The sequence below is a fragment of the Coenobita brevimanus genome, chromosome 25, assembly GCF_032717465.1.
Source record: "Coenobita brevimanus isolate Jiangsu-jjx chromosome 25, ASM3271746v2, whole genome shotgun sequence".
NCBI lineage: Eukaryota > Metazoa > Arthropoda > Malacostraca > Decapoda > Coenobitidae > Coenobita > Coenobita brevimanus.
Window position 1 is genome coordinate 6,848,243 of NC_136978.1, and position 144,179 is coordinate 6,992,421.

The window sequence follows — 144,179 nt, forward strand, 5'->3', positions numbered from 1 at the left end:
CCCAAATTCAAGAGTGGCTCTTCCGTTTTTCTGCGCGTAAGAGGTCGATTCAGTTTTGCTGGGTCCCTGGTCATTTTGGAATTGCCGGTAATGAACGTGCAGATTCACTGAGTCTTTCTGCTGATCCGTCTCTCACATCTTCTCCTCGGCCCATTCCTGCTCTCGATTGTTTTCCTATTCTTACTCGCCTCCCCCGTGACCTATGACAAACTTCCTGGGACTCCCAGGCCACCAATGAGCTACATCTAGTCAAATCTGGTCTTCCTTGGTCTGTTTCCACTCATCCCAGTCGTCGATGGGAGACTGTCCTTGTTCGTCTTCGCATGCTTCACATCCGCCTCACTCACGGTCACTTAATGAGTGGTGACCTCCCTCCACTTGGTTCACGCTGTAACTGCCTCTTGTCTATTAGACATCTTTTTCTCAACTGCTCGTTCATACTTCGTGGCCGTCGCTCTGGTTTTCCCTTCCTCGCATTATTACTCCCCTCCCTCGTTGCCTACTGATTTCCTTGGTGATTGTCCTACTTTTTTCTAACATTACGCTTTCCTTCCTGCTTTGCGTATTTTGCATCTAATTTAATTATCCTTCATTCTTTGCTGCCTTAGTGCCACATAGCCTTCCTAGGCTTGGTGCTAGTTTTTTCTCACTATTCATTCATTTGTCTAGGGTGCGTAGTTAACTGCGTCCAAAGTAACTGTCAAGGGTGACACAGTCAGCATTTCAGGATAATTAGTAAAAATCATCTTAGAGACAGCCTCCTTTTACGTAATGTCAACGCCCTACCACTTGCAAGATACCTCAAAGCTGCTTTTGCAGTGCTGTGAAGTAATGGACAATAAAAGACGATCTTAAAAGTCTGTAGTGTCAGTTGATTGTTTCATTATGAAAGATTCAAAAGAAAGACAGAGCACTCTAGCGGTCAGCTGACCCCCTAAAGTTTTCTCACAAGAAGGAATGTTCGAGAAACCATTGAGGATTATGTTAAAACCATCTTGACTGGAAGGCTGCTGCTTCAGGGGAAGCAATTTTCAGTGCCCTGAGTGTCACGTATACTGGCCTTAGCCAATGATCAGTTTTTCTTGTAACCAAGTTCTGTTTTTTAGGGGAATTACAAGGAGAGAGTACAAAGCCCATTTCACTTGCCTTGTTCTTAAAAAAAAAAAAAAAAAAAAAAAAAAAGTTAAAAGTGAAAAATTATCGTGAGCTACTTGCTTGGTTTTGCAGGAAGGACATGACAGAAGTGGGTACAAGTTTTGCCTCTTGTTCTTCATGTTAATACAAATCTTAGTTATGAGAGGAAAATTATCATAAGTTAATTTGAACAACTGGGGTCACTCCTTCCTGTATCAGTCCGAGGGCCTGGGCTGGCTGAGATTACAAACACGAGATCTGTCGGTGTTGATGTGCTAGCATTATTTGAAATACTCTGAGATGGTTTGGCCATGTGGAGAAGATGGAGATTGAGGCTCACGAAGAGTCTTGAAGGAGAGTATGCTATGTTTGAGTGAGGTGGAGACCAAGGATGAGATGGAAGGATGTGATAGAAAGGTACATTACATGAAAAAAGGGGGGGGGGCGCACTGGAGGAAGGGCATCTAGATGGCAGAGGACTGCGTGACGTGAAGGTGGTTTGTTTGTGGTAGCCCCTAATGGGATTAAGACATTTGGATATATATATATATATATATATACATATATATATATATATATATATATATATATATATATATATATATATATATATATATATATATATATATATATATATATATATATATATATATTATTTGCAGGAAGAATGAAAGGAAGGTGTAGAACCCATGGCTTTGTTATTCCTGCAAAGGCAAATTCTGTATACCATAGGAAATTGATCTTAATTATTACCCGTCCCCGCCCCGAAGGGGCTCGGGCATGGGTATTGTTTTCAATCGGTTTGTCTGCTTGTTTGTTTGTATGTCTGTCTGTCTACCTGTTAACAAGTACTGGTGCGATTTTAACTAAGTTTACAGGGATGATGGGCTATGGCCTTCTGATCACCTGATTAAATTTTGGGCCATACTGGGCCAAGGCCCAGGCTGTAGAGCCAAAAAAAAAAAAAAAAAAAAAAAAAAAAATGACAATTTTTTTTTTTTTCGCCATAATTCCTTTCAAATTCGTCATGTCGACATGAAACCAAAACCTAATGGTGCATCTTTCAAATCTGCTTCCTATAACATGCCTCATTACATCAGGAGGGTCACCCCCCAGTTAGCGGTAGGGGGTTCGGGACTAAGATCGTCAATCTTCATCCGATTTACTCCAAGTCTGATGTGACATCTTTGACTAGATATCCTGTTGTGTTTACACGTCAGGACTAAAATGACTGCCGGGGACGGGTTTGCTGTGCCTTGGCACCGCTTCTTGTATTTTAACTGGATAAAATGGAAAAGGGGGATACAATACCATTCCTAGGCTCTTGTTCTTCCTGTAAAACCAAATCTTAGTCATGGGAGAGAGGTGACCCTAAGTTTTTTAATAGTGGAACTGTTATGCATTTACCACCGTCCCCTGTTGAAACTAGATTATAATTTTGTTTTTGCGGGAAGAACGGGGCACGGAAGATTCTGCACTTCTTTTCCTGTTCTTCCCTCTTAAAGCAGATGGAAACCAACGAGGCTTCCTCGATTTTTTTTTTTTTTAGTAAGAACACAAGACAGGAAAAGTATGCACTCTCCTTGTACTTCCTATAAGAATAATTTGTGGTTACGAGAGGGAATTGAGCAGGAAGTTCGTTAGTATGAACTACTGTTACTCCCATCAAGTTTTAATTCCTCTCGTACTGGAAAGGAATGCATTCATGCGATGGTACCGATGTAGACGTTCCTCATCTACTTCCCTATCCTGGAAAGGAGGATGGTGGACTGCAGCGGAAGGGCAACTTCAGACTGGAGTCCCGTAGGTTCACATTTCAGATAAGCCTGGGACCACAACAATAATTAACGTCTTCAGTCGGATGACATATTTAGTTTATTCTTGCTACTCTGACATGGCTTTGTCAAGCTTTGGAGAAATCATTTGTTATGACTAGGTTAAAAAGTATTCGTTTGCCCTTTCACATTCATATTTATCTTCTTAAGCTGAATAAAATCGTCTGAAGGTAGCAAGAATAAAATAAAATTTATATGTTATGTACGGTTAAGGCGCTACTCTGAAGGGGAGCAGAGGTAGGGAGAGCAAGGGGGAGGGGTCGACCGCCAACAACAGCTTTCTCAGGAGTCAGTTGGTCGGTCGCTGCCAGTGTGAGAGGGAGGGAAATTACTGTACCGCGCTCCAGACAGCTCATGTGCGGACAACTTCCTTTTACTTTCTTACCTACAGTGCATATCATTATCTTGGTTTACTTCCAGTTTTGCGTTATTCGGGACTCGTTTGTATTGTTAGACTCGCCATGCGTACCTGGAGGCGCTTTGCAGTTCTTGGGTCGTGTGCAAACTAGGAACTGGAATACTTACCGTTTTTACCGCGTATACAGTAGGTTGCGCGGTTGTACGAGTGAACCAATGTGTGTGTGTGTGTGTGTGTGTGTGTGTGTGTGTGTGTGTGTGCATACGCTAACTTCCGCGAAGCGTTTTCGTGTACAACCGAAACCAGAGAGAACGCAGACCAAAAATTTTGAATTGTAAAATACCCGTATAAGTTGAAGTATCGTAGTATTACACCAAATTACGAATTGCATCACACTGTTTTGAAGAAATAAAAGGACTTGAATGAAGTACTGAGGATGATATCTGAAATTTCTTTCCTAGGTACAAGCATCAGGAGGGCAAAAGTGAAACAACTGTTCTACTACATGTTGGTGGCAGCTGTTTAAACAAAGGTTATATGCAGACAGTACAGCCTTTGGGTTTCAACAGCTCCCCTCCTCCACGTCGCTCATCTATTACGTGAGTACGGTAAATCCTCTGATAATGATAGTGTTCACACCAACACTAAACTGTTGAGCATCAACTGCCATAACAGTAGATAACTAGAAAACACTCAGAGAGCGCGTACCTTCGCCAATGCCATTGCCATTAAAAAGGATCCGGATACAGATCCGTGGATATAGGATCCGGATGCAGGTCCGTGGATATAGGATCCGGATCCAGATTCGCCCCCAAATTTAATCAATTCTTTCTTGGTCCATGGCCCACCTTTCCAAAAAGTTCCATTGAAATTCATTGAGAACTTTTGGAGGTATTGTGCGGGATGCTCTGTATACGGATCCGGATCCGCCCCAAAATTTTATCATTTCTACCATGGCCCATGGCCCACTCATCCACAAATTACATCAAAATCCGTTCATAACTTTTTGAGTAATCCCGGATCCGGATCTGTGGACATAGTATCCGGATCCGGATCCGCCCCCAAATTTAATCAATTCTTTCTTGCTCTATGGCCCACCTTTCCATAAAATTTCATTGAAATTCACAGAGAACTATTGGAAATATTGTGCCGGATACTCCCGATCCGACCAAAACTTTAATAATTTCTTCCATGGCCCATGGCCCACCCTTTCACAAAATTTCATCAGAATCCGTTCTTAACTTTCTGAGTAATCCTGCTAACAGACAAACAAACAGACAACTAACGCGGGGTAAAACATAACCTCCTTCGAGGAGGTAAAAATATTTTACAGGCTACTTAAAATTGTTCCTCAACCTTCAAGCATACGTTTCAAAAGCACCATACGAGTATCTACCCATACCTGTTCTACGTGGCTGGCTACATTTTCCCCACTGTTCATTACCCGTCCCCGCGCCCTTCCGGCGCGGGGACGGGTATTGTTTTCACCCGGTTTGTCTGTTTGTTTACCTGTCTGTCTGTCTGTTAACAACTTTACGCGAAAACTGCTGGTGATATTTTGGCTAAAATTACATGGATGATGGGCTATGACCTGATCACCTAATTAAATTTGGGGCCAAACTGGGCCAAGGCCCAGGCTGTAAGTACAAAAAATGTATTGGAAAAAAAAAAAAAAAAAAAAAAAAAAGGACGAGTAAAAATCGTTTTTTCGCCATAACTCCTTTCAAATTGGTCTATTCGACATGAAACCAAAAGCTAAAGATGCATCTTTCAAAATCTGCATCTTATAACATGCCTCATTACATCAGGGGGGGTCACACCCAAGTTAGCGGTAGGGAGGTCAGTGTCGGATGGGTCGGGCCTAAAATTTCAAATGGACAAAATATTGTCAATTTTCACCCGATTTACTCCAAATTTGAGATGTTTCATCTTTGAATAGATATCCTGTTGTGTTTATACGTCAGCACCAAAATGACTCTCGGGGCGGGTTTGCTGTGCCATGGCACCACTTCTTGTTAGTTTCTGATCTGATTGTAAGTTACACTTACGTTTATAGCGTCGAACCTCCAATGATAGAGTAAGAAGTGTCGATCGTATTGATGTTAGAGACCTCCGGGGGTGGACGTTTAAAGAGGGTACAGTAGTTTAGACTTTCAGCTCTCTCGCATGTTATCACCCTGTCGACCTTCCCTGTTTGACTTTATTGACTTATTTATATGTACATACACATGTATGTATTTCACATCCTCATACTGTAATTATTTCATTTCTCACTCTTATTGTTCATGCATACAGGTAGGGTATGCGGCCGAGGCATATGCCTGGTTCAGGGAAGATGGACGCCCCTGCCCTGCATAGTCCCGGATCACCCTTGGGCAAAGTGTAGCATCCGTTAGCCCATCAAAACGGTAGCAGGTGGATGGTTTCCATCGTCACGGAAGTACTACCATGGAAATGATGTGGCGCCAGAGCCAGATAGCTGGCCTAATACAGCACTCCCAGGCGGGGAACTCAACTATGATTACCAGGCAAACTCCAGACTGAGACTACTACTGATACATATCTCCTATATACGACTAATCCTCTTGAGGACTATGCCTCCTTCATTTTCCCTGCACCTCTCCATGTGGAAGGACCCTATTCCGGCTCCGACGATCAGCTGTTTGCAACAAGAAGACAGTTGCTCGCTTGTGGTCAATAGGTCTTCTTGGCGAGACGCACCAAGGTAGAACATTAACAACAACAGTTATTCCTGCATGTAGTGGGAGCAATCCAGAAACAGGAACAGGAAAGCGCAGACATAAGAGGACTGTCAGCACAGCCAGCCTTCAGAGTGTTCACCTCAGTAGCCATTTATAGCCGCTCCACTTCCTGTTATCTGGAAAGAAGTATGTGCTGGTGTAGCCTACATGTCGATGGAACAAAACACTGCCAGTCATGGCCGGAATTCGTCGTAGTGAGGCCCTTGGCTATGGGAAGCTGCATTGGCCCTATTCGGCAACTGTTGACAGATAATAAGAATATGTAACAACTGAACTTGACAAGAATGTCTCCAAGATGCAAAATAAATACGCAGGGAGTGGGTTAACTCAGTTAAATAATTACTTATATTAAAATTATAAAAAACCATTATAAATAAAAAAAAGTAAGATTTCGAGAGGTCCCTTCATACTGCAAGACCGTAAACTGTAACTTGTTTAGCTTATGTCGAAATCCGGCCCTGCTGCCAGTCCAACTTCTGATTTAGCTACGTCAGCCATTACTACTTGGTGCATAACTGGACAGAATTTTATCTCCTTGTCTAACACTACTTTCTTTGTCGGTATTTTTATTTCATTTCATTTTTATAATCCTTGTGGAGTTTTATGGTTGGCTATCAGCTCAGTATTGTATTACACTCGTCATAGGAGGCTCCCTTGCGCCACTTATATAACCGTGTTAGTAGCGTTTTCTGTTATTCATGCCTTTCATGTCGATATGAAACAATCAGCATCATTCTAGAAAACATGAAGATGTAATATGCAAAATAATTCGCTAAGGATGAGGTGTTACAAAGCTTCCTTAGGCCACGAGAATACGTCACATTATCTACATATAAACGCTTCTTAATGCTAAAGTGCAGAGGTTATCGATAAAATAATTCTTGCACGTCCAGACTGTTCACTATACTCCTTTTTTTTTTGTTGAGGCGAAGATGCACTTGGCAGGTTGATGATGATTGGCTGAATACAACATGTCCAAAAAATATTTACTAACCCAAATTTCCCCCTCAGATATTTGTTGTCAATTAATAATGCTAGATTATGAAGTAATGTTGCATTCACCGAATAATCACCGATCTGTCAAGTGCATCTTCGCCTCGATTTAAAAAAAAAAAAAAAAAAAAAAAAAAAAAACTGAGTATAGAACCGAATTATGTCCATACAAAAAGCGTGCCAAGGCACAGCAAACCCGTCCCCGGTGGTCATTTTAGTGCTGACGTATAAACACAACAATATATTTAGTCAAAGATGTCACATAAATCGGGTGAAAACTGAAGATTTTATGCCCGACCCACCAGACCTTGGCTCCCCCACCGCTAACTGGGGGGCGTTACCGCTGATATGTTATAGGATGCAGATTTGAAAGATACACCTTTAGGTATTGGTTTCATGCCGGTATTACGAATTTGAAAGAAGTTATGGCAAAAAAACGAAGTTTACATTTTACATCTGGGGAGCCTACAGCCTGGGCCTTTCCCCCGTTTGGCCCAAAATTTAATCAGGTAATGTCATAGCCCATCATCCCTGTCATTTTAAATTAGTCAAAATCGCACCAGTAGTTTTCGCGTAAAGTTGTAAACAGACAGACAGACAAACCGAATGAAAACAATACCCGTCCCCGATCCCCTCCTAGGCGGGGACGGGTAATAATCACAGAACAAGGCTCGTATTCAGGTAGGTTACGGCGACTCACAGACTTTTTCCTTATTTATTTCTCAGTATAGCACTTTGATAATTTAAATGTGCAAACTGTTGATAGCAGCGTCAACCTGGTGACGTATTTTTTTTAATACAATCATGCTGACTCCAGAAGATTATACAGAACGATTTTATTCGAGTTTCGTATTTCAGTTCATTAAGGCTATATCTAACGCCTCCATTCCGAGGTCTCTCCAGAGCTGAAATAAAATCATGAAATAGTAATAAGAAAAAATGTGTCATTGGATTGAAAGGGTTAAATGACTAGTGACTTACAAGAGTCATAATAATATTCATGTGTAGAAAATTAATAAAGTCATGAGGAAACGATTGCTGCATAGAATCTCATTAACTGCACGAATATACGTCCTATAGAGCCATACAGCACACACTACAGGATTAAAGTAATAAATAAATAGAGTTCCGCTTCTCACATACACCTTGAGAGTGACAGTTGAGGAGATATCCAATTTCGGCGGAAACTAATCTCACCGCGTGTGCTATTATCGACTCCAAGCCTCTTATCCAACTGCAAACTCGTCTCAGTTTCACCGCGCCTCTTGGTTTGCCGCCATCTCGTTCTGGGAAAATTGGTGGTGGAGCTGCGTGTGTGAGGGCGTTATTAATGATGAGAATGAGAACAAAAACGGCACTCATTTCGTCAGCTTGAGTGAATTTTAGTACTGCAAATCGTGAGGAAGATGTTAGTAGGCTAGCTGATTTGTGGGTTAAATATGTAGATATAGGCAACCGTATATAATATTAAGCATGCAGAAAACTTTCATCTTAGCATCACTCTTTAGATGTACGTACGTACTGATTATAACAGTAATATAATCGGTAAGCCATTGTGTTACCTTCATGCTTTACTAATGCTATGGTTTCATGTCACCGTCAAATTGTCTTTTATTTTCAGATTCGATTGGCACAGATTATCTGCATTTAACCTTTCACACTGGCTTCTAATTGTAGCTGTTTCATCCACTTGCAACGGACGTAATGACAATACACTCGACCAGTTACAAGTTAAACAAGTGAAGGGTTATAGTCACTGAAAAGACGCTGTCATCCAGAACTGAGTCATAATGCGCAGTGAATTTAAAACTTGTTCTAAAAGTAACAATACGGTACCATAAAGACAAGAGTGTTGATCTAAAAGAATCTCTCATAAGGATTATTTTAGTATAAAGTATGAAAAAATAGAGAATTTATTAAGAAAATGGGGAATCTTCACGCCTCGCAATACCTGCCTTGCATACAAAGGAAATGAGAAGGGAATCGGTAAATTGTGGTTTCCTGCGAATCTCACTTCGAGCACTCAAGAACAATAAGGAAAATTACCATAATCATAAAACCATTGCTCGGTGAAGTACGGTTACGTTTAGCCGCCTAGGAAGTCAGTTTCTTTCGTTCTTAACCGCTTCCCAGGACACTGATTCTTAAATTCGTGAAAGATGTGGTTAACAGTGACTGGTCTCTTTTTCCCCTTTTTGATGTGGACAGTTTTATTCATTTATTTATTTATTCGTTCATTTATTTATTTATTGAAGTAGCCTATGTATGGAGAAGCTCATGACAAGAATCTGGCACACCTTTTTGAATCCTTTCATTCCTTTTTTTTTTTTTTTTTTTTTTTTTTTTTTTAACGATCGTCAGACGCTCTTACTCTGTCAAGGGGAAACATACCGCAGGGAAACGGATAGCAATTGTCTTCCCTAATCTATTCAGCCTAAAATGGTCTTTCCTAAATCAATTAACCAACAAAATCGTTCAGGGGTTACAGGAATATATTTTCTTTCTGCTGTCAGACGATTCTCTTCAGTGTAAGGGAACCCCCTAGCAGTGAAGAGGTTAATGAAGACTCCATCACACCCTTCCAATTCGAAAAGTCTCTCCTGAACTGAATAAAATCGTCTGGAAATAGCAAGAATATGATATAAAAGAAAATCATAGTGAAGAGTTAACTCGATGATCTACGCCTCCATGGAATGAAAAACAATAATAAAAAAATCTGCAGATGTTTTTTCTTGTGAGGCTGGACCCAGGATTTGAAAAATTTGAATGATGTGCAAATGAAGGCTATACTCGGTTTAATTTCACCTTTCAAAGATTCATAACCCCTTTCAGTTCAGTTGATGGCCACGTATATTCAGACTGGAGGATTGACTTGACTTGTAACCAAGATGATTTATGTCAGCCTCATAACTAAGACCAATCGAATTTCGTGCAAGCATGGCCCGCATTTTCGTCGGGCAAGAAAGTTCCCTAATACCTCTTCCTTAGCTATGTATTTTTGTATATGGGTGGTTCAAATCCTTTCGTACGTTATGAACGGAAAGTAAGGCAACATCGTGAGGATTTACGCAACTCAGAAGAGGACAGCAAGGTGTTATAAAAAATGGCTTGGGAATAGGCGTTAGGGAGCGTATACGCAACCAAGGAGAATACTGGCCAATGACTTAATATTCAAGTTGTGAGAGTGGCCCAGTGCTGTAGATGAAAACAAATCGACTATAATTAATTTCCTTGAGGCGGGGATAAATCGAAGTAGTGTAATTTCTTTTTTCTTGAAAGTTACTGTAATCACCGCTGATATTACAGATTCACGAAAACTATCATCGTTAATATTACAGATTCACGAAAATTATCATCACTAATATTACAGATTCACGAAAATTATCATCGTTAATATTACAGATTCACGAAAATTATTGCCGCTGGATCAGGCATAGGCTTTCTAATTTCGGCCAAACATGAGAACTCGGCTGCATTTTCTGGCGGCTGGATCTGCTTGAGAGTTGTGATCAACAGTGTGAATGCCTGATCAAGCCTAAACTGATTTTCAAAGGAGTGGTGGTGAGAGAAAGTCGACACGGGGAGTATTAAGTGCAAGAATGAATGTGGTTGTGGGTGAAAAAATGGTTGTAAGTTTGATTTCAGATAGGCTATGTGTGGCTGTAAGTTCGAGTGCAAGGGTGGTTGTAAGTGTAAGTGTGGTTGCAAGGGTAAGTGAGGTTGCAAGTGTGATTATGAATGATTGCGCAAGTGTAAATGAGGTTGCGAGAGTGAGTATGAGTGGTTGTGAGTGTAAGTGTGGTTGCAAATGTATGTGAGGTTGCAAGTAATAGTATGAGTGGTTGGTTGTAAGTGTGGTTGTAAGTACAAGTTGTGGCCGCAAGTATGGTTATAAATGTAAGTGTGGTTTCATGTGTGGTGTGAAAGTAAGTGTGTGAGCGGTTGTATGTGGTCGCAAGTGTAAGTGTGGTTGTAGCTAGACTGTAAGACTGGTTTTAGCTGTGGCTGTAGGAGGAACAAAAAAAAAAAAAAAACGCGGGGAGTAAGTGTAAATTCAGATGTAAAAAAGGACCTTAAGAGAGTAAGAGTGAGCTGTAAGAGTGATCCTAAGGGTAAGAATAAAAGTGTGAACGTGGAAGTGTGAAAGTGATCGTAAGAGAAAGTTGACACCGCGGGTAAGTGGATAAGTGCAAAAAAAAAAAAAAAAAAAAATGAAATATCTAATTTTGGGTGATGCTTTGTAATGTTGGCCTCAGTAAGTTATCAGGATTTTTTTTCTTTTTCTTCCATGCAATCATATCTGCAAAAATATGTGTCAACTTTCTTGTAATTTATGTACACACACACACACACACACACACACACACACACACACACACACACACACACACACACACACACACACACACACACACACACACACACACACAGATTTTTCCAACTTTCACATACTGTACTGATGAAGTTGATAAAAGATGAAAAGAAGCAGCATCGTCACCCGAGATAAATGAAACGAAATACCGGTATCTAGTGCAAGATGAAAGAAGCACTGGAATTTAAATTAAGCATTAGCTATTTTAGTGTCGGTACTAAGCGCAGAAAAGAAGGGGAAAATAGACTAAAAAATTAGAAGGGAGATTAGTTTAGTGAGTATAGTACAGTATAGACTAGATCATTACAACTATAGTTCGTTCATCTTTACTTGGCCCAAATATTCGTCATTTTGCAGCTTATTTCCCGTAGCTCAGTGGCAGGATAAGACAATGCCATGGCTCTGCATTCATTCTGTGGCATTTCTTCCCGATTAGCACCGTATTCCAGTGTTAACCTCTTGCTATAGCTCAGTATTTAAGATGGGGATATGGCAATTTTACGCCTAGTTAAGCTGAACAGTATGATATTCCATAAAAAGTACTGTATGAGTGTAAGAAGAGCAGGAAGGAAGATAATAGCTATTTTGTCTTTCTACTAAATGAGGATTATTAAGACAAAGTATACAGTGTTCTAAGTCCAAATTTTCCCTTAGAACACAATCCAGGAAGGAGGGGAAATGAGACACGGGATGAGGGTGTGCCGTCGGTGTGAAAATGTGGTATCATTATTTTCACTGTATGGTAATGGAGATAATGAGGAAGGTGTTAGCTGGATGATAATGTGTTCCCCCTTCCTCTCTCTCTCTCTCTCTCTCTCTCTCTCTCTCTCTCTCTCTCTCTCTCTCTCTCTCTCTCAGTTTATAACTTTCATTTTTCCCTGTGCCTCCTCTCTCTTTTCTTTTCCTTCTCAGCTTTTTCTGTATATTTCCTGTCCCTTCTAGAGAGAGAGAAAAAGAAAGAAAGAGAGAGAGAGAGAGAGAGAGAGAGATTTATAAGAAAAATAGGGCTGGAGAAAGGAAGGTAGAAATGAGTAGGGGGAGTGGGAGTGGGGTAGGGGCTTGCATTATAAACACAGGCAGCAGATGGCACGGCACTACTTTCTCTTCATCTTTATCCCGGAGAGAGAGAGAGAGAGAGAGAGAGAGAGAGAGAGAGAGAGAGAGAATTAGAGGAATGTACTGCCCCCTGTGAGTCATAAAAGGAAGTGTGCGATTAGGTGGACAATGATAGGAGGCCTGTAATGGATAACATAATACCCATGTAATTACCTTATCTGCTATGTTACACCTACAAATATATTCAGGTGTAGTCACCCGGTTTTCTTGATCTGATTAAAATAGTCTTGCAGAAACAAAAGTAATCAAAAGTGACGTCATTTTCACCAGGAGATTTTAATGGAGACTAACGCTTCTGCTGTGATAGGTCTTTCTTCAGCTAACCAAAATTGTATTCGGAAGACTAATATACGTCAGTGAATTGGAAGGATCAATGGAGAGGTCTTTCGTAAGCTCAATTTGAATCGTTTGATGTAAACAAGAGTAGAAAATAAAAGTCATCTTAATCGAACCGAAAAGGGCACTGGATACAACAATTCTCTTCTCACACCAGTAAATAAAATGTACTGAGTTAAATATCCCATAAAAATCACTTTCACTAACGCTTTTTTTATGTGGATTGCGAACCAATGGAGAAATAACTTTTTGATTAATGATAGATATAAACCGCGTCAGTGACAGATTTATATTATTTCGAGAATTAATTAATGACTGGAAAATGTTCAGATTGGTTGCTCCTGGATCCTTGTGAGATTTGGAAAGTACGAGTGAGAGAATTTGATTCGGAATGTAATTATTATGTCTCAGCATGAAAACTCTCTCTCTCTCTCTCTCTCTCTCTCTCTCTCTCTCTCTCTCTCTGTCACACACACACACACACACACACACACACACACACACACACACACACACACACACACACACACTATAGCACGCACTCACGCACACGCGTGACCCCTTCTGAGCTGATTGTCTTATGTTTGTGTTCTAGTTGCCCACCACCTTTCTTGCAACTGGGGAATCCCATACAGTACGATATAATTAGTAATAACAAGTGTGTTAGGTGGATTTATGGAGAATCACTAAGTCTGATTAGAACACAAATCCCACATAATATCTTCACTTGTTAGCCCGGATTTCAAACCTACAGTACAAGAAGAGGTTTGCCAGCTCAAGAGGTAGATTCACAGATGTACGATCCAATCCCTCTTATAACTATCACTTGCTTTCATACGAAGAACAAGAAGCACTGGAAGATTTTGCACCTCTTTTTTCTTGTCCTTCCTATAAAAAGGTCCCCAAACAGTTTAGATGTGTTTTTGCAAGAACAAGAGATATTTGAAGCTTCTACATTCCTCCCCCTCTTCTTCCTCCTCCTCCTCCTCCTCCTCTTTTCTTCTTCGGCTTGCCTTTTCTGCACAAAGAAAATTACGAGTTTGAAATTATTGTATGTTTGTTCGTGAATATACTTCAGTATGATATCCACAGTACTAAGGGCCGTATTCCAGGTTGCGTAGGAGGCTTCGTAACCTCCTCCTTAGCGATTTATTTCGTATATTAGAGAGAGAAGGGGGGATATCAAGGTATACGAGCTAATACGCATAATTAATCGTTAAGAAACAAGTGCAGCGAAATGTCATATGAGAGAGAGAGGGAAAATCAAGGTGTACGAGATAATACACGTAATAAATCGCAAAGAAACAGGTACAACGAGGTCTCATATGCCACCTAGAATACGAAACTACTGACTTGATCCAGCTCCCCGCCCCCTAACACCCCTTTCCCCCCCTAACTCCCCCCTCTCCCCTAAAACTCCCCCCTTCTCTTCCCCCAACCTTGGCCTGCTCCACTGGCTTAGGGAAGTGTGGCCGTCCCTTGTCACCACAAGGCACAAGAGTTTATTTATTTATTTATTTATTTATTCATTCATTCATTCTGTGTTTACGTCGACACTAAACAATATGGATATATATATCTCGTTGGTCGTGCACTAAACATTACAGATTTGTTTCTCGTTGGTCGTGCACTGAACATCATAGATTTTTTTCTTGTTAGTCGTACATTAAACATTATAGATTTGTTTCTTGTTGATCGTGCACTAAACATTATAGATTTGTTTCTTGTTGGTTGCGTTCTCAGGAAATTAACACAAGAATATGATAATGGTCACAAAGACGTGCAGCGTGAGTGAGATGGATGTAGCAGTTTAACAGTGTCCCTTTCTACCACTGAGCTATGTGAAATGAACAGGATAAAAGCGAAAATTTGGCCCAAGTTAGGGTGAATGACCTATAGTCATCATCTGCTGCATATTTCCCACTACCAGTAATGAAGATGGGATGGGCGTAGGACCCTGGGAGAGAGAGAGAGAGAGAGAGGAGCAGGAGAAACGTAATCTGTGTCCAGCGTAAAAGAAATACTCCTCCATTCACTCATCAGTCGTGTCTTTAAAATGACACAAAATACAATGGATGATAAATTTTTCCAGTGCAGTTTTACAGGTGAATTACGGAGATGTATTCGTGCATGAATTTCTTGAGTTAAAAGCAAATACGCATCAATGGTCCCTGCCACCCAGATATTTTTAAAAGTAATAGCTTGTGACGTCACGATTTTTGTTTTGCCTGGGTAGCTATGTTATGAGGCACGCAAGTAAAGCATGAACTAGGAGTGTCTAATGATGCAGGGGTTATGTAGCTCGTAGACAAGTCATTTCGATGTTTTAAATAGGCTCATTTGCCGTCATTTTGGTGATTTAGATCTTGAACGCGAGTATCTAAGAAATGTTTAAAATTTCATAAATTGTGAATGGCTAAGGAAAAAAAAAAAGACATTGATTTTACTTGGCACACAGACAGACGAACAACTTTCTCAAATCCGATATGGAACTCAAGATTTTTTTCATCTCCGCAATTGTTCTTTAAATCAAATAAACTAGCATACGATAACTATGTGCTTTATGTACTGTTCATAAACATACAATTCTGCGTACGTATATATGAATAGGCACTTGATATAAACCTGAGTATATTATGATGTAGTGTGGCGTGAGTGTGAGAGGTGATGGCTGTCATTAAGTTTTTGTTTGTGGATAAAGGGGATATCGTAGAGCGTGAGTGAGGGGCTACGTGCTAAAAGGTTTTCGATGTAGAAAAACTGTGTAAATAGCGTGTGTGAGGCTAGGAGCTTAAATTATCATAGGAAGGGTAGGACGGTCAGTTATATTATTAGAATGATTGACTGTGTAGGTAAAAAAGAGAGTAGTTAACGTGAGTTGATGTGCTTAAAGACTCTTGATGTAAGTGAAGGTAAACATTACATGGTGTTGAGGAGCCTGTGTGAGAGGCTACGTGCTTAATCAATGCAGGAAGTGTGGGAAGGTCAGTCAGTATATTTCAGTTTTAATATATTGGTAAAGGAGAATGTATACTGTAGAACTTCATGTATGTGAGATGATGTACTTAAAAATAATTGATATGGTTAAAGAGTGGTGTGGATGGTCGTGTTCGAGAGGCTACGTGTTTAGTCAGTAGAGGGAGGTAAAAGAGTGGGATGGTCAGTGAAGTTTCCCTGGTCTGGTCTGGGCCGGTCTAGGTCTTGGGGGAAACTGAGCCACGTGCCGGAGAAAGTTTACCTTACCACGGCCACTACCACCGTCACTACTACTACTACTACCACCACCACCACTATTATCACCATTACCACCACCACCACTATTATACTATTATTACTACTACTACTACAACTACTACTATTACTACTACTACTACTCAACTACTATCACCATCACCACCACCACCACCACTTATACCATTACTACTACTACTATTACTACTACCACTACCACCACCACTACTACTACAACCAACATCACAATCAATAGTTGGCATTACAGCCACCGTTACCGCTTCCACCACTTTCACCCCAGCTACCACCATTACCACCACAGTCCTGGCACTACCACTACCAAACACTACAGTCTCTCTCTCTCTCTCTCTCTCCTATTTATTACTACCATCACAATTACTACCACTATCATATCCGCACCATAACTACAACTATTACCACGATCAACCACTACCACAACAACAACAACAAACAAATGCAGACAACAAAAGTAACAAGTGGAGAAAACACTAACGATATAAATGACAATAACAAGAAAAGCAATATCAATAGAAACAATCATAACAAGAAAAACGAGAAGAAGAAGAAGAAGAAGAAAAAGAAAAACAATACTCTACCTCATGCTCAACAATAACGCTACCAGCATCACACACACACACACACACACACTTCACAATAAATTTCTAGTATTTACCTCAGGCTGTAAAATCATAGCTTATTTTAAGGTTATGTTTGTAATATGTTAACCCTTTCACTAAGATGTCCAGTCGTTGGTATAATTTATCACCTATACTGTTTACGTTGAGTTTGTGTTTTTATCTATCTATCTATCCATCTATCTATTTATGTAGGTACAGTATATGTATGTAGGTATGAATGTGTGTGTGTGTGTGTGTGTGTGTGTGTGTGTGTGTGTGTGTGTGTGTAATAACAAAACTCCAAACCCTGTCAAATGCTTTCAACAAAACTTTATACATTGAATTACCAGAGATTCATTATTTTCCATGCCGAGTTTGGTTCAGGTTGATGTCCTCTGATGGGGTGTTTTGGCCACGTTTGTGTTCACCGTCACAGGTGGCAGGGAAAAATGTCACTGTACCGGCAGGGCAAACACCTTCCTGAGCATAGCGTGCAAAAGGCAACTGCAGACGATTATATCCAGCAGAGAGGAACCGTACGCAATTAAATGGTTCAGAAGTCACCTCAGCGCATTCGATTCGATGGTGGAGTTTAGAACATTGTATTTTATTTTTCTTAACTCCTGATTATTTTATTCATCAGAGAAAACCCTACGGAGAGAAAAGTTCAGTAATAATACTAGAGATATCTGTCACTGGAAATTAAAAAAATGTTGGATTAATTCCTTCAGTCCTATAAAGTTTTCTTTTGTTTCGTATACTTAATACTACAAGTACTATCAGACGATTTTTTGAGCTTAGGAGACCACGATAGTAGAGAAGAGTTTAATGAAGGCTGTATCTAACCGAACAGATTTGAGCAGCCCCTCAAGTGAAAGAAAATTGTCTGGAGCTAATAAGAACAAGACGTCCTCTGGTTGAAGGGGATTAACCTTTTCGCTTCTGTAGGTGAACTTGATTTCTTTTTTCTAAGAAAGCATTGTTTTTTTCTGAAGAGATATCCTACCAATCAAATATTTTAAAAACTATGCCGAATAACCATATCTCCGTTGTTGGTGTACTGGGAGGGCTTGCTCAAGACGATTTAATTCCGCAAAACGAAATCCCAGGAGTCAAATGGTTAAAGCCATGTGGAGTCGGCGTGTATGACCGTCTAGCTTTATACTTGAGCGTCGGTGCTAAACTATGTGTCCTTCACGCCACATCTTGTAAACGTTACACACAGATATCGTGCAGTTGAATGACCTGGAGTTTGTTTATAAGTATTCCTTATCCTCCCAACGCACTGATTCCTTGTAAATAATAATAAAGTAAAAGTATTTTCTGTAAAAAAATCATAAGCATTCATCAGAGTACTATATACAAAGCTCAATAGGCACTGCTACTGTTTGAATGCAGTTTTATATTAAATAGGATTATATAAATATTGTTATAATACACTTTATTTATTCATTTCTCTCGAGGAGAAGAAAAGAAAAAAATTGTGATACCTGCTTGGTCAATTGTAAAATGGAATAGCTTTACAACCCCCCCCCCAATCCCTTACCATTTACCTTTCACTGAACCACAGCCACCAGAGACATCAACCATTATACTGCCGGTCACTTGCCTTTTTATCTGTGATGCAAGCGACAACACCCTTACCACTCGCCCCACAAGTCTTTTCAGATGAAGTAAAATAATACAGTAATCACTCGTCTGTCGGTCCACGTAGGGTCTTGGGTTGGTACAGTATTCACAAACACATTAACGATGAGTTTCCTGTCGTAATTACGATATATTTATGCAAGATGAACAAGAGATATGAAATGATTCTGCAGTCCTTTCATGTCCTCCCTGTGCAGCAAAATAACTTCATAAACTTTCCTCTCGTAGCTAGGGTATATTTATGCAAGAAGAACAAGAAATAGGGAGAGATTCTAAATTCTCCTCTCTTTGTTCTTCCTGCAGAAATAGTTCATAGTTATGACAGGAAACAGCTCTTAAATCTGTCTATGAATCCATGCTTTAGTGCCAGTGTGTTTGTATGTACAGTACAGCTGTGGACAGTATCCCTTTTACACTGCCATGAATCTGTGTCAGCACCTGATGAGAGCTTGCTAAGCTAACCAACATTATTTAAGCAAGTTCGAAAGGTTGAAATATTGCTGCTTTAGTTTGTATGTACAGTTGCAGTCAGTGGTTCTTTACAGTGCCTGGAAATTGTGTTACCTAATGAGATTTTGCTAAGCTAACTAAGGATATTCAGGTTGGTTGGAAAGGTAGCATCACTGTGCAAACAGAATGAACTGTTTGTGTTGTGAGAGTGGGGTTACAGTGAAATCAAAGTTCGCAGTGACCTGCATTTTGTGCTGTGAGAGTGACGTGCATGAGATAAAAACAAGTAACTGTGTTGGGGTGTTAGGAAAGTTATTTTAATGAGGACAGAGTGTACTGTGAGTTGCGCTAAGGGCAGAATGTACTGTGAGTTGTACTATGTGATGTGAGAATGAGGTGCTTGATGTAGTGTACTGTGATGTGAGGGGTAGCATGACAATGAGGGCAGAGAGAAATGAGTTGTGGCCTATTGTGTTGTGAAAGTAAGGTGCGTTGTGAGGCGTGCAGGGGTGTGAGGGGGCGAAATAGCAGTGAGCCCGAAGTGGACTGTTTGTGAGTTGTTTTTATGCTGTGAGAATGAAGTGAATGAGATGAGTAATTGTGTTGTGAGACTTCAGTACAGTGAGGACAGGATGAACTATTCCTGAGCTGTATTTGGTGATGTGAGAGTGAGGTGCATGAGGTGAGTGTGTTGTGGTGCGAGGGGTAGCATTACAGTGAAGGTCAGGATGGATTATGAGGTTTTTCGTGTTGCGAGAGTGAGGTGTATAGAGGAGATGCATTGTAGCATTATGGGCATGGTGGAGTGTTTGTGAGTTGTACTTTGTGCTGTGTAACTGAGGTTAATGAGGTAGGTGTGGTGTGGAGTAAGAGACGGCATTAAAGTGAAGGCACAGTGGGGAGGTGTGGTTGCGTGCGTGAGAGAAGGGAACGGTTGTTGGGAGGTTAGGAGTTATTAAAAGCCTAGGAGAAGGGGGAGGACGGAGGTAGTGGTGGTGGTAAGTGACGAAGGAATGGGAAAAGGGGTCTGGGGGAGAGGTAGTGGTGGATGAAGCAATAAGAGGGGATGGTCAGAGATGAAGTGGAGAGAGAGGGGAGGTGGGGAGAGTAGAAGGGTAGCGTGCAATGGTAGATGAAGGTAGAGAAGAGTGGCGTGATGGAAGGAAAGGGACGCCATGGGGCTATCGTGGACTTTAAAGACTCCCTAGCACCTCTTCCCAGTTTGTTTGTGCATATGATACTTTAATATTTTCGTGTGTGTGTGTGTGTGTGTGTGTGTGTGTGTGTGTGTGTGTGTGTGTGTGTGTGTGTGTGTGTGTGTGTGTGTGTGTGTGTGTGTGCCGAATATATCCGTACTAAAAAGACACTAGTAACACAATTTAAAGGTATAAGTTGACACGTTAATATTCTCTTTCCTGTTATTTATGCATACTGTGTCGATAATAAGATAATAGTTAAATCACGTACAGTAGAAAAGTACATAATATGCAAAACAATCACTAAGGAGATGCCAAGGGGTGTGCAAATCCCACATGAGTGAGGGCCCTTAGCGATGGGTGAGGCAGCAGGAACAAAGAGGATACTGTAGATGTGCTCGGAGAAGTTGCAGGAGCTTACAGAGACACAGCCGTGTTTTCATTGCCATGTGAGATCTCGTAGCTCCTCTTCCTTAGCGATTTACTTTGCATATCTCAGTAATCTCTTGTGTGTTATGTGTTTGTTATACCGACATATTTTGCGTCAGTAGCATACAAGAGGATAACAAGCTGTAATAGACACAATAGATTGCTAAGGAGGAAGTGTTACGAAATCTAAAACAACGAGCTAGAATCCTTCCCGGAGTGGGAGGGAAAGAAGGTGGAGTGAATGATACAGAGTGAAAGAATGCTGGCCTCTGTCATTTAACAGATCTCTCTGTCCGATCCTCAGTGACTGCTCTTCTGATGTAAAGTCCTTTCACTGAAGGGTAAGGAGTTCGTGTAAAATAATCAAATGAAACGGGAAAGGACATTTATTTATAATTTCAATGATAGTTATGGAAAAGGAATAGGATGGGAGAGGAATGGAGAGAGAACCGTAAGAGATGTAGTCTGTCTATCACCTTAACCATAGCAATTTATTACAACATGTAGGACAGAAATTTTCTCACATATATAAGTTTTGCAAAGTCTATACCTGTGTTAGAAAGACGTAAATACTATGCAGAAGATAAATAAGGTGTAATGTATTCGTACAAAATGAAGTGGTGTGGACAAGGTGCTAAAATGCATCTCATGGAACTGGGAGACTTTTTTTTTTTTTTTTTTAGCATCTCCGTGTACAATTAGCGTTTTTTTCTTTTTTCCATAGTACAGCTTACCACCCTCTGTATGTTATTAATGGCTTTATAATACCTTGCTGCTCTCATATTTGTTATTTGCATCCTTAAAACGCCTGAACAGCATACGAAAAATTAAAAACGCGGCATAAACAGAAATATACCGTTGAGGAAGGAGAGCTAGAAACCCTGTAAAGCTGGCGAGAAAACGGGCCTAATGGAGACGAATGATGTGGTCCAGTTTGTCATTCAACATATTTTCATCTCGTAAGCGCAGCCTTGGGGAGTGGAAGGGAGAGGGAGGAAAGGGTGAGTGGACTGAGAAAAGATGGGAGAAGGGAGGTGTGCAGGGAGAGGGAAGGAGGGAGGGAAAAAATATAATGGGTGGTGAGGTAGGGAGAAAAGAAGTGAGGAAGGGAGGGAGGGAGAGGAGGGGAGAAAGAGGTTAGTATAAGGAAGGAGAGAGAGAGAGAGGGGGGGGGAAGAGAAGGTATAGGGAGGGAGAAGGGAGGGAGAGGGAGAAGAGGTAAATAAGGGGATGGAGAGAGGGAAAGAGGGGAGATAAGTAAGGGGGAGGTAGAGAGGTGGGAAAAAGAGGTAAATGAAGAGGGCAGGACGGGGAGAGGTAAAGGGGGGAGGAGGGAGGGAGAAAAGATGGAAGTGGGGGAGGAGGGAGAAAAGAGGTAATTAGAGGGAGGGAGGGAGGGAGGGAGGGAAAGACAGGGAGGTTGTGGGCAAGGATGTAATAGGAAGGAAGTCATTAGGGAGAGACAGACAAACAGGAAATCAGTGTATAGGAGAGGAAGATGGAGACGAGGGACAAAGTGAAGCAAAATGGAAAACTGAAAAAGGAAAAAAAAAAAGATCGGGAAAATGGAGAGAGTACAGTAGAATAAAAATAACGAGGAGAAGAAAATATGTTAAGAAGATAGGGAAAAGAGAGAGAGGAAAGTAGAATAAAAGAAAGGATGATAAATACTGTATGAGAGAGAGAGAGAGAGAGAGAGAGAGAGAGAGAGAGAGAGAGAGAGAGAGAGAGAGAGAGAGAGAGAGGGAAACGAAAAAAGCTGAAGAGGATTTGGCGTAAATCCTGTAGTAACAATGCGTAACCGTATGATTTTAGATGCAGGAGAATGTCTAGGATCCACGCTGTCCGACCATCACTCACCCAAGATTTTCGAAGAGTTTAGCAAAGCTCTATATTCAGGCCCTGATGATCCAGCATTTATTACATTGTAGTAGCTTTGCTGGGATTCTCGTTCAACTTCCAACACCGTGATTGTGATCATCATCTAATCCTGTTCCCAACTTTTGTTGTATAAAGTTAACCCAATCAGCTTAAGGACGTCATTTACATTTTATTTTGTTTTTACCCAGCTCCGGGAAGACTTCTAGTAAAGACGTTATTGAAGGCTATATCTAACCCTACAGCTGGAAAGACTGTCCTAAGATGAATATATATATATATATATATATATATATATATATATATATATATATATATATATATATATATATATATATATATATATATATATATATACTTGCTTGGGAACCACGTATACAATGGAAACAAAAGGAGACCATCTTCATAGACCTACGGCCAAACTATGCATCAGCTGTTGCAACAGTTGACATGTCAGACCAACTCAAAATTTCAAGATAAGCAACATTGTATTTCATAAGAAAGTCGCTAAAATGCCTCCTTGCAGCCGAAATTGAAATTAGCCTAATAGTCAGCTGATGTGTCAGCTGACGCAAAAGCTAACATGTTAAATAAACTCAGATTTTCAAGCTGGGCAACTTTGTATTTCGTAGGAAAATTGCTTAGAGCCCTCCAAGAGCAGATATTCAAACCTTGAAGGAGAGAGAAAAAAATTCCCCAGCTGTACCACTTAGAAATCTGTCGGCTTCGCTGCAGGTAAAAATACATCCTCATACAGAATGGGTTAATGGGATAGCCAACTTTCGGAAGCAGGAGGAAGAAAACAATGGCAGGAGAACTAATATCAAAGTGTCTTGTGAAAAGGGTCATACATTTATTCGTCCCTGGGAGGTTCTAGCTTGAGAGTGTTTAGTGGCACCCAAAATATGATAGGAGACCTCAACCAAGTTCTCGTCGGCTGCGGATCATCTCTATCATTTCTTTTCTTATTTATTGCTGCAAATGGCATGTTCTCTGTTATTCATGCAATCTAGAACCAGTATTCTCGTCGGTTGAGAAAGCTCCCTAATACCTTGTCTAAGTGAATTATTTTGTTTATGACAACGTACTGTCCTCTTCTGTGTTACATAATCCTTCGAATATCACCATACTCTGTATAAATAATGTACAAAAGGACATTAATCACCAATATCCAGAAATTAATCTCTAAGGAAGAGGTGTTAGGGTGCTTACGAAAATACGAGCCTATAGGTCATTATCACAATGACATGTATAATATACAAGAGGCTATTAGTCAGTAATAGGCAGATAATAAACTACTAAAGTACAGCCAAGACTCTCCGAAGCTCAAGAAAATACGACCAAAGTCCGTGCTGGAAAAAAAAAAAAAAAAAAAACATTCTTGTATACAGCTCTCGTAATACATCTAAAATCTTATCTCTGGTGCTGGGGAAAAAGAATATTATCCAGCTGTTCTCTACGTTCCGTAAAATGCAAGTGTAATGGAGTGGGTTTAGTGACAGATTATTATTATCATTTTTTTAAGATTATTTGCCATTCACAAGCCCAAACACTCCAGAGAACGTTGTCGCTGAAGGCCAAGCAAGGAGAGTACACATTAGGACGGCTGAGAACAGTCACTCTACTTCCGCGGAAGTCTCCCCCCAAACATTTTGTAGGCCTAATAGACCCTGGAGACAGCTTAACGTCGTAGCCAGTGACTTTCACATCATATCCTTGAACATTTGTGCCTTCATGTTACAAAATATCAAAGTGCCTCTAGGTTGCAAAAATGTCAAAAATACAATGTATTTTTCACATCCGTATTTCTGTCAGTTCTACAGTAGTTAAGCAGCTCTCCCTAGGCCCTGTCTGTGAAGTACCCATCGCCTACGACAAAGACAGCCTTACATGCCCAGTCACCATAATTGTAACTGTGGCTATATCATCCATAGGAGGCCCACTGCAGTTCCGTGGAAGAAGAGTGGTAACCAGAACTAACTCTTCCCCCTCTAGCAAAATACGAACTGGCAAGGGATGTTTGCAGTAAGAGTGATGTATGTGAAAGGTGAATTGTTCCAGAATAATTACTAAGTGTGTGTGTGTGTGTGTGTGTGTGTGTGTGTGTGTGTGTGTGTGTGTGTGTGTGTGTGTGTGTGTCAGAGTTCAGTTGAAGCTACAGGGTGTAAACATATGCATGTGTAATAAAGGATATACCATCAGCACCTTTAAATGTCCGTCACGGCTTTGGTTTCGTACATGCAGATCGCGAGACGAACATGCTATCACGCAGCCACCATAGCCTCTTACCGGAACTAATACATGGTAAATTCAGCCAGCCGTATCAGAGGTATATTATAAGCTGACAGGCAAGGGCAAGTGTAATGATGCTCTGGATATAAACACTTTAATAACAACGATGAAAAGTACGATGAGGCAAATTAAGTACGGATGTAAAATTAAACACATTAATAACGACAACGATGAAAAATTATAATGAGATAGCAGAGACGTAACAATAAACACCTTAATAACGAAAAAAGATGGAAAGTATAATATGCAACGCTAAGGCATGCAGGTAAAATAAACATTACGAAAACTAGAAAGCATTCAGAGAGCGCATACCTCCGCAAATGTCATTCCCATTAAAAAGGATCTGGATCCTAATCCGTGGAGATAATGTGTGGAATACATAGGATCCGGATCCGCCTCAGAATTTAATAACTTGTTCCTTGACCCATGGCCCACTCTTCCACAAAATTTTATTGAAATTCATTAAGAACTTTTGGAGATATTGTGCGGGATACATAGAATCCGGATCCGGATCCTTCCCAAAATTTTATAACTTTTTTCTTGGTCCATGGCCCATCCTTCCACAAAATTTCATCGAGAAACACTGAGAACTTTTGGGGATATCGCGTGGACAAACATATAGGTGAATGTATAACCTTCAACTTCGTTGCCGAAGGTAACAACGATGAAAGTTACAATGAACGTCAAAATAAACACATTACGAAAACAACGATAAAAAATATGATGAGGGACGTAAAGATAAAAACTGCTAACGAAAACAATGATGAATAAGACAAAACTCATGTCAGAACGTAAAAATCAACAGAACGAAAAGATCGATGAAAAATATGAATAAATAAATGCAGTAGGAACGTACAATAAAAGCGTTCGAAATGAAGAGAAAGAAAAAAGACTAGAAATATAAGGGATAAGAATACAGCGTCACGGATGATGATCAAGAAGACGATAGGGAGGGAGAGGGAGGAAGAGAGTATGGAGGGGAGGTAAAAAGGGAGGAGGAAAAAAGGGCAAGTTTGGAGGGAGAGAAGAGAGAACTGATGAGAAGGGCAAAGGGAAATTGCCACTGTAACCTTGGTAGTTGGATAGGAGAGAGAGAGAGAGAGAGAGAGAGAGAGAGAGAGACTCGGTGACTTGGTCGGTTTAGCACTCAAAGTATGTAGACTCCCATATATACTCTGTATATAGAGTCTATAGACTTTGTTAGCACTGACCTTTCGTGTGGGGGACGCTCTGCAGTGGGATCGAGCCGAGTTTGTGGAGTGGGCCTGTTCCCAGCAATCAAATAACACAGCCTTACACCATACCACTATATCCAATAGCCTTGCACACCTGCTAGGGTCCGTAATTCAAGTGGTTTTGGGAGATATCGTAACACTTCCTTAGCGATTTATTCTGCAGATTACGCCTCAATATCCTCTTGTATGTTTTTGATGTAAACTATGACGATATTATAACGATATCGATAATATACTAGAGAAAGAAAAGATGTAATGTATTAATAAATCGCTAAGGATTGTTACGAAACTTCCTAGAATACGACCCCCAGATCCGCCCATGAAGCATTGGGTGAGGGTAGGTCACTTCATTGACGGAAAGTGATGTTTCTTTGCCTTACGAATCAGTTGCCCCTTTAGTGGAACGCATAGGCTTGCACAACTCATCTTTGGATCTTGCGTGCAGGTGCTTACCCATGTTAGGTGCGTGCAAATCTGCCCATACACACATGCATGTATATAGCCTAGCTACTACCCTCCTAACACAACGCTTTTTTTTTTTTTTTTTTTTTTTTAACGAGTATTCCTGCTACCGACAGATGATTCTGTATGTACTCGTATATTTGGAGAGACATCTCGTATGGAAGGGTGTGATATGAGAGCTGAGATGGGCGGGAGTGAAGATGTGGTAAGGAGGAAAAGGTAGCTGAGGATTTGGAAGGTGACTGGGGGAGAAATGAGGTTACAACAGAGAGAGAGAGAGAGAGAGAGAGAGAGAGAGAGAGAGCGTGCAGCAGAAGGGACAGACAGACACATATTGAGAGAGAGAGAGAGAGAGAGAGAGAGAGAGAGAGAGAGAGAGAGAGAGAGAGAGAGAGGTGGCAGTGGGAGAAGGGAATAAGGTGAAATAAGGATGCACTGGGGCATATGAAAGAAGAGATGATAAAGAGATATGAACGTTAAAAATATATATGAAAGAACAGATCTATCTATCTATCGCCAGACGCCTCAATCCAGTTTGGGGTGGCCACAAATAAATCGCCTCCAAGTCGCCCTGTCCACCGCCATTTCACTGCCCTGCTCCCAACTCACACCCCCCTCTCTCATATACCTCTCCACCCCATCCCTCCATCTCATCCTCGGCCTCCCCCTCCCTCTTCCCCCTTCCACCTCACTCACATACACTCTCTTCGTCAATCTTTCACCCTCCATCCTCTCCACATGGCCAAACCACCTCAGTGTGTTCCTCATAACGCTTCCTATCACATCCACATCCACACCACAACGCTCCTTTATATCCTCATTCGTCAGCCTGTCTCTCCATGTGACTCCACAGGCTCCCCTTAAATAACTCATTTCCACTGCTCTCACCCTTGACTTGTGTCCTTCCAACAACGTCCAAGCTTCACTTCCATACGTTAGAGTTGGATCACAATACTGTCATGCAGCAACCTTTCCACTTCCATGCTCACTTCCCTGTTTCATATCACTGCTTTCAAAGAACCAGCAACCTTTCTTCCCTGCTGTACCCTTTCAAGCACTTCACCCTCCAAACCTCCATCCTTACTCATCACACTAACCAAGTACTTAAACGTACTCACATTTTTCACTTCCTCACCATCCAACCTCGCTGTACATTCACTGACTTCACCTCTCTCAAAGACCATCACTTTACTCTTTCCTACATTCACCTTTAGATTCCGTTTCTTACACACTCTCCCAAACTCATCCACCAAGCCTTGCAGCTCCCCTTCGTCTTCACTCAACAACACAGTATCATCTGCAAACAACAGTACAAGGAGTTTCCAAACACTATCCTCGCTCACCAGGGCCACTCCAACATCCACTACCCTACCTTGTACACCTCTTTTATTACCCCATCCATGTACAGACTGAACAACCATGGAGACATGACACATCCCTGTTTCAACCCAACTTTCAAAGAGAAAAATTCACTTAGTTCACCATCCACACGCACTGCAGCCTTCGCACCATCGTACATACTCTTCACAGCATTCAACAACAGATACTGACTTGAATATAGCAAGGTTGTATACTTATAAACATTCTTGCGCTTGATTCATTTTATGTTTTGATAGTCACTCATGCAACCGTCAAGCACTTCTCAGCCAGATTAGAGTGAACACTGAAGTAAAAAATATACAACTAAAACATGTTATTCCTGATTCTAATGCATGAGCGACATTGGAGTCATACTATGTTTATCATAAAAACTGATTGAGATCCTTTCTGAATACGTCCATACAGCTGAGGTATTGCAGTGAAGGCAAGAGGAAGGCGAGAGAAAAACTGAGGAAATTATACAAAAAGAGGGCATAATGTGAGTACACACAGAATTTTAATGGAGAGGAATGAAAAAACGCTTCGACGGGTAACATGAGCTCACATCAAATCAAGGAATGATAACTTGCTGCTGCGCTTACTCTCTCTCTCTCTGTGAAGCTAAAGAATGTGGTGAAAGTTTTTTTGGCGTATCAGATAGAGCCAGGATTCCGGGGGCTTGAATAATGAGTGAATGGAAGCGTGGTCCATTGGACTGGGCGGACTTGGGCTGTCTGGACGTTGCTACTTCTCACCCCGCCCTAGGATGGGAGAGGAGGTCCGGATGATATATATATATATATATATATATATATATATATATATATATATATATATATATATATATATATATATATATATATATATATATATATATATATATATATATATATATATATATATATATATATATATCCATCCAATCCTTCTGTCTACGGGTGACTTTACACTCCCTCTTTTGTCTTTCTGTCCCTCATTCTTGCCTCTTCCTTCTGCCTGTGGGTGACTCAACACTGAGTGACTACGCTTGATGGTAACCATATAACCAGATTATGGTGCCTGGTGGTTTAGTGGGTAAATACGGCGCTCCAATCGGATTGAGCCGGTGAAGGTTTATATCCAAGGGATGGTTGAGGTTATTTGCTTATGTAATGCCACCCAGGGATGAGTGAGGCCGGTCTTATGTCATGACCAACTTCCTAGCCCAGGGCTCCTACGCTTCTCATGGGGCCACGTAGGATTGGATGATGGATGGATGGATGGCCATGTAAACAATGACACAAACAGAAAACGTTATCTGTATGGTTGCGCGTTTGCGTGCCATGGCATAGCTATTTAGTGGATAATAATTATCAGCCTGACAGTTAAATTGTCCAGCAAGTTTGACTTTGTGTCATGCCGTAGAAGCTTCAGCTGCAGCTTGTTCATAAACAGGAGAGACAATCAGATAAACTGACTGATTGACATGTATACAGGGTAAGACTATAATTTTTAAAGTTGCTGGTTGTAGCTGTGTGGTCACCGCCCTTTCATTGATTTGCTCACTGAAGAAAACCAGGCTGGTGTCAGATGCAAGATGACTACCACCAGTATAATTAATTAATTTATTTCAGGCAATTTGATCACCTAATCACTGTATTAGGAATTGGTATATGGAAGATTTTTTTTTTTTTTTTTTTTTTCACATGGTAAGAAGAAAGTTCGGTTACTGGTACGATTAATTTTAATGTTTAAGCAGTTGAACTCTGTATGGTATTATGGCTTTGATACAAGTTTACTCGTACACAGCAAATTACAGCAGATGAGTGGGGTGTAGACATTAATTTTTGCACGTCTTGAGTGATGACGTCAGAGTGTAAACAAGATGGTGGACACAAGGGCATGTCAGAAGCCTTCAAGCAGGGTTTGTGTTTTCTCCTATCGTTCGTAGCTTTTGATTTGCTTAAGCTACACATGCATTTTAAAGTTTGTGGTTTGAGGAATACTTGCATATCACAATCTGTTGAATTTGATGAGTAGTTCGAGTAAAAGATGACGCGTGAATGAGTGCCCCTCCTGTGTAGAGTAGCAGTGGTAATGGCTTTGGTGTTGGTTGTGGCGAGGCTGACACAAACCACGAGTGATGCACATATACTAAGATAACACAGTAGCGGGTATATTAATTGTAGGGATATTCGCCGGTTCCTCATTCGTGCTAGGTGTAGCTTATGACCGTATGTTGTAAGTTCGTGACCGCACCCACGTCCCAAGCTGTCGGAGATTAATATTGCATTAGGTATGTTAGCGGAGTTTGTTGGTCGGTGGCAGTGTCGGCTGTAGCAGTAAAACAGAGGGCGCAAAGGTGTTAGTCAGCCCTTCAATTTCAGTCATTTAATCTGTGAAACACGTATAGTTTTTAGATGTGATGAGCCAGCTGCCCACATTAGAGTGTAGTCAGTAGTGATACAGGAAGGTCAGATGTGTTCTCTCATTATATGCTAACAAAAAGGGGGTAGGGGTCTTATCCACACCATTCCCCCCAGTTTTTGATAATATGGGTTTGAGAGTCAGCAGCTGTGGTAAATGCCAAGCTCTGAACAGAAAGCTGTCACCATTCATTTCTTGCCCTAGTAAGTTGCTCTAACCATATTATGTACCGTACCATATGGTAAGGGTATAGTTTAAGTCTCTGCCTAGTGTTTTAAACTTAATTGGAATATTTTGCTGCTGTTTGTGTCTTGTAAAGTTAAAGAGGTGCATTTTTGAGCATACGGTAGAGATTCCTAATGCTGTCTGCATCAATTTTGAGGAGGGCCTCGCATAAATACGGAAAGAAATTAAGGCTTATAGCACTCAGTAACATAGCATTCACTAGTAATCATCTGTATATACTAAATGTGTCGGTATATGTGGGTTTTCAGATAAATTGCTTTGCTTAAGCTTAAGAAGGGGGAAAAAGATAATGCCTCCCCCACCCTCCATGTCACTGCACTGGGAAGTCTTGATGTTTATCCCATAGCACAGCCTGATGATGGTTAGTCTTTCTTACAGTATTTGCAAATTTGCCTAATATCCTGTTCAGTAATTAGATGTGCACTTGAAAAATACTTAATGGCTTCAAATTGAGGATTTCTTCATTTTGTTTTAGCTAAGGCCAGACTGTCTTATTCAGCAAAGGAGACCCCCTTTAGTGAGGAAATTTGAGAAAGATATATACTGTATCAAATCTCTCCAAAGTTGGTCCCATCAGAGTGAAGTGTTTCTCCAAAACTGATTGAAGATGTCTTTAGATAATGATGATGAAATAAAATAGACATCATTATCGTGAAGAGATTAAGGAAGACTGTCACTGTTTGTTAAAATATACCCTAACATAATACCAGTAGGAAAGTTTGAGCAAAGACCTAGGCTGTACTGTATTTGCCCTTTCATTTTGTCTGTCTCTATCAGTCTGTGTGTGGTCCTCAGCAGGGCCAGACCTTCTCCATGGAGGGAGAGTGGCTGCCAGAATTAACCCTCCATGCTGGCCAAGTATGAATTGGGGAGTGGTCTGTGTAGTGAGAGCAATGCATGTCAAAGTTGAAGTGTTTTATTATGTTTCTGTGTCTTCATCTGTATGTCATGGGTATGATTTGACAGGGTGCTGAAATATTCTAGCAATATGTCGATAACCTGTAGCTATTCATGACCAGTAATATTTGGACATATGCAGTAATGATCCATTTTGGGTTCCATCCCCCCAAAAAAATTATTCGTACTGTACTGACTTTTTGTGATAATTATTTTGACCCAACATCCAAGATTTAAGAACTTTAGTTCTCCTACTATATTTCACGCTCACTACTGGATTAGCACAGTTATGGACAAAGTGTACTATCCTGTACTGGTACTGTACAATTCTGTAGATTACTCGTACATTGTTTTTGTATGCAGGGTAATATAAAGTCATCCATGGAGCGATTTAGGTTGATGTGATAATGAAGTTTTAGGATTATCTTGGCTGTAAAATAGGTAGTTTTTTGAATGATACTAGTATTTGTAGGGATATCTAACTATCTATCTATCTAAATATATCTATCTATCTATACCTGTATATATATATATATATATATATATATATATATATATATACACACACACACACACACACACACACACACACACACACACACATGCGTATACAGATAGCTATACCCTGCTATACGATCCCCCTTTAAGCGATACCTAGCCTTAGTGGTTTTTAAAAAATTAACACCCTTTCTTGCCTAATGATGGCCAGTCCCCAGTTATACAATATTTTTTGTTTGTTTGTTTTTTAAACCTGTTTTCATGATATTTTATATCTAAGTTTTGTTTAGGTTGATTTATAAACTGCCATTAGACTTACCGGTAGTTTAATGTGTTTTAGTTTTAGGTGGGGTGAACACTGTCATTTTTGGGTACAGTTTACTTTGTTTGATTTTTTCTAGTCTTATTTTTAATGATTTTCAAATTTTATTTTTGGGTTTAGGTTCTAAACTGCTTTAAGGCTTAGTTTAGCTTGTTTTAAAGCTGTTTTGGGATATAGGTGAGCTACAAATGGAACTTGTTCTTGGACTCATTTGGGTGGGTTATGGACTTGGTTGGTGGGGGGGGGGGATTCCAAGGCTCCTAAATGCATATCCCTATACTTTCTTTGTTATAATGTCCCCATATAATGATGCCCTGGCTCAACGATGGGTTTTCCCAAATGCATCTCATTGATATAGCAGGGATGTGACCGTATCCTAGCTGTTTGAGTTCTTTTGGAACATCGTCTCGAGTTTTGACGTCTGCTAGCAGCCTATGTGGATCTCAATCGAGATGTAAAATGGGAATTCCTGTGACTCCATGAAATCCCCGCTGGGATAATCCAACTGATTGCTGGCTTGTACTTAAACACTGAGAGTGCTCCCAGGTGTTGGGGGGGAACATCAAACTTCTTCCCAGTAAGTTCTGGTGTGAGACAGGGATGTGTCCTTGTCCCCACACTTTTCAACACATGTATGGATTAGGTACTGGATCGGGCTGTGAGTCGAAGTCACTTTGGGGTATCAGTTGGCAATTTGAGGGTTACTGATCTTGACTTTGCTGATGATGCAGGTACCCTAGTGGAGTCGCTGGAAATACTACCGACAATGCCCTCGAGGAATTTCACGAGAATGTGAAGCCTCTGGGATTAAAGGTCTCTTTGGCCAAGACCAAGATCCAGGCACTTGGTGGCTTGCTGGATGAAGCAGTTCAGTCTGTCCAAGCATGTGGTGAGGATATAGAAGTCTTGGAAAGATTCACTTATCTTGGTAGTGTGGTCCATATTAACTGTACAGTGCTCGTCAGAAGTATAGAGCGCCCTGCGTCCCTCCTGAGAAACAAACCTTTCAACATTGAAAAAACATATAAATAATGCATTTTATTTACCTTTAGTGCTTCGTAGGGTAGCCTTTACGTTTCTTCACGGACCTGAGACGTCTTGGAAGTGAAAGGGCGAGGCTCCTGAGGTGCTGGAGGGGTATTTTGTCCCAGGAGTCACGAATGGCGGCTTCCAACTTAGGCAGAGAGCTCACGTCTTTCCCTTGGAGACTCTTCTTTACGAGGTACCAGAGGTTTTCAATGGGGTTGAGGTCTGGGCTATTTCCTGGCCAGTCTGTCATGAATGATACCTCGCAGTCACGAAGCCAATTGGTGACCGATTTGGCCTTGTGAGCAGGTGCACCGTCCTGCTGAAACACTCGTGCACCTGTTAGCTCGAAGGAGTCTGGTAAATGATCACACAGAAGCTCCAGGTAAACATCCTGATTCACTCTGATGTTCTTGGGAAGTACAACAAGCTTCCCCAAACCCTTCCCTGAGAAACAACCCCATACCATGAGTGAATCAGGATGTTTAACTGTGCTTTCTACATACCGTGGGTCAAGTGGGTCACTACCTTTGCGTCGATACACACGTGATCCTCTGTTACAGGTAACGCTAAACGTTGCCTCATCAGACCACAACACTGACAACCATTGCTCCTCACCCCAGATTAGATATTTATTAGCAAAGGCAAGCCTACGAATTCTCTGGCTCTTGGTGAGAAGAGGCTTTTTCACAGGCCTGTGACTTGTGTAACCAAGCTCATGCACCCTACGAGACACTGTTCTCACTGACACCTCACCAAACACTTCCGGGTTGCTCTCCTTAATTTTCCTTGCACTCACACGAGGATTAAACTCCACTGCACGTTTTAAAACATTAACAGACCTTGGGGAAGTTTTCCTAGGCCTACCAGACCGCGGTTTCTTTGTGGGAACTGCACCACTGTTTTCCTCCCGAAACCGCACACCAACGACGCACTGTCGATCGTGCCACACCAACCAATTCACTAATTTCCTTTGTCTGGTGGCCTGCCTCCTTTAGAGCAATGATCTGGGATATGATTTCACTCGATAGTTCATGGGTAGGTGCCATAACAAAGTTGTGAAGGCCAGAACACTGCGGGACACTCGGAAAAAAATGGCGCAATTTGAGAGGGACACTCGGCGGAGTTCCTCTCTCTCAGGCAGCCCGTGGGCGACTGAGGCGGGAACCAACCAGCGCGTCGGAAGGCCCCAGGCTACCGTGACGTCATGCTCGGAGCTCAAACTTGTGGCTCAATTCTTACCCCCCAGAATGGGTGATTCTTTTTGGGCCATAAGTATTGCGCGCCTGGCGGACAACGCTGAATACTTCTGACGAGTACTGTAGGTCAGACAGTGAGATCTCTCGTTGCATTGGTCTGGCCTACGTGGTTATGGAATCACTCAGTTCGGGTATTTGACGCTGTCGTTATTTGTGTAGAAGGATGAAAGTTCGCATCTTTCATGGAGTTTGTTCTCCCTGTCTTACTTTATGGCTGTGAGACATGGACACTAAACAGTGACTTGAAGCAGCGAATTGACTCCTTTGGTACTAAGTGTCCTAGCAGGATTATGGGATATTGCTGGTACAACCAGGTGCGTAATGAGTGACTACTACGTGAGACTGAATCAAGGCCTGTTACGCACATAGACCTAATACGTCAACGCCAGCTACAGTTATATGGTCATGAGGCTGGTCCTGCTCAAAGGGTGATCTCTGAAGGGTGGAGAAGGCCAAGGGTAAGGCCACATAACTCATGGCTGGAGCAGGTTGATCACTCTTGTTGGGAGATACTTAGAGAGGGAAGAGTCGCTGCCAGGAGGGTCGCACAGAGGGACCTATGTGGATGCAGTCAGAGGGTGAGTGAGGCCATGAGCCCCACAGCATTTGCTCCTTCTTGATGATGATTTTATAAGTTATGTCTTCTGACCATTAGGTTTAAAGTGTTCAACAGAAGTAGACTGGGCCCTGAAGACAAAAATTTGAGGTTATATACTGTAAGCAAAATTGACCATCCTAACCCGTAGGATTATAACCTGATCAGAACAAACAAAATTAAATCTGCCCTATGCTAAACTCACCCAAATTGATCAAACTTCCTAACCTATACAAATCTAACCAATCCTAACTCAGACTTGTGTAAACTAACCTAATCAGAATACCAGTACAAATTATAAATATTACCATGTAAATGCGCAGACTGTGGTAAGTGTTATTTGTGCCCTTTTTAAAGACTCAAAGTTATTTTAACATGACTAACACAAAGACTAATCAAAGGTGACAGCAGTAGCAAGCAGTACCAGTAGGTACAGTACATTACTGGTATTTACCAAAAGCTTAGCATCAAATAAATAGCTAAGGGCAAGGGGAATGTACAAAACACGATACCAGTATCTTCCTAGTACAGTATCTGTCTGTCAGATACCTCTTCTCCTTTTTATTAACTGACACCTGTTAAAAGTTTATGAATGGACCAATTAGTTCACAGCTATAATCATAATGTATTGATCAGCAAGGACTTGTGAGCAATCATGAGTTTTGGTCAGTCAAGAAATAAGATGCAGTGCTTATAGCACATACCATTTGTTGAACCCTGTCTCAGTTGCTGATATCCATGCCATATCATGTATCAGATAGTTCTGGTGATACGATAAGAATTTGATAATTCCCTTCTCAGGTTCCATGTAATTAGACATTTTTAGTTAATTTGCTTGTTTGTGTGCCCACATTCTTTGTAGCTGAAGAGGGGAAAATCTTAGAGATAGCAAGCAGGTGCCACACCAGCTTGTGTAGTGTAGATAGTTTCAGGCAGTCTACAGCAATGCGGAAGAGAATGATATCTCCTGTAGCAGCAATTTGGTGTTTGACTGTGATAGCGTAGATCTGAAGCTTTTGAGGCAAAGGTTTACTATGGTACCGGTAGTTGGTGAGCTTATACCTTTATTAACCCATTAGTGGCCTGAGTTCCTGTGCGAGGGATTTTGCTGGACAGGTACTAAGCATACCGTCCTCAGCCTGTTGGCTTATAGTCACAAAGCTCATAGGTCACTACCCCAGGGTTCCCTTCTTTCTTAAATTTTTAAAATGCCCAGTTCCGTCTATTTTAGTGAGCGCTGGGTGCCAGTGGGTTAAGAACATCCACATCCTATTTTTTCACAGAGACATGGGGTTGTGGCTTTATACCCATAACAAGTGAGAGTAAAGTATTAAAATAATGATCATAATAACATGATGCAGTGGTTCTTGATGTTCTAAAGTTATTTTACAGTTTTTGGTTGCCGTTTGATAAGCACATCCTGGCTTTGTTCTCAGTTTCACCAGGGACTGAAACACTGATTATTGGCTGTAAATGGTAACGAGTTTTACAAGCTTTTGACCAGCTCAGATGCTTTGGTACTTTGTTGAGTGTCACAGTACTGTAATACTATGTACTGGAGACTGATGTGCTATGCTCAGAGTAAGGATGAGAAGACATTTTACACAATGCAGGTTTGTGTGCTTTTTGTTTCTGTGTAGTATTTTTCCAGGTACTGTATTTGCCATTTTCCTGTTATCTTTTTATCAGACATCAGGTTGAAATAACGATGGAAAGTTGACACTTGCAAAAAATCAACAATCTTAAGTAATGTACATGTACTGAGGTTTATTTTCATGTTATGTTTTTCTCTAAAGCTGCTTGCATGTTTGAGCCATTCTGTCTTTGGCATTATTGTATTCCCTTTTAAGACGAATCATTTGATTTCTTTATTTCTTTTTCCAGTTGTGAGAAGTCCCAATCTTGCTCAGTTCCAATGCATATACCAAAAATGCCTTCACAATCGGTAGGTGATGAGTGGCAGCAGATTATGATCTGGGGGTGGGAGGCCCAATAAACTAGTCATCACTGGTAGCCAAACTCTGTTGCCACATCACTGCAACTTGATTGAAATAGAGAGAAACATGCAGCCATGATTTATCACAAAATTTTATTTGTATATTTGTATGTACAAAGAAAATGCAAGGCTCCTGTTATTCTAGTTCTGTATTAACACACACAGTCAAGCAGGACATACATATAATGAACCCTTTTCTGAATGTCTTCTGAGGCCAAGTTTGTTCTACTGTAGAGGATGTTTTCGCTCTTGGTACGTACATTACGCATTGTACTTTGTTTGATAGTTTATTTAGTGTTTTATACATTGGATCTGATCACTGGGGATGTGGCCTATGCCATTGAAACTAGATATTTTTACAGATAAAACTGGTTTATATTACTGTACTGACATTACTGTCAGTTCATATTTCAGGTAGCTCTTCAACATATTTCACTAAATAATTATTAAAATGGTTTTGTAACATTATTACCATCATGATCACACTCAGTTTTCCATGTTCACCAGAACACAGTATTCTGACCTCTGGGGGCTGAAAAGAGAATGAAAAAACCATGGGCACAGTTTTCTCAGTAAAAATAATCAGGTATTGCATGAAATCTCTTATCATATTTTCATTTGCCCCCAAATCAACTTTCACTTTTCTGAAATATAGTGATGGTTCACTGTCAGTGCAGTTTACTTCAGAATTTCATGGTTTGGCCCTGTCACACTTCAGGTGTTTCATTATTGTATGTACTGTACCCTGTTTACATGTACACCTTGCATGGCTTGTTTGTTGACCTATCCCTCCCCCCTTGGTTCTAAGAACTTATTTAGTTTGAATTATTTTTTATTTAAGCTCAGTACTACCCTGCACTACTTTAATTATTTTTGTTGCAGCTATGAGTTTCATACTGGTGGCATTGCAGAGCTGTAGTACTTTGTTATTTCAGTAGTTCCCCACTTTAGTCTCCAGTGCACAGTATGGTTCTAATGCACTGTGAAATAACAGGGGTGTGTGGTACCAATTTGTGATTTTTCAGTGTAACCTTTTTCATGGAAGTAAGCATATAGTACAGTACTTTCATTATTGGGGATATGTAAGATAATGAATGAAGAGTTTCGTATGTTAGCATATTCAGATTAATAAATACCGGTATGTTGTTTACAGTATAATGGAAAGATAGGTTGTAACACTTTATACCTAATTAGCATTTTTACTACAAACCTTTGTTAAAACAGTTAGTGGAAGTTATATCAGGGAGATACTGAACATTTCTATACAGTACCTTGTACAGTACAGTACATCGTTAGAGTATAACTATATATATATTATTTGTACTTGTTATTACACTGTTGTACATACTGTACTGCACCCTGTGCTGCATAATTTTATTTGTGCTTGTACTGTACTACTGTATATGTGTATGTTGGTGGAAATGTGCTTGATGGTTTAAATACAAATTAAATGAACATGGTACTTGTACTGCTTAAATTATGAATGAGTATGTTGTGAAAGTAATGTAGTGTTGTAGCTTTATTTTGAATGCCTGTTGATGTACAGTTCTCTTTAATGATTCTAAACCAATTGATAAATTTTCACTTTCCAAATTAAACGATGTTACTGATTTTGATTGCAGTTTCAAATTTATCTCGATGTGGATTTTTTTTTTTTTTTTTTTTTTTTTTTTTTTTTTTTAGCATTGTAATTCTGAAAAATTTTTAGAAATAAAACAACAATTGCATTGCTAAACTCCCCCATGACAAGCTTTTAAATCTCTCTGTGTCTGTAGATATTGCTCTGTTTATTCCGGCCTTTGATATCTGTCAGTCAGTTATAGTATCCTTTATCTCTTCCACAATCATTTTGTAATTTGGGTTTATCATACATTTGACTGGTATAGTATCATATTCATTTGTGTTAATCCTTTAGCTTTTATTAATGCAGTTAGCTGTTTTATTTAGGCTGACACCAAGTGATTTGGATCAGATAATAGAAATTTCAACAGGTTCTGAACTAATTTCATGGACCATTTTGACTCCTAAAACTTCCCGCAGCTGAAGAAGATTGCCTTGTTTTAGCTAAATTAAAATAACAGACTACATCCTTTGTGTGGTAAAGGGCCAAAATTGTAAAGGTAGAGAAAGAATATATAACCAGTGGGTTTTGGCTAGCAAGTTGTCCAGTTTCATAACATCATTCCAATACTTTATTTAAAGCTGTTTCATTACATCATTGTATTTCATTGACTGACAGGCTTGTTTAGGATGGAGTTATTGTACATTACTGTGCTGTGAATTATAACAGTAATTATCCCACAGTACACACTCTTTTAGTACAGTATTTCTACCCACCTGTCTAAGTACATGCTGTTGAAAACAGGGTTCCATCCAGGTGGACAGAAAAATGTTAAATGAAAAGAAATTCAGGGTAGACAAAGATTCTTAATCTATATAAATATACCCTTGAGAAATTAAGAATGCAAATAATGACCCAAGATCACCTTGAAACAAACTGCATTAATGTACAGTTAGGTAGAAAAGTCCATTTGCCTCCCCTGCCTCGTTCTTTCATTGCTGGGTTCATAGATGCTTGAATGAGTGACAGTGGACAGAGATACATATTATAAACTACAAATGAATGATTATTGAAGTTTACATTGTGGTCCAGTGCATCACATTTAAACATCTGTGAAAACCAATGCTGATATAGAGGCAAGAGAGGCAAATGAACTTTTGTAGTTGATTGTAGAAGAACATTAGGAAATAAACTAGATTAGAGAGTACAGTATTTGTGTTGTGTTGAACAATATAGCACATGAAAAATTAATACACACTGAAGATAATATATACTTATAATGCAGTATAATACCATGTCTTGTTGTTGCAAAAAGTGCAGTAACACAATGCTGAATGCATTGGATAAAATGCAGAAACTTGAGTGATATATATATATATATATATATATATGGTAGCTTAAAGTAGATCTTAATTTTTAAGCCTTTTAAATGTAGTCATCATATCTGAGTTTAATCAGTTTCTTTTTCATTAACTTGGGGAGAATACTCACAAACCAATAAATCACTTTACCAGTTTTCCTCAGAAATACCATATTTAGATAATTCAGTGCTTCTCTATCAGTGAACTGTGTATAGTAAATATTTGACAAATTGCCATGATGAGCTCTTGACAAGTACAGGGTTAAAATGAGGACTGTATATTAGTAAGCTGAGTATGCAGTAAATAAGGAATCCTTTGGAATGTTTCCTATATAATCATGGATGTTATCATACTCATGCTTTTCAGATGGATAAGACTGAGATCTTCCTGACATTAATGTGGTGGTGACAGATCTTGGATAGAGAAGATTAGCAAGACTGATGATACACTGAACATGCCCATGACTGGATTAACAAGCTGTGATAATTAAATATTCTTCTAATAATTACTTTATTTTTTGTTTATTACAGACTTATATTGGTAGAACACTGTACATTGTGTATGGTATATGGACAGTATATATTTTTGACACATAAAGCTACTTTCTTACACAAATAATATACTGTATTTTATAAAGTTCAGATAGTCAACATATTAAAAGCAGTGCATATGGTAGCTCTCACATAATCTGTTGTAGTAGCATTTTGTGTGTGTATGTATATTTGTTTTTGTGGCATATTTCCATATATGCTACACTAATGGCTAATGCCAATTTGTCTCTTCCACTTCCATCAACCTGCCATCCCAGAACTCATTCCGTGGGATCCGTTCATCCAAGTTCAGGCATGTGTTTGGCCGTGGATCAAGGAAGGAAAACTGTTATGAAAATGTGCTCATCACACAGAAAGCTCATGACACAGCTGCTTGTGCCGTCAACCCCAAATTTGTGGCCATTGCGGTGGAGGTGGCAGGTGGCGGTGCTTTCATAGTGTTACCTCTGGACAAGGTTGGTGCCCACAGCTGCTTAGTACCTGGCTTGTTAAGGAAGTGGCAGAATTATCGAAGAATATTTTATAATGTTTCTTAAGGACCTTAGTAGGTTGATCTTTCTTGTATTTGTTCTTAAGATTGATGTTTTTTTTTTAGAAAGAATTGGCATACTAGTACTGTAGTAGTAGTAGTATTATGTTTGCTGTACAGCATTAGTTATATTCATTAATTTAATGACCTTCTTGAAAACATAAATTAATTGGCTTATTATTCCATCAGACAGGCCGTATTGACATCAACACAGCTAAGGTGACAGGACATGCAGGTCCTGTTTTGGATCTTAAGTGGTGTCCCTTCAATGACAATCTAGTGGCATCAGGTGCTGACGACTGCACAGTGAAGCTGTGGCATGTACCTGATGGCGGTCTCAAGGCAAACATGACAGAGCCACTGGCAGACCTACAGGGTCATCAGCGCCGTGTCTCCATTGTGGAGTGGCATCCCACTGCAGAGAATATACTTTTCTCTGCTGGCTATGATTACCAGGTGAGAACTGAACTTCAGGTGTTGTTTGAGGACCATAAATATTTGGTGATACAATTGTCTCATTGTTGCAGTTTTGAGCCTGTGGTTTCAGCTAAGTATTTTCAGAAAAATGTGATAGTGTAATTATTTAGTGTAATTATTTAGTATGCGGTATGCAGTTTCAGTGATTGGCATATTTCTTAAGATTTGAGCATGATTAAGAAGAAAATCATGGGAAGGTGGTAGAAGACTCAGATAATCTGATAACATTCACAGTAAAAACTGCATAGAACACTGCATTTTCTATCTAGGTACTTTTATGGAAGTAAATACTGTATGTAACTAATACTGATGTTTTACAGAAATGTCATATACAGTAAAAGTCCTATTACTCGGCAGCTGATTGTTCGGTAGATCCGACATTTCGGCAGTTTTGAGAAATAGTCCCATTTACGAAAATCATTGATTGTTCGGCAGATGTCCAGAATCATCTCGGCAGTCTAGGAAGTGTTATCTGTGGCTTGTAGGCCTAATGTTTCATTACACTTCTGTATGTTCACTAATTTCTATATTTTTATTCAGATTCAGGTATAGTACTGTATTGATTACAATATTGCACAGTATCATACACTACAGTAACCACCCCCACCAAATTAGTGAGGGTTACGTTCCAAGCCCCCACGCTAATTCTTGAAATTCTTTCATTCTTGATGCCTTCCTGAAAATGACACCGGTAATTGAGTAGCCCATGAACCACTGACACTGTAATGCATAACCCATAAATAAATGTTGCTTGTGAAATCAGTTTCCCCGTTGTTTTTAGCTGTACGGCTGTGACAGCTCTAGTATTTTTATTCCTCAGCATAATGGTGGAAGGGACTGTCCTGTTTAACTGAACCTAACGTAACCGAGTTTAACTGTACCTTATAATTTAACCAAACCTAACCTAACCTAAAGTCAGAAAAATACTTAAATATAAACTGGAGGAATATGAATTGCTAAGGTCTCTCTGATGAAAGTTAAACGTACATTTAGTGCTCATTCTTTTGTTTGTTTTTGTGCCTAACGTGAAAGAGAGAGCATTGATGCAAACAGTAATATATCCCATTAATCCTTTAATAACCTCCGGCACTGAACAACCTTTTACAGTACCGATGTCAGTGATGTTAAGTTAGTGTGAGCTATAAAGAAAACTGAACAATTATGGGGAGGGAACGAAGGTCAGTGGTATGTTTACATGACTACGCTATGATTCCAAGCAGTTAGGCGGTCGGTTAATCTCTGATGTTTTCGCCCGTTTGGTAAATACACCGTAACTTTATCAATCTTTCCGTGACTCATAGCGAATCATAGCATGGGTTTAGGAAGCTAAATAACACATTGCTAGGTGAGCCAGACGATTATCTTCCCATCTTTAAGAAAAATAAATTGATTTCAGAAGAATGGAAGAACTTTACGGACTCAGAAAGGGATTTAATTTCTTCCATTTTCTTATAAGATGTGAAGATAATCGTCTGGCGCACCTAGAAATGTGTTATTTAGCTCCCTAAACCCATGCTATGATTCGCTATGATTGACTGGAGAATTGATAAAGTTACGGTGCATTTACCAAATTGGCGAAAACATCTGAGATTAAATGACCCCCTGACTGCTTGGAATCGTAGCATAGAGTCGTGTAAACATACCAGTGACCTTCGTTCCATTCCCATAATTGTTCACAGTTTTTCCATAGCTCACTAACTCGACATCAGTACTTTAAAGGGTTGTTCAATGTCGGAGGTTATTAAGGGGTTCATGGAATGCATTACTGTTTCCATCAGTACTCTCCTTTCACATGTAAAAAAAAAAACGAACAAAAGAGTGAGTGCTAAATGTAATTTATGACTTTCATCAGAAAGACCTTACCAGTTCAGATCCCTTTATTTTATGCAATTTTCCGACTATTTTATTTTGTTTGGAAAAAGTACTGTATACAGTCCTCACTCCAAACATATTTGTAATAATATAAGTAGTGATGAGTTCACCAATGCAAGTGATGTACTGAGCTGGTAGGTAATATTCCGTATCATTTCGGCCATCCAGGAAGTGTTATCTGACTTGTAGGCCTACTGTGTCATTACCCTTGTATATGTTCACTAATATATATATATATATATTTCAGATTCAGGTATGGTACTGTATTGATTGCAGTATTGTACAGTATACAGTACTCTCTCCAAACACAGTTGTAATACCGTACCATAAGTGGTGATAAGTGTTCACCAATATATTTAAGGTACTGAGTGGGTAGGTTTTTGATTATTCGGCAAATCTAATTTCTCGGCATCATCCTGGTCCCATAGATGCCGAATAATGGGACTTGTACTATATATACAGTGGTCCCTTGCATTTAGCGTATTTCAAGGTAGCGATTTTTGCATATAGTGATAGGTTAGAGAAGGTACCAATCCCGCGCATTTAGCGATTGTCTTATGCATTTAGTGACGTGGGGCGTGAAATGCCTTGCCCGTCAGCCACCAGACTGCCATTGTTATCGTTGTTCTGAGCGTCTGGCGACCATTGGTGCCTTTCTTTTCTCTCACAGTGCCAAGCATTTGGCGTTTTTTGCTGGTGAGTAGATGTATAAACATACTGTACTGTATCTGTATAATGTATTGCTAATACACTGTGTTTCATTTTCATTTTCAGCACTTAAAGTAGGAAATCGGGGGTCAAAAGGGTGACTTGGAGGATGGGCACAGACTAATTGATATTTTTCCCATACAAAGTACATTTTGCATTTAGCGATGGTTTCGCCAGACTAATTAAATCGCTAAACATGCGGGACCACTGTATATATATACCAACTGAAGGACATCTGTCAGGAAAGGAGGTTGTGCATTTGTAATTCTTATTTTAAACACAAAGATGCACATAAATATACTGTATGTGCTATAGAGGGAATGGAGATCATATTGAAAGGAGCCTAATTGATTGCGTGCTCATAGAGAAATTGATGCTGGGTAGTGTTAATGATACGAGGGCAGTGAGAGGACTATGTGGAAGGTTGTAAGATCATATGATTGTGGTATGCAAGATCAAGTTGAGAGGAATGAGGTGGACCAGGAGAGAGAGGAGCTGTGAGGGAGAGAGACTGAAAGTTGAGAAGCTGAAGATCAAAGAAATGGGAGATGAATACAGGGCCAAAGTAGGGGAGGAGTTAGAATCAATGAAATGGATCTGGACAGCTTGTGAAATGTATAAAGAGATTGCTTAGTCAGGAATGCTAAAGCAGTGTGTGGTGTGGCAAGAGTAACAACAAAGAAGAAAAGTATGGCATGGTGGGATGAAGAGGTTAAGAGAGCAGTGGAGGAAAAGAGGAAGAAGTGGATACAGCACAGGGGTGCAGTTGAAATAAGAATTGAATATATTGAGATTAAGAAGTGCTTAAAGAGACAAGTGAAGAGGAAAAAGAAGGAGATAAATGATGATCTAGGACAGTGGTACTCAAATGGCGGACTGCAGTCCGAATCCGGACCATGACAAGTTTTGGTAAGGACTCCAGTGACTTCCATCACTGAATGTTCAATATCGCCCTCGAATGAAAGAAACAATATTTAGCATCTGTCGTTGTTATGTTTCACAACACAGCTAAAATCAATTTAATTTCATCAGGTTGCGAATTATTTTTAAGTACTGCAGTAATACCAGCCTGTCCACTTGCTGGTTACAATGCTGACGAATGAGCTAACTGATTAACAGATGTGTTAAGACTGATTACTGATGGACAGTATGGTGCATGAATGGTGGTGATAGTGCTAAAATACTGTAGGGATGGTAATTGTAATCTGGGCAGTAGAAGAGTGTCATTTTGTCTCTTTGAGAAGGTGGGAGTCTGGAGAATAGATTTGTGTGTCTTATTTAACCACCTTAACAACTGAGGAGGATATCTACTTTAAAGCTAATTTCAATTATCCTCAGGGTATTAGCTTTCTGCACAGTTTCAGTATATTTTAAAAACTTATTACTCTCCATCCTTAAATAAATGAAAGTATTTTATTCCATTATTAATATTAAATACAAGATTTTACATCTGGACCTCTGCCACATCAGAGGATAGTATGACTGGATCTTCATAGAAAATAATTGAGGAACCCTGATCTAGGAAGAAAAATGAATGCAAACTACTCTGAAAACAGGAAGTTATTCTGGAACGAGGTGCAGAAATGTATAAGTGAAAGTGGAAAGAAATGTGGTGTGAAGGATGCAGGTGGTAGATTATTAACCCATGGGGATGAAGTAAGGACCAGATAGAAAGAGTATTTTGAAAGGCTGATGAAAGGGAATGGAGAGAGCAGAGCCACTGTAAACATGATTGGTTTTGGGGGTGTGCAGAAAAGGAATGCAGTGCCAGGAAATGTGACACTTGCAGAGGTGAAGAATGCAGTGAAGCAGCTGAAAATTGGGAGAGCAGCTGGAGTTGACAAGGTGTATGCAGAGATGATTAAGTGTAATGGAGAGAGTGGAATGAAGTGCTTGTTGGAGATATGTAAGAAGGCTTGGATGAGTGAAACTGTGCCAGCAGAGTGGAAAAGGCAGTGATTGTACCCCTGGACAAAAATAAAGGTGAGCGAAGTGAGTGCAGGAATTATTATGGCATAAGTTTATTGCGTGTGGTAGGGAAGGTATTTGGAAGAATTATTATAGAGAAAGTAAGAAAGATATCAGAAGTCCTAGTGAGTGATGAACAGAGTGGCTTTAGGAGTGGCAGAGGATGTGTGGATCAAATATTTTCTGTGAGAGATAATGAAGAAGGCTTGTGAGAAGGACTATAAGGTGTTTATGACATTCATGGATCTGGAAAAAGCATACGACAAAGTAGACAGAGAAGGATTGTGGAAGATTTTATGCATGTACAGTGTAGATGGTAAGCTGCTAGGTGCCATCAAGAGTTTTTATGATGGATGTGAAGCATGTGTAAGGGTTAATGGGTATTTAATGAATGGTTCACAATCGGTGTGGGTGTGTGTCAAGGTCGTGTGATGTCCCCATGGTTGTTCAGTGTATATATGGATTTGGTGATGAGAGAAGTAAAAACACGAGTAATGGAGAGGGGGATGGTGTTGGTAATGATGAAATGGAATATCTCAAATTTGTTTTATGTTGATGATGCAATACTACTTGCCAATACTGGACATGAACTTGGTAGACTAGTGCAGAGTTTTGCTAATGTCTGTGAGGGTCATGCCTTGAGAGTAAATGTAGAAAAGAGTGAAGTGATGGTTATTGAGAGAGAAGGTGACTCCCAGTGCAGTGTTACAGTGAATGGAGAGAGACTGGAATTGGTGCGAGCCACAGCTCAGGCTGGGTAGCGTCACGTTGCAAGCAACAGCTCAGGCTGTGCTAAACCTTCCAGTGGCCATGCATCACCGCTGACTACTCCACCCCTAAGCAAACTTATACATGGCGCTATGCAATGATGGAGAGAGAGAGATTTTGTCTTTTTCACCAGATGATGGCCTAGATGTTTATCTTCAAGTTTATAATAAACTTACCATTCATTCCTCCATGATCCAATCATTTTTTGCCCCACAGACAAAAACTATATATATATTTTTTTTAATTTCTTCACTATGCCCCTATGCAAACTTATGCAGGGCGCTACGCCAGACAGAGAGAGAGAGATTTTTTTTTTTCGCCAGATGATGCCCTGGATGTTTATCTTCAAGTTTATAATAAACAAAAACTTTTTTTTTTTCACATTTTGCACGCCACGGGGTGGGATAATAAAGGTAATTGCGCAATCCATAGTTTAATAGGCTGGTTACTGAGCAGTCACTGTTCGTTTTTCTGTGTAGATATATTAATAGAGTATTTTCGTGGTTGACATAATTCTGCAGATTTAAACATTTTTGCTGTCATCTGCTTTTGTTGCAAAGGTGATGTTATCATGACACCTCAAACTTGGAATACAGTTTGATAATTTAATTGCTGCTTAAATGAAGAATTTTTGAGAAAGATGTAGAACCTGGAAGTCTTCTCTTAATTTAATCTTTAGGTGTTATATGTGAATTCAGTACTGTATTTATTGTACAAACTTGTACTTTTCAACAGTACAGTGTTGTTGATTGTTGTAATTTTATGTTATTGCTTTAGATCTTAGTGTGGGATACACGACGAGGAGCTCTGATGATCACGTTGGACCTACACGCTGATGTCATCTACAGCTTATCCCTTAACCGTGATGGGTCCCGCCTCGTCACCACCAGCAGGGACAAAAGACTTAGAGTGATTGACCCACGCTCTGGCAAGATCCTTCAGGTCTGGTATTGTTTTGATTATGAGTTAAGTTGATTCCAGGTAGAGATTTTATTATGCAAATGCTTCTGGCAGTAATATGTGTCTTTTGTTTCTGTTTTCTTAATCTCACATATATTAAGTAAGGCTCATGGTTGAATTGTGTTCTGTATAGTTATATCCCGCACAGTGAAATAAGAGGGAGTGAACTTAGCATTGCTAAATGTGAAATTGGTCAAATGCAAATAAAAGTGATAATCTTGATGTTTGGTGCAGGAGAATGTGTATAATTGATGAATGACATTGAATGGAATGAAAAGGTTGGTGAGTAATGTTTAAATGAATGGTCAGCTTCGAGTTTGGTGCAGGAGAATATGACACTGTAAGTTTGATAATGGTATAGGATAGTATGGTAAGCTTGGCATGTGGTGCAGGAGAATATGGTTTACCTATGATTTTAAGGAAAGACAGGATTGCATTTAATCAAAAATGGTGTTCACTAGATGCAGGGGAAAACAAAAATGATAATATGTGCAATAGAGGAAATTATTATTTTGAGAGTGAAGTAGCTGGTTTCAGTTTGCACTAAGGTACCATAAAAGAATTAGGCATGCAAGTGGTAAAAGCAGATGGTGTCCAAGGTGTTGAGGGGACTGAAGAGTTGTGACCACTTTTGATTCTCTTATACTGTATTAAACTCATTCATTCTAACATACTTTACTAGTTTGTCCCTTCCACTACTAAATAGTTTTGTTTTGATTATGATTTATGTTTCACTGTGCCATGTGGAAGAAACCGGTTTTTGTTTAGTACCAATGACTCCATTCCCCATTGTCTGACCATAACTATTTTAGAGGCAGAATGGTTTTGAAAGATATGAAAATAGTGTTTATGAAAGTGTTTTGTTTAACAGGTAATACATTCCAACAAAGAGTAAAGTTTTACTTTCATATCTAATAGTACCAGTGACTCCATTCCCCTCAGTCAGACCATAACTATTTTAGAGGCAGAATGATTTTGAAAGATATGAAAATAAGTGTTTATGAAAGTGTTTTGTTTAACGGTAATACATTCCAACAAAGAGTAAAGTTTAGTTTCATATCTTTGTTCCATAACATCACCCTCAAGTAACCCACCTTCCATCCCTGATGTACTCTTTCTTGCAACTTATCCTTAATATCCCTTTTCTTGTTCATTCCTGCTTAATTATATGAAGGCATTCTCATTTTCCCATATCCTGACAATTCAGCCTCATTTTGAATTCTCTGACTAGTCTTCTAAAATACAGTAACTGTTCTCTTTGCAGGAATGAAAATCGCTAATGCAAGATATGCTAAGTTGAAGACCTGAGACAGTACATTATGAATGTAGCAGTGTAAAACCCTGTTGGTGCACTGTAGGCCAGAGAGATAAATTTAGTTTATATTACAGGAAGGTGTTTGCCATGAGGGGTCGAAGGCATGCAAGGCTGTGTACTGTGGGGATACTGGTTTAATCTTCACCACTGGATTCAGTCGATTCAGCGATCGTCAGTATGGAGTGTGGGAGGAAAAATCACTAAATGCTCCATTGCGTCTTGACACCATAGACTCTTCTTCAGGTGTTCTCACACCAATATACGACCACGACACTCGCATTGTTTTTGTAGCTGGCAAGGTAGGACCACACCTGTTTCGTTGTTCATATACCGGTATTCAGTATATACAGTATATATATATATATATATATATATATATATATATCTATATATCTAAAAAATATATATATATATAAATACTTTATATATATATATAAATATATATATATATATACACAGTACCCTCGCGTCCAGCACGGTAATATTGTCATGCATGGGTCACGTGTTGGACCAAAAACGTGTTGGACTAACAATAGAGCTTATGGGGAAAAATTAATTATGTCAGCAACCCTCGGAAAAGTCACCCTAAATACTAACCATATACCTATACATATATTGGTACTGTTGTAATTATAATAAATGGTACTGTGCTATGAATGATAACTAACCTTTTAGGATAGTGTTGGTGGGCTTGCTGAGAATGGAAGGTGGTATCCAAGGCTGTAGGTAGTCCTACTGGGTCCCCGGAGGATGGCTGCTGGCGTTACTAGCGGGTAATGGGTGCTGCTCCTCCTCAACCTCCCTCATAAATCCTTCGAAATCACACTCAGAATCACTATCTTCGTCCACAGCCATGGGAGGTCCTACTTCTGCCTGTCCTACACTCTGTAATCCTCGGCAAAGTGCATGCTTCTCACACTGTTGCCAGAGCCCCGTCTCGTGACTGTGGAAAGTGATCGCTGGCGCTGACTCGGTAGAGAATAAGGAGAAGCAACTTTGTTTATAAACTGGTACGCACGCCAATGAGAAGGGTTTCAAAACGATTGATATTTATTCTAAAATATTAATATGTATTCAGTGTCAGCCTAAATGTTCAATGCTGTAGTACGATACATTCTTTGTCGAGTCGCCTGGGTTTTGGTCACACTGTTTTCCCCGTCATGTGCTCGGCAGGAATCCATCCAGATGAATTCCAAATGCCCGTGGTATCGTCGACAATTTTACCACGTTACCGTTCCGATTTACCATCATATCCTCGGGAAACCTGGTATGAAGTGCCGTGTGATAGCCTTCAGCTGCCAGGATCTTGTCTTAAGTTTTTTATTATGATCACGTTGGCTTCATTCATGTCGTAGGCCTTGGCAATGTCAACTTTCCTCTCCCCTTTCTTCTTCCTCTCGATGCTTTCTAGCTTGGTGGCCTGAGGGAGGTGCCGACGCTTCTTGGGGTTCTCAGAAGGCTTCGTAGGCATCGTGAGCAGGGTAAAATGCAGTAACAAGGGCAGAAAATGCAGCAAGAAAAAAGCACCTTCCAATGCAATTATTTGACTGAGTGGCTCTGTGGCGGGAGAAATTTAAACAAAACATCACATGACACTAGAAGCGTTTATAATTGGGTGGCATCACGATCACTTCACGATAGCGGGCGGGGAAGGCTACTTGATCAGAAGTTTTCATTGGCTATCATCATCATGGGAATGTCCAGTATGACCGTGTTGGACCGGGGGTGATCGTGCTAGAGTGAACTCTGCGGCTTTCGCCCACTTCTCGGAGCTCTGTGCGTGTTATGCTAACACACTCGTGTTGCAGTAATTAAATCGTATTAAATAATACTAATTAATTGCTCTCTGTGCTGGACCTGAATCGTGCTGGACTAACGCGTGTTGGACGCGAGGTTACTGTATATATATACACACACAGTCATCCCTTAACATCTGTGTTTTTAACATAAACGGTTTTAAATATCTGCGGGTGGATATAACATAAATAGTTTTAAATATCCGCAGGTGTGGTAGGTGGGGGCACTCACCATCCACTCACTCGATGTAGTGCTGCTCTTGGGTGTCTGCTCTTTCCTCTCCTCCATCCTTCCATCCATCCATCCTCTTCTATCTTTCTTTCCTTGTCCTGCCTACAAATGACTTTACGCTTCCTCTTCTGTCGTACTTTTCTTCATTCTTTCCTCCTCCTTCTGCCTTTGGGTGACTCTACACTGAGTGACAAGCCAAATGGTTTCCTGGTGTACAGGAAACCATTTACTACGCTGGGTGGTTACCATATAGCTAAATTTTGGCGCCTGGTGGTTTAGTGGGTAATTACAGTGCTCCAATCGGATTGAACTGGTGAAGGGTTATATCCAAGGGGGGGTTGGGGTTTATTGCTCATGTAATGCCATGCAGGGATGAGTGAGGCTGGTCATTCTCATCTTAAATATCGGGACCATCTTGCCTAGCGTGGTTCTTACGCTGCTCATGGGGAAGCATAGGATTGGCTTATGGATGGATGGAGGGATATACAGTATGTATGTATATATATATATTTATATATATATTTGTATGTGGAGCCTGTGTGGTACAGTGGTAAAGTGTGCGTTTTCGACTTTTCGTACACTGAAGAACGAGGGTTCAAGCCCCGCCAGGGTAATAAACTTTGGGAGCGTTCTTCAGGTCACGTACTGCATTGGCGGACACAAGGGGTGCTGTGGTTGAACCAGTGCTGCATACTCTAAAGTATGCCTGCACCCAGTTGGCTTGCGCGGACCGATTACGCTTGGTTCACAGATTACACACACATCCAAAGCCACTGCAACACTACAATTACACGTACAAGCACTTCTCACCCTACATACAATCTCTACGAGACAGCCTAAGCCACTTGGTAGAAATACAATGGCTGTATCGCCCCCATTTCGGTCGGGATAGGCTGGTCCTGCAGTGGACACACAAACAGCTGATGAAATGAGATGAGATATATATATATATATATATATATATATGTATATTATTCTGTCTTTCTTTCCTTCATTCTTTCCTTGTCCTTCTGCCTACGGGTGACTTTACACTCCCTCTTCTGTCTCTTTCCTTCATTCTTTCCACTTCCTTCAGCCTGTGGGTGGCTCTACACTGAGTGACAAGCCAAATGGTTTCCTGTGCACCAGGAAACCATTTACTATGCTGGGTGGTAACCATATAACCAAATTTTGGCGCCTGGTGGTTTAGTGGGTAATTATTGCGCTCCAGTTGGATTGAGCCAGTGAAGGTTTATATCCAAGGGGTGGTTGGGGTTGATTGCTTATTAATGCCACTCAGGGATGAGCGAGGCTGGTCACTCTCATCTTAAATGTCGGGACCAACTGCCTAGCCCTGGGCTCCTACGCCCCTCATGGGGCAATATAGGATTGGATGATGAATGGATGTATATTATACATATTTTGTATATATATATGTATATTATACATACAGTATTATATACATAATGTACCAGTATATATATACAGTACATCCCCCTAGTACGCGAGTATATGGGCAGCAGAGGACATCGCGTACTAGGAATTCGCGTACTGTGAATACATAAATTTATAGGAAAAATTACATATGGGCAGCACCCCCCTTCATGGGCAAGCCTTGAGACACCTTTCGTACCTAAGTATTGTACTGTACAGGGAAACTATCTAAGACATATTACCTAAGATAAACCAACGAGATTATGGCTTTACTAGGTAAATCAACATGGATATGGCTTAACTAAACCAACAAGAATATGGCTGCTCACCTTTACCCAAGAGGACAACAGGCGTGATGGAGGTAAGAAGAGGATCCGAGGCAGGATGAGGCATGTAGCATGCATCTCCTGCATCGCCCACCACACCACCTTCCTCACCACTTTCGTCACCAGCACTTTCGACACTTTCACTAGTTAATGCACTCACTTCGTTCATAAACCCTTCAAAGTCTATTTCTGACACCTCTGACATCGAATCAGTCTCTTGATCCTCCTCAAGATATGGCTCTTCTGATGTTGAAAGGAGTGCTTCCTTACTTTGTTCAAGCCGAAGTTAATGGATGATGAGTGTTTGCCTCCGTCTGTTTACTTCCTGGTTGTACTTGTCGGTGTAGTAGCGGAATGTTTTGTCATGTGAAGACATCACCTCCTCCATTCGCAACAGAGAACGTTCAATGTCCTTGAATTCTTCCTTGAATTTATCAAGGGCACATAGTACCCGGCTGATCTCCATCATGGACAAATCATCATTCTCCTTCACTGGTGTTGCTGGCTTTTCTGCTGCGATCTCCTGCTCTGCATTGGCCTTGGCCTCTACCACTTGCTGTATGATTTCCTGGGGATCCTTCTCTGCTGCTGCCGAATGTAAACCCCTGATCTCTTCCAGTGAGATGGTCTGAAACCCGGGCACAGCTTGTGCACTTGTGAGAGTGGCTGCCTCAGCAGCGGCCAGGGACTGAAAGCCTCTTCCCGGTGCGATTTCACACAGGTGCGGTACGAGGAGGCGCCAAGCATAGTTAATTGTTGCAGTGGTTATATCTGGCCAAGAGGACAACAAGAGAGTGATGGCATCCTTGAGGTTAAATGACCGCCAAAAAGCCATAATAGTCTTCTCAGGAGTTGAAGTTGGTTGCGTGGGTGCTGTGCGTGGTGAGGATGAAGCAGGTGAGGCGGATGGTGAGTCCAAACCATCCTCGGCGTCCATGACATCACTTCCAACTGTGTTCAAGTCAAGAATTCCCTGCAGTTCCTCACAGCTGTCGGTCTTGCTGCGGAGGTGATCGTAGAGGCGTTGGTGGTATAGCTGCTTGACCGTTGCAGTCAACTCCTGGTCTAGCGGTTGGATGAGAGAGGTCGTTTTTGGGGACAGAAAAACAATCTTGCATTCCATTCTGAGATCTGCTAGCCAGGTTGGATGACTTGGGGCATTATCAAGGATGAGAAGCACCTTGAAGGGGATGCCAAGTTCCCGGTTTTGCCTGCCTTGGCATCAGGGATGAAATGCCGCAACAGGCACTTGGAAATGATGCTACTTGGCATCCAGCCATTGGAGTTGCTGTACCAGTATACCCTGCTGTCATCCATGCTGCGCAGATTCTTGTAACATCTGAGGTGTGCAGCAGTATGCGCCACAACAGGCCGCATCTTGTGTGAGCCTAATAAGTTCACGGCAGACATGACTGTTATCCTGCTCTTGTCAATTTTTCTGCCTTGGGCCTGGCGCTGCTGCTTGCTAATATAAGTACACTTCGGCATAGCCTTGTAGTATAGGGCTGTTTCATCAGTGTTATAAATTTGGTCCCTGCTGTAGTCGCCCTCTTCAGTTATCCCCTTTAGGATGGCTGGATAATCCCTGGCCGCCATTTCATCCGCTGATGCACGCTTCCTCGTGAGGTGAATGTGACGTAGCTCCTTCCTATTCAGAAAGCGGCAAAGCCATCCCACGAAAGCTTTAAATGGTTTCTTTACAGCAAGCTTCAGAGCTGCAGCTTTGTAGAAAATCTTGGCCTGGTCCCTGATGTAGTGCCCATTTAGTGGAATTCCTTCCTTCTCCTTCCTCAGGATAAATGTAGCCAGGTACCCCTCCATAAGAATTATAGCCTGGTTGGTCAGCCTGCTTCTCCCGTCCAATGCTGCCATCCCATATGTCTTCACAGTCTTCTTTATGGCCTCCCTGTTAGCCCATATAGTTCGCACGGACAATTCTGCCAAGCCTAGTTCCTTGCCAAAGGTCGTGTTACCCTTCCCACTCTCCTTCATCCTAATGACTTGCATCTTCATGGCATGGGTGATGCACTTCTTCTTCCTGGAGGAGGGGGCAGACATCCTGGCTCACGGAAAAAATAGCCTCAGAGTACACAGGGACGTACCTGGAACAGCAAGTGTACCCTCTGTGCGCGTGTGTTTCCTCTGCTGGGACTGTCACCTTACCACCCTCCAAGCGGCGCATATGGGCATCACGTGATGAGTGAGCAGCATCGACGTCACAAGGTGGGCGGAGCGTAAGTAACTATAATTGTTATCGCTTCTTAGGGGGACAATGTTGTGTACTTGGGATAACCCTGGATTTGGGCCACTCTTCGCCCCCCATCTCGCTTACAAGGAGTTCAATTCATGTATTAATAAGAAATACACTAAAAAATAAAAAAAGAAAAAAAAAAAGAAAAAAAATAGGTTCTTGCGTACAAGGGGGATCGCGTACTCGGAACCCGCGTACTGTGGGGATGTACTGTATACATATATATATATATATATATATATATATATTTATATATGTATTTCAAAGACTAATTTTATGCACAAACATTCTAGGAATGGTGAAGCATTATGTAGTACAAAAGTTGAGGTATTTCAGTGATCGGTGACTTTAGTACACACACAGGCATGACTCTCAGTGTTACGTATAAATCATCAAGGAAACAGAGCCCTTGTAGGATGGTGATGTGTATGTTTTATGTGTATGCCATCAGCAAGCTTTTCTTTATCTGAAAATTCCAGATGCCACCTTTACATGATGTGTATGGTGGTGAATAATTCCCTACAATATCAGTCAGTCTGTTTACTGCTATAGTAATACATAGTATTCATTATACTGAGTCAGTGATAGACACATTGTCAGGTATATTTCTGTACAGTACTGGGTTTATTATCAGTGTGGAAAAAGTTTATATGTTGTACACACACTCAGACCTATGCATTCTGTACCAGAAGAATACTATATTGAGTAGCCATTTAACCCTTAGGCTGTGGCATGTGCATTAGATGGAATGTCTGTACGGCAGGAGTTTGGGGAAAAATTGTTCTTTTTTTGCATATGAATTTTCATGGAAATATTTTCCATGCATAAGTAAAAAATCATACATAAATAAATCAGTCATTCTACTTACCTGTTTAAATGAAACAAGCTGGCAGCTTCTAGGAAACCCCATTCACAGGTAGTGATGATTTTTTTTTTTTTTTTCCTAATCTCACCAGTAATGTTTGCTTGGCAAATGTCCTGTTTGGTTGTATCCCCCCTCCCCCCTAAATGTGAAACTAATTTAGGTGTAAAAAATTTCAGTGGTTATAAGAATTCTCAAATAGCTTAATCAACCACATATGCATTATTCTGGTATATAGAGAACTTACTGTACTGTTATGAGAGAAATGGATATATATAATGCTGCTTTGGCAGTATTTTCATGCAGTGTGGTACCAGTTTGCAGTTGTATCATTGTCTTTGCATATTTTCTAATCATGTCATTGGTACCAACAGGGTGATGGCAACATTAGATATTATGAGATTACTGACAGCCCACCTTACTGCCACTACCTCAACCAGTATATCTCAGGCGAGCCACAGGTCAGTATATTGAAGTACATATTGGTATAACAAAATCTACTGTTAAAGTCACTCCTTGCATAAAATCTAGGAAGTGTTTTGGTAAGTTACTGCTTGATCCCTTGAATCCAGATGGCAACCCTATTTAGCTAGTTTGTTCATGCTGCTACCAGACAGTCTAATTTAATTGAAGGAAGGCCCCTCATATTGAAGGGGTTTATTAAAACTGTATCTTACCCCATGAATATGAAAAATCCTTCCTCAAGTTGAAGAGAATTTTCAGATGGCAAGAACAAAGGCAAAACATGCCCCTGGGCTTAGTGAATATGTGAAGCAGCTTGTATAAGTGATGTACAGTATCTTCTTCTGGATTATTCTTGATGGGATATCTTTAGTGAAATGGGTGGTAATTCTGTGCAGCTTACTAATGAAACAACTTCACATTCATCAACTTTTAAGCAATGACTACCTTGTGGTAGGTGGGGGCACTCACCATCCACTCACTTGATGTAGTGCTGCTCTCAGGTGACTTGCCCTTTCTTCTCTTCCTTCCTTCCTTCCTCTTCTGTCTTTACTTCCCTCATTCTTTCCTCTTCCTTCTGCCCATGGGTGACTTTACGTTTCCTCTTTTGTCTTTCTTTCCTTCATTCTTTCCTCTTCCTTCTGCTACGGGTGACTCTACACCGAGTGACAAGCCAAATGGTTTCCTGTACACCAGGAAACCATTTACTATGCTAGGTGGTAACCATATAACCAAATTATGGCACCTGGTGGTTCAGTGGGCAATTAAGGCACTCCAATTGGACTGAACCTGTGCAGGTTTCTATCCAAGGGGTGGCCGGGGCTTACTGCTCACGCAATGCTACTCAGGGATGAGTGAGACTGGTCACTCTCAACTTAAATGTCAGGACCAACTTGCCTAGCCCTGGGCTTCTGTGCTCCTCGTGGGGCAACACAGGATTAGATGATGATGATGATGACTACCTGTAATGCTTTTAGAAACTAAATGAGGTATTGAAAAATGGAACCAGTGAAACTTCGTAGTAGAATTGCTGTTATATTAATGTATGGGTTTTGCAGGTATGAATAACTTTTTTATATTTTATTTTTTATTTTTTTTTTAATGTGTTTGACTCTGGACAGAGGCTTCATATCCCAAGGTTCAGTAGTTCTCCAACGCACTTCCACATTTCACCACTTCGGCACTAACACCCACCGTCCATATTGAGTACATGCTAGGGTTGTCTGATACAGGACTGGTGTTCTGGTATTAGTGGGGTAATGTTACGACATGTCGGCAGGTCTTCTGGTAGTTCAGTAAACTGTGCTCTTATGACACCCAAATCCTTAAACTGTCCCCTGCTGCAGCTGGGATTCGATCCTGGGTCCATTAGGACTGCAGGCTGCCTCTAAGTAAAATGGTGATAGATTATATCTAAGTGAAATAGAAACCTTGTAGTAAAGAAAGGGAGAACGACTTTCATTATTTTAGTGTGTTTATCATGGGCCAAGCAGTTGTGGACACACTTCACAGAAAGTACAGTAATCCCTTGGTTATTGTGCACTTTGTTATGGTGGTTTTTGTTCCATCCATCCATCATCCAATCCTATGTTGCCCCATGAGGAGCGTAGGAGCCAGGGGCTAGGCAGTTGGTCCTGACATTTAAGATGACAGTGACCAGCCTCACTCATCCCTGAGTGGTTTTTGTTATCACTGCAAAATGAAAATTTGCACTCCTGTCATCATCGCGCATGTTTTGGCAAAATAATATCATTATTGCTCATCTTGGAGAATTTCTGCCTGCAATAATGGTACAGTGTTTGTGGTTTCTCATGGCTTTGAGGGATTCAGAGATGAGGCCCTACTTGTGGAGTTTATCCCAGGTGATGGAGATCACTAAACCACCACCCCCTAGCCCCAGAACCCCATTCCTCAAGCCCATCTATTGTCTTTCCTTGGTACGTGTTTAATTCTTAAATGCCTTTTTCATCACTTTCTATTAACCTAACCATTCCTATGTGTGTTGCTGATATTTACAATAACAGTAGATATGTATTTAGTGGATCAGAATTATTGTAAATAGGAAAATATAGGCATACACTTTGAATGCCTGGTACCAACTAAGATGAATCTCATTGGTTCTGTGCCTTTGTTATCATGCATAAGGCGTAATACCAATTATGCATGATAACCAAGGGATCACTGTATATTAATTCTGATCGAGACTTATTGACAGCCTATTAATTCAAGTACCAATAACCTAATTAACATCTGCCTTTAGCAATAAGCCATAAATTTTAGCTTAAAAGGAACTAAAAATCTGTTTTTGCACTATGTTTTAGGAAGCTTTTTAATTCTTGATGCACATGGTGTGTGGAACATAAAGGTTTTGCAGGTGGACTGCTGTTTTACATTTTGTACATGAACTTGCAGGGTAGTGTCCAGAGTTAGATAAGTAAATTAGCATATTTCTAATATAGGGTTAATAAGATTATGTTGTTTACAATTCTTAACAGCGAGGCTTTGGTGTGATGCCAAAGCGAGGGTGCAAAGTATCTCAGTGTGAGATATTCCGTTTTTACAAGCTGTATGCCACCAAAGCCATCTGTGAACCCATCTCTATGATAGTACCCAGGAAGGTCAGTCTCTGAACAACATACACTACTATGTTTCATTTTCTTGTTACATACAGCTCCCAACTATGGTACATAGTAATATTACATAAACTTATCAGTAAGATTTTTGTGCTTGTATCTTATTTACTGTTATTTTATATTTCTATATGGTAATTCATATTACAATTGCCTTAAAGTTACATCCACTGTAATTGCAGACCCTGAATGCTTATAAACTAAATAGGGTCTTGAGGATTATTTAGAGAGAGTAGAAGAAACATGGTGGCTGAACAACCAAGTGCTGTAACTCTTTGGATATTGAGGCATGCACTGAGGAGAGGGATGAGGACTAGTTTGATGTCTAGGAAACAGGAAATAGAGAAATTCTGTATAGGAAGGATGGAGATGGGGGTGGGGTGGAGAGAGAGATTTAAACTCGGAGGATTGAAGATACGTGGTTTAGATCCTCTTTTGGTGTGTTTATATTTTAATATATTCAACTGTATTTATTGTTTGTTCCACTTGCCAGTTTCCGTTATGAATTTTTATATTTGTATTATATTTTGATTGTTTACATGACCCAGCCACCTCATCGGAGTGCTTTTATTGATTTTGGTAGAGCTGATGAATATTGGACTTCCAAGACAAATTATCAGTATATTCATCATCATCATCATCATCATCCAGATCTCCTTTTCCACCCAAGGGCAGGGTGAGGAGTAGCGTGTCCAGACAGCCCAAGTTTGCCCAATCCAATGGGCCACGCATCCATTCACTCATCATTCAAGTCCCTGGAATCCTGGCTCTATCTGATACACCACAAACATTCACCACATTCTGTAGCTTCACATATTTGTATTCGATGAAGTCAATCCGGACGCACTCACGTTAGAAAGGGGTGCCAAATCCATGATTGTGCGCATTCTCTCACAACATTCATCCAGCCAGTTCAATCTGTTGTCAGTCCCCTAGCCTCACCAACTTCCTTACCTCTCTTCCTCACACACTCATCCACCATAGCCTTCCACTTTCTCCTTGGCCAACCTTGCCTCCTTCCTCCTTCAGTTTCGCTCAGATATACCTTTTTCACCACTCTATTGTTATCCATTCTCTCCACATGACCATACCATCTCAATACACACTCTTCGAATCTGGTGTCCACAGACTTCCTCACTCAACATCTTTCACAAATCACATTATTTCATATCCTATCCACTCTCTGTACTCCACATACATTCCTCAGTACATTATATTTTTGACAGATATTACTCGAAAAAATTGTTTTTGTATCTGATACAGTGGGCTCATATTATCATTATGCTCCACTTTCATGATTGTCTTTGTGTCAATCACAAAATGGCCATACTTCATCTTGTAATTACTTTCTTGCATCAGACACATGGTTGGATTGTGCAGAATTAACATTTGACGTGGAAAGTATGATGAGCTTATCAACCACACTAGGCCCCAGTTGAGTTGCCTACCTTTGTTTTGGTTAATGTGTAAATAATACTGTACAGGTGTGCAATGGTTAACAAAAGCAGAAACACAGTGGTATCAGCCTCTGCCCAAAAACAGTCTTTCAGTTTCAGGATTTTTCAAAGATATACTATACTCATCATACATCAATAAAAATCCATAAATAGATAAACCTGTAAGTCTCCTTAAATAATAAACAGATTGGGAGGCTTGCCCCCCCCTTTTTTTTTTTTTAATGAGATGTTGAGCAGGAAGCAACCATTAGCTGATCGCTGGTCGGGAACTTCGCTATAGCCCACACAGAAACAGACATTACCCTGAGTTAGAGTGTTCCATAATTTTCCTCTGTATGATCTGGGTACTGTATTTCTATTCTGGACGATAATTAATTATTATTTTTTGAGCTTTCATAGGGACTAAAATTTAGTGATGTATTGTATGTGAACAGTAACAGATATCCAGCCATCTTACCCCAGAACAAGAATAGCCCACCCAAACACAAAGCTTTACATCACCATATTTGTCCTCAGTATGATCTGTGTATTGCAGTTCTTACTGATAACGTTTTTTGAGTTCTGAGGTGACAAAGAGAAACTACATGTCCAAGCAGAGAATAATTGAGTGTCGGCAAAGAAAAGAAGAATGCAGATAGAGGTGCCATTGAAAAGAAGCAGACATTGCATCACATTGTCTCATCACCCAGGCTCAAGCAAGCCTCACAAAACCAATTACCCTCTTCACCATTCTGCTCCCAACACTCACCTCTGCTCTGTATCTATGCTGTAGTACAACTTAAATTATGTGAACTTGTATTATACTGTTTACTAAATGCCCACAAGTGTTGGAACTCTAGTTGAGGGTTAGATAGGAAAGGGTGTAAAAAGTGGTATAAGAGCAGCTAGTGATGGATTGCAGAACAAGTAGAATTTTTCCCAAAAGTTTATTATTTTTCCCAAAAGGTTATTTGTTCAATTTGGTGATGCACAATTGTCGTGCAAGGGGTCCAGAACCAGTTTGACACAGTTGATGTAAGCTTTCTGCACATGAAAACTAAAGTATGTTGTTCCTGTGAAGTCTGAGCATCAAGCAGTCTAAATGCTGTGAACACTCTGGTTGTGAGACATATTTAGTCATCATAACTATAAGATCAGGGTCTGATAGGATATTACATCACATTGTGATGTGTAGTATATGAGGAGACAGAACAATAATGCAGATGAAAACAGGCAGATCATTCTTGTCAACCAGTAGCTGTATCTTGTTTGTTACTTGGTGGCAACATTGGCTGACTCATGCATTAAGAAAATTACAAACTCTTTGTTTATTCAACAGGGTTACCAGATGCCGCAATGAGCTCCAACCTAGTGCATAAATACATAGTTCCACAACAGTACAAAAACAAAGCTGATGACAGTATGAGGGGAAGACCAGGAACGAGGTGGATGGGACTTAGTCGGGGAGTACTTAAGGATGGGAAGCTTGATGTGGCAGGATTGAGTAGTGTTGAACAGGCTTGGAGGCAGTTTTGACATGGCCACCCTGAAAGAACTTTGGGATTGGACATAATGTAATAGATAGATGTAGCATAATAGCATGTATTTTGGTCATTTGTTTAGATTTTTTTTTTTTTTTTTTTTTTTTTTTTTTCAGTTATTTAGTATAGTATCACCTGCATATATGGTGGAATTATTGGTGAAACTGTTTTCACCTCCTATCCTTTTTCCATTATGCTCAAAGCCTAATTAACTTTTAACCCCTTCATGGTGAAAAATCTCCGGAGATGAATAAAACAACTGGCATTAGCAAGAGAACAGAGGAAAAATGTCTTCACTGAAGGGGTTAATGTTGTATTGTGGAAGAACCTTCACTGATTCTCCTTTCTAATTCATCTCTCACATGTTAGTGCAGCAACACTGCTTTGTGTATAACTTGCTATATGGATCACTTCATTTCAGGATATCCTTCAGAATAGTTACTGCACACCCCTTACTGCTTTTAGCACTCTAGGGGTTGCCTCTGATTATGTACAGAGCTTTTGTTCACATCAGTAGTGTGCAGAATGACCAAAAATAACAGATGCTGTATATTTTTCATGAGCACTGTTTTGCACCTAAGATATTATCACATACTTTTTCAAGGGATGCATTCCTGCATAGGAGAGACTCAAGTAAACTGACTAGAAATATTTGAGGGAAATTAAGAAAACTCTGCTTTGGCATTTCTGAATTTGATGCAAAACTTTTCCTAAGTAAAAGTTAAGCAGCACTTTTGCATGTTTAATTCTAAGAGTATTAAAATTTTGAAACATTGATGAATTATTGTGATAGATAGGGCACCTTGAGATGCAGGTGCAGTGACCCTCGATATTCTTGAGTACAGTACTTGAAATCACACAGTTGTTAGGTAGCACAAGGTTTAGCATAATAGATCTGTCCATGTCTCAAGAACTTGGTTGTATATGTATCTGTTAATCTCCAAGGGCATAGTATAGTTTTAGTTAGGTGTACATGTTGCTGAACACAACTCTTTTTTTTATTGCTGGCTAAAGTGCAGCACCTTCCATATGGTGACATAATTTCCATTTTATGCTTGTTAATGGCAAGTGATTTTATTCTGTTTAGGAAAGAGTGAATGGGAAGGATTAGATATAGCCTTCATTAACTCCTTCACCACAGTAGTAGGGAGATCTCCTGAACTTAAACGGTTAAATAGCAGCAGTATTTAAATATAAAGAGAAATCACTATTGAATGGGTATTACACCTGACCTTCTATGTATGGCAGAGTGACCAGTTCCAGCCCGACCTGTACCCCGACACTGCCTCCCCCACGCCAGCACTCTCAGCGGAAGAGTGGATGGCTGGTACCAACAGAGGGCCAGTGCTCATGTCAATGAAAACAGGTGATGCAGGAAGACTTGATCTCATATTTTCATTGGTCGAGAAGGCTCCGTAGCACCTTTTCATTACCAGCTTGTTTGTGTGTATGGCATGTTAATGTTCTCTTACATGTTTATTAAGCAAAAGTGTTGGTATTGTCAAAATTTAGATATCCTACAAATGAATGTTACTGTGTATTATTTAAAATAGACTGTTGAGGAGAAGAGAGCTGAAATGTGTGATGTTGATGGATGGTGATGTCAGTATAAAAAATATTAACTGATAATTTTTCTCAGGCATGACCATCAAAACTCACCGCCCACTGCCACTAAGGCCCTCAGAATCATCCTCTGATAAAAATGCAGACAAGAAGTATGCCTTCCTTTCTAGGGAGACACGACCTGACTACAGGCCAATGGAGGTATAGTGGTGAAGAGATTACAGTGATGATTGTAATTATTATAGTTTTCTGGCCAGTACATGAATGCAAAATGCTATTCATAATTTGCATGTTATTTATGAGATTTGTACATTGATATTTTTTGTGCTAATACAACTTTTGAATTGAATACAAAGTAGCATTTATGATGGTATACAAGAAAGTCTTTAAAGTTTACATTTTAACCTCCCAAACTGGTTCATCTTGTATTCCTGATAAAAAGTGTGAACCTTATATTCGTTTGGTATAAGTTGTCAGTGTGGGTGACAGCATGCATGGTGACATGCCTCTACTGTACATCTACCATGCTATTAGCTAAACTTATCTGCACCAGTATTTCCTGCTGAAGTTCAGTTCCATAAAAATGATAACATAGAAATTACAGTACAGCCAACCATCTGCATAAAGAATATAATCAATGAAACAGTGTGATGTTAGATAAAAAATTATTGAAATTGTTTTAAAGAGGGTCTGTAGGATTAAAGCAAGTCTTTGTTTTACAATTGAGAGGGCTCTCCCTTATGCTAAGGAATCTTTGTAGTATGGTTGTGAGACCTGGGCAGTAATGGAAGAAGATATTTGCAGGCTCAAACATGCAGAAATGACAATGATTAGGTGGATGTGCGGTGCGTCCCTGAGTGTGAGGCCTAGGGGGGCTCGGTTTACAACGGGAGAGTTGAGGGGTAGGATGAGATTGGAGTGTATTGGTGTTGTGATGATGAGAGGTAGATTGATATGGTTTGGGCATGTGGAGATGATGGGAGATGATAATTGGGTGCAGAAAGTGAGAAGTGTTAGTGTTCAGGGTTGGGTTGTGAGAGGTAGACTAAAAAAAGACTTGGGACGAGGTCATTGAGTGTGATCCCCCGGATAAGGGACTGAATAGGGAAGCTGCCAGAAATTGAGCAGCATGGAGAGCTGCCATTAGGTGACCAAGGCAGAAGCATGCAAGGATGTTGGAGTCTTCAAAAACGATATGAAATGAAACGATTGTTTCATTTCATATCGTTGACATACATCACTCATGGTGATAGCATGTATCCCGCAAGCGGTGTATATATATATAGATATGTATGTGGTAGGTCGGGGTGCTCACCATCCACTCACTCGATGTAATGCTGCTCTCGGGTGTCTGCCCATTCCTCTCCTCCCTCCATTCCTTCCTTCCTCTTCAGTCTTTCTTTACTTCATTCTTTCCTCATCCTTCTGCCTACAGGTGACTTTAGACTCCCTCTTTTGTCTTTCTTTCCTTCATTTTTTCCTCTTCCTTTTGCCTACAGGTGACTACACTGAGTGATAAGCCGAATGGTTTCCTGTACACCAGGAAACCATTTACTATGCTGGGTGGTAACCATATAACCAAATTATGGCGCCAGGTGGTTTAGTGGGTAATTATGGCGCCCGGTGGTTTAGTGGGTAATTATGGCACCTCAGTCGGATTGACCAGTGAAGGTTTATATTGAAGAGGTGGTTGAGGTTTATTGCTCTCGTAATGCCACTCAGGGATGAGTGAGGCTGGCCGCTTAAATGTCAGGACCAACTTGCTTAGCCCCGGGCTCGTACCCTCCTCATGGGGCAACGTAGGATTGGATGATGGATGGATGGATATATACATGTAGATATATTCTATGACGCGCCATGAGGAGCGTAGGAGCCCTGGACTAGGCAAGTTGGTCCTTAATTTTAAGATGAGAGTGACCAGCCTCATTCATTCCTGAGTGGCATTATGTGAGCAATAAACCCCAACCACCCCTTCGATATAAAACCTGCACAAGCTTCATCCGATTGGAGCACCTTAACTACCCACTAAACCACCAGGAGCCATAATTTGGTTATATGGCTACCACCCAACTTATGGTAGTAAATGGTTTACTGGTGTACAGGAAAACATTTGGCTTGTCACTCATTGCAGAGACACCCATAGGGAGAAGAAAGAGGAAAGAATAAAGGAAAGAAATAGAAGAGAGGAAGGAAGGAAAGAAGAAATGAAGAGAGGAAAGGGCAGGCATCCGAGAGCAGGACTACAACGAGTGAGTGGATGGTGAGCACCCCCACCTGCCACTATATATGCTGTACATGTATACATCATTGTAATGTGGAGAATTTTGTCTGAACTGGATCTGAACCTCACATTTTACAGTGAATATTGGGAGTTATCTGAATTACAGTTATCTTGTATACAGTATGCTACTATATTGTTCTTTTTATTTTCATAACATGGTGTGTTTTGTACAGAGATATATCATATTGGTACCATGTGTGTGTGTTTAAAGTCATAGATTCATGTAACTTTTTAAAGTTTTTAATTTTGTTTGAAGATTCTTTTTCCTATTAACTCTAACAACTTCACAGTGACAAGTGGTCTTATTGCATCCATATATGGATGTTAGCTTAGTGGTTTGACATAACATATTGCTCTGTATTGAGATGTCGCAGGTGCGGATGACCAGCACTACGGATAAGGACCTCAAGACCTCCACCAATCTTGACACAAAGTTCCAGGCTCTCCAAAAGCTGTGGGGATGTAACGTGAAAAACATGGTCAGTTGCTTAAAGAGTTTTTGTGGATGCAAGTACTCCCACTTTCATGCCTTTCCTTTCTGTGTTTTCTGACCTCTACCTCACCTCATCTTTGGCAGGGAGGGAATTCAAGATGATGACAATGACCTTACAGCATCTTTCCAATACTGGAAGCTTGTTTGATACTCTTACTGTTTCTTGAGTTTTCAGGAATTTGGTGGTTATGTAAGTGGCATGATATGGCAAATATTTATGTGTACAAGTATTTAGATATGACGATAATGTCGGTTACTGTCAGATTTTGCTTATGGATCTGTTTTTGTCTTGAAGGTGTTGATGATGGTTTGGTTGCATATGAATTTGTGCTTGTTTTGAAGATTACTCAAGTGATTATGTAATGAGGCAGTTGCCTGGCATGAAAAGCAAACTTACAAAAATACAAAAAGTGTGTACATGTGATAAGGCTTGTGAAGAGGAACCAAGTATCTGGTGGTTTGAATGGTTTGTGGGTGAATGTGTGTGAGGAGGAACCGAGGATCCTGTGGTTTGAATGGTGTGTGGATGACTATGTGACCCATTTCACTTGGCATGGCATTCTGCTCTCATACTTTCTCTTTTCCTGTTTCTTGATCTTCCCAAATCCTGTTTTTAGGTTAGAAAGGAGCTCAGGATGATGATGATGCTCTTAAAGTGCATTATCGTTCCTAACTAGTCTCAGTTATTATACTGGGAAGATGTTTGGTGCTTTTAATATTCCTTGAATTTTCAGGAATTGGTTCTTATATGGGCACCCACTTGTGGCAGACATTTATTTTTCCTAGTAGCTAGCCATATATATATATATATATATATACAGTATATATATAAGATAGATAGATAGAAATTTATATTTCATGCAAAAAAATTTTTAACTTGTTTTTAATGCTTATTCCTTCAACTTATTTCATGCCTGGACTCATAATTCATATTGATTTTAGTGAATTCTGTAAGGTTATTTGGGGAGAATTTCCTAAATTTTCCCATTTTCATTCTTAATTGAGGGGTGACTTTTTTGTTTCTCTGACGGTCAATAGTGCGGTAACCATTTGACGTATGAGAGTGAAGTATACATTTTCAGGTGTGTAAATTCAAGCTCTTGAAATCTACAAGGCAAAATATATCTTGGTGTCTTTGTGGTAGGTGGGGGCGCTCACCATCCTTTTACTCGATGTAGTGCTGCTCTAAGGTGTCTGCCCTTTCCTCCAGCCTTCTTTCCTTCCATCCTCTTCTGTCTTTGTTTCCTTCATTCTTTCCTCGTCCTTCTGGGTACAGGTGACTCTACACTCCCTCCTCTGTCTTTCTTTCCTTCATTCTTTCCTCTTACTTCTGCCTGTGGGTGACTACGTTGAGTGACAAGCCAAATGGTTTCCTGTACACCAGGAAACCATTTACTACACTGGGTGGTAACCGTATAACCAAATTTTGGCTCCTGGTGGTTTAGTGGGTAATTATGGCGCTCCAGTCGCATTGAGCCGGTGAAGGTTCACATCTAAGGGGTGGTTGGGGTTTATTGCTCACGTAATGCCAGTCAGGGATGAGTGAGGCTAGTCACTCTCATCTTAAATGTCAGGACCACCTTGGCTACCCTTGAGCTCCTATGCTTCTCATGGGGCAACATAGGACTGGATAATAAATGAATGATAAAAGTTGAAAAGTCAGACCTGAAATGTGGCTGGGGGGGATAGTCAGGGTGAGAGATGTACAGTTTTTATGGGTTTACCCCTTCAATACAGTGACTTCTTTTCTCTTTTACTCTTGCTGCTGCCAGACAATTTTATTCAGCCAAACAAATGCCTCGCAGAGTGAGGGGGTATGTAGATCAGTGCGATGACTTTTATCCTTGCTGTTTAGACAGTTTTATTCAGCCTAAGTCAGACCTCTCATAGTGAATGGGATGATAAAAGGTTGTGTCTAACTACTCCACAGTATGAAATCTCCCTTAAACTAAATTAAATCATCTGGTGATAACAAGGGCATGCAAAAGACATCATTTTATTACAAGGGGCTAAGATGTTTTAACTGCCAAGGTTATGTAGGACAGTTCTTCAGCCAGTGATATCTAGGTTGCACACCTTTTCCACCTGAAGTCTGATGATCTCCATCATTGTACTTCATGTGTTGTAACAAATCATTCCTCACGGCATTAGTTTTACTTTTTTATTTCAGTATTAGAAGGGTGTACCTAGATGGTATATGCTTAATAAGAGAGAGAAAGGATGTAGAGAGTGTGGTGAAAAGGACATACCTTTTATTGTCTGAAGGTGGGAGAAGGTGTGGTTTCCCAAGAAAGTGGGTGGCTATATATGGTAAATGGGTATGTGAGAGAGTGAAGATTGGAAGTTGAAAAAGTTAAGTTTTTGAGTGACAGAAATATATTGGTGATGTATGTAAAGGAAACACATGACCAGGGTTTGACACTTCTTTTTCGGCTTAATGTTGATTGAATGACTCTTTATTAAGCCATATTTAGGTGTATGTACTGAGTAAAAAAAAAAGTGCAAGTGTTTATGCTTGTGAGATGGAGTTATGGTTTTGAAGGTCAAGCGAATTATGAGTGATTGCATGCCCATTCATTAGGTATGCTGTTTATTGTCTTCCTATTTTTGTGCTTTCTTGTTGTATGTTTATGGAACTTACTGCTCCCCATCTTATAGATGAGATTCTGTGGTTATGCTGATGGTCTCTGTATTTTGCCTACTTCGTCAGAGTAATAGGAAGTGAGATGGTGATAGTTATTAAATTTTATTTATTTTTTTTAAAGAAGTAAAAGTCATAGTTTGTAAAGCACAGATGCAAAAGTTATATTGTATTTCTAACACCTGCATGTGTACTCGTATTGTTCAGATACCATGGTTTGGGATGTTGGTATAAATGTGAAGCCTATCTTGACATAGTTTTTGAGTAAGGACCTACAAAGTTATTAATACTCCACTGTTTATGAAGTATGTGAAGCATATACAGTATTTTGCTTACTTTATGACAGTAAATATTTCCGAAAACTGCAGAAAGGGTGTTACCAGTGAGGAGCTTTCCAGATTTTGCATGACCATATTTTGTATGTCCTTTCCTAATACGGTATCTGTATCAACCCATCAACAGAGTGACAATAAGGAGCAGTGTTCAAACAGTAGTGGTGGTGGTGACAGTGAGAAGGCCAAAAATTCCATCAACCGCCTCAATGTCAAGCCTGGAGATTCCCCCACACGACTGCTTGGTCAGGAGAAGGAGATGGAAATACTCGACAAACCCTCACCCAAGACTGAATCTGAGGTATGAGCATTGAAGAAATTAGGTATACGGTACATTTACAGTACTTACATGGTTTCTCTCATCGTACCTCTTATTGTTCTGTAAAGTGAGCTACAGGTAGTCTTCAGTTTTAAGATTCTGTGTTAATTCATTTCTTAATTTCCAGTTGCATGTAAGTGGATGGAAGAAACAGTACTGTACTGAAGATTTAGAGATTAGTGATTAAGCATGAGTGGCATTTTTTTTTTTTTTTTTTTTTTTTTTTTTTAACACTTGCCAGTTTTTTCTTCTTTAGAGTCTTCTGTGTGATGAAATTTTATTTTAGTTACCTCAGGATATGATATTAAATATGTGAGACATCCATATTGTGAAGGGCTTAACAGGCCTCCATTAACCCTTTCACTTCATTATGACCTGTATAAGCCGAGAGTAAAACTATCTGGTAGAAGTAAGAATGAAATAAAGAGTAGTTATAGTGATGGGGCTAAATCATGAAGGGAAAATTGGAATTTTCTTGCCTTATGAGCTGATTAGGGCCTGTAAAGTGATCCAGACTGCAGGTTTATTCATTTTGCCTCTACCTTGTCCAGCATTTTAACAGAGTCATACCCCCTATACTGTACTTTCACATTAAGTAGACCCAGTTTTTCATCTTTTTGTGGCTAACTTAACTCATGGGCAAAATAAGACAGTGCTACTACTCTTCATTATTTCTGTGGCACTGCTTAATGACTCATTAGTCATCATGCTCATGTTAATATTGTCTATCCATCCATCCATCCATCATCTAAATCTGTGCCGCCTCATGAGGAGCATAGGAGCACGGGGCTAGGCAAGTTGGTCCTGACATTTAAGATGAGAGTGACCAGCCTCACTCATCTGTGAGTGGCAGTATGTGAGCAATAAACCCCAACCACCTCTTTGATATAAACCTACACCGGCTCAATCCGATTGGAGTGCCTTAATTACCCACTAAACCACCAGGTGCCATAATTTGGTTATATGATTTCCACCCAGTGTGGTAAATGGTTTCCTGGTGTACAGGAAATCATTTGGCGTGTCACTCAGTGTTGAGTCACCCATAGGCAGAAGGAAGAGGAAAAAGTGAAGGAAAGAAAGACAGAAGAGGGGGTGTCAAGTCACTTGTAGGCAGAAGGAAGAGGAAAGAATGAAGGAAAGAAAGACAGAAGAGGGAGGAAAGAAGAGAGGAAAGGGCAGACACCCAAAGCAGCACTACATCAGGTAAGTGGATGGTGAATACCTCCACCTACCACAAAACAGCTGAGTATTGAAGATAGAGAGATGGAGGTTTTAGACCAAGTTAATTTAAGAGTATATTAAACCTCACAAGAAGTTCAGATGGACCTTGTTGGGAATTGCACATATATGAACAGTATTTACTCCATCCTGTTGGTTCACCTTACCTCTAAGTTTGAAAAGGTTGCTCCCATACCTTGATAACCCCCCCCCCTCCCCAGTGTACCATTAACTCCTTCAACCCAGGGATGTGTCATACCTTACTTTTGCCCTCTACAGACAATATCACTCAGGTTTGAAGAGATTTTTCAGACTGGAATAGTCGTTATTATCCTGTTCAGTGTGAAACATTTTTCCCAAGTTAAATAAAATTATCTGAATGTTGCAAAAATAATGCAGAATAGGATGTCATTGTAGTGAAAGGGTTAATGCTATAGCAAGTGTTATAGGAGTGATTGTTTTAATTCCTTCAACCTGAGGACAGCCTATACAATATACAGTAATCACTCCAATATCCGGATCAATAGAGCCATCAGTAGGTTCGGATATTGGTTTTGTCCGGATATTGGGCCCCAGCTTATGGACTTGTACTTACGGACCCTAACACAGAGAAACACCTATACAACTCCCTCCGGACATGCATAGCACCTATTTAACACCCAAATCACACCAATAAGGCACATAAATGACTGAAATAAATGCAATAGACACATAAAATGTGGGTTTAGAAGTATGTTCATACATTAATAAACATTCTGGTACTTATGGACTCTAACCGAACCTAACCTAACCGAACCTAACCGAACTCTGATAAACACATTCCTACTGCACATGCATGAGGTAAGTTTAGTATGGAAAGAAGTACAGTATGACACTTTCTGGTAAGTATAGTATGGGAAAAAATACAATATGAAACATTCTGGTAAATATAGTATGGAAAATAGTACAACATGAAACATTTTGGCTACTTACAGCAAGTCCCTGGCCACCTCGATGAATAACCGCCTCCTCTCGGACTCTGACAGTAAGAACGATTTCCTGAAGCACTTGCACTACACTCTTCCTGAAGTCTTGCACTGAACTTAGTCACTAACACACAGAAGTCCGTTCTTTTCACAGTGTTCACTTTAGTCCAAATAATGTTCCATTAAATTTAAGTGTTGCACATTAACTTTTCCCAAGCCATGGCGAAGAGCGTAGGTCTTGTCGCGGTGAGAGACAGGCGGGAAGTGGGGAGGATGCAGCGGCGCTCTATCGGACGTCGGAGGAATGACGAACCAAAACAATGCTCTCACGCGGCGCGCGCGGCAAGTTCAAATTACGGACGGCAAAAAATCGATTTTTTTTCCAATTTTTTTGGATTTTCGGACCATTTTGGGAATGTTTGATCCCAGGACGATAAGGTTCGGTTAGTGGGGATGTTCGGTTATTGGGCGTCCGGATATTAGAGGGATTACTGTATTTTATTCATGTTGCTTTCAGATTATTTGATTAAACTTAGAATGGATCCTTAATAATGAAGAGGTGAATTAAGACTGTGTTTAACCTCTCAAGTTCAGAAAGCATCTCCTGAAGCTGAGCCAAGGCTGTTGAAAGTAACAAAAATAATATAGGAACCTTCATTATCTGGATGAAGAGATTAAATGTGTTTCCTTTGTTCATTGTTTATGAAATTATGAAATCATTCCTCTTCATCCAAGGTTTTCATCTTGTTATATAAGTTTTATCTATTTATTGCTCACATCTGTTGTGGCTTCTTCAGTTACAAGCACACAAGATTCAAGATACAGATTTTGGGTTTATGATCAAGCAGTCTGTGCAATGTTATGAATTCTGCAGAATGATTCAGTCACTCCTTGCATTACCGTATGTTTAGTTTCTTGTGCGACCATACATGTACATTATGAATTTTTGTTGCAGTTTTCTGAAATGTCCATGTTTGTTGCATGAATGCTTAACATCAGTATTTTTTTTCTTTTTTTAATAATCATACTCAAACTTCTTTTAACTTCTCTGTTACATTGTCTTCTTTGCCATAATTCTCCTAATATTCTGGAAGTCCTCATGTATGCAGTTGATAACTAACTGCTTAATTATACTGAGGGACTTGATTTGTAAGGAAATTTTGACAGCTGCTCATTTACGTTCTTGTCACCCGTGAAAGATGGTGGTATTTGTGAAATCACCACATGAGATATACAATGTCATTACCCTACCCTTTCATAAATGGGTAATAGATACTGAACATTCAAATTCCATTAAACTTAGATTTACTATGCCGTATGTATTACTTCATTGTTTTTTCTTCCTTTGAATGCTTATTTACAGTGTTGTTTGTACAGTATCTTGTCTTTCCTGGTGAGTTTGCTGTCCATCTCTTCATGTTCAGCAGTTCGTGGTGTTTATTGAGATAATAACAACACAGTGCAACTTATCCACATGTTTATTCTTTCTTTGGTGTATATTTTCTGATTTGTAGGTAATTTGTTCATGCCTTCGTGGATCATGAAACTGGTAGAGATTTCCTGTTGATGAATTAAATTACTTGGCTAACTGGTAGTGAATGAACACAAAAAATCATGTTTAAGCATCATCTTGCAAGTAGTGTACATGGTCTCCAGTGGCAAATATCTCCAAATATTCTAATTAGTTGCATTATCTGCCAGATGTCTTAATCAGGCATGGAATCGTTCTCCATTTTCTTACACTTTTCTTATCTTTAAAGAGTGTTTTTGCCTGTTAAGGCAGTATTTTAGGATTGCCAGTGCATGTTCTTTGCCAGACTAACTTGTATTTATCATTCTGATGAGTACAATACTATTTGGTTAGGTTATGGCTATGTTAACAGAAATATCTAATTTTGTGGATGCTAATTTCATGATACAACTGTGGTGTTAAATACTTTGACCAAACTTGCTTTTTCAAATTCTCATTTTATAATCAAGCAGGTGCATCTGATATGGCAGGAAACTATATTGTTAATAAGTTAACATGGTAATGAACTTTGTCAGAGAGTTTCTGAATGCCCTGTATACATTCACCAGGCCCTAGTCAACCCAGAAAGCTTTAATGTTTTCATTTAAGCATACATTTACACTTTGTAACTTTCCTTGTTCAGACACATCTTTTCATGTGCTGTCTATGACCATAGCGTGTAAAGGGAGTGGATGGAGATATTAGCTACTTCCATTATGGTTTACGTTGTAGCAGTGATGAACTGAACCTTGTTGGTGATGCAGTTTGTTGGTTTAATATCAGCTTACAAATGAGCTGAAGTGGCTAAGAAAACATTCGAAGTTAGCGTTCTTTTATAAATGAGCATTATAAATTTTAACAAGATTTTTTATTTCTTTTTTTAATGCTTGTTTTGGTTTAGCTATTTAAGTTTCAGCTGCTGTTTTTGTAGTTATTATTTCTTTTTCATTTTATTTTTTGCAAAACTACTGGTGAATAATAATGCATTGTTGCTGAATACCAGTCTTACGGTATGTCTTAGTATACCACCACATGATGCCAGTGTTGTAGAGTGGGAATTGTTTGTTGTGCACTGTGGCTTGTTTGTAATGACAAGTATTTGCTTTCACTCATGCATGCCCAGTACATTATAGTTCACTGAACCTTTACAAACATGTGTAGCAACAAAATGCAGTGTGTCTGATTACTGTACTGTATTTTACTTCCATTGTTTAAAGTTGCAGAACTCTTCTCATGGATATTAATGAAACTGATATGAAGATTTTAGCATTTCCATGTTACTAAGTGGCTGTGTTAGCACTTAATTATTAGTTCGGATTTTATGAATGATTTGAACACTGGAGGGACAAACATGCTAAGTTTATGAAATGGATTAAGTTCATCGCTTTTCGTTTGTTATTTTTCCAGTGTTCCTTTTTTTTTTTTTTTTTTTTTTTTTTTTTTACACATTTGTTTTCGTAATCATAGTTAAGTCATTTGAGATTTTTGAAAATTGAATATAAGTATGGAAAACACAGTGGATTGTTTATTTTGTTTGTAGGGTTATGGAGCTTCACATTAGCAAAGCAGTTAAACATATTACTGTAGTATACCTTAAAAGGTTACCAGGCACTGGCACATGGTAACCAAACTTTGGCTGAAAATTTAGATATTTTATTGAAAAATATTACTTATGGTGCCAGACTAATGTAGAAATAACTATTTTAAACGCAGCATTAGTTATCTGGCAGAGTGGGTTGGCGCAGTGCTGTACTCTTATCCATCCATCCATCCATCCATCATCCAATCCTATGTTGCTACATGAGGAGTGTAGGAGCCCAGGGCAAGGCAAGTTGGTCCTAACATTTAAGATGAGAGTGATCAGTCTTACTCATCCCTGAATGGCATTATGTGAGCAATAAACCCCAACCACCCCTTGGATATAAACCTACACAGGCTCAATCCGATTGGAGCACTTTAATTATCCAGTAAACCACCGTGCGTGATAATCTGGTTATATGGTTACCACCCAGCATAGTACTGTAAATGGTTTCCTGGTGTACAGGAAACCATTTGGCATGTCACTCAGTATAGAGTCATCCATAGGCAGAAGGAAGAGGAAAGAATGAAGGAAAGAAAGACAGAAGAGGAAATGTAAAGTCACCTGTATGCAGAAAGAAGAGGAAAGAATGTACTCTTATGTGAAGTATAATCTGTTTGTCACAGTTGTTGCCCAGTGTCTAGTCCCAGAACTGTTTCAGGTGACTGTTATGGAAGTGCCTCCAAGCCTATTTGTTTCTACCCACTACTCAGTCCTCCTGCCACACAAAGCATCCTTCCTACAGATACTGTATTACTTTTACTCCTGTATATCACTTTTACATTCTTCCTCACCTTATTCTCCTCCTTTTTTATTCTGTAGAGTCTTTCTGTTAACTTTCTTTCTCCTTGTGTTACGTATGTTCAGACCATTTCAGTACATTATCTTTTATACCACTTTTACCATGCCTGATTTCACTCTGCTGTGCATTTACACTCGATGATTTTTCCAAATATCTCCTGAGGTGACTTTACCACAGGTCCCCTTCAGGTAGCTTATCTCTGCTGTTCTCAGTTATGACTTTTCTTCTTCTGGCATTGTGTGATTTTTCTTTACCACTACATATTAAATTTGGCATGAATGATTCTTTTTACAGTACCCATGCGTCCAACACGGTAATATTGTCATGCATGGGTCCCGTGTTGGACCAAAAACGTGTTGGACAAACAACAGAGCTTATGGGGAAAAATGAATTATGTCAGCAACCCTAGGAAAAGTCACCCTAAATACATACCATATACCTATACATATTTTGGTACTACTGTAATTATAATAAATGATACTGTACTGTGAATGATAACTAACCTTTTAGGATAATGTTGGTGGGCTTGCTGGGATTGGAAGGTGATATCCGAGGCTGTAGGTAGTCCTACTGGGTCCCTGGAGGATGGCTGCTGGCGTCACTAGCGGGTAATGGGTGCTGCTCCTCCTCAGCCTCCCTCATAAATCCTTTGAAATTCCTCTCCCCTTTCTTCTGCCTCTCGATGAATTCTAGCTTGGTGGCCTGAGGGAGGTGCCGCCGCTTCTTGGGGTTCTCAGAAGGCTTCGTAGGCATCGTGAGCAGGGTAAAATGCAGTAGCAAGGGCAGAAAATGCAGCGAGAAAAAAGCACCGTCCAATGCGAATTATGCAACTGAGTGGCGCTGTGGCGGGAGAAATTTAAACAAAACATCACGTGAGAGCAGAAGTGTTTTTCATTGGGCGACATCACGATCTCGTCACGATAGCGGGCAGGGGAGGCTACTTGATCGGAAGTTTTGATTGGCTGTCAGCGTCATGGGAATGTCCAGTATGACCGTGTTGGACCAGGGGTGATTGTGCTAGAGGCGAACTCTGCGGATTTCGCCCACTTCTCGGAGCTTCGTCAGTGTTATGCTTACGCACCCGTTTTACAGTACTTAAATCATATTAAATCATACTAATTTTTTGCTCCATGCTGGACGCGAATTGTGCTGGACAAACGCGTGTTGGATGCGAGGGTACTGTACTTCCTTCCAGTACTGTCATTCCTATTCCTGATCACCGGTTTCAAAATACCTGCCACATTCCAACTTCCTGAACCATCCCTCAGACTTCACTCTCCATTTACCACATGAACTAGCCCCCACCACCACACACACTTATGTCAGTGCCCACATTAATTTATGGTTATGAGATTTTGATATAGTCTGAGAAGTCAAGAGTGTAATCAGAGGGAATGGTATTATTGAGGAATGTGTGTGGAGTGCATAGAGTGACTAGGATATAAAATACAGTAGTATGATTTATGGAAGATGTGGATGAAGAAAATCTGTTTATATATGTCAGAAGCAAGAGTGCTTAGGTGGTAGGTTGGATAGAGATATGGATGTAGATAGGTTGGTGAATAGGGTATATGTTAATGCCTGTGAAAATGGAAGGAGGGATGGTAGGCCAAGAATAATGTGGATGGATGTGGTGTGTGTGTGTGTGGGGGAGAAAAATTAAAGAGAATGTGAAAGTTAATGAGTCTAAGGAATTGACAAGAGATCAAGTTTGGTGAATTATGTGTTGAGGAGCACATGCCAAAGGTTAGCAGCCCTTTTTCATCTTGATAGTTGACAAATTAACCCTGGCAAGTGTGTATGAAGCTCACTTCGTCTATGCTTCACTTGTCGTCTGCTGCTGTCCCTCCTGACCCCGCTCCCCCACCTTCCACCGCTCCCCATCCTGAATTTGTTGTCCCTCCTCGCTCTGCTGTCCCTCCTCACTTTGCTGTCCTTCCTCTTCCTCTTCCTCTGACTCCCCTGCTACTGGTGATGAAGATAACTCCCCTAAGTATTCTGTCTTCTTCGTAAAGAACTGCTTTATCTTGGTCTGAGTGGTTTTCTTCTTTCTGTTCTGCAGCATCAAGTTGTAACAGTTTAGATCTGCCATCACTTTCCTGGCCAAATTTTGTCTGAAAATGAGCCAAATTGCTCAAAATGGGGCCAAACTTCCTTTTCGATTATTATAGTTCGAATAAAACCAGTTTAAGCAAGAGACAAATAAAAAATTGTATTTATGCATAAACTGCCACACGGTCTATCAGCACGGGACTGCCCAAGGCGCACGTGGGTAATTTGAAATCATCACGTACAGTATGTGTAAAGTCGCGTTAAATCGAGAAACCCTTGTTAGTTAAACATATCTCCTTAAATATTTGCTCGTGTTAAAATGAAAACGCGTTTTTTAAACTCGCGTTAGTTTAGAGGTTACTGTGTATATGTATATATATACACATACATATATCCACCGATTGTGAAATTAATGGATCTTGATTTTGACTTTCTTTTGTATATCGTCGTTTAGAATGGACAATTTTTGCAGTCTTAATGCCTTTAGTTTCTTCTTAGAAGAAAAAAAAAGAAATTGCATACACTAAACATAACCTTTGTGCATTGTCTAAGCCTGCCTGCCCTAACAGTCATTGCATTTCACTTTACATTTCATCTTCATGCATTTCACCTCTTTACTTTTTTCATTTCTGAGAGCATTGGTGGAGAGGGATCCCTTTATATGGTAGCACCTGTATAACTGAGCCACTTTGATACCCAGTTATACAAATGTTCATCATCTCACCCCCCCTATCACCCAAAAGGAGGATGCTGAACTGTGGGAAGAGGGCAACTTCACCTTTCAGTCCACTGGATTCACATTCATATGAACCTGGAGTTGCAGCTACTGCTACTACTGTTATCTTTCATACCACATAACTGTACTATACATCTTACTTTGCATCATCAGTAGCTTCCATATTTTACATTCTGACATTTAATCATCCTCATCTTTGACATTTGATTACATCTTGCTCCTTTTGTGTCTGATTCATCAGCAACAGGTCTTTGCAGTATAACGCTCTTTCTGTCACCTTTGGTCATTAAAACTATTCGGTGACTTGTGCACTAACTATGAACATCAGCTCAAGATAAACCCCCTCCAGCAGTCAGTCATTGAATGAATGTTGTAGATGTGTGGCAGTGCATTTTGAGGTGTAATCCAGCTTTAATTGTGACAATTTAAATGTGGCCAAGTATTCTGCCTGAGGGTGCTGAAGTGGCCAATTACTACACATTTTATCTGTCTTTTTATAGCCGGTTACCATCCACCATCACTCCCCCCTAATCTTCACAAATAAGCAATAATAATACACAATGAATGTTCACAGTTAGCTCTTGTAAGGACTGCCTACAAGAATGTTTTGAGCTACTAAGACAAAAGTCTTTTGGGTCACATTTGTTGTAACATTGCTCTGGTTATATTTCTTTCATATATCTGGATGCATATAAAAAAGAAAGCTGTTATCAGGCAAAGCTGGGTTAATGTAATGAGTGTTTTGAAATATAGTTAACTTAGGATGATCTTAATGCAGTACAGTATTATGTCTTTGTAAAGATTATCTTTATACAGTATGTTATGGTGGTATAAAGTGTAATTCACTGTTGGCTATATGTGCCTGAGGATCAGTTTAAGAATGGTTGTTCTAGCACCCGTGACCTTACTCTTCAGTGACAATTCACTTTTTGGCTATTTGTGTCTGAGGATCAGTTTAAGAAGGGTTGTTCTAGCACTTGTGATCTTATTCTCCAGTGACGTAGTAGAAATGACTAGGATGATTTTGGGGAGATTGCTTCAGTGCTGTGAAATTCACTGAGTCCTGTAGGACATGGACCACTCTGCTAAGTGTTGAACTTGCATAGTACAGTAATAGTAAGAAGAGAGAAAAATCACTTTTGACAGCGAAATGTTACTACAACAGGTAATAAAGTACACTATTGAATTTAGGATCTGAAGTTTATTATAATCTTTATTACATATTCAGTAAATGGAACATCCCTTCAGCCACGGCTTCCTTTACTTTAGGAATAGAAAAGGATGTTCTGGCTGTGCACATTGCCACCCTCTGCTGTTGCTTCTGTTATCACAATTTATGAGTACTTTGCCACTTCTGAATCTTTTGTGGAAAAATAATGTTTAACGTAAGTTTTGTCAGTTTCCTGGAAGTTTCACATACTTGACCCTTACCTGAGCGTAGTGCAGTTTTTCATATTCTTCGAAGAGAGTCTTGCATATACTGTTGTGTATTTATAATAAAATGAATCAAGAGTTAGATGGAAGTCAGTAGGGCCAGAGGAGAATATATTTTCTCATCTTTATCAACAGCAACATGATCACTGTCAGTGGTTGAAATTGGTTGATTGATAAAATGAAAAATTATCCAAGCAAATTTATTGAATAATCATGGTGATTGAGATATCAAACGAGGTTGCTCGTTTGAGAATTGAACCAGGTAAGCAGCAGCCACATGGACGTTAATTGCCAAGATAATGAACTACTTTGTTCTTCCTGCTTAGTAGGAGATACCGGTAGTAATAATTCACTGATGATTGACAACAGTTCATGTAGTTATCAGAATCATCATGATAGCACATTGGTTTGAAGGGTTTAGAAGCAGTCTTCATAAACTTGTGTTTCAGGTGCAATTTTTATATTAATGTGGCTGCTGCTATAATTATTTTTTATATCTTACAGAGACCTCTTAGGATGAAAGGTGGAAGGGCATGTATGAGAATATGATGGTTGTACACACAACATGTGTTAACTTTAGTTGTAAAGGAATGGATTTTGGATTTATGGGAATGTTTTAGTAATGTAGATATATCTGTGTTAATATTTTGACGAAGGTTTCTGATTGTAGAATTAAATCATCTGGCATTAGCCAGAATATAAAACATAAATGTGACATGATTAGTGAAAGGTTGCAATCAGTAATGTGTTTATGATACTTTTGTGAATTGAAGCATAATTCACCCCCATCTGCTGCCATGGTGACCAATCATCAAGTAGTGTTCCTTCCTTTCATAACTAGGGGTAGAAATAACACTGCCTGCATGTAATGTGTCTTTTGTAAGAGGGATTTTAAAAGGGCCTAAGCTATGTAAGGGAGATAAGGGTTTCCTACTCTCTCCTGTATTGGCAAAGGGAATTGCGTCCATCATAGCCCACACATGTTGCTAGCAATCTTGATAGTTCACGTAATGTGGAGGGGAGGGAAACTGTAGATGGGCTTGATAGTTCACATAATGTGGAAGGGAGGGAAACTGTAGATGAGCTTGATAGTTCACATAATGTGGAGGGGAGGGAAACTGCAGATGGGGCTTCCTCTCTTTGCAAATTACATGAGAAAGAGCTCAGATAGCTATGCTTTTGATCTTTCCACCCATGCTTACGTAGGAAGTGGATTCAGATGCTGGTGGTGATAATGGAAATGGCAACAGTGTTAGTTCAGCAGACATGATAGTGTGGCAAGCCCTGCAGGTGTCTTCACAGTATCTTTGTAGGAATACAGTGGTAGTTCTTTAAGTGCATGCTGTACTGTAGTTACATTGATGGCTCTTTATTCATTGACTTGAATGTATTTGTGCTTTATCCCCTAAATAGCTATGCAAGCTTGATGAAGAAAGTTGACTTATGTCATCTTCTCGTGTAGTATTTTATATTTTGACCATTACAGAAATTCAGCTGGTGTATTTGAGGGATCATCTTGATTTTCTTTTTCCTGTGGTAGAAAGAGAACACAAAATATGGTATAAGTCAGTGACTTTAAGTACTAATATTTATTACAGATGAGGACTGCGTTTGCTTTGCTTATCTTTGCAATTTTATTCCCCTGCCATATTGGAATTTAGAATTAAGTAGTTATATTTCACAGTCATTTGGTAGTTGTGTGTATATATATATATGTATATATATATATATATATACTGTATATATATATATATATACACACACACACACACACACACACACACACACACACACACTCACATACACACATACATACATACATACAGTAAAACCTCACTATAATGGACTAATTGGGGCCCAAGCCATTCTGAAAAATGTGAAATTCCGATAAAAGCAACATCCGGACTTCCCTCTGCTAACCCGGACTTATTCCAATATATCAGACATTAAATTGAACTTTTTAAACTGTTTTGACTACCATTGCGGTACTGTACTGTGTTACAACACTACATTAATCACATGGTATAATATATATAATAATATTGTACCGTACACTGATAAACTTCTTTTATGTACCTTATTGTGGTGAACATACCTAAAGTGGTCAGGCAGTCCGGACTGCCTCTGGCTTTATTAGACTTTTTCCGATATGTAGGAATCTTGTCCAGTAGCTTTTCAAGTCCAATAAAAGCGAATTCTGGTCTATGGAAGTCCGTTATATCGAGCTTTTACTGTATATATATACATACAGTATACAGTATAGTAGATGCTTGATTTAAGGAACGCCGATTTAGCAGAAGCCGGAGATAATGGAATAATTTTTTTCCGGTATTTTTTTTTCCCAATTTAAAGGAAAAGTTCCATTAAAATGAGTATACAATAATTTCGTTAAGAAAATTCCATTCCAAATACCACCTAATTTCCGAAAAAAATCCCATAAATCAAGCGCGTCATCGAGCCCATGCCGGAAACGCTCCTGTGACCGGCGGTGTGTGGTGTTGTATACGTCCCCACCAAGCATGCTGTCTTCACGTGATCCGCCAACTGTAAACAACTGCTCTGCGTGTGTGCGGTTTTGCCTTGGTATTGAGGCCATATTTGTGTTTTTTTTCAGTGAACCAAAGCTTTTATGAACCATGCCTAAGGTTTAGGAAAATAAGAGGAGAGTGAGGCTTTCTGTTGGCCAGAAATTGGAAATAATTGAGAAGTTGGAGCACCATCCCTGATGCTCCCCAGCCCCTCTGTCACCCCTGTACCACCTCAAGTGCTAATGGAAAATGACTGACAGTGACTAAACCACCCCCAGGCCTGACACAGGTTTAGGAGGGCCAGTATGGCTGCTTGTTTCAGGCATATTTCAGCAACAAGTCAGAACTCCTACATTTGGAGGTAAGCCTTACTGTATTTTACTGTCTCTGTTTACTCTACTGCAGTACTGTATTTGGTACATTGCCATCCTTACCTTATTCTTTATGTTTGCATATTTTGTTACTATGTCATTACTGTATGTATCACTGTTAACATGTACTCAGTAATGTCTGTAAGTGTGGGTATTAATTATAGGTTCAGACTGCTGGGTGTAGCATTGAGAGTTAGCATAGTTTGCTAGGTTTGGGTGCACATTGTCAGGAACTCGGCTTGACTGTTGGCTTCAAGGATTGAGCGGAAAGTAACTCAAAATACTGGAAAAGTTTCCCTTATATTGAACCGTGGTTACGGAACTCGGCTTAGTGGACAGTTCGAGAAAACGGAATAGGGGGTGGCTGAATTAGTTAATTAAATTGAGCATCTACTGTGTATATACTGTGTACATATATATATATATATATATATATACAGTATATATATTCCTGCACTGTGAGGACATTATTTAATTTTATTCTTGTTACTAAAAGATTTTATTCAGCATAGGAGTGTCCTGTGATAGTGAGAGGGGTTTGTGAAGGCTATATCTTACCCTGTCTGGTTAAAAAGACTCTGTCTTTAAACTAAAGAAAATCATGAGGGATAGCAAGAATAAATGCAAATGATGTCCTCAGGTTGAAGGGACTGACACTTCCTTTTGGCTCTAAATGTTCCACTTCTTTTACCCCACTTCCACACCCTCCTTGCATCAACTTTGACTCCTCCTGCATTTTCTGTGTAACCCTTTTGCTGCAGTGGCCATATTTAGATAGTTATCTTTCTATCTCTATCTTTCTATCTGTCTATCTATCTATACCTATCTATCTATCTATGTCTATATATATAAGCTACAGAAAATTGTCCATTACAATGCCATTATTACATACACAGATGGTTTGTAAGTCACCCAAATTTACAGTACTGGTAACTGCTGTATGGATGAAGTTGGGATATTTTGGTATTGTAAACATCAGTGATGTATAATGAGGATTGCCCCAACAGTTAGTCATCTCTTAAAATTGTCAAAATATTTTTCATTATTGAGTATTTTTTATGCATTAAAATTTTTTGTCATAAACCAGAAGCACATCTTGCTCGAAGATGTTTCATTTAAAGGAACATTTTCACTGCATAGATCATAGACACTGAAAACTGTCATTCTTTGGTGGGTTTTCTGCCATACGGTTTTAAGCTTTAATATCTAAGGAAAGCTCTACCAGGCGAGAGGGTTAGTGTTCTTTATTGTAAACTGTTTTGTGTTATTCTTCCCTTATCACTGGAAGCCTCCTCCTCACCCTTGCCTTTACCTTTATCTTTAAAACCATTACAGTACTTGGAATTTGAGGTAGGAGTGTTTGCATAATGTTTTTCTAAAGTGTGAATAGATATCAGGCTTAGACTAGAATATCATAGTCATTAGAACAGAGAATGTTGGATTTTTAACTACTGGATGCTGAAGTTACTAGTAATTATGTGCTAGAGAAAAAAGAATTGCTTTTACAGTATGCATTCCGTTGGAAGACTGTAGGGAGTATGGGTAGTTGTGACGTGAGGGTTCATAAAACTTATTATTTTCTTTTCTGATGGTGTACAGTATGTCATATTTGAGCCTGAGACAGCATCAGTGAAGTGGACTTTGAGCCACACTTTCTGACATTCATGCATCACAGTTATTGGGCCCTTTCAGCTAATGATTAGCAGACTGTTTATTTGTGTTACTGCCACCAGTAAACATGTAATAAGTCAAAACTGTTAAGTGTACCACCTACTTTATTAATGGCGCACACTGATGCTGTCCCAGGTTCAAATGTATAGTAGTATACCATGCTGTACATCTTGGATGAGAATTTGAAAAGTATATGGATGATTTGAATTGGGCATTGTGATTAAAAATCATTACAGTACTGTTAAGTGTAAATCAGCCCTTCATAATGAGTTTCACCCTTTCTTGAAATCTTTTCATGAGAGGGTAACCAGGATCTAAGCAGTTTGTGTTTACCAGTGCCTTTATTGTAATACTGTATTTGTGACACAGTGCCGGTTATCTTGTGTTTAGATAGCTGGTACTCCAGTACATTGTACTTAAGCTTGATTTTTCTTATTTACAAAGACAATATTTATATATAACTCTGCTTTACTTGGTTACCCTTGTACAGCATTGAAATGGCAAGAGAAATTCCATATAAATTAAAGCATGAAACAAACTCACAATATCACAACAACCTCACAAATTGGCAAGAAACTTGCTAGAGTGGAAGAGGAATTTATACTTTTTTATTATAGTAGGTTATAGAACCAGATGCAAAGTTTCTCCTTGTTACACGTACCCGGCATCCAGCATCGCCCAAATTCTGTTAACCCCTTCAGCTTAATGTTGTACTTCTGTTACCTTACTCTTGCTACATGTAGACTATTTTTCAGCTTAAGGGAGACTTTTGGAATGGAGGGATTAGGTTCAGCCTTCATTAACCCCGATCACTACAAGGGGCTCTCCTAAGTTGAGTAATATCATCTATGATAGCAAGAGTAATAGTACAGCACGATATTGAAGGGGTCAAGTATACAATATATAAAATTATTGGTGTAATATATGCCTTGGCTCCACTAACACACGTTAACTGCTCTCTGTTGCTTCCAAACTGGCAGTCTCAACACAGTCAGTGTGAGGAGGCGGCGGCAGCAGCAGGTGACTCCCAGTAGTCTTCATGTACTGTGTCTTGCTGCATGGATGGCAATTATCAGTGCTATTGCTGCTTTACCCTTCATCAAGCATATTTTGTACTTTTATTTTATTTAATGTTTTGTACGTCACATCAGTACTGATAACAGGGTTCTAGTGGACACCTGTATCAGTCTGGATTGAGATGATTCCATTTCTTTTTGTTGACTAGTATAGAATGGTGTCCATCAGTCTAGCCAAAAAATGGAGGTACAGTAGCAGTATGGTGCAACTGTTTTACAACATATTTAATCACTGGTTTAGGATATGACAAAGACTAGATCTTCATTGAATCCAGTTTTGGATAATGAATGAAATTGCGGTCAGCTCGCCTATAATACGCCCTGCCATAGTGCTGACAACTTGAAAGGCACTTGTTCAGGCCCTCATAGTTACCACAACTTGGTTATATCCCCCACAACATAGACTGCAAGCTTAAGTAGTGCCAGATACTGGTATGGCATTGTCTGTCACAACACGGAGGTGTCTCCCACAGCGCAGGCCATGTGACTGTTCAGAGGGTCACTGGTGGTGGTGATGGCATTGGCGATGGTATGGGTGATGGTGTGGGATGATGGCCTATATAATAGTGTGGGGTGATGGTCCAGGCAATGGTGTGGTCTGTATGTTGGTGTGGTCTGTATATTGGTATAGTCAGGGTGTTCGTGTGGTTTGGGTGATGTTGTGGTTCGGATGATTGTTTGGTCTGGGTGGCAGTGTGGTCTACCTCCACACTTCAGATTTACTTAGTGTGTGTTTTGCATTTTATCATTATTTGATACAATTAATTCCAGTTTGCAGTGGTCAGAGCAGGCTTGGGTGGGTCATTAGGGGTGACTTTGGAGAGGATCCTGACCATAAGTAATTTTTCCCAAAGGCACTGTAGTTTTCACAATGCAGACTTCCATAATGCTATTCAAGTGAAGAATTAGTTCTGGTGTAGGCAAGTTGACTGTGTACTTAGGAGTTTTGAACAGTACAGTACTCCTTTCATTTACTGACAAGTTTGCATCACTGTAGTCAGTTTTCAAGTCCAGAAGACACTGTACTGTGATGATATTAACCAGATAGTGTGCAGTTAGATGTGGCTATGTGAGATTTTCATGAAACATTGCTGTAGAGATTTTCATGAAACATTGTTGTGTAGGGTTGTGGCCATACCAGAACAGTTAGGTGTTCTGTACTAATATTTATTTTAATACAGCCTCTTTTTCTTTGAAATGTGCATTTGATTGCTTGGATATTCGAAATGTTTGTTTTACTGTGTATAAGTTAAGTTCATTTCCCATGCTTTCTTTGTCAATTAATATATGCAGGTATTTCTGGGGATGAATGCAATGCTTTTTATGTGTAAGTTATGTGGAATTTTGTTATTAGAGTATATGCTAAAAGTGTTATAATGCTCCTGATATTCTTCATAATCTGCACAGTGCTACTGTGTTATGGCTTGTAAATATAAGAGCATTGCCTTCAGAAACAGCAGTAAACTTAAGGTTTTGTACAGACATTCCTTGGATTATGCAAAGGATTTGTTTAAAGAAGGCTTTGTGAAAGTTAAAATACAGTTTATATATGGTTTATCCCTTTGATACATAGATATCTGTACATTGTAATGATGAAAATAAAAATACTTCGCACACTGTAATAGTAAATAAACAAACTGCACCAGTAATAGTAATACAGTAAATAAATAAACTACTTTACACATTGCAGTCATAATAAAAGAAAACTGAAAACATTGCAAGACCTTCCTTTGTAGTCAGATTTCTGTAACCCAGGTGTGTCTGTATTATAATCTTCTGCACTCCAAGCTTGTGTCAGGGTTGTTGTATGCATGACAGCTTGATTTTTTTTTTTTTTTTTTTTTTTTTTTTTTTTTTCCCTGCAGTCATGTTTTTATTTCTCCCCTAGTACCTGCTGACCTATCTAAGTTTGGTCATTTAATCAACAGATGTACAGTGAAGCTGTATTTATGGTGCTGTGGATATTTCCCCATGTTCATTGTCAAACCTGCTGTCCACTCTACTTCTCTTCCTCCTATCTCGTATATTGTCAGTACACCGTTATTATTGAGGTACTTTTTTTTTTTTTAATCATGTACAACAGTGTTATATTTCATTGCTGCATTCTTCGTGTGTTAAGTCATTAACCGTCTTCTCTCACTGCCTTTTTAATTAATGGCTAGAGGTTTCCCCTTCTGCTTTAACATTTATTTGCAAAGTTTTGTATTCAAACTTGAAAATTTAACTGTGCATAGTAATGTGTTCTATTTTGAATGGCTGTTCCGTTAGAGGCCATATGTATTTGTTTACTATACTGTACTGAGTACAGTATTTGTGCAAAATAACAATATGCCATACCATTTTCTGCTTATTTATACAGTAAATCCTCACTATAACGGACTAATTGGGGATCAAGCCATTCCGAAAAAGCAAAATTCCAATAAAATCGACGTCTGGACTTCCCCCTGCCACCTTGGACTTTTTTCAATATATCAGACATTAGTCTGGATTGCACCAACGGTTTTTCACTGCCATTGCAATGCTGTACGGTATTATACATTCACTACAATAATCAGATGGTACAATATATATAATAATGCTGTACTGTACACTGATAAACATGTCTTTAATTTACCATATTGTGGTGAGCATAGCTTAAATGATCAGGCAGTCCAGACCACTTCTGGTTTTATCGATGTATGAGAATTTAGTCCAGTCGGCTCCTCGATTCGGATATAAGTGAATTCCAACCTATTGCAGTCCATTATATTGAGATTTTACTGTACTCTTGCTAGTACAAAAAGATCAGTTTTTATTGAATGTTTTTGATTCGTTGGATTATCTGTCTATCTGTTGCCAGATGCCTTAATCCTGTAAGGGATTATATAGTAGGTTAATTAAGGGGTACCCTGGAAGTGTATAAACTAAAATTCCCATGCTTGGTTTGTGGTGGTTGTTGTGGCTTCTGGCTGATCTGAGTGTGAACCTGGTGGGTTGCAGGCTGAAGTTGCCATTTTCCTACAGGCCACGATTCCCCTTTCAAGGGATCAGGAGGGACCTGAGGGACGCATATACAGTGACCACTGACTGGTTATATTGGTGCCACTGTGTGGAGATGTCCCTCTGTAACACCATGGTTTGCAGTAATTAAAGCATTTAATCATTAATCAGTAACACTTCCAGTGCCAATAAGTTTGGCTGGTGTGTGTTGTGTGTATGTGCATGCATGTGCACATCAAGGGAAAGAAGTGATCAGATGTTAATTGTCAGATATAAGTGTTTTGATGTACTGCAACTAATCTAGTTACTCATTAATTCCACGAGTTTGCAGTTGCTCAGACATAAACTTAATTTTTCACCGATCATTTATCTCTTCAGCATTTGAAGTTGTGTCATTTTTGCTTGTCCATTGTTATATAAACAGCATTCGAAGCTGTGTCAGTTTTCTGTGTCTGTTGTTATGTAAACAGCATTTGAAGTTGTGTTAGTTTTTTGTGTCCAGTGTTTCAACTACAAATTAACAACATATGTGTACTTCTGAAAGTAAAACATAACAATCATATATTCATGATATTAAATGGACTTTTTTCTGTTTTATAGATTTTTTTTTTTTTTTTTTTTAAGGATAATTGATTTTTTCCAGCATAGTAGTGTTAAGTTCTTTCTCTGAACATTAGTTTTTTTTATTTTATTTAACTAATTTTTTTATTGTTACATTTGTTTTTTAGAATTTCATTTGCTTCAGGATGTCTGATATTACCAGAACCAGTGTTTGACTGTGTGTATTATTGCTCTTATTATAGGTATTTGTAGAGTATATAAATAGTAAGCCAGAAGTGGAGTCAGTGTATGACCAGTATAGTAATTTCTGTTGATTGCTCTTAGCACTTCATTTTTATTGGAGAGTTGAGCATGGTGGTACAGTATATTGAAGGCTTTGCTTGGTTGTTCATTTGCTTTTTTTTTTTTTTTTTTTTTTTTTTTTTTTTTAAGTAACTTTACCAAAGTTGTATTTTCTAGCTACAGTTTCACTAAGCTTAAATAGTGATAAAACCTTGTACAAGTTATTACCTATCTTTTATAACCAGTTTTTGGTACTGTGAACAGTCCAGATGAGTACATTATACCTGTAGATTGAACTGCAGTAAGTGCCTGTTGTGAGATGTGATCACAGTTAATACCTGTGTCAGAATGTTTGATATGATTTATGAACTTCCTGTTGTACCATACACTTTGGATGGAATGTGGCGTTAATTATCCACTTTAAGATACTAAGTATCAACCTGTGGCTTGAAATTCGTGTAGAACTGATAGGTTATCGAAGATTCTGTGCGTGTGTGTGTGTGTGTGTGTGTGTGTGTGTGTGTGTGTGTGTGTCTCTCTCTCTCTCTCTCTCTCTCTCTCTCCCCCCAGTAAACTGATGCCGGGCAGTAGGTGTTTGTGTAGGAAACTGAAACATTACAGTACTCCACGCTGCTGTTTGTTGTTGGGTATGCATGAGATAGTTTAATGTGGATACAGATTATGAAGAAGTGGTGAATTTATTTCAGTTCTGTGTCCTTTATCTGACCTGTAGTGGACCCTTGATCAGATTCTTGTGGAAAATTTTTAAAATACAGTATGGTGATGTATACTAAAGGTGTTGAATGCCATATTCTGCAGTGGCTGTTCCATATCTTGCAGTAGATAATAATAGTATTACAGTATGGTAACATCAATCCACTTTCTTGTCACAGTTGAGACGAGCGTACACGGCACAGTGTGAAGAACTGAAGCTGCTGCGGCGCCAGTTAATTGTCAAGGACCGCCGAATCCATGAGCTGGAAGATCAGCTCAACCAGCTGAGAGCATCTCACAAGTAAACCACCTGATTCCCAGACTTTACTGCTAGATGATGATAAGGTTCATTTCCACAGTAGGTACCGGTACTTCATCACTGACTAGTAACCCTTTCAGTTCATGGGGATTTGCATTCTTCCCTTTGTATCTTCACCATTTTGCTAGATGCTTCATACTTTACTCCATTCAAATCATAATACAGCACAGTGTACAGTAATCAACTTTCTGCCTTAATAGGAACAGTAGTATATTTTCTTTTAAATCTGCCCAAGAATATATTATATATTCTGCACAGATTGGTGAGTTCGGTACTAAATATTGTTTGAAACTGAAGTTAGTGGCACAGAAAATGTACCGTACTATATTGCTATATGCTCAGTTTTCGTGGGATTTCTTTTAGCTGATTTTTAGAGGCAGTTCTGAGCCCACTGCATACTCAATGCCCCCATGAATGCCATATGGTATTTTTATCAATAATTTTTAATAATACAGTAACCACAGCTGTGGTTACCAGGTATATTTTTCCTTGGAATTTCATGACAAGTTTACCAGGTTGTAAGGTGGTTGATGAATTTAGCTGATATTCAAAACTTACTTCCATATCTGTGTTGAAGCACAGTTTGCAGGTGCTTACATGTTGCTAGAACAGCACAAATATGGATGTAATTAGTGCATAGCATTAGTGAAGGAAATGTTAGCTGCTGGTTTGTTTTGTTGTGGTAGCTGAACTAGATTTCATTCCTTTATCTCAAGTGAAATGTGATGTGGAGAAACACTTAAGACATAGCTTTAGTGAGCAGAAGTGTAAACTAATTGGCTTAAACTCTTCAGTCCCATGACTTTTTAAATCATGCTATTCCCAGATGATTTTAGTTCAGCTGAGGGGAGATGTCATAGTGAAGGAGCCAGTGGTAGCTATATGTATCCCCTCTAGTTCAGTATTCTCTCCAAGACTGAATTAAATCATCTGAAGGTTGTAAGAGTAAAATGAAAACTACGTCTTTGGAGTGGAGTGTTTAATGCCGTGTGTGTGGGTAAGGTTGTTATACTGGAGATATTACTGACATGGACCAAATATGAAATTCTGCCAAGTCTAGTACAGTATAAAGAAATACTGTAACATATTTTTTCTTATTATTTATGTTTGCTGTAGTTGTACATAGAGCATATAAAATATTACCTAGGATACCAAGGTAAAGTCCAGCACCTCTGTGACAGAAAATATTTGCTTCCATAAATGTTTTTGGATTTTTAGTTCAGGTTTTTTGCTGTAGTAAAATTTGAGTTTCATAGTTAAATATTTTTCATGGTGGTTTTATTTAGATGAGGCCTGAATTAAGAAAAAAAAAAAATCAGCCTTGCTGTCAGTTGAGTGCATGGTCAGTTATGATGATTATACTCTACAGAATAAATGTAGATGAGCTAAATATGCAGAGATAAGCAAGGAAAATGGTTGTAAACAATCTGTAATTTCAGCATAGGTTGTAAAGATACTACAGAATAGAACTGCACTATACTGTAGGATGTTAAGAAATGAGAAACAAACCACAGTTTTATTAAATTTTACTGTACTAAACATATCATGGACATAGTATTATGAAAATATTTTATTTATTTATTTATTTTTTTTTTACAGAATGCTTCATTACAGCATTACTTTTCCTTTAGTCTGTTTTGTATTTAGTCACTTATTGGCAATGCGATAAGTTGCTGTATATGTTTAGGAATTATGCATCATAAAAAGCCTTGATGTTTTACATAAAATATCATTCCTTAATTTCTCAGATAATTGTGCATTCCAGTGTACATTTCTTACCTTGTGTACTTTTAGTTGCTTAATATGAATTGCTGTGATTACTGAAAGCTGTGTATACTGCCAAAAATGTTAATATAACAGAGACCTTACCAAAGATGGCAAGAAACTGAAGCTCGTCATACATACTAAATTACTTTAGGTAAGAGGAATGTTGTATATTAAACTGAGAACAGTATTAACTTTTTCATTGAGCTTATTATTGCAAGCAAAGTGTAGAGATTCTAATATATGGAATATTTTTCTTGTCATTTATCATAACAATACATGGGACTAATGATCACTACAAATGCCTGACGGTAAAGGTAACTAGGTCCATGCCTGTGCATTTCTTTAGCATGGTCCAATAACCTAGTCCTGGGCCCCTGTGCTTATGGTAGGGCAGTACAGAATTGAATGGTGGATAGATGGATAACCTTCGTAATGGATGACCTTTAAAGAATGCCTGATTCAGACTTAATATTCCAAGTATTTCAGCTTGCACTTAAGTCCTGATACTGCAATATTAAAACCATAATTTCCATTGTCGAATGTTATATATAATGATATAATGAAAGTTTACATGTGTCCTCTCTAAATATTGCCGTAGATTGGAACAGGGGAAAAATCTTTTAACTCCTTCAAATCAGTGATGTACATTAGTCCTTTATTTTTTATTTTTTTTATTTTTTTATTTTTTGCCATCTCCAGATGATTTTCCAGATTATGAGAGGCTTTGAATCTGGAGGTGGTAGATATAGCCATCATTAACTCGAGGCGTCCCGTTAACGTATGGATACGTTGTAACGTTTTGTCACAGTGACTCCCGTTGACATATCGATGTTTTGCAATTGCGAGGTCCATCATTTGCACATTTTTCAAGTTTCACATGTGATTTTGGGTAGGCATACGTGGGAGATCTTCCTCTACCTGCCACAAGGCTGTGACATTGCCTTACCTCATGTGACCCCCCCCCCCCACACACACACACACGCCATTGTCTGAGCAACTCACATGTTAGCAGTGTCCTGTCCAGTAAAGACATGTCCCGCCATGGTACGAAATTCAAGGCAAGAGTGATTCCCCATTCAATGACGATATGGAGGACAAAGATTACGTGGCACCAGAGGAAGAAACGAGCAGAAGCGATGAGGAGGGTATGTTGATGTGTTCAGTGAGTGAAACAATGTTTATATCGCCTATATTATTGTGTGAAAACCAATATATTCTTGTACTACATATAAATTCGTACCAAATGAACAAGTATCTACCTATTGTGAGTGGTTTGCAATACTGTAGTTATCGCTACCATAGAAAACGCGACAGCCACAGTGAGGCCCCAGAGAACAGGTGTTTGGAGGGTCACCTGTTTAGGCCACTTCTAAGCTCAGGTGAGCACTTTTTTTGTGAATTGCCATTGTTTCTCATAAAAATTGGAGGTTTGACAAAAAAAAAAAAAAAATCCAAAATGTGCTGGGATTGGGGGGGGTGGTCAGTGGTGAAAAATCTGCCGGGATGCAGCGGGATAACCTCAGCACTGCAAGGCAACTCTTGTAAGGTAAATACATAATGGTTTTCTTAGTAACAAGAATAGAATTTAAAGTACAGTACATCATTGTATTGAAGGGGATTAAAATATTTACGAGAATCTTTCAGTAGTTCGTGAATGACGTATATTTAGTTGGTCATCCAGTTGCAGAACTGTACTTTTTTGCTCTGGTAACCAGCGAATAGTTTTTGATGATTCAATAGTTATTTATACCATTGCGTAGACCGGTACATATATGCATTACTGTGGCCTAGCAATTCTTTGTCTGTTGTAATCTCATGTTGTCTTTATTTTCTCCAGTCCAGAGCCTGTAGATTAAAAAAAATTTATTGAAATTATCTTTGTTTTAAAAGGACATGATATGAATTCCGTTACAATTTCTTACACAGTTAAAGCATATTATTTTTCAAAGTAAAGCACAAAGATATAATGTTGGCATTTTGTATTTGGTAATGATTTCTTTTTAACATGTGGCCCTGGAATCTTATTAATGACACTGTGTTTTGTTTCATGGGATCAGTACCTACTTAAAAGATCTCAGTGTAAATGTAAGGAAACCAATTAACTTGCTTTCCTGTTTCGTGATACCACATAGTGAAATCTTGCGCATATTTGTAGCTGTACTATCATCCATTTAGTCTTTATTGTGAACAGAGATTGTAGCTGTGTGATATATAATTATATGGCCATGTCACAAACTATTTGTTGTTCCCTTTTGACACAACATTTAGCTATGTACTGTATACTTTCATTCATATTCTTTTAATGCTTGCAGCAGTGCACAGAAAATGCTTGTTCTGTATAGTGCTATACATCTGTTGACATGACAGCTGATTTTGAAATGCAGTGTTGTTTATGTTGAGGTGCATATATTAAAAAAAATGAAACTGGAAAAGGTTTGGGGATATCATTTAGGCCAAAACAAATCCACATGTCTCATTGACTCATTGCTGCTTATGTATACACAAGGCAGTGTATTGTCCTGATGCAGTGTTTTTAATGCAAATGTGATGTATGGGGATCTGTAATTGTGGGTGTGTTACGTGATGAATGTAACTTCGATTATGTCATGAATGGCATGAACCAAATGCCAAACTCTTCCATTACTTAGTTATCATGGTGTTGTATTACAGTACTTACACTGGTGATACTTTTTTTTTTTTTTTTTTTTTTTTTTACATGCTGAGTATTCCAGTTACTTAAAAGACATGGTGATATATAAGCAAGCTTGATATTACATTGTTGATAAGTACTGACTCTTACGTGAGAAGTAGTGTAGACCAAAATATAGAGCATTAAGAATGGTACCAAATATATTTTAATATATGCAGCTATACTCTAGGAAATTGGTTGTAAAGCACTCGTGGTCCGTGTATCATGTGCTTGGTACAGTATATTGTCTTGCAGCAGGAGAGGTTATGAAGCAATATTATCCGTTTTTGTTTTCATTAGTTGTCAGTGTTAAATCTACCTTCGTAGGCAGACATACAGCTTGATTGTATTGTGTTGTTTTATTGAGTTAAAAATTTAGAATGGTCCTGAATTAAATAGATCATGCTACAGTATTTAACTGGAAATTTTACATCCAAAACTAAAATGGGTAACTAGAATCAACTCTAGTAAAACCTTTTATTTTCATTTATTTTTGGTCCAGTACGTACATTAGGAAAGCAGACATAAATTATAGTTTGATGTTATTGGTGTTTGCAAAAGGCCTCATAAATTGTGCAGTAGAATCACAATAAATATTCATTAGTCAGTAGGATTGGCAGTATTGTAATATCATCCATAAGTTAAGGGTTATGGTCTTTTCATATCTTGAAATTACAAATTATCATAAGTTGTTAAAATTTCCACCTATTTTGACAATAAGGCATAGCTGTACAATACTGAGTACATTAAATATGAATCATATTGAAGGTATTGTAATAAAGAACATATGTGTAGTTAATAATTCAATAATGTGAAATTAAAATAAGATTAATCATGTGAAATAAATTCTTTGTAAACACTTATCATGATGAACATTTTTCTTGGTTTGTAGTTTGTAAACATAAATAACCAGATACCTGGACCAAAATTCATCAAGGATTAATGTTGATAGAGATCGCAGCTCAGTCGGTATCATGCTGCAGGTCACACTTGTATAGTGCTGTAATTGTTGGGGTTGATGCACTTACCAAATGTGTGTGGCTACTGAATTTTATGGCATTTCAGCATCACAAACCGAAGTTAACGTACGATATATATATATATATATATCTGTACATATACAGTAACCTCTTAAATAACGTAAGGGTTAGGTTACTGGAGAGGTCGCGGTAGTTAAAAATGTGTTATTTAAACATAATTTTCCCATAAGAAACAGTGCTAATATTGGGGGTTACGTTCCTGGACTCTGGGAAAGTCTACCCATTTGGGGAGTTATGCTGCTCTAAACTTAAAAGCAACAATATTAATTTGAAAGAAAATCCATGTAAAAAACAAAAACAGTATATTTGGGGAGAAATAAACAACATCTGAGCCCTAGTTGGGGCGAAGCGTTGTTTACTTCTCCCCAAATATATACTGTTTTCGTTTTTTACATGGATTTTCTTTCAATTCTGCTTCATTCACGGCGTTGTGAAAGTTCCTCAACATTATTAATGCATTAGTAGGTCATAAAAACACTACAGTAAAAGCAACATTTTCATTACAGTAAGTAGGTCACAAACAATAACAACACACAGCCTCACTTCATCTATGCATCACTCATGGTCTGCTGCTGTCCCTCCTCACCCCCTCCCCCACCTCCCGCCGCTCCCCACCCTAATTGTGTTGTCCCTCCTCGCTCTGCTGTCCTTCCTCTTCCTCTGATTCCTGTCCTAATGGTGATGAAGATAACTCCCTTAAGTTTTCTGTCTTGTGCATAAAGAACTGCTCTGTCTTGGTCTGAGTGGTTTTCTTCTTTCTGTTCTGCAGCATCAAGTTGTAACAATTTAGATCTGCCATCACTTTCCTGGCCAAATTTTGTCCGAAAATAAACCAAATTGCTCAAAATGGGGCCAAACTTCATTTTCAAATATTATAGTTTGAATAAAACCAGTTTAAGCAACAGGCAAATAAAAAATTGTATTTATACATAAACTGCCACACACGGTCTATCAGCTCGGGACTGTCCAAGGTGCGCGTGGCTAATCTGAAACCGTCACGTACGTGTCAAGTTGCGTTAAATTTATCAAGAAACCCTTGTTAGTTAAACATATCTCCTTAAATATTTGCTCGTGTTAAAACTAAAACGTATTTTTTAAACTCGTGTTAGTTGAGAGGTTACTGTATGTACTGTATATCACCATCATCATCATCAGCCGTTTGAGTATCCTCTGCAGGACCAGCCTATCCCGACCGAAGTCGGAACGATACAGCCAATGTATCTCTACCAAGTGGCTTAGGCTGTCTGGTAGAGAATATATATATATATATATATATATATATATAGCGCTCACCATCCTCTCACTCAATGTAGTTCTGCTCTCGGGTGTCTGCCCTGTCCTCTCCTCCATCCTTCTTTCCTTCCATCTTGTTCTGTCTTTCTTTCCTTCATTATTTCCTCGTCTTTCTGCCAACGGGTGACTTTACACTCTCTCTTCTGTCTTTCATTCCTTCATTCTTTCCTCTTCCTTCTGCCTGTGGGTGACTCTACACTGAGTGACAAGCCAAATGGTTTCCTGTACACCAGGAAACCATTTACTATGCTGGGTGGTAACCATATAACCAAATTTTGGCGCCTGGTGGTATAGCGGGTAATTATTGTGCTCCAGTCGGATTGAGCCGGTTAAGGTTTATATCCAAGGGGTGATTGGGGTTTATTGCTCACGTAATGCCACTCAGGGATGAGTGAGGTTGGTCACTCTCATCTTAAATGTCAGGACCAACTGCCTAGCCCCGGGCTCCTACACTCCTCATGGGGCAATGTGGGATTGGATGATGGATATATATATATATATATATATATATATATATATATATAATATATTTATATCCCATTGGGTCCCAGGGTTCCTGGGTGAGGCACTGGGCCGGTAGGGTACAAAGCGTACCCCCCTCCGCCTGTCGGCTCTTAGTTGTGAAGCTTATAGGTCCCTACCCGGGGATTCGCTCCTTTATTAACTTTTGAAAATTCCCAGTTCTTTCCTGTATTGAGGACACTGGGCTCCAATGGGATATATATATATATATATATATATATATATATATATATATATATATATATATACAGTTTTTTAATCCATAAATCCCTTGGGGGGTAAAAAAGCTGAAATTAATTATAAGTATAATCTTCATCCCCGAGTGTGATAAAAATTTTGCTGTACTTTTTCAGTTGAATAAAATTAATGTACAGCACTTCACTCCATAGAATTTGTTGTACTGGTAGTTGTGGGTTGATTAGTAAGAATGGGTCTAGGGATTAGTGCAGGTATTGGTAAACTGAAATATTTACTATGCAGCTTTTAGAAATTATAAGATTTCTTGATACAGATATGCAGTTGATTGATAGTGTATATATGCATCATTTGAGGCACAAAGTTAATCACTTCACATATGGTGATTACTGTTACAAGTCACAGCTATTCTGAAAGCTATGCAGTTGGGCAGGTATGATTGTAATAGTGGTCAGTATGCAGGGATAAGAGAGAGCTGCACCATTTGTGACCTTCATCACTATACAGTATAGTATTATCAAATCTAAGTCTTAGCTGTGTATCCTCATTCTTCTTATAAACAAGTTACATGGTTATAATGAACAGTCTTGGTTTTACTTACCTTTAAAGGCGGTCAACATTCTGGAACGTCCGTCAAGGAAAAGTTGATCGGTTCTAGAATGCATTCCTGTTTCGCGGGCCTGTTATATGCCAGGAGTGTGTTGTGGGTCTCTGTATCCATTGCTTCACAGAATACCACACACTGTAACATATTAGTGTGAACAGTTGTGGCCATATGAACAGTTGTAGTGGTAGGTGAGGGCGCTCACCATCCACTCACTCAATGTAGTGCTGCTTTGGGTGTCTGCCCTTTCCTCTGTTCCATCCTTCAACGTCTGTCTTTCTTTCCTTCACTCTTTCCTCTTTCTTCTGCCTACGGATGACTTTACACTCCTTCTTCTTTCTTTCTTTCATTCTTTCCTCTTCCTTCTGCCTGTGGGTAACTCTACACTGAGTGACAAGCCAAATGGTTTCCTGTACACCAGGAAACCATTTACTACGCTGGGTGGTAACCATATAACCAAATTATGGTGCCTGGTGGTTTAGTGGGTAATTAAGGTGCTCCAGTTGGATTGAGCCTGTGTAGGTTTATATCCTAGGGGTGGCTGGGGTTTATTGCTCATGTATTGCCACTCAGGGATGAGTGAGGTTGGTCACTCTCATCTTAAATGTCAGGACCAACTTGCCTAGCCCCGGGTTCCTACACTTCTCACGGGGCGACATAGGATTGGATGACGAATGAATGATGTACATAATATTTACATGTGTAAAATTATAATGCATAGCCCCGGGCTCTGCGTTCCTCATGGGGCAACACAAGATTAGATGATGATGATGATGATGTTGATAAAAATTATAAATGTAGAGACGAGATAAGAAAAATTTACATATATATAGTGTGTAGTTGTGCCTTTGAGGGCACAGAACAGTGTACATAATGTAAAAATACTATATTTTAGTCTGCTGTTACAAATAAGAGCAGAAGACAAGACTTTCTGTGTGCCTGCCTGCTCTCAGTCGAATGCCTCTGAGAGTGACCTTGACGTGCCACCATCTCTCTCGCTCACCTTGCACCACCACCAAGCCCGCATGCAGTTTGAAGTGAGTAACATCAAATTCTTGTTTTTTTTTGTTTTTTTTCCCCCCCGAGTTATTCTGATCCATTTAAGCATGTTTTCCCTGATTTCACGACACTTTATTTTTTCCAAAATAACCTGCCCCACATGGATGCCATCCACTTATGTGTTGGAGTGCTAGCTTCAGGTGACTCTGCATTGAGTAACAAGTCAAATGGTTGCTTGTACCTTAGAAAACCATTTATTATGCTGAGGGGTAACCATGTGTACAAGTGGACACCTGGTGGCCTTGTAGGTAAAGGCAGTCCAACCAAGAGTGGCTCATGAGAATGTACATCTGCAGTATGATTTGAGTTTATTACAGTACAGTACTCAATACTGCTAAGGGGAAAGCAACAGGTCACTCACACCTTAAATATCCAGACTAAAAGTAGCCATAACATGGGTGGGACAATAAATAATAATAATAATCTGGTCTTTAATAGCACCAGATTTTCCACTGGGAATTCACTAGTGCTCGACAGACATATACATTATTTTTACAGTTACAAGAATTGTGTCACTTCTCATGTACAATACCAACTTCATCAGTAAAAAAAAATGTGAAAGTGGTAGTAATTGAACCTTATAATTATCCGTTACAGTGCCTCTCTCCAGATTGTTGCAGTTTGAAAAAAGAAAGACTTAGTTTTCTCTTAAAAGGTTCAACAGAAGAATTGTCTCGTGGACATCAGCAATCTATTATATAACTTAGGGCTCTATACACAAAAGAACGATCAGAGAAAGGGGACTGGTAAATGGCTCCAGGCTCCTCAAGCTGCAAGGAATCATCTTCACTATGTGACATCACACCTGGGCATGTCAGTGGGAATTTCAACAGTTCATCATGCTACTTTGGTTCACCAAACTTATGTACCTTGAATGTAATAAAACCATCCATTCATCCATCATCCAATCCTACGTTGTTCTATGAGGAGCATAGGAGCCCGGGGATAGTCTAGTTGGTCCTGACATATACATTAAGAGTGAACACAGATTAAATTAAGTTCTAGCCTGTACTGGTAACCAATGCAGCTCAATTAGGAATGGGGTAGCAGAGGTTCTTAGGGGAAGATCAGAGATAAGCCTTGCTGCCCTGTTTAACACAGACCGAACTTTTCTTAGTACAGTATATTATTCGGAAGACCAATCCACAGTGAATTACAATAATCGACACGAAACAAGACCACCGCACGAACCACTGTTAAGAGGCAACATCTCACGGAGTACAGATTTCTAATATGCAAGTAACATCCTCTGACAACTTGATTAATATGTTCTTTGTAATTTAACTTTGAATTAAAATAAATGCCCAGATTTCAAATAGTTGGGAGCAGGGCAGTGAAATGGCGGGGGACAGGGCAACGTGGAGGCAATTTGTTTGTGGCCACCCCGTACGGGATTGAGGCGTCTGGTAATAGATAGATAGATAGATAGATTTCAAACAAAACTGAATGCATGAAGCTGAGACACCAACGTTCAAAGTCAGGGCATTATCAGTGTCATCGCCGCTTTTGTTTCCTGGGATGATGATGATCTCGGATTTACCATCATTAAGCTTACATTTCCTCCTTGCCACCCAAGTCTTAATGTAAGACATTGTCTTAGTTTCGATAATATCTGACATCTGAACATAGAGAATGGATGAAATCTTCATTATTGGTTTTACAACTGTTTTCTGTGTGGCATAATTCAGATGAGTTAAGCAGATAGCAATGCACTTTGTTCTTTGCAATTCTTAACATCCGAGGGTCAGCACACACCACCTTGTTTCATGGCTTCCTCAGTCTGCCTCATTGGACAGCTTAGTACCTTAATACTTCTTTACCACCTCACCAATTCTTCTGATCCATTCTCTTGACATAACTAAACAACACAAATTCCTCCTTTCTGTGTGTTTTCTGACAGTTTCCACTCCAACCACTTTCTCAGATCTTCTGAGGTTATGTCATCATTCAGTTTTACAGTACTCTGCATTTTTGCGATGTTTCATTACAGTTTCATTATATTTCCCTTTACTTTCTCTTTATAACAAAGGTACCAAATACTTTCCCATTTGTGGACAATGAGAACACTCGATATGTCTGCATGGACTGAAATTTTCTAAACCATTTCTAACCACTATGCACCCTTACAGTGGCATTCTTGGCACCACCCCCACCACTGATGACATCAACAAAGTAGAAAAATTTGTCCACAGTCTCGGTGACTCATCAGTCATCCTGCCCCTTCTTCTACACTTGAAATCCACTGCTAGCCTTAAGTTGTCACTCACTTCACCATGTATATGTGTACCTACTATTTGCATTTGATACAAAAAATATAATCTTCCTGCCACACCGTGTCTACAAATAACATATGGCCAGTGATGTGAATCTATAACCAGGCCAGTGTGACACCCACAGATCACAGCTTTTGTAATATAGCTCATGGCCAGCCACCTGACGCCATAACCAGCCTGGTGACACACCCACATATCACAGCTTTTGTAATATAGCTCATGGCCAGCCACCTGACGCCATAACCAGCCTGGTGACACACCCACAGATCACAGCTTAGGTAACACAAAACCAGTCTTCTGAGTTTGTAAACCAGCCCAGTGTCATATCCACAGATCACAGATTTTGTCTTCCCAATGTTTACCCAGAGAACTTTTAACCCATTACACCTTTTTTTTTTTCTTTGGGGAATTTTGAACCAATTCTTCTATACTCTTTGCCATTGACGTGAGAACATCTGCATAGAGTAGTTCCCAGGGACATCTTTCTCCTGAGATGAAAATGCTAACATTACCATAATGAACAGCCACAACCTCAGTATTGATATCTATATCTCAACCATTTGCTGTTAGTTGACTCTTCCCAATAACCCAATCCATCCCCCAGCCTTTAGTTTTCTCATTGCCCACCGTACTGTTCCCAGGACTCAGCTGAAAGCTTTTTTCAGGTTCACAAAAAGGCAGTCCTCGTATCCGTAGCCATGTATCTTACTTTCCTGCATTAGTCTGACTGTATATACAGTACTGTATCTGTGGTCTCCTGGCCAGGCATGAAGCCATATCTACTTTTTTTCTTGTCAGCAGTAATCTGCTCATTATATTCTATGTCAGTTTCATTATGTGATCCTTCAATTACTCTTCTGTAATTTCCTCTTACCCTTACAGCACCTTGTGATGTAGCTGGACCCCTAATCTCTGGGCATCACACAATCAAGTACTATCTTTGTTAGCAACAAGTTCAATTCCAGGCTCACCAGAGGTGCTCAGTATTTCAGCAAGATGCCAGATGGGCTTTTCCTTTTTACCATTTTTCATTTTAGTTATTGTATGCTGTCATTACATTAACATCTCATCATTATCATTTCAAATACATTTTTCATCTATTACATATTACTGTGGTTTGTGTTGTCCATCTACTGTGTTAATATCTCGTCCATACTTGAATCCATCTTTCAGCTCCTTTGCTTTGTATACCTCATAGTTTGCCATTTGTTTTTACAGGTCCCTGCTTCCCCCCTCCCCCACTCATATCAATTACTGCACTTTCAGCTACATTATTCCACCACCATGTTTCTCGGTATTGCATTTGGGTGGGTAACCACTGAAGTACCAGTAATTCCTAACTGCTGAGTGAGCTGAAAGGCAAGAGATGGCGATGCCCAGGACTTACCGTACTTTCTAATATTTCCAAAGAAATGACCATGGATTTGCAATCTCTCCGTGAACAAGGCAGGAGGCAAGGTATGGTGTGGTGTTGTACAGTACAGGACAGAAGATGAGAGGCAGTAGTAATAGTTGTGACCGTAGGTTCATATGTGAACCCAGCAAACTGCAGTTGCTCCTCTCTTGCAATCCACCATAAGACTACTGCTTTCTTGGTATAGGGAATCAGCTGAGGGATGTCAGCTGGGTAGCAGAACTGCCTGGTTATATCAATGCCTATGCATGAAAGAACCCCTCTCCAGCACATGAGAATAAATGAAATGAATGAGTGGGAAGGTTTGGCATACATAAGGTCATGTGTTAGTATGCAATGTAAAAAGGAAGTTGGTCTCCTGATGAACAGTGAATGGTGGAGAGGAACTAATGATGAATATACCTACTCACCATTCATCATAACAGCTTTTTACATGGTAAAAATGACTTATTACATATGCACCTTGTGAAAGCAGATATATGGAAGAGAAGGACAGGCTTTGGAAATACAGGTACATGCCGTAAAGTTATAATATTTCTGACATGGGATCTGAATGGAAGGGCTGAAGTGGCTCTTTAGATTAGGGTCATTCTACAGTACTAAGGAGAGCAATAATTGATGGTGATTAAAAGACACATGGGTAACACCAGTCTCATGGGAAATTGTTGCTCAGCCCCAGTCCATCTGATCAAGCAGACCCATCAACTGCGCTGGTGGGGCTGTCTCATAGGTTCCCTATACCGTTGATGTGTTGGCATCCTTGTGTGGCATGTGCAGTGTGGTGTTCCATTATATACACTATATTGTGTGGGCTTAATGTACAAGCTGGGCATGTGTCACTTGAGATTCCACCCAACTCAAATATAAGCTGCAACCTAAGGAGGGATGGGTAATGTCCTGCTCTAATCCTGGCCAGGTGAACTTGATCATCTATATTTAAGAATGTCTCCAGTGGGTGGATGTCAGGAGGGGGATTTTGTGATTAAGGTGTTGTGTACTGACCTGTGCATGAAGGGAGTACGTAGGTGTTGTTTCACTGATAGTGCTGGGATATCTGGAACACTGTCGTAGAGGGTTTCATAAGGTTTGTGTGGTGACTGTTTTATGTGCCTAAGTGTGTTGTCTTATTCATGAAATGACAGGTGTTGTGTACTGAAACATGCTGCCCAAGATATAAGAGTTAAGTAAATAATTCTGGATGAATAAGATAAATAATACAGTACAAATGACTTTATTAGTAAGTCACTTCCACATTAACTGGAATTTCACTATAATATTGGCATAAACTTATGGTATCATGGTAACTGTATATGTACAAAATATGCGATCAACACAAGTTTACTACCTACAGTATATTATTAACACTAATTTGGGCCGATGACGTGCCGGTGTCATTTGTTGGCCAACCAATTCCAGGCTGATGATGCAGTGGTGCGTTTTTTTTTTTTTTCTCAAATATGTGGCACAACAATTTGGGGAACACGCCACACATGCACAAGTACCATATTTCATTGGAAACTCACCCCTGGCCCGGGAATGGGGTAGAAAAGTTACGCAAGGCTGGCCCCGTATAATGTTAATCTAATTAACTTGATTATTTCCTACTGCTGTAGATGTAGAAAGCAAACAGTACTGCATGCAGTTCACCTGTATAGTGTCAAACTTTAATTAGTGACAGCAACCATGAGTAGAGGGTTTCCTCTGATTATAAGTTCTTCCTAACACAGGTATCATCAATATCCATAACGAGACACAAATCTGATCTTTCCAAATGAACCGATTATATACACAAGCAATGTAATGTAAGGTACATTATTTACATAGCAGCAACCAGTCCTGACAACACAATGGTAAGTCCAACAACAAGGTAGCCAGTTTTGTAGAGTGTACGTAGCGTAAAGCCGTAGCCAATGTCCCACATCTGTGTTGGAGGCAAGAGGTCTGGTGTCAAAATAATAATGGAACACCTACCATTAACCTTTATTAAAGATGATGATAAGCTGATCAAAGAACAATCATTACTTCAGAAATACTTAATGAAGTATTTCATGAGGAAATATTCTATTACTGTGCCCTTACGTCTAGTAAGAGATTAATATGTTGCACAATACTACACTAGCTACGAGAAGAGTACTAATTTCTCACTAATTACAGATCACACACTAAAACTCAAATTATTAAATAGTTTGAACAGCCTACTTCATTACTAGGGCATTTAATTTGCTGGAAACTGATACTGTATAATCAGTTCTTAAAACACACAACATGCATTCCTCAACTCATGTTGTACTCAAAGAAATGAAAGTCTTACCAAATGTCTGATGCCATTGCACAGGTGAAACATAAAAGGCAGAGCCAAAAGGAACTTTGCCCCAAAGATGATACTTCCACCAAAATGCATGGACTGGATCAGGTCAAGGTAGTACGGGTAAGATCCAGGGAGAACAAGCATCCCTGAAGGGAGACGAGAGAAACAATATGATACATTACAATGAAAATACAATACTGAAATAAGATACTGGTAATATCTACATTGATCATTTTGTGGTAGGTGGTGATGACCATTATCTACTCACGATGTAGTGCTGTCTACATCTTCCTCCACCTTCATCATTCTCTTTCTGTGTCTGCCCTCCTCTCTTCCTATCCCCCAGGGAAGGGGGCAAAGAATACTTCCCCAGTGTCGCTGCTTGTTGTATGAGGTGACTAAAAAGGTTCTTTTTGTCTCCAGTCCTTCTCCTTACAGTTCTCTTCTGCACTTCTGTCCTACCTCTTTTCTTGATATTTCCGCGTTTCTTCCAGCCTTTACTTCCCTCTACTCTCGCAGTGCCATATTGCCATAATATGGCTTGGTGCTAATTCTTCATTATTCCCTTCCCTCCTCTCTTCCAATCTCACCTCCTTCCTGTCACTTATTAAATTATTTATCTTTCCACTTCAGGTGGCTCTACATAATGTGACAAGCCTAATGGTGCCAGTAACCCAAGAAATCATTAACAATGCTGGACAGTGATCACATAACCAAACAACAGGGTGATGCGGAGCTTACTATGGTGCCCCTGTTAACAGGGTGGAGAGATGAAAATGCGGCATCCACATTAGAACCATACCTCCACACTCTTTCCTGCACCTCTCTGTGGCAAGGTGGTGTCTACTGTATGGGAACACTGGTTCATTGTATGGGATGGCCCTGCAGGGGCAGTTGCTTGCCTGAAGTTGATGGGTCTGTTCAGAGACAGACTGAGCTACTCTACTACATTTATTATATCTGCAGCATTAAAAATTTTCATATTCTAGATACCATAAGACAATTCAACTTATCAGTGAGCCCTTATAATGAAGAAGTTATAAGCTGTCTGTTATAACCCCTCAGAATGATGTCATCTTTTATACTAGTACAGTAAAACCTCAATATTACGGACTTCAATAGACCGGAATTCGCTTTTATCGGACTCGAGGAGCTACCGGACTAAATTCCTACATATAGGAAAAATTCCGATAAAGCCAGAAGCAGTCCGGACTGCCTGACCACTTCAGGTGTGTTCACCACAATAAGGTAAATAAGAGACATGTTTATCACTGTACAGTACAGTATTATTATATATACTATACCATCTGATTAATGTAGTGAAGTTATAACACAGTACAGTACAGCTGTGGTAGTCAAAACAGTTTAAAAACTGTTCATGATATCCGGACTATTGTCTGATATATCAGAAAAAGTCCAGGTTAGCAGGGGGAAGTCCGGAAGTTGCTTTTATCGGAATTTCACGTTTTTCGGAATGGCTTTGGCCCCAGTTAGTCCGTCATAGTGAGGTCTTACTGTACCTTGTATATATCGCCAGATAACTTTATTTAGCAAAGGCCCCTTCTTAGTCAAGGAATTATAAGACATCTTTTTACAGGTGAATAAAATAGCCTGGGTAGCCAAATTAATGAATGTTACCAAAAGAATAAATAACTGGTACAGTACAATACTTTGACAAACAGCTATGGCATCACAGAATGCCAGGGGACAAACTGTAGATCTTCAGTTTAAGAATTCCCATTCCCCAATTAACAAATGACAATAATTATCCTCAAACTGATACTAGGTTGCTGAACAACAGGTAAGTGTACTGAATTAGCCAATCACTATAGGAGTGACATTTGGGAAAAGAATGAGACCGTATGAGATTACAGGCTACTGATATGGCATTTCTTCAAAACTGCACAGAGTTCCAGAAGGAGAGATTGTGTACATTTGCTGAGCTTCACTAAAAAGTGGGAACAATAATACACAAGAGAGTGAAGTGACGTGAAAACTATAAAATAAAGTAGCTGCACTGAGATGGTATAGAGATACTGTATACAAACGGAGCACATGGATACAATGCCGAAGAATATACTGCAATGCAGACTGAAAACCATGTTCAGAGAAGAAGAATATGGTATAAGTATGTTGCAAGATGACATTTTTTGTGGCTCCAGGCTCACCTACTCATGAGCCTTGGTTGACTGCATAAAAACCGGCAACTTCAACCAGTAAATACATGAAAACGTTAAGGATTACTACAAGGAATTACGTCATCTTCATCCAATCCAGTGTCTTCCCATGAGAAGCATAGAAGCCAGGGGCTAGGCAAGCTGGTCCTGACATTTAAGGTGAGAGTGACTAACCTCACTCATCCCTGAGTAGCACTACATATGCAATAAACCCCAACCACCTCTTGGATATAAACTTGCACTGGCTCAATCTGACTGGAACACCTTAACTGCCCACTAAACCACCAGGTGCCATAATATGGATATATGGTTGCCACCAAGCACAGTAAATGGTTTCCTGTGTACAGGACACCATTTGGCTTGTCACTAAGTGTAGAGTCACCTGTGGACAGAAGGAAGAGGAAAGAATGATGGAAAAAATGAAGAGCAAGGATGGAAAGAAGGAAGAGAGGAAAGGGCAGGCACTCGTGAGCAGCACTACATTGTGTGAGTGGATGGTAAGTGCCCCCACCAACCACAAAAGGAATTACAAACTATAATATGCAGCTTTATATAGACTTCTCTTTGAGAGTAATATACCCTGTTGACAGGGTTCCTCAAATAAAGAATTTTGGAAATAATGATATTGATATAATGATGATAAGATGGGGACGGTTATCATTTATTTATACCTGGATGAAGCCTGTAGGGGTTTCAATCTAAGGGATGGTTGAGATTTCTAGCATGCACAATACCATTTGGGGACAAGTGAAGTTGGTCACCCTTGCCTAATTGTCGGGATTGATCAGCCTTGTTCCAGGCCTCAGATTGGACTGGACTGTGATGATGATGGCAATGATACGAAAGGGGGGGGGGGGGACAAGGTTGGAAATTCTCTGATCATCCCAAACATATCCTCAACAAGTCCAGATTTTTTACACGTTCACTTTACAATCAGTTTTAATGTTGCATCCCAAAGATCTAAAAACTTCTTTATCTTTATCATTGGCTAATGCTATCCAATTTAATCAGGAGCCAAGTCATTTACCATACATGTGCTGTAAGCACTGAACTGATTAGGGCTCTTTTGAAATCTAAAAAATGAAAAAAATAACAATTACTCAAAGCATACCAATACTGAAGCCTGACAGGGCACTGGCAAGAACAATGCCTGAAGCACGATGGGCCACGGAGAGGAGGGATGTGACTTGAGGCTTGTATATAGTCAGATGGGGTGAGACTGGTCTCTGCAGACGCTTGTTCTTGACCCAAAAATTTTCAGCTGCCTGAACCTTCATGGCACAAGCCGAGGAGGAGGTGGTAATTGTCCGTGTCCTGAGGGTAATACAATTTTTACCAGATACAGTACTCATATAACTGCTAAGGTACTGGTGCTGTACAGTGTACATAAGCATGAAGTATAAAATGTTATAATCTTGTGTAAAGGACACAAATACAGTGCTGTAAAGTTCATAATTCACCAAAAGAAGGCAAGCAAGGTTTAACTGCCTGGAACAGATGAAGGACCTCTTACAGTACTGTACTTGCTGAAGGTAATGCATAGTTTATGATGCACTTGTAAAATACCTAACTACAGTACAGTGCTGGCACTGTATGAAAAATGTAATGACAAATATCAACACTTTACTTATCTGGATATACTGCATAAACTACCGTATATTAGTGTAATTCATGGCCTGAACTCCCAAAGGGAACAAATTGTACAAAACTGTCTCAAAGGAGATAAAAGGTACAGTCCAACAATACTGTACCATGCACTCATTCTCTGCATGTCATACAGGGTGCCTAATAGAGAAGAGTCAGAGGCCGGAAATCATCCACTAGTATAAGAGCCTAGGAATGTGGTACATTTCCAGCACCTGTGCTAAAACCATCTCGGTACATCCTCTGACACACAAGGAGAGAGGGTTATACCCGAGGCTTCTTTTCACTCGCCTCAAAAGTCAGATTCTGATTCTCCACACCCACGCAACCCAAGTGCATGTAGGAAATATGGAACGAACGGTAGTACTTTTTAACTATGACTACAGGCAGGTGTCATTATAAGTTACACACAGCTTTCCAAGACATCAAAAATTTTTCCTTAAGACTGGTCCTGTCAACTCAGGGAACCAAAATTGGATTAGGCTATTAGCTTTAAAGGAAACTGGAAAATTAACAGGCAACTTTTCTGCAATTTACCATGCACTTAACAGGAAACAGAAAGTTTAATAATGAGGCACTGCCAACTGTAACAGTATTGGGAAATTTTTAACTGGTATTACTGTATTACCATACTAGGCCAGGCTACTTCACAGTGATGAAAACTTCTGGATTTCTGGATAGACCTGTTTCTTGACCAGATTTCAACATTTAACTGGCAGTACTGTATTTCTTATAACTGGTTTCTGTCAGAGTTCTGGTCCTTTCCTCAATTATACATCCTGATATAGCAGGGAAGGAGAATATAGCTGGGAAATTATGGAGTAAGATAATTAAACCTTTGAATCTGGGGGACACAAGTCAAGAGTGAGAGCAGTGGAAATGAGTTACTTAAGAGGAGCCTGTGGAGTCACATGGAGAGACAGGCTGACAAATGAGGATATAAAGGAGCATTGTGGTGTTGATGTGGATGTGATAGGAAGTGTTAGGAGGAACACACTGAGGTGGTTTGGCCATGTGGAGAGGATGGAGGGTGAAAGACTGATGAAGAGAGTGTATGAGAGTGAGGTGGAGGGGGGAAGAGGGAGGGGGAGGCTGAGGATGAGATGGAGGGATGGGGTGGAGAGGTATATGAGAGAGGGGGGTGTGAGTTGGGAGCAGGGCAGTGAAATGGCGGGGGACAGGGCGACTTGGAGGCGATTTGTTTGTGGCCACCTCAAATGGGATTGAGGCATCTGGCAATAGATAGATAGATAGAATCTGGGGGAAGTCCTTTTTAGTTTACTCTTGCTGCAACTAGACATTTTTTTCAGCTTAGGATAGGTATCTCATACTGAGTGGGGTTTATTAAGGCTACATCTAACCCCTCCAGTTCAGCATGTCTATCATAAGCTTAATATAATCATCATAAGACAGCAATAAAATAGAAATGGCATCTACAGCCTCAGTGGGTTAATCCTGTCAGTTCAACAACATTTTATTTTATTCTATCTTTAGACAATTTTATTAAATTTGAGAGAACTTTTGAAATGTAGGAGTTTGATAACTGTCTTCATAAACCCCTTCATAATGGTATATATCATGTTGTCTAAAGTAGCAAGAATGAGTAAAATGTGTCACCAGTCTGAAAAGGTAAAAACATTTCTGGGTATCTTACATAATCCTGTTTCCTAGCTTCTAATCTAGCAATGTTTAATAATAAACTATGATAATCCTGCAAATCATCCCTCAACAAGTTTAATCCAATGAGCCTACAAATGTCTTCCTCCTTACACTTATCATCTTGAAATTTTTTTTTCTGCTTGGGAAGCAACTTTTTGAAGTGGAGAGGATAATTTACAGCCCTTATCAAACTCTTCAAAATAAAAGGTCTTTCTAAAGCTACAAAAAGAGCATCTTGTAGCATTACAAATAAACTATACAGGACATTCCAGAGATTCAAGGAATTCAATGCCCATCCAGTACTCCTTTCAGGGATAACCTCAATTGATCTGGTGTCAGGGAAGAACTGGTAGAATCTGTCTGGTGCTTCAATTGTGTTTTACAGACTTTTTCTTCCCCCCCCCCTCTCTCTCGTCAAAAGAATCTGGGACAAAAACAGGATGGCTTTCACAATGACTAAGGTCCTGTGTGGCTGGGTAAATAAATGATTTATTCACATTTTTTTTTTTTTTTTTTTTTTTTTTTTCCCTTCAAGCCAATTTCTGAAGGAAATATCCTAAAAGTATGATTAATTCTTTACCAAACGAGTGCAGCATTTCCGTATTTTCTATTGAAATGAGTTTTTCACAGGTTACTTGTTATTTTTCCTGGATTACCACAGCTACTGGGGATTTTTATAACACTACCTCAGAAAGCTATAAATGAAGATTTACAATGTGTAATTATTCCGATGACATCTACCAGTAGCTGGCCATATTTTACGTTCCTAACACATTTTTATACAGTAACTGTGGTAGGTGGGGGCGCTCACCATCCACTCACTCGATGTAGTGCTGCTCTCATGTGGCTGTCCATTCATCTTTTCCTTCGTTCTTCCCTTCCTTCCTTTTATATCCTTCTTTCTTTCCTCTTCCTTCTGTCTACAGGTGACTCTACACTGAGTGACGAGCCAAATGGTTTCCTATACACCAGGAAACCATCATTACTTTTGGTGGTAGCCATATCACCAAGCTATGGCACCTGGAGATGTAGTGGGTAATTAAGGCGCTCCAAGTGGATTAAGCGTGTGTTGGTTTATATCCACAAGGTGATTGGGGTTTATTGCTCATATAATGCCACTCAGGGATGAGTGAGACTGGTCACTCTCGTCTTCAATGTCAGGACCAACTTGCCTAGCCCCGGGCTCCTATGCTACTCATGGGGCAACACAGGATTAGATGATGTATGTATATGATTTGAAAGGTGACTGTCAAATGCAAGTTGGGTTGGGTTGGATTAGGTTTGGTTAAATCATTAAGTTCACCACAGCTCTGACAAGGGATGAACTGACACGTCCACTAGGAGCAATGGCTGGTAAACGATGAGGCCAGTTAGAGAGATTGTCAGTTAACACTGTCGCAGGTGACCTGGCCTCTTCCTTAAATACCCCCAAACAGGCGTATTTTGTTTTTTCAATCACTTCTTGTAGTCACAATTCAACAGTTAACTATCTGTGTTGCATATGTACCAAATTTACTTACCCAGAGATTGTGAGTTTGTAACAGATAGAATCGCCACGTCCGTTTGGAAAAGAATTACGGAAGAAAGAATTGATTGTTATCCATGGAAAATAAAATCTTAGGCTTCATCTGTAATACCAGAAATATCCTTTTAGTGTTCTTCATCCATCTATCACCCAGTCCTACGTTGCCCCATGAGAAGTGTAGAAGCCTGGGGTGAGGCAAGTTGGTCCAGACATTTAAGATGACAGTGAATTTAAAATGAGTGATAGTGTTCTTACATACCGTAATTTTCTTTTCAAGAGACTGATCAAGCTATTTTACGAAATGCTACTTTATGTACTGGTAAATAATTAAAAAAACCTCAGACAAGTGGTCTGACAAGTGCTGTTAATAAGTCCTAATGTTACTGGCATCATCTTTATTATATTTACCAAGGTAATTGTACGCTTTACTTGGGGCAGTAGATGGATCTTACTGATTCATATTCCTCGAGTTTGTTTTCTGCATTTTCCTGATTTTCTTGGGGGTGGTAAATTAACTTTTCCTGGTGAAAAATTTCCCATTGTTTTTACCATCACATTCCTTAAGCTGTACCTAGGGTTGCTTCTTTCTAGCATAATGGAAGAATCTTTTTCAATATACTCAAAGGTGGATTTCATTTCCCAACTGGATGCTAGGTTAGATTGGATTAGATTAAGTTATTACGTACAGTTAGGTTGTAATGTTTAGTTAAAATACAGGTTAGGGCAGTCCCTTCCACCATAACGCTGACGAACCAAATGGGCTAACACAGCAGAACAATTAAAAACAACTGGGGAAACAGATTTTGCATGAAACGTTTATTTACCACCCCAGAAATAATCTGAAAATTATAACAATCACGAAGAACTGGCTTGGTAAGATGTTTCTACTGCCTCAAATAAAGCGATGTTTACCTTTACCAACAATTATGCTACACTTATTTCCAACAGTGTTCAGATCATATCAGATAATTGTCGGAGACAGTGCCCTTACAATGGCTCCACCTTTAGCAGCGTTATTTTTGTTTCACTTATTTAGCTCCTTTATCTTATTTGCTCTTACTTTCCAAAATTTGTATAAAGTTTCTTATGTTCTATACTGTATTTTTGTTGCAGAACAGGTAATTTCCAATGATGATGCCCTTGTCTTCTACATTTGGCTGCTGTAGTTTTGTAAAACAGATAACTCAAAGTCAAGTGGCCACCCCTTACGGGATTGTGGCGTCTGGCAATAGATAGATAGATGGATAGTTCTGTAAGTTTCTCTCTCATTTGTATACCCTGTACAGTACAACAGAAAGTGTTGTCCTCCACCTCTGCTCCACATATCTGACATTTTGTATTCTCATTTGTGTGTTTTTTTCTGTCATTTAGTGATAGGCAGTTTGTTCTGGATCTATATAAAATGATGGATGAAGGGTGGTTGTCATACACTGACTCTTCTTTAATGCTTTTTTCAATCTTTGTAAGTCCTTAAGCTGGTCGTATTTCCTACCTCCTCATCTCACACTCTTGTGTTCCAGTTTTTAGTGGTTTTTAATTCATCTTTATCCTATCCAGATCTTTGTTGTTGATGCCTATTGTGTCTGGTACTTCTGCGTCACTTTTGCCCAGTTTGTATACTGTCATGAGTTTGAGGACTGAGTTTAGGTCATTTTTACCATTTTTTATATTGTTGGTATACAATTATTCTCACCATATCGTTGCCAAGGGGCCTTGCAGGCTGACGGCTGGCTTCCCTACTCCACATCCTCTTCCAATCAACCTGTCCAAATGACATAAAACAATCAGCTATGTACCTCATGAACACAGCATATGAAGGTATATGATCAGGAGGTAACGGCAGACTCAAAGGAAGTACACTTACCGGAGTGCAAGAGCCATATCTGCCCAAAATGCAAGTGAAACGTACTGGTCAGACCGGAAACCCCAGACTTTTCTTAAGAGGCAGCTGCTAGTGCCTGGTCGTGCCAGCTGATTTGCCGAGCCACGGTCCACCCCCACGTTACGACACGCAGGACATCGCCACCCAGTACATGAGTCTCTCTTTTTGTATGAGTTTCATATTTTCACCATTGCATTTCTATGATATATTTTAGTATCAGAGAACTTAGATGTACTGCGCCAGAATAATGAAATTCTTGTAGTCTTTTTACACGGAGACTGTAGGCCATAGCAGAGACCACAGACCCAATGGGTCTCAAGTGAACAGGAAAGTTAGTCGGATTCGTGTTTTAAACCCTCATAATGCCAATACTATATTTTAATTATTGACAACCGTCACCTCTCAAGTTCAATATACTGAACAAGGCGATTTTATTCGGCTTAGCAGTGGCTTTAGGGTTGATATAGATGGTGTCACTTTTTGAAAGTCTGAATGATTTGTGAATGGAGGTGTGACGCATAATGGTGATAAATGTCGGTAACCACACCTCGCCCTCATTTGGTTGGTACCTCACCAAGGTATGTTTTTCATTCTTGCTCTGATGTTGATAGTTTTTATTTCATTTTTGAGTAATCCAGTATTGACTGTTATATTTGAACAAACTGCATATTGCTCTACCGTAGATACAACCAGGGCTCTCATTTTAGGGTAAAATACCCTAAATTAGGGTAATCAGACCCCTTCTAGGGTAGCGTTTAGGGTAATACATAACATAGGGTAATTTTAGGGTAATTTTTTGCCAAAATGCACACACACAAAAAAATGTGTCACAATCAGTCGAAAATCAAGAATATTTCTCAAACCTAATATAGAAATGAACACAAAATTCTAAAGTTTCAAACTGCGCGCCACGTTTAATTCCGAAACGGTTAGGCCGGGTTGGCTCAGATGAGTGTTCTGATTAAACCAGAAATCTAATAGAAATGAGATAAAACATACAGTAGAGAAACTTGTTTTCTCTTACTTTATTTGTTTATTTTTGTTTTCTTTAAATCAAATATATGGAATTCTTTACATACTTCATCCAGTATGCCCTTTTCTTAAATAGTGTATTTTTGTTTTCTTTAAATAAAAAATATGGAGTTCTTTACATATTTCATCCAATTTGTCTTTTTCTTAGATTCATATACTGTATATATATATATATATATATATATATATATATATATATATATATATATATATATATATATATATATATATATATAAAATCGAAGTCAGTGTTGCCTACTATTTAGGGTAAAACATAGGAATTTAGGGTAAAACTGACTTGACTCTATGGTAAGATGAGCGGAGCTTAGGGAAGCCCTGGATACAGCCCAGTAAAAGTCTACGGTAGAATGTATGTAGCAAAATGCCATGCTGATAGACCTCTTCCAGTGACGTCACAGAAATCACCTGGCTTTGTTTACGACTCTTATTAATTGGACGGCAAACTCCTCGCAGTAATGGCTGACCAAAAGGGCTGTCGGAGATCAAACTGTGATATATGCAGTAATCAGAATCAACACCACCAAGATCTGTACAGGAACAAGGCAAGTTGTTTGGGGCCATGGCTAGGGAGAAATTCACCAGTTTCAAGGATGGGGACCGAAACCAGATCTCAGATATGGTGATCTCTATCACTATTCGGTAAACACCCAAAGTTCACCGGGGCATCCTTCAAGGTAAACAGAAATGTCATATTGTATAGGTGCAGTGTAGATAGCTGGAATTGACATATGGTACTTGTAAATCGTCTAGGTAATCAGTAAATTATTGACGTGGGGCCAAGGGGGGAGGGATTGTATACTCTTGACTGGGAATCGAGTAGTTGATGAATGGAATAGGTTTCCCAGTGATGTACCCTAGTTCTCTATCTATCTATCTATTGCCAGACGCCTCAATCCCGTTTGGGGTGGCCAAAAACAAAACGCCTCCACGTCGCCCTGTCCCCCGCCATTCACTGCCCTGCTCCCAACTCGCACCCCCCTCTCTCATATCTCTCTCCACCCCATCCCTCCATCTCATCCTCAGCCTTCCCGTCCCTCTTCCCCCCTCCACCTCACTCACATACACTCTCTTCGTCAGTCTTTCACTCTCCATCCTCTCCACATGGCCAAACCACCTCAGTGTGTTCCTCATAACGCTTCCTATCACATCCACATCCTCACCACAACGCTCTTTTATATTCTCATTCGTCAGCCTGTCTCTCCATGTGATTCCACAGGCTCCTCGTAAATAACTCAATTCCACTGCTCTCACTCTTGACTTGAGTCTTTCCAACAACGTCCAAGCTTCACTTCCATGTGTTAGAGTTGGTATCACAATACTGTCATGTAGTAACTTTTTCACTTCCATGCTCACTTCCCTGTTTCTTATCACTGCTTTCAAAGAACCAGCAACCTTTCTTCCCTGCTGTACCTTTTCAAGCACTTCACCTTCCAAACCTCCATCCTTACTCATCACACTACCCAAGTACTTAAACGTACTCACATTTTCCAATTCCTCACCATCCAGCCTCGCTGTACATTCACTGACTTCTCAAAGACCATCACTTTTCTCTTCCCTACATTCACCTTTAGATTCCGTTTCTTACACACTCTCCCAAACTCATCCACCAAGCCTTGCATCTCCCCTTCGTCTTCACTCAACAACACAGTATCATCTGCAAACAACAGTACAGGGAGTTTCCAAACACTATCCTCTCTCACCAGGGCCACTCCAACATCCACTACCTTACCATGTACCTCTTTTATTACCCCATCCATGTACAGATTGAACAACCGTGGAGACATGACACATCCCTGTTTCAACCCAGCTTTCAAAGAGAAAAATTCACTTAGTTCACCATCCACATGCACTGCAGCCTTAGCACCATCATACACACTCTTCACAGCATTCAACAATTTCCCTTCTGCTCCATGTATTCTTAATACTTTCCACAGTCCTTGTCTATCCACCCTGTCAAATGCATTCTCCAAATCCATGAAAGCCGCATACAACTTCTTTCCCTTCTCTAGAAACTTTTCCACTAAAGATCTAAGAATGAATATCTGATCTACACAACCTCTTCCCTTCCTAAAGCCTCCCTGTTCTTCTCCAACTAATTTCTGTGTTCTTTCTCTAACTCTGTCAATAAGTATCCTACCATACACTTTTCCTATTATACTAAGAAGACAAATGCCCCTATGATTACCACACACTTCTTTTTCCCTTTTTCCATTGTACAAGGGAATAATTATACATGACTTCCAATCCTCTGGGACTCTACCTTCCTCCCAGGCCAATCTGCACATCTTCCACATCCATTCTACTACTATCTCTCCCCCATGCTTCAGCATTTCACCACACACTCCATCAATTCCTGGGGCTTTCCCCGATTTAACTTTCTTCATTGCTTCCACAAGTTCTATCCTACTGATTTCTTCCTGTCTTCTCACCTCCCTCCTTCTCCCAGCCATTCCCCAGCCACTTATACTCGCATTACTGCCATCCTGTATGTTCAACAATTCCTTGAAGTGTTCTCTCCATCAGCTCACTTTTTCTCCCTTTTTCACTAGTAATCTACCATTTTTATCTTTCACTCCCCTGCTAACTTCACTTCCACCCTGTCTTACTCTTTTCACCTCTTTCCAGAACATTTTCTTACAGTCCCTCCACTTTACACTCAAATTCCTTCCAAATTCCTCATCCACTCTCTTCTTACTCTCTCTTACTAATCTTTTCACCTCTCTCTTTCTTTCTACATATAACTCTCTTCTGCCTCTCAACTTCTTCCACGGCCCTATTTCTCATTCATTCATTGTATGCTTTCTTCTTTTGTGCCACAGCCTGTCTCACCTCTTCAGTCCACCACGCTGTTCCTTGCACCCCCCTCCGTCTTCTCTTCCTTCCACACACCACATCACATGCTGCACATATTTCTTCTGTAAATATCCTACAGACACCTTCCACATCTCCCATCTGCTCCAATTCATATTTGCCCAATTGTTCCTCCACTTCTCTCTTATACTCTGCCTTTTTCTCATCCTCTTGTAACCTTTCCACTCTCCTTACAACTACTCCTTCCTCTCGTCTTTCCCTTCTTCTATTCCTCCATCTTACTTGCATTCTAATTCTGGCCACCACCAAGTAGTGGTCAGAAAGTCCACTCCCCCAACCTCTATAAACTCTTGCATCCATTACACATCTTCGCATCCTTTCATCCACACACACATAATCAATCATTGCCTTCCTTTCATTCAGTTCACCACCCACCCTTCTCATCACTCGCCATGTATACCCTGAAGTGTTTTCATCCTCGCATCCTTCTTTTTTCCCTTTCCTTATTTCTGACTCCTGCTTCACCTTCTTCTTAGGTGGTAAGGATGTATTAGATGCAATTGAGAAAATGTTTAGTTCCTTACTTTTTCTGAATATCATGCCCTTCTTACAGGATGATGATAATGCTGGGTTTGAGAAGTGTTACAAGCAGTGTCTGAGATGCAGCCAAGGCTTCCAAGATATACTTAGGTAGACCCCCAGCCACACTTGCTTCATATGCATTTCCATAGTGCTCATAGAACTCTTCAGGTGTGTATTGTGAAATCCCGGTCAGGGTTAGCACACTCAGCTACTGGTGCTTTGATCAGCATCCAGTACAGATCAGTTTTATTATTTAACGTTTAATTTCTGTGAAACTGTATATCTCACAAGTGCTTTCAGCAGTGAAAGTCTGTCATATGTTATACAGTACCTGTGAATCATTCTGGTGGTTAGAAACTAATTTAAAGTTAGTTCTGAACCAAACAATTGCTCTTTCCTTTTGTTTTAAAGCCTGGTATACCTTGTAGAACCATCAAATAAATATTGATGAATGCTTTCCCGGACATAGTATTGTAGTGCCCCCAAGATTATTGTACTTATCTTTGCATGCATCTATGAGTATTTCTCAAACTTTGCTGCCCTATTTTCATCTGTAGTCTTCTAACATTTTGAGTGACAGTGTACTTTCTTGTAGATACACTTTGCACACGGTAGCGTAGCTGTTTTCTTCTAATGTAGTACAGTATTTACTTTTGCTCCTGTAGTAATTTGATTTTGACTTTCCACTGCACTATCTACATTTTCCTCTGCACTGTCTACAACTTTGTTGCTGTGAGTGCATTCAGTTCCTTTTACTATTACCAGAATAACTTTGATTGCATTAGTTCCATATGGCAGTGTTATAGTTCCTGCAACAGATTAGATTATTTTATTTGTGTACTATATTTGTTTATTATTATTCTTACTTTTGAGCACATCAGATCCTTTTTGCCTTATCGTACAGTAAGTCCTCAAATTTGTCACCTTTTTTCATATTCATTTTTTGTTACTAATTCCACAATAAAAAAAGACCCAGTAAAGTTTCATAGTTCCCTTTAAAGCTGACTTGAGTATCCCTCAGTCTACAGTAACTTTTTGTATGGAAAAAGTTATGCAGGTACAGTATTTTGGAACTCATCCTTGGCATATAGTAAGGACTGCTTGTATTTCTTGTCGGTGCATCAGTTCCTTATAACTTTCATATTATCAGCAGATCAATCACTGTCTTTTATGCATTTATTGTGAGGGCATCAGTTCCATGTAGATTTTTGTACTTGTTGTGAGTTAATTTTTTTTTTTTTTTTTTTTTTTTTTTTTTTAGCCTCTTTGTATATATTGTGAGCTCATAAGTTCCTCTTAGCTTTTAGTTATATTGAGTGATTTGGTTCCTTTTAGTATTTATACTATAATGGCCAGCTTGAACCTTCAGGTGGGTAATATATTCCATGTTACCTTATATGGCTAATCCTTAAAGCCTGAGGGTCTGTTGATCCGAGCCCTTCCTGTATGCATTTTTTTTTTTTCCCCCTCCAAAAGCAGCCTGTTTACAACTCTTCAGAGCACAGTAACTATAGCACCTAGAGCTTTCAGTCAAAGATCAGAATACTCATCTATCCATCATATCTCCATTGCAAGTGTCTCAGGTCTTTTGGTGGAAATGTTGTGGAGGTAGGAGGTGATGAATGGAGGTGACTCTAGGGGCAGTGGTAAGCTGCATCCGTACGAGCTGACGAGCTGGTGGCTAGTGCAAGCTGGCTGTGTGCTGGCTTGGGCCAGAAAGGGCTGCCCTGGTCTCATTCACACTCCCCCATACTGCACAAAACCTACCTACTCCTCTTCATCTGCCCCTACCACTGCCCTATGAATGAGTCTGTCATGCCATGTATGAGCAACTCACTCATTTTACTTGCCCAGTTCTTCTGGGTGTTCCAGAGTGACACTGTGTCATATGGTGTGTAGGAGGGGAAAATATCAGGGCTAATACATTATGATACAGAGCACATTACTTTCACTTGAGCATGCTTATAGACATGCTGCAAAGTCACTTTCAGTTTCACTCAAACTTGTTTTTATACCTATGGTTTTCCTTGTCTTCTTGCATCTTATGTATAAAGGGCACATATTTGCCTAAGTTCTTACTTCACTATAGGAATGACAGTAAATTCTAAGTTGTTTTGTGTCACAACACTTATTTTTATGTATACTGTATTGCAAGGTCAGTTTCATTTTCACGATCTCATTTTTTTATGTCAGTGTTAATACACTGATACAAAATCTCCATACATTGATTGCCCTGAAAGATCATTTCCACCTTTACCCCAAGACTTATTTCTATACCATGCAGTACAAAACCACCATACAGTACTTTTCCCAAAAGATCACTTTCACAGTTACTCCAAGACTTACTTCTGCACCATACGAAACAAAATCACTGCACAGCGCTTGACCTGAAAGATCGCCTCTTTCACTTTTCACTCCTTCACTTGTTTTTTATACCAGATGATACAAAACCACTGTACAGGTATGGTCATAACACTTATTTTCAGTACCATAGTTTTCCTTATCTCCTATAGCTTTTGTATATTTTTTAAACTGTTGACCCTTGATTATGTGGACCCTGAAGCAACGGACTTCATATTTAACAGACATTGTTTGTAGGTCCATTACCCCTGTGGCCCAATGGACGATATGGCAAGTGTACAGTGATTCGCATAGTGTCTGTTACGTGGCCGATAGCGCGCCACCGGTCACTTTGTCTGGCTCATCAGTACCAGTCCAACAGTCATCCTGTCACCATGCCTCCCAAACCTGAAAAACGAAAAAGGGTGAACCTCGGTGTAACTTAGAAGTCAGAGCTAATTCGGAGGCTCGAAAATGGTTCATGTACGTTAGGATTACAGAGTGAAGAAGCAGACTGTATGATACATGAAAAACAACACAACTAGTCAGGCGACCTGGCAGCTTCCTTAAATACTGTACCCAAAGATAGTCATACATTTTTTTTTTTTCTCCAATCATTTCTTCCAGTTGCAGTTCAACAGTTAGTTACAGTATCTGTGTTGCATATTTACCAAAATTATTTTCCTTGTGATCATTAGTTTGTTATAGGTAGAAATGCTGCACCCATTTGGTAAAGAATTACCTGTATTTTAAAGTACAGTCCATATACTGTATATATTTTACTTGAATGGACTTTTTGCAGGAACTGACTGATCTTCTCCCCTAATAGTCTGCAAAATGGAGTGTCAGCTGTACAGTCTTACTTTAAAAAATGAATATCAGTCCTTACATTCGTTGGCGCTTGTTCTCCACACTGAAATTTCCATATATCTTTTAACTTTTTTTTTTATGTATTTACACTATAGTGGAATCTCCTAAATCACATGATCCTAAACAGCAGATTCATAATATACACCAACATCATGCAACAGTGTGCAGTATCAGTAACTCGCGGAAATTGCACGAAATTTGCAAGTGCAGCCTCACAAGGGACGCTTTTCTGATGTCTTGAGTAGCACGCACCACCGTTACCTCAATTCTGCTCATCTAGCTGGGTGTAAACCAGTCATAGTCAAGCATGGCAATTACTAAACAAATCATATTCAAGCACAGCACTTTCTATAAGCCAATCACATTGCTTCCCTCCCACGCCAGGCATGAAGGATGGGCCTGCACGAAGCCCCAGTGCCCGGCTGAATGCATTTTCTCCTCTCCGTTGTTGGCGTGTAGTTCCTGTGCGGTTTCTTATGAGAGGATTCCCCCCCCACCCCATGCTTCCTTTGCCTGCCCAGTATTACCATGGTCGATTGTAACCCTCGTAAGCCTACAGAAGGAGAAGCCAGCATTAACTTACACCCAAAAGTTAGGTGTAATAAGGAGGATTGACGACAGTGAAAAGAAAGCCATACTCGCCCACCATTACTGGCTCAACAAGGTAACTCTTTACGAAATGTGCGCGGCGATTCCACCTATACGGTATTATAACAAACTCAGGCTCTGAAGTAATTTTAGTACATAGATAACACAGACAGTCGACTGTTGAATTGTGACTGCAAGAAGTGGGTGGAAAAAAGCAAAACACCGGTATACCTGTTTTGGGGTATTTAAGGAAGTGGGCAGGTTGCCCGTGGCATTGTTTACCGATGGTCTCTCCAACTGGCCGCGTTGTTTACCAACCACCGCTCCGACCGGACACATCAGTGTATAATGCATTCTAAATCCTTATTTATAGCTTTTAGAGGTAAGTTTATAAAAATGCCCAGTAGCTATGGTAATCCAGGAATAATAACAAGTACCCTGTGAAAGACTCATTTCAATAGAAAATGTGGAAAGGCAGTGTGTGTTTGGTAAATAATTAATCCCAATGAATCGACACTCTTACGACAACACGGACGCAGCTGAGGGTGACGATACCGCTTCCGTTGTCTCCACTTTGGACTTTGAGGGGTTCCTGACGGGGGTTGAAGAAGAGGAAGCAGTACAGAGGTGTCAGCATGTAGTGACTGCATATTCGTCTCATGCTGAGGGGCCATAGTCCGCCTCAAGCCTCAGAACCCCTCCTCCTTCCCCTGCCCATTCAAGCAATGTCATCAGTCAGAGTCAGGTATGACTCTTACAGTATTGTTCATTCCCATTAAATATGCTGTACTAATTTCTTTTCCAGGTTGTTAGTGTTCACTGGTGACTAGTTTGATGTAGGTTTGGGGGTAAGGGGGACAACTTTTCTGTGATGATAGACCCATAAATAATTTCCCCTATAAGACTAGTTATTTCTATCTTGCAGAATTCTCAAATCGCGGTGTGTGCTCAGTCTCATAAAGCCCCAGTTTAGGAGATTCTGCTGTATGTATATTACACTTCCCCACGTACCCACTAAGTATTGGGTTAGGACGATGTGGATGGTGGTGAGAGGAAGGTGATGCGTTGATGCTACGAAGGTGATGGGCAGGAGGTTGGGGGGTCGTACAGGGTAGCCAGGGTACATCACTTTACACTCTTTGTAGTAACTCCTGCTTTCAGACGATGGTGATGATTCTGTCATCTCTAAAACTCTCCCACTTGGCCTATCACACTTCCCCTTCCCTGCACAAGTGGGAGGCAGGGCAGGGGTGTGGAGGTGGCAGGGGCCAGGTGGCCGCTTGTGGCGTCAAGCAACTTGGACAATGGAAAATCAGAAATCATCATTCCTAGCCCTTCCGATTCCCGTGGAAGATTGGCATTGTAGCCCACGTGCCCCTTATATCCCTAGTTTACTTGATGGGTGCCATAGAAAATGGGTAATGGGTATGACTTCAAATGTTGGCGGGAAATACAGAGTGCAATAGCTGTCATCTGAGCCACCCCAAACACCTGTTTTATTATGGCTGTGGCCATCACCCAAGCATTAGGGTTAAGATTCATCTGCTAATTTTTAGGCATTTCATTTGCACAGACCATTAAGGGACAAGTGAATTTCAGAATCTGTCAAGATGTTTTTATTTCCTGAACACTCATAGTGACCATGATTGTAGTAGCTAAGTAGATTTACATTAACATTATTAGTTATTGTATTCTAACAAGTTAGAACTACACATCTCTTAGTTATACTGCACAGTAAATCTTTCGGATAATGCGTGCATTATGGTAAATATATTTATTTTCATTCATTCCTTCACCACCTAAGCCAGTGTTGCCCCATGAGGAGCGTAGGGGCCCGGGGTTAGGCAAGTTGGTCCTGACATTAAGATGAGAGTGCCCAGCCTCACCCATCCGTGAGTGGCATTATGTGAGGAATAAACCCCAACCACCCCTTGGATATAAACCTGCACTGGCTCAGTCTGATTAGAGAGCCTTAATTACCCACCAAACCACCAGGCGCTATAATTTGGTTACAGTGCACTCACTAGTTTCGCACCTAATTGATACCACAATAACATCATGAAACAAACAGTTGCGAAGCTTGTGCATATAATTTACATGTAATAAGTGGAAATTGGTTCTGGGTCAGCTGCCTCATTCCCCCTTAGCTACCCAGTAATGACACAATACTCCCACCATAAATTACATACAGTTAATCAGACATATATTACTGGACCATAATACTAAAGACTTTACTAACATTGACACATAGGCTGAACTGCTTGTTGAGTCTTAAACCCATCCTTGAACCCTCAGCCCTGTGGTCATTCATTAAGTAGTCATGAAACATGGTACACAGCACGTGAACTAGAGACTCAAGAGAAAGTCCTGTGAGTATGAGATCACTATCTATCTATCTATAGCCCGACGCCCTAATCCCGCAAAGGGTGGCCGCAGACAAAACGCCTCCAAATCACTCTGTCACCCACCATTTGACTCCCCTCCCCCCAACTCACCCCCCCCTCCCTCATATACCTCTCAACTCCATCCCTCCACCTCATCCTCGGTCTACCCCTCCCTCTCCCTCCCTCCACCTCACCTACATACACCCTCTTAGTCAGTCTTTCATTCTCCATCCTCTCCACATGTCCAAACCACCTCAGTGTATTTCTCCTAATCTTTTCAACCACATCCACATCTACCCCACAACGTTCCTTCACTTCTTCATTCGTCAACCTGTCCCTCCACGTCACTCCACATGCTCCTCTCAAGTAACTCATTTCCACTGCTCTCACTCTTGACTTGTTCCCTTCTTGCAAAGTCCACGCCTCGCTTCCATACGTCAGGGTAGGGATCACAATACCATCATTCAGTGACTTCTTAACTTCCATACTCACCTCCCTATTTCTCATCACTGCTTTCAGTGTACCAACAACCTTCCTTCCCTGCTGTACCCTTTCATTTACTTCATCCCCCAAAGTTCCATCCTTACTCATCACACTACCCAAGTACTTGAATGCACTCACATTCTCCATATCCTCACCATCCAACCTCACTGCACACTCTGTGACTTCATTCCTCTCAAACACCATAACTTTACTTTTGTTTACATTAACTTTCAGCTTCCTCCTCCTACACACTGTCCCAAATTCATTCACCAAACCTTGCAACTCCCATTCATCTTCACTCAACAACACTGTATCATCAGCAAACAGCAACACCGGAAGCTTCCAAATCTCACCCTCATTCATTAGGGCCACCCCCACATCCACTGCCCTACCTTGAACCTCCTTTACAACCCCATCCATATATATATTAAACAGCCATGGAGACATTACACACCCCTGTTTCAGTCCCATCACTGAGATCAAAGAACTCACCCAGCTCACCATCCACTCGCACCGTAGCCCTAGCTCCCTCATACATACTCTTCACAGCACTCACAACAGTGCAAAATGTTGCATGGTATGACACCACAAACGCCGCCGGGGCTTGTGAAAGTCTCAGTAAAATCGCAAGACTGCTTGCAAAGGAACATTCCTTTGCATCGTGGAACTACTATTCGCGAATGTATAATTTGCGAAACTAGTGAGTGCACTGTATATGGTTACCACCCAACCTAGTAAATGGTTTCTTGGTGTGCAAGAATACCATTTGGCTTGTCACTCAGTGTAGAGTCACCCATAAACAGAAGGAAGAGGAAAGAATGAAGGAAAGGAAGACAGAAAAGGAAGGAAGAGAGGAAAGGGCAGGCACCCGAGAGCAGCACTGCATCGAGTGAGTGGATGGTGAGCACCCCCACTTACCACTAAATTTATTCTAGTTTGCAAAGTAGGATAGAGGAAGTAGAAAATAGAAAAGTTACTTGGGAAAGAGTAGAAGAGTTTGCGGTTACACCTGCATTTTATTGTCACATAGAGATATCGAATGTAACAGTGATGGTGGAAAGTGATTATTTAAGTGAATTTGAGGGTCAGGTGGTGGGAAGATCAAGAGGAAGGTGGCTGTACAAGGTAAGTGCAAGATAAGGAAGTTTTGGAGACAAAGAATTGATGAATGACGGAAAGAAGGATCATGGATGCTTGGCGTTGCACTTGGTAATGGTTACTCAGTTTTTAAATTTAGTAGTTTATATATACAGTACAGTCATTACTTTTGCAGATTTTGTGAAAGCATTCTTCTTGTTCAAATGAAGAACAGTGTACGTGACAAGTGCATGCTTGTGGGTTGAAGACTAGTACTGAGATACAGGATGAGTGAATAGATGTGTGGTGTGTTTCACTGGGCACTTTGTTTTTTTGCTTTTTAGTTCAACTTTTATGGTTCCCTTTTCCTGTCATTTTCTGGATCATACCCACCAAGTTGTCAGTGTCTGGATTATGTTTTTTTTGCTACCTATTTATTTTTCATTTCAGGAGATTCATGTAAGGAAGGGGATAGAATACACTAGTCACCTTCAACTCTTTCATGGGGATATACATATATATGTATATACACACACACACAAGTACTCGTGGGCCCTTTGGGCCCTCTCACACTTGCTCCTGCGGAGGGCTCTCGCGCTGCACGCTCGCTTTCTCGTACTTGAGTAGACTCGATTTCTAAAAGTCCTGGTACAGCGAGTCCTCGAAATACGAAAGGGATAGGGACCAAAAAAAAAAACTTTTCGTAATCCAAAGTTTCGTATATCGGAACGATTTTCCCCATTGAAATATACATATAAAGGGGGGGATGCATTCCAGGATCCCATTGGACTCCCCACTGAAACTTTACCCCTCCTATTTAGAAGTATGCAGTACACGTATACAGTACTACACGATTGTACAGACATTAAAAAATACAACATAACACTAATTACTGTAGTATTAGTACTCTGTACAGTTAAATACAGACCTGTGCTGCGGCTGTAGATTCGTGTCATTGATATGGTGCTTAGTCACATGGTGGACCCTAATAATTTCCAATTTCCTCTCCAGAGTCAGAGTACAGTGTTGTTTCTTCTTGGCAGCTGGTTCCCTGGATGCTGAAGATGATGCGGGGCGCTTGGGAGGCATGGTGAAAGTACGAAAACAGGAAGAACAGCGATAAACTGCGTAACATACAGTACTGTGTAGCTGAGAGGAGAGGACGGACGTGACTCGACTGGGAAGCACGTGAAAATGTGTTTACCAGAGAGGGGTTAGTTTGTTTTCTCGCCGCAAGCGAGTGTGGCGCTGTGCAGCGCACCCATTTTTTATTTTTCATATTTCCTCTCGTATCTCTTTTCGTACCATCGAGACATACTTTCGAATTGTGGAATTTGTCCTACATTCATCGCTTTTGTACCATCAGAAATTCGTACTTTGAGTTTTCGTATTTCAAGGACTCACTGTACTGAATGAACTGTTTTCCGAGCCAAACTTTGATTGCTCTTAACTCTAATAAAAAATCATCATTCGAGACGGGACCAAGTTTTTCGACATCAGCGATTTTTCTGCGATTTTCATGCCAACGGGATGCCTCCATACCGAAGAAGGGTGCCCTCACCTCGCTTCGGAAATGGAACCCAAGTTGTCCGCATGCAAGTCCGAGATATTAACCACTTGGCCACGGCAACCAACCAGGCGCTGGGAGCAGCGTTTTTTTGGTCAAAATTTGATTGCTCATTAAATATAGTAACAGTTTTCAATCATGATGGGACCAAGTTTTTTCACATCAGTGAATTTTTTGCGATTTTTGTGCCAATTTTGGTGCGATTTGAACGTGTATTTTTGGCTGCCCAAAATACACACAGACACAGACACACGGCTACTGCTATAGCATATTTTATACATATATATATATATATATATATATATATATATATTCAGCTTAGCAAAGACTTCTCAGAATGGAAGGAGTGGTCACCATGCTCCCCTGTGGACATTTTAACCCCTTTAACCTGGGGATGTCTCTTTCATTTTGTTTTTTTTCTACTGTCCAGGGAAGTTGTTTAATTTAGGAGAGACTGTTTAAACTGGGGGGGTTAGATTTAGGCTTCTTTATTCCATCAGTTATGAGAAGTCTTAACTGATTGATTAAAGTTGTCCACATAAAGGCTGTCATTGTGTGGAAGTTCTTAAGTACAGTAAACCAATTTTTATATTTTAGGTTGATATTTTATAAAGATTACTGTCCAACCCACAAAACTTTATGAATTTGTGTGTTGTCTCTATTTGTTTGTTTTATTTATTTACTTGTTCAGTGATATGATACTGAGTAGAGGGTATTGAAAGCTTGAATAGTGACACTGTATGGCTAATTTCATTAGACACTGTTGATATTGCTTTATTTAATGGCCTCTCAGGACCTAGTGCCTACTGTATATACCCTTACCACAATTAGATTATGCTTTCTGATCCCCTAATTGGTTTGGTCAAAAGAAAAATCACATCAGTGTGATTTAACTCTTAGCCTGGTATTTGAAAAGCCATTAGGGTGAATTTTCATTCTTCAATGCATCAGCATTAATAATGTAGAAGTTCTTGTATAGCTTTAGAGTTTATGTAGTAGTCTGTTGTATGTCTTAGAATTATTGGGTATTTTAAGGAGTTTCATGTGTGAATGATAATGCCCTTTTATGTTTGTTTCCTTGTCTCTGAATACTGTCCCACCGTACGATGATGATAATATACAGTAGAAGTCCACATTTTTTTAGTACTGGTAACTTAAAGCGGTGTACTCATACCACGTTGAGTACACCGCTTCCCGTTCGATCAGCGAAGTTAAGCAACGTTGGGTCTGGTTAGTACTTGGATGGGGGACCGCCTGGGAACACCAGATGCTGTTGGCATAATGTTCTCCCTACGTGTCAAGTGGGGTTGGTGGAGGATTAGTGCCCTTCCCTGTAAAAAACAATTAACTCTAAGCCGTTGACCACCCCGTTTGGGATACATGGCGTCTGGCAATGAATGAATGAATGAATGAACTTAAAATCTGTTGAGTGTCTTCGATTTAGTGTATCATGCAAATTTTATCTGAATTCAGTTTATAATGTGCTACGCAGAAAGTTTACACTGGTAAGAAGTAGAAGATAAGTGAAAGTATGAAAGTCAGCTGCAGAGCCATAAACTTTTCAAGCAAATAGAGGATGGATTTTTTTTTTTTTTGTACCTATTATTATTATTATTATTTTTTTCACTATCATTTTTTTCTGGTGCAGTTTGTATTGGGGTTAATGACTTGACTCTTCACTTCAAGCCAAGTTTTTTCTGCATGCATAATTGTAGTATGTGTACTCCATTAACCCCTTGAATCTGTTGGTATTTCTTGTGGTTTATTCTTGCCACCAGCATATGATGTTATTCAGTTTGTGAGAGACATCTGGCAGCTCATGTGGGAGCGAGAAACAATTCCACTAATGCCTTGCAGGGAGAGTAAATTTGTAAAATGAAAAATACATCATTGTGATGAATGGATTAAGTATTTAATCTGCCAAGCTTTGAATATGTTGTTGATAATGAATACCATTACTTTAGTCTCTAAACTGTTCAATCTAAGTGGATTGTGAGGTTGTATAACATCAACAACAATAGTAGCAAGCAATATGTTTATATATTTGGCAGTTATGAGGTTTACTGTGCTTGTTGATAGAAGGAAGGGTAATGTTTAAGAACACTGTTAAGGTCTTTTCATTTATGACCTCACTGTATTTCGACTAACTGATATTATTGGAAAGGAATGTGAACCGAATGCAAGGCTTTCTGAACCCCCCAAACCCAAGAATGTCATGTATTTATTTATGTTGTCTCCAGACAATGTTATTCATCTTCGGAAAATTGCTTCAAGCAAAGGGAGTTAATTATAGCCTTCATGAGCCTCTTCACAACTTTGGTACTTTCCTAAGCTGAATAAAAGTGCCTGGAGGTAGCAAGAAATGAGCAGAAATTTGGTCCTGACTAGTAATTAACCACAGCAGTCTGAGTACTCAAATTTTATTTTATTTTTGTTATTCAGATTATTCTGCTTAGGAGAGTACTCAAATATTGTAAAGTAATAAAAATTGTAGCTAATCCTTTCAGTTCAGAAAATCTCCCATGAGCCAAGAAAAATTATGTGGAGGTAGAAGGAATAAAACACAAAGACTTCATAATACTCCAGGGGTCAAAAAGGCACAAAGTATGATTGTGAGCATAGGAGAGGAAAGGTTAAAGGGCATTGGAGCATATGGTTGCAGGGAATTATCAAGTGTTTGGACAGTGGAGAGTGTTTGTGGCTTGGTTGAGAATTGGGTCAAATTAGAACTGTGGGACATTAGGGGAGGGGGAGAGTGAAAGCAATCAAGGACAGTGTCAAGGATGGAGAAAAGCAAGCACGAACTGATCAGTGTTTAAATCTTTCTTACAGTGAGGGTGAACTTAAAGGGGTATAAGGGGAGAAGGGAGGGAGGGGGAAGGTGTGTGCCTGTATGAAAGGAGGGAGATGAGGGAAGCAGTTGTAAAGGTATGGAGAGAGAGAGAGAGTGTATGCTTAGGAAGTATGAGTGTAAGGGAAGGGATCAAGTGTGTGTGTAGGAGGTGGAAAGGGAGGAGGAGGAAATCTGCATGTGTGTGGATGGAGGGTGAGAAAGGACAGAAATGAGATAGGAGAGAATTATTTGAAAATATTTGTGTGTGTGTGTGTGTGTGTGTGTGTGTGTAATTCACTGGGTCGGTCAGGATCACGTATGGTTGTAATCATCAGCTTTTTACCCTCCCGGAAGAGAGCTGAGAACTCATATAGTCCGATCTAAGGGCAAAGCCTTGACCTTGACACATGCACACACCCATCTTCTTGCTCAAAGGGGACAGTACCCACCCGCTTCATTTGTGAAACTTTTCGCATCCCGAGCAAGGTGCGAACCCCCGTCTAAGCAGGTTCCAGGCGAAAGCGTTACCACTTAATCGGTGTGTGTGGGGGAGAAGGGGAGATCATTGAACAACCAAAATAATTACGGGATAAAGAATAGTAATCAGAGGAATAGTGTGAATCAACAAGTGGTGAAAACAGTGTCTGAATCATTTGAGAGAGAGAGAGAGAGTATATCAACGAGTAGTCGAAATAATTGGTTAAAGAGAGTGAGTCAGAAGAATGGTGTGAGAAAAATAATGATGAAAACACCCACACTCTGAATCAGTAGAGTGAGAGGGCGGGGCAATGTGAGGGAGTCCGAGCTAGGCGAGTCATGGTGAGGGGGTAAGGGTGATTCAGGATGAGACGACTGTGTATTTGGAGGCGAGTAAGGTCAGGTCCGGGTGTTAGTGGAATTAGTAAATACACAAACAACTGGCCACACAACACTCACTAAACACATGACAGTGCTTGCTGTATTCCCCTAGCCTCTCTCTCTCTCTCTCTCTCTCTCTCTCCTGTATATAGATAGATAGATATAGATATATACTGTATAGAGAGAGATATTGTATATATATATATATATATATATATATATATTCGGTCATTCATTTTTTTCATTAATTGTCGCAGATTTATCATTGCAATTATTACCATCGTATTGATTCACTCAGTTCATCCTGTTGCACACTCACTAGCCTGCCTTACATATCCCTGTTTTATGGTGGAGACTATCTGTCTTTCTATCTATATATTACATATATATAGTTAGATCGATAGATAGATAGATATAGATATAGTCTAAGTTTTTTCTTCCCTAAACACTTGTGACGTTGGGTGCCATTTTTTTTTTTCGTCTGCTCACTTAAGACTTCGTACGTGTGTTATTTTGGACACATTTCTCATTTTTTAGAAACTAGTTCCCACCCCAGAATACCAGGGCGAGCGCACCCTCCCACACACACACAAGAGAGGGAGGCGGGGAAGAAACCATCATAATGCACATACCACAGTATTAACACAAAACATAACCACCAACACATGACAGTAAGATCAGCATTGCCCTAATCCGTGAGACAGCTGCATAAACATCAATCAAGTGAACATAATGCCACCATCACCACAAACCACTCGCACCAACAACACCACTACCTCGTTTTGTCCTGACTCTGTGTGTGCTTTCTTTATTGCCCGTGTGTCTGCATGCCCTGCTTGCCTATGTTTCTGTGCCTGCTTGTCTGTTTGCTTGTTTGCCTATCTCTTTGCCCTTATGTCTATATATACTCGTATGCTTGCCAGTGTCTCCTTGCCTGTCTGTCAGTTTGTCTGTCAGCTTACCTGTGCCTACTTGCCTGCCTGCCTGCCCTCATGTATGTCTGTCGGTCTTCCTGCCAGCCTGCTCGCCTGCTTGCCATCTTACGCTTGTGTGTACGACTGTGTGCTTGTGTCAACGTTGGGGTGTCAAGGTTGTGCTTACATGGAGGGATTTGGTTCCAGGAAGTTGGGGAAGGGGGAGCGGAGGGGAATGGGGGAGGATGTAAGGGGGAGATGAGGGGAATGGGGGAGGATGTAAGAGGGAGATGAGGGGAATGGGGGAGGATGTAAGAGGGAGATGAGGGGAATGGGGGAGGATGCAAGAGGTAGATGATTGGGTAGGGCGTGAGAGCGAGATGGTGGAGGGTTTAGAGGGAGGAGAGGGGGATGCAAATGGGAGTAAATGGGGAGAGGGAAAGGGTTAGACGGAGAGGAAGAGGAGAGGGAACAGGGTTAAAAGGGAGAGAGAAAAGGGAAGGGTATAAGGAGAGAGGAAGACGAGAGGATGTAAGGAAAGAGGAGAGGAGAGGGTAAGGAGGTGAGGAGAGGGAAAGATTAAGACGGAGGGGGATACTAGTGGGATGGGGGAAGGGAGACGAGATGAATGAAGGGGGAGGAGGAGAGAGGAGAAGGAATATATGAATGGGAGGGTGAGTGAGTGATGGGATAGTTCTGTGTATATTCCTAATTTATGTACACTGTCTTATCTACCTTTTGTGTGTAATTATTTGCATGTTAGTATGTATATTTTCTTACTTATGTCCAGTTATATGCATGCCTAGCTGTATACATTTTTCTTAGCACTCAGGCTCTTATATCTTGCTGTTAGTTTTAAAAAATGTCCAGCGTCATCTGATATAGCAAGCAAAGTGTCACAACCATAAAATTAAGTTATAATTCAACCTCCCATGACTCATTTCCAGTTGAATATAATTGTCTGACATTAGTTGGAATTGGTTAGTTATCTCGACCATGAACAGGTTAATGATTTCATGTATGACCAGAATTATATCTTTTTTGTATTTTTGTATTTGTGCTTAATTTTTTGCCTCTGCTTCATTATGTACTTGTCTGCTGCCTAGTTACATGCTCTTTTACTCTGTCTTAGTGACACCTACTGTACTTACTGACTTGCTCACTAGAATTTTTGCCAGTTTACATACTGTACTCGTCTCGTACTCTCCCTACCTGCTTGTTACACTACTTTATGCACACATGCCTGTCATCCAGCAAACCTGCCTTTCTCATATAATAATTTGCATTCCAGTGCTGCTTGTTACATGTAATACAGAAGTTCCATTTTCACATAATGCACTGTCGCTTAAACAGTCTTTACGATATACAGTATAATGCAGCACTTCCATTATCACATGCGCTGTCACAGCCTTTACGATATTTACTGTTCCAGTTTGGGGAAGGATTAATGCTTGCCATAAGTTTCCCTAAGCTTAGAGGTGCGATCTTGCGGTGGACCGCCCACACTTGATCATAATCCTCATCCTAATCGTCAAATGGTAAGCTACAGAAGTGTTCATTGTCATTGGTAATCTTTATGAGTGTTCATCATTGTCACTGGTATTTTCATCGTCAGTGTTCATTATCATTATTGCCAAATAGATATATTCAGCAATAGTCATTATAACTGTTGGTAGTGGTGATAGTTTTGTTTTCACCCTAGGCTTATCTAGACATAAATGCGATGGGCTGAAGGAATATTACCACATCAGCCAGACACTCCCATATATCTTATGTTGAAATTAGGTATGAGGCTTGCGTGTGTTGTTAGTAAGGTGCATCAGGTGAATGTATTGTGGTGTGAGGGGGTGCATTAAAGTGATGGCCGAGTGGACTGTGAGTTGAGTTTTGCGTTGGTAATGAAAGAGACAAGGTTCATGGGCACACAGTAGTCTGGCAAGGTGAACTCGTGACTGCGACAGGTAGTTACTGTGAGATGAAAGTCTGGTGGGGGTTCATGAAGGATGTTGCTTGGGTAAAGTTTTGGACGGTTGTGGTAAATATGTGTTTGTAGCTTGGTGATGGCTGGAGGTGGGATTATTTTGAAGCAGTCTGTTTTGTGTAGAGATTGAGTGTATGTGTGTGTGTTTTAGTTGACAGAATAAACTGTTTGTAGGCTCTTTCATATAGTTCAGTGTATTATACTCACTGCATCCCACTATTGGAACAGTGCAAGAAAGGCGCACGTGATCACAAGCGACACAGCAGCAGAGAAACAGGTGGTGCCAGTGAATGTTTACAATGGATCGAGTGTACAAGAGGCCTTTTCATTGGTGTTTGTGTTGAGAAAAGGTCATGTATGCGTCCAGATTGTCAAGACATTTTGGCGTTTGTAAGAGGATTGATGTGAGGGAATGACTTGTTGGGGTGTTTGAGATTCATGTTAGTCTGGAGTGATGGTTAATTTATTTGGTGAAGCAGTCAATATGTGTGGGTAAGCCAGTCTTAATGCAAGTAATGCTGGGGTCGGTTGCATCATGGTGAGTTTTGAAGTGTGAAGATATTGCTAACCCGTTGGCATAGGATATAGGACAGACAGTTCAAGAAGGGGGGGGGGGGTGATAGCTCATGGAGATGGTTGAAAGTGAGGGTGAGAGGACTGAGCCATGTGGGACACCGTGGGGGAATTTTTATTTGGATCTTTGGGTTTGGTTGAGTAAACTCGTCTTAGCAGAAGTTAACTGGCCACCACTTGTCGTTTATGTTGTTGATCAACTTAATGGTTTGGTACCGAGTCAAAAGTTTTAAATAAATTTATTGCTACTGTATTTTATTTATTTTAACTGCGCGGAGATTTTCGTTTTTACAACTTTTTCCCGTATCTCAGTGGCCCTGTTTATAACACTTCTTCGTGACCAATACCGTATTCTTTGAGTTAATCTATGTTTACAGCACAGCACTGAAGAGGATGAGCTGGAAATCTTACGCCAAGTTAAAATGAACAGAATATAGCCAGCACGTCATTATCTAGCATGGTTGTGGTAAGGATTTAGTTGATCAAGATATGTCCAGACACTTTATCAGAGCATCAGCAACAAAATTAACGGCAACAACAGCCTATTAGCACCCTGTCCCCAGCCACATTATACATTAGACAAATAAACGGTTGAACAATAAATGGCATAAAGCTAAAAATGAAAGCGTGTTAAAGAAATATGAGAGAGGTGATATCAGAGGCTGCGAATGACTTGATATTGGATCTTAACTGCAGGGGTGGGGGTAGTTCCTGGTGACCCCGTGAGAGAGAGAGAAAGAGAGAGAGAGAGTAAAGAATAAACAAAATTGCATAGTGGAAAGGAGCTACATTTAATTCTATAGTTAGCCTATTATTATTATTATTATTATTATTATTATTATTTGCTCTTTTTATTTTTATTTTTTGCATAAATATACTGTCTGTTCTTCTCTTCATGTGCTCCTTCTCCCAGTCCCCTTCCTTTCACTGTTCCTCAATCGTCTCTCACCTTTTTCTTCACTTTCCATATATCATCTTCCCATTCCTTTTCCTCTCACTCCTCTTCCATCCCCTGCCTCTTGAGTCTTGTCTTACCCTCTGCCCTTCCATCATTCCTCTGGCCTTGCCTTACCTTTTGCCTTTCCTTCCTTCCTCTTGCCTTGCCTTACCTTTTGCCTTTCCTCCCTTCCTCTTGCCTTGCCTTACCTTTTGCCTTTCCTTCCTTCCTTCCTTCCTCTTGCCTTGCCTTACCTTTTGTCTTTCATCTGGCCTTGACTTACCTTTTGCCATTCCTTCCTTCCTTCCTTCTTCTTGGCTTCGCCTCTTCCTTCTTTCTTCCCCTTTCTTTCCCTTGCTTTCCATCTCTACCCTTCCCCGCTCTTTCCCCTGCTTTCCATCTCTTCCCTTCCCCGCACTTTCCCTCTGCACTTCTTCCCATTTCGTCTCTTCCATCTTTCCTCCCCTTTTCCCGTCTCTTTCTGCCTCTCTCGCCTTTTCTTCTCCATCTCCTCCGTTCCTTTCTTCTTTACTTCCCTCCTCTCTTTCTCCGTCTCTCCTCGTCTTCCCTCTTCTCCCACCCCATTTTCTTCGTCCTCCACTCTTCCTCTCTCCCTCCTCTTCTCTCCCCCGGAAGTGTTAAGATAGCGCCCCGCCCCCATTTTCTCTCTCTCTCTCTCTCTCTCTCTCTCTCTCTCTCTCTCTCTCGCACCGTAAACCCATTCATAGCCAACCCTAGTACAATATTTTATCCCAGCTCACTCCAGGCGATTTTATTCGGCTGAGAGTGGTTCATAGGAGCCCGAAAAGTTACGATAAACCATGCAAAATAAATCACAGAAGTATAAGTGTATGAATAAGAAGTGTCTATGTATATATGTATGTTCGTCTGTATGTATATGGGTTTTCGCGTCTGTATAGTTTGTATGGTATGCATTTGTGTACTGTACTTTGTGATAAAGGTTGTGTGCGTGCCTGTATGTTTGTGTGTGATTAGAGTGTGTGCGTTTATGTGAGTGTGTGTCTTTAAGGAAGTGTAAGTAAATAAGTATGTTTGTGCGTATGTTTTTGCTGTTAGGGTTTTTTTTTTTTTTTTTTTTAATTTATTTTTGGCGTGAAATTAGGGTAAGCCACGGAGATAGTGTCATCTTGGTTGTATGTGTAAGTGCTTGTCCCATCATGTGTGTGTGTGTGTGTGTGTGTGTGTGTGTGTGTGTGTGTGAGAGAGAGAGAGAGAGAGAGAGAGAATCTTGGAAACGTGTTTTTGTGTGTGCATCATGTAGGTATGGTGTGTTGTCGAATGTGTTTAAATTCTGATTATGTCTCTGTGTGTGTTTAAAAGTGTCGTTGTTTTTCCTCCAGGGTTTATTTTATGTGCATAGTTGTATTATGTGTGTTTGTGTACGTGTATAATCAACTAGACCTTTTGGAGTTTTGACTAGTAGGCTACTGTACCGTATCTTCATCCCGCTTCAAGACTTCCTGCCAAATATGAGCTCACTTCAGTGATTGGTTTGGCGTCTAAGGGGTTGGGAGGTGGGGTGGGGTTGAGGGGGTTAGTTAGGCTGCACCCCGAAGCATGCCCGTAAACCATTTCATCCCGATGTTGTGTTCTGTATTATGCTTGTTCCACCTCTACACAATCATGTTAAACATTGTAAAGACCACGATACTCTTTACTCTAACTTGGCCTGATTTTGCCATCTCCCCAACCTGAATGATTAGTTGTAACAAGAGATTAGTCATGAAGTTCTTGGGAAAGGATGTAGAGTCGTAGTATTTTCTTTTCCTGCCATTGAGTTGTATGAAATAAAAAATGACGAAAATTTGGGCCAAGTTTAAGGAGAAGGAGGTATAGTAGTGGTGGGGATAGAAAGTGTCCAATAACCCCTTCACAAACAGATTTCTTTCCCAAAGTTGAAGAAAGAGGTGAAGGTTAAGGGGAATATCCTATTCCATGTTTATTTCTGGGTCCTAATGTGTGTATGAGTTGAATCCAGATAAGTGCAATGGTTTGGTCCGGTTATACAGGATATTCACGCGTTCACACAAGTAAGCCTTTGTATCTATGTAAGTCCGTTTCCACTTAAACCTACTCCGTGTTTATTTTGGGGCCCTAATGTATGTATGAGTCAAGTGTGAGCCAGAGCCGTGCTGTGGTTTGGTCCGGTTATAAAGGACACACGCGTTCATACATAAAAACCCTTGTATCTGTACCAGTCCGTTCATGACAGCAAAGGGACGGGAACTTATTGTAGGAGCGATTGGCAGACGTTACCATTCCCCATCCTGGCCGGGTGAGAATCAGAAAGGAATGTTTGTAGCAGTGCCTTTGAAAGTCTGAGCGTTGTATTGGGGAGTATATGAATTGGTATACCTACAAAGTGCGAACATATAACTGAGTATGAAAGGACCCGCTGTACTACCATCACCCACATTACGTTTGTGTAAGCACTGGATTAAAACACAGGCTTAGGTTATGACAAAGCGTGAAGGAAAGGCGATAATATACTTAGCTACCTTGCCTCTCATTAAAATTGCTGCATTCGAAGACCTGTGCATTAGTAGTGTAATTATGTGTGTGCTTGGGTATCTGTTGTTTGTTTGGATGCTTTAGGTATGAATAATATATATATATATATATATATATATATATATATATATATATATATATATATATATATATATGCATGCTAGTGATTTCTTTACGTGTGTGTGTGTGTGTGTGTGTGTGTGTGTGTGACGTCCTGTTTATATGCACCTAAATTCGCTGTGTTTGAAAATGTAAATGTCTTGTGTGTGTGTATGTGTTTGTAATTGTCGTGTTCATATGTAGTATGTGTGTATGTCTGTGTTGGAGCGTATTCGTGGCTGTCAGTGCCATGTGCATGTATATTCTTAGTGTACAGTAATGGTTAGAACTTACAATAATTACTCATGACGTAGCTATATATATACAGCTGTTAGCGAAAGTTAACCTTCACTCTAATGATGATAGTTTTGTTTATTCTGCCACCTTGAGACAATTTTATTAAACTTAGGAAATTTTGCTCGTATTGGAGGAGTTTGTGAAAGCTTTATCTAACCCTAACAGGTCGAAAAGTTCCTTACAAAACGAATAAAATCGTCTGGAAATTGCAAAAATGAAATATAAAAGACGTCCTCTTTCTGAAGGAGGTTTGGTCTTGTCTTAAATTTGGGTGTCTTAAGTATTCAACCTTTTCAGCTCGAGGACGCCATTCTGTATGTTATCCTTGTTATTCCAAGACGATTTTTGTAGGTTAAGAGAGATTTAGAACTGAAGGGAGCTGTCTTAATAATCTTAAGAGCCTCGTGAAGCTGGACGGGGGGTTAGATATAGCCTTCATTAACTTCTTCCCTACTGTCGTCCGTAAAGCTGCAGAAAATCGTGTGGTGGTAGCAAGAATGAAATATGGAGTCCTGGGGTCGAAGGTTGAATGTAAGAATAATACCCACATAGACGTTTACTATGAAGATACAGTTGGTCCAATTAGAGCCAAAAGTGTTACCGTTACCGGTACAGCATATCCTTACAGATAGCCAACACGACTTAGGTGGGGGTTCCAGTACTACATGTGTGTGTGTGTGTGTGTGTGTGTGTGTGTGTGTGTGTGTGTGTGTGTGTGTGTGTGTGCAAAATTCCTCTCTATTGAAAAATGAAATTAATATGGAGATGCAACAGTTCAAAGTTGCAAGTGGAGCCGTAACTGCTGAACCTTGACTATAAATACAGTATCATTATGTGTGTGTGATTCTTACTTTATTTTCTTGTTTACTTCAGAGGGTCATCCAGTCAGTGTGAGGTCAGCCAGGGGTCACGTGGTTCCTGTGGGGTTCATGTGGTCAGCGGACGAGGGAGAGAAAAGAGGAAGGAGAGAAGGTGGGTTATGTGAGAGACAGGAGGGTGGGATTGGGAGATGAGAGGGTGTAGTTATGAGGGGAGAGGTGGGTGAAGGGAGGAGAATGGAGTGTGAGAGTAGGGAAAGGGTTGGAAAAGGTGGAATATAAAGGGGGATGGGGTTAAAAGAGAGAGAGAGAGGGTGGGGGGGGGATGACGATGAGAAAGGGGGAGTAGGCTACGGAAGAGAGGTGTGTGGAGTGGAGTGGAGGTAAAAGGGGGTAGAGGATATAGAAGGGGGAGGAAGAGGAGGGGAGAGACGGGGGGGGGAAATAGGGGTAGGACAGATGAGAGGAGGGGAGGAAAATGGAGAGGGAGGGAGCTAAAGAGAGAAACGTGAAGGAAAAGAGGGATGGGACAGGAGAGGAGGGAAGAAAACGGAGAGTTGCGGGAGAGAGGAGAAGGAAAGAGGAGGGAGAATGAGAGGGATGGAGAGATGAGAAGGAGGGGAATACAAGAGGAGGAAAGCAATTCGAAGATGTGTGGGAGACGGAGAGAGTGAGAGAAAGGAGGGGTGAAAGGGAGAGTAGGAAGGTAGAGAAGCGGAGGGGAGGAGAAGGGTGAGGTATGGGAGGGGTGAAGTAAGGAAGAGGACTGGATGGATTGCAGGGAGGGGTGTGAGAGAGGTGGAAGAATGATGGGGGGGAAAGCGGGGAGGGGAGGATAAAAAGGAGGAGGCGAGAAAGAGGAGTGGGTGGGAGGTGGAGAAGAAAGGAGAGAAGGAGGGAGGATGGTAAAAAGATGATCATGTAAAAGCAGAGAGGGGCGAGGGGGGAAGGGAATGTAAGTGAGAAATAGAGATGCAAATAATGAGAGAGAGAGAGAGAGAGAGAGTGGGGCGAGGGGGTATAGAAAGGAAAAATAAAACGAAGGTGAAAGGAGAGAGGAGGCAAGAGTGAAATTTATGATATTTCTCTCTGTTTACTTTTTATTATTTATTCTTTTTCGTGCAGTCTCAGTTGCTTCATAAATGTAATAGGTATGTCGGTGTGTATGGGTCTTTGTATGTATGTGTATGCGTGTCTGTTTATGTGGAAATGAATGTGTGTGTGTGTGTGTGTGTGTGTGTGTCTGCACCGTGGGACCGCACTGTGTCAAGCAAGCACTGAAACCTAATGCATCACCCCTTGCTTACTTGCATAGTTATCACCACCCGCCCTCCTCTTCCATCAGCATCATCACCTCAGTGCAAGATGTACTGCCATATTTAGTACTGTATCATCAACATTCATCACTGGGTCATCGCCACACATTCTCATCCTCATCATACATCATTATCACCATTGTTATCATCATTATTGTCATCATTATCACGACCGTTATCATTATCATAGTCTTCATTGTCCCTCTGACTACCAGTGGTTTCTTCTTAGCTGAATAAAATAGTTTGATAGTATTAAAAATAAAATATAGAAACGTTTTCGTAGTAGTTGGGCTAACCACTTGTATGCGGTATCTTTTTCTTTTATACATAGTACTAATATGACTGTGTAAGCATGAATGAGGCTCAGAACAATGATGATGATGATGATGATGATGACCGCGACTATTATCCAGAGTATAGATTTATAGCTGTGGTGTAGCTTGTTACAAGTGTGTCGTCACTAGTTATGTATGCATTCAGTGCATGCACGATTGTAATGGCTACCAATACAAGTCATTATTTACGTGGAGATAGTGAGATTAATTTTGTTGCTTCACTACTCTCATCTCGGATAGGGTACGCAGAATTTCTACCCTCATGTTACTTTCACTTCATCGCCTTCATGTTTCTCTTGCGCTATTATCGTGTTACAATCCTCACATCTTTACTATTACGGCTTTGTCACTTGTTTTGTGTGTAGGAGATTATATTTATTTAACAGCGAGGGTTCAGACAGTCACCATGAACCCTTCCACAACAAGCTGTGACCTTGAAGCTGAGCAAAAGCATGTGGAGGAAGAAAGACGAGATAGAGAATTAAGTCTTCGTGCTGACGTGGCTAATTCCTTCCCAGCGTCCCGTCTCTCCCTCCCTGCATTCTCTCCTCTCCTGTTTTACTACGGTACATGCTTGCTTTCCTCATCTCTCTTCTCTCTCCCTGCTTACATTTCTCTCTTCCCTTCATGGTATCTCTCCTATCCTCTCCTCCCTCCATGATTTCTCTCTCCCCCTCTCCTCGCTCCATGATATCTCTCATCTTCTCTCGTCTCCTCTCCGTACTATCTCCTTCTCCCCCTCCCTCCCTGATTTCTTCTCTCTCTCTCCTTTCTTTCTCTCCTCTCCTCTCCTCTCCCTCCTTGCTGTCTCTCCGCTTTACCTACTTTCTCTCCTTCCATGCTGTTTCTCTTCTCCCTACTTTCCTCTCCCTCCCTGCTTTCTCTCCTCTCCCTCCCTGCTCACTCCCCTCTCTCCTCGCCCGTTTTCTTTCCTCCCTCCCAGCTTCCCCCCTCTGTTATCTTCTCCCTCACTGCTTGCTATTCACTCATCCCTCCAGGCATCTCCTTTCCTCTCCTCTGCTTTATCTTTTCCTCTTCTTCCCTGATTTGTCATTTCCTCTCCCTCCCTGCTTTCTCCTATCCTCTCCCTCCCCTCTTTCTCCCCTCCACTTCTTTTCCCTCCCTCCCTGCTTTCTCTTCTCCTCTTCCCGTCCTCTTCCCCTTCCCTGGTGTCTCCCTTCTCCATCCCTGTTCTTGCTTTCTCCTCTCCATCTCTGTTCTCTACCTTCTTCATCCCTCTTGCCCCCCTTTTCATACCCGTTTCTCCCTCCTCCCTCCCTCCTTTCATTCCACTCTGTCCCTTCTTTCTCCTTTCGCCCCCAGTTTTCTTCCCTCAGCTTTCTCCTTCTCTCCCTGCCGCCGTGGTTTCCGCTGTCCTCTTCTCACCCTTCCTCTCCACACCCTCCTCCCTTGCCGCACCATCCTCGTCATCTCCAGCATGTGTTTGTCAGTTTATTGCGATCATAAAATCTTAATCCCCTCATCATCACAGCTTGCAGTCACACCATTATTATCACCCGTCATTTGTCATCACCCTGGCTCTTACCACACCCTCATCATAGTATTCATCATCATCATCATCATCATCATCATCATCATCATCTCTATCACCATACCGTTCCGTCAGTGCCGCCGCCGTCATCATCATCATCATCATCTCTATCACCACACCGTTCCGTCAGTGCCGCCGCCGCCGCCGTCGCCGCCGCCATAGGATTCTCTGTCGTCATAGCTGCAGTAATAGCGTGACGTGATGGGGGTAAGGGTGTAGTTGGTCTAATTTGAGGCTTTGTGTCACTATCAGGTCGACCTTTTAAACGGGGGTGTTTGTCTATGTTAATGTGTCTGCCTGCCCTCACCCTCCTGCCTTTCTCTAGCCCTGCGCCATCCCTGCGCTCTCTCTCTCTCTCTCTCTCTCTCTCTCCCTCTCATTCGCAAGCAAAGTTTACGATCATTTCCCCCCGGTAATTACGATGTATTTTTTTGCAGCAAGAACAAAAATGTCACTTGTTCCTCCTTTCATAAACAAATCATACAAACAACGTGGAACTGATGGCTGGTTTGCTTGTGAACGTGTCCCCTGCGTCAGTCTTTTTCCTTGTCAATTCGTTTCCTGACCACACACCTTCCTGCTCCCTTCCTTGACTTTTTGCGTAACTCCCTCTCTGACTCACTCCCTCAAGAACTCGCCATTTTTTCCCTCTCCCCAACTCCCCACCTTCCTTCCCTACCTCCCTCCTCTGCATCCCTGTCTTGTTTTGTTTTTGAGTGTATCCCTCCCTCCCATCTCTCCGTATATATGTATGCATGTAGTATGTATAATTATATATGTACGTAAATGTAGTTATGTACACAAATATTGTATATGAGTATTCATTCTTGTCTTCTGTAGTAGTAAAATCACGTTATTCGTACAGATCAAATCAACTTCTCAGACTCTGGGTGTTATTGAAATTAATCTGGGACC

At 40.1% G+C, this 144,179-nt stretch overlaps 2 protein-coding genes and 1 pseudogene across 3 annotated transcripts; 2 read left to right on the forward strand and 1 right to left on the reverse strand.

The window, feature by feature from the left end:
- The first annotated feature begins 29,589 nt into the window (after positions 1–29,589).
- Positions 29,590–90,608, forward strand: LOC145393766 (coronin-1A-like). Of its 2 annotated transcripts, none has more exons than XM_080267814.1 (13): positions 29,590–29,626; positions 36,857–36,917; positions 40,699–40,896; positions 41,160–41,426; positions 47,541–47,705; positions 49,113–49,337; positions 56,293–56,379; positions 58,876–58,998; positions 63,236–63,353; positions 63,627–63,751; positions 66,197–66,310; positions 69,428–69,598; positions 90,274–90,608. In XM_080267814.1, exons 2-13 carry the CDS (start codon positions 36,888–36,890, stop codon positions 90,397–90,399), a joined length of 1,749 nt encoding a protein of 582 aa, XP_080123940.1. In that variant the 5' UTR covers positions 29,590–29,626; positions 36,857–36,887; the 3' UTR covers positions 90,400–90,608. The 2 variants fall into 2 exon arrangements, with proteins under 2 accessions (XP_080123940.1, XP_080123941.1); XM_080267815.1 differs by having other exon boundaries at positions 66,206–66,310.
- Positions 90,609–104,483: 13,875 nt separating this feature from the next.
- LOC145393767 (succinate dehydrogenase cytochrome b560 subunit, mitochondrial-like) lies at positions 104,484–114,539 on the reverse strand. The gene is made up of 5 exons (XM_080267816.1): positions 114,447–114,539; positions 114,276–114,344; positions 108,866–109,068; positions 105,581–105,723; positions 104,484–105,190 (listed from the first exon to the last, which is right to left on the reverse strand). Exons 1-5 carry the CDS (start codon positions 114,461–114,463, stop codon positions 105,086–105,088), a joined length of 537 nt encoding a protein of 178 aa, XP_080123942.1. The 5' UTR covers positions 114,464–114,539; the 3' UTR covers positions 104,484–105,085.
- A 14,842-nt stretch (positions 114,540–129,381) lies between these two features.
- LOC145393889 (5S ribosomal RNA) lies at positions 129,382–129,498 on the forward strand (annotated as a pseudogene).
- The last annotated feature ends 14,681 nt before the right edge of the window (positions 129,499–144,179 follow it).

Coding starts and splice junctions, on each gene's coding strand:
- LOC145393766 (XM_080267814.1), top strand. CDS start 36,888: ATGCATATACCAAAAATGCCTTCACAATCG. Junction 56,380..58,875: donor ATATCTCAGGCGAGCCACAG/GTCAGTATATTG, acceptor AATTCTTAACAG/CGAGGCTTTGGTGTGATGCC. Junction 63,752..66,196: donor CTGACTACAGGCCAATGGAG/GTATAGTGGTGA, acceptor CTCTGTATTGAG/ATGTCGCAGGTGCGGATGAC.
- LOC145393767 (XM_080267816.1), bottom strand. Junction 105,724..108,865: donor CCTGTCAGGCTTCAGTATTG/GTATGCTTTGAG, acceptor GTCTCCCTTCAG/GGATGCTTGTTCTCCCTGGA. Junction 105,191..105,580: donor GCAATGGCATCAGACATTTG/GTAAGACTTTCA, acceptor CCTCCAACACAG/ATGTGGGACATTGGCTACGG.